Source organism: Adiantum capillus-veneris, chromosome 23 (genome assembly GCF_014529385.1).
Source record: "Adiantum capillus-veneris isolate H3 chromosome 23, ASM1452938v2, whole genome shotgun sequence".
In the NCBI taxonomy this organism is placed as follows: Eukaryota; Viridiplantae; Streptophyta; class Polypodiopsida; order Polypodiales; family Pteridaceae; genus Adiantum; species Adiantum capillus-veneris.
In genome coordinates, this window is record NC_140953.1 from 10,692,516 (window position 1) to 10,836,694 (window position 144,179).

Genomic DNA, 144,179 nt, shown 5'->3' on the forward strand with positions numbered 1-144,179 from the left:
AGGCCTCAAACACCTTCAAAGGTGGAGAGAGCTAGCGGGGAATGAGGGTAGGGAATAGGAAGAAGAAGCATTCATATGAGAAAGAAATATTTCATCACTTATCATCACTCTTATTGCTAGCATACATAATAGCATAGTAATGAAGATGGAGAAGATGGCAAGCTTAAACATTGAAGCATTGCTCTTGGTTGGATTTGCATTCCATAGCCAAGAGTGTTGGTGTAGGCTCTCAACTTCTCTACTAGCTTGGAGAAGGAGATGGAGCTCTTGCACTTTACACTTTACACAATGTGTGTGTGTGTGTGTGTGTGTGTGTGTGTGTGTGTGTGTGTGTGTGTGTGTGTGTAGCAGTTCTAAATCTATAAATATACGCAAACGAACACTATCTGTTCACAAACCAACAATTCTAGAATAATACAATGTATTTGTACAATAATTTATTTGCAGTTGAAAATAAACTTTGTACAAGGTAATGAAGATAACAGACTACAGAGCGGGAACCCGCAATCCCACAGTCTGGGGAATTTTTGCGTCATGGTAAGAGATCCGCCATAAGTTAAGAACAAAATGTTTTAATCAAAGAAGTTAGCCCTCACCTACACCCATAGCCACAAGAAAACAGTTCGTTAGCACGTGACTGTACGTAGGTGATGTTGGGCATCCCAGTTGTTATCCATGTCACATTAAAAAAAAACACACAGTTCTTAACTTGAATCATGTTTTATGAAAAAAAGAATCTAGGATCATTGCCAATCCAATAAGTGAAACCCCCATAGAGCAGCTGAAAAAAAAATTTAACTTTTTTTGCCTAACCTTAGTTTTAAGTAGGTTTTTATAGGAAGATAATCAAAGCTGAAAAGAGCTACAACTTTAATCAGATAAGAGAGATCTACATTCTAGATGCCATCATGGGTTAGATTTCTGTTAAGGACAACTCCTCCTTCATAATTTGAAGTATAGAAAAAACAAACTTTCAAACCAGTTCCTATTCCAAAAAATATATATTTCCTTTTATAAAAAAAAAACTGAGATATCCCAACAACTCGTTACTTAATTTTCAAATCAAAGCCCTAAAAAAAACTGCCTTTGTCATTATGCCATGACTGACATATTTTTGTCCAAGCCGGTTATAAACCAGATATCAAACCATAATATTCTAGACACCTTCGTCAATAGAGCAAGCCCATACTTCTTCCGAGAAAGAATAGAAGTAAACGTACCCAGCCTACAAACTTTCCGCTGTATATATTGCATGATAGTAGGCAAAGAAAAGTTCAAATACATACGAGAGAGAATACGAAGCGAGTAAAATGATGAAAAGTTTATCTTATTTGCATTACCCAAGTTCAAATCAGCCACAGCCAGCAAAGCTCAGTCGATAAGTTGAATCAGTGATTAGTAAATAAACCATTCTTTAAACTTCCCATATTGTGATATAATATGGTAAAAACAAACGAGAAAGAAAGCTAATAGCCACCATAATAGGGTAAGTGATGCCATTTATCGCCTTTAGAGCATCAACCGATTTGGCAACACACCGGAAACCAGCTTTCAGTTCAGTCAAAGTCTCTTTAGACTATTCAAAACATTAGGTACCTGTACTAAGGACCGAGTCAGCCTGAGGTCAGCCAAAGTACCCAAAAACTATTTTTATACACATACGAGAGAGAATACGCAGCGAGTAAAAAGATGTCAATTTTATCTTCTTTGCATAACCCAAGGTCATACCAGCCACAGCAAGAAGAAATCAGTCAATAAGTTGAATCAGTGATAACACTCCATTCACTAAACTTCCCACCTTGTGATGTAATATGGTAAAACCAAGCGAGAAACACAGCTATTAGCCACCATAATAGGGTATGTGAAGCCATTTACAGCCTTCAGATCACCAACCAATTTGGCAATACAACAGAAAAAGGTTTCAGTTCAGTCAAAGTCTCTTTAGACTATTAAAAAATTAGGTATCTGTACTAAGGACCGAATCAGTCAGTGGTTAGCCAGTGTAACCAGAGTAATCCGACCTACTAGTGTTATGACTTACCAAGGAATCCAACACTTACTGCTCACAGTTTTTGAGCTTTATATATTATTATTTGTGAATTACCGGATCGATTCAAATCAGTGCACAATCACCTTCATAAGTATCTTCTTCCTAAAGATTAGCATTATCAACCAGATAGACCTACTCTACCCTATTAGCCAAAATGCCTTCCAATACCTAATACAGCCATACAAATAAATCTACTAGAGACCTGGCTTTACTTAGCCACTAGGGAAAGATTTATCATATCCAAAACAACCAGACAATATAACCTGGATACTGTTACCATAATCCGTTTTATTTTTCGGAGACCTATACCTTTAGTCAAAGAGAATCACATCTTCCAATAGTCCTGAAGCAAACAAATATTACCACTCCCATTCCACCAAATAAACAGAAAGATCAGTAACCGGAACAGGTTTTTTGATTAAAAAGTCTAATTACTGGTCATACCACCCACAACAAGAATAAATCAGTCGATAAGCTGAATTAGTGAAATCATTATTTTCACAAACTTCCCCCTTGTGATGTAATATGGTAAAACCAATTGAGAAACAAAGCTATTAGCCACCATAATAGGGTATATGAAGCTATTTACCGCCTTCCGATCACCAACTATTTTGTCAATTTAACAGAAAAAAGTTTTCAGTTCAATCAAGGTCTATTTAGACTATTAAAAAATTAGGAATCTGTACTAAGGACCGAATCAGTCTGTGGTCAGCCAGTGTACCCAGAGTAGTCCGACCTACTAGTTTTACGACTTACCAAGGAATCCAACAATTACTGCTCCCAGTTTTGAGTTATATATATGATTATCTGTGAATTACTGGTTCGATTCAAATCCCTGCAGAATCACCTTCAAAAGTACCTTCTTCCTAACAATTAGCATCATCAACAAGATTGACTCATCCTATCCTATTAGCCATAATGCCTTCCAATACTCAATACAGCCATAATCATCCTATCCTATTAGCCATAATGCCTTCCAATACTCAATACAACCATGCAGAATCACCTTCAAAAGTACCTTCTTCCTAACAATTAGCATCATCAACAAGATTGACTCATCCTATCCTATTAGCCATAATGCCTTCCAATACTCAATACAGCCTTCCAATACTCAATACAGCCATACAGAAAGATCACCTATAGACCTGGCTTTTCTTAGCCTATAGGGCCAGATTTATTACATCCAAAACAACCAGATAATATAACCTGGATATTGTTACCATAATCTTTTTTTATTTTATGAAAACCACTACCTTTCGTCAAAGACAATCACATCTTCCAATAGTCCTGAAGCAAACAAATAATACCACTCCCATTCCACCAAATACACCAGAACAATCACTTACCGGAACAGGTTTTTAAAAAAAAACGTCTAATTACTGGTTTTTCAAAGCATTTCAAACCACTTACATCAAAGCATCTCATTATCCTTTGACAGTCTTGAGAGTTAGAAGGATTTTTTGTTAACCTGTAGATTAGGAGCCGAAGACTCATCGACAATTTCCTTCCCATTCTTTTTCGGCATGTTGAGCACTTTAGTAGTAAATAGCCTTTTAACTCACACAGTATAAAATGCAGACACAAGTGATAACACAGCTCGATGCTAGTGAGTATGAGTACTCACCTTAAGATGCCTTTATACTGGTTGAAGCCTCTCAGACGAGGGTACGCCACAGACTCGGACAAGTTTACCCATACCCGAGGTCGCGCATACAGTCAGATTCTTAGGGATTGTCCCCGGCTATTGTCCCCGGCTAAAGATCCAGATGCTTAGACCCGTACGCACACCTTCGCTGCTACATAAACCTGCAGACCAAAATCATGCTCACAGGCGGTAACGTGCTGCAGTATGCACGATTAAAGTGAAGATAAAAAATGCTACACAGAAATGTGTATACATCAGGGCAAGTTTAAGTAAAAATCCAGGTCAAGTCACCCTTGTCCCAATTTACACCTATCACTCGATAAAAAAACCACTCACACGGTCGAAAACCCGGTCAGTAATCCATTACCTATTTAATTTACCTAGCACCGGTTGATTAAATACAACCCGTTAGCCATACAACTGACCACTTCACTGAGCTTATGTCATACAGCTACCCACTAGGGTAAGGTATCGAAGCCCCGATCTTAACGGTGTGAGTTATATTACTTAGAGCTGGCAATATTATATATTATTCCCATTTTTTACTCAAAGTAATAAGGTGGGTCTACAAAAGACAGAAGGCATTTTTACATAACCAAGTCCATAGCATTCGTATGGAGTAACATTACCAGAGTTAAAATTTCAGTTTAATTTCTCTTCAGGAGTAACTATCGCTTACAGTCAAGAACTGGTTTTTGCCATAGCGACCGCGCATCTTCATCAGTCAGGTGAATCTACCCGGAGAGCAACTTTGCTCCGTTATGAAAAACATCTATTTCCCCAATTGGGAACCTCTGTATCCCAAACTAAATGGTGGACCTATCAGGCCCGAGTGACTCGTGTGACCCTTTGGGGTCGCGAACATTTTAGGAACAATATCAGATTGGCGATGGTAACTGAGGCTCTTGGCCTAGGGCCCCAATATTATTACATAGAACATTCACTGAAGCCAGGTTTTTCTGAGCGGTTATACCTGCTAGCTCAGTTCCTACCACCTCATAAGATTTTCCTGTATCGTAGTTATGGTCATCCACTAGGAGGATATTTTAACAGTACTCCACGCACCCGGGAGTATGGGGTAGTCTTGGCGACTCGTATCTTACCTTTAGCTGAGCGTCCGAACACTTGTTTTTACTGCGATAGCTGTTTGTGTGATCATGTAATGGATGGCTTAATCGAGATGTAGATGAAGGGATCCCAACATACTAAACTGCCAGGCTTTTTTTTGTCAAATTCCAGAAATGAGTCAAGTGAAAGAACTCATGCAATTTTGTGTGTGTGTGTGTGCGTGTGTGTGTGTGTGTGTGTGTGTGTGTGTGTGCGCCCACCCATACCCAGGCACCATATTCTATGAGGCAGTAGACCCCAAAGAATAGGGACCTACTACCTCAAGAAGTGTTTGTGACATGCGATGCAATAGTTAAATTTATTCTGAATTAAGGGGATCTATCAAATTCTGTAAGTTAAACTTAAGGTAAGCCCAGTCATGTTTTTTTAGGGAATGGCGGATACACGCAACGAAGTCTTTTTTAGAAAACCCATTATTAATGAACTTGGTTATCAGAGTATTGATTTCTTCATATGCAATAAAACTGTCAGTCGAGGCATACATTATAAGGAAAAGCATTCCCAGACAAGTGTGTAGCGAATTCTTGAAGGGTCTATTACTTTTTTTTTTGGTAAATTCTGAGGATACAAGTTTGAGTTTTTCCCTTTTCCAATAAAAGCGAGTACAAAAATCTCATAAGAAAGGGGGGGCAGATTCACATGTGTGGTATTTCGACAGTGGTGCTACAAAGCACATTACCTCACATTGTGAATTGTTCACCTCTCTTGAGTCTGTCCCTCATGGGAATTCAGTCACTTGTGCAAACAATGCCTCTTATCCGGTTCAGGGAGTTGGAAAGATTGTGCTTACTGTTGCAAATGGCAGGGGATCAAGAAGAATCTCTTGTCTGTATACGCACTTGCTAGACTTGGACTTGTAGTCAAATTTGTGGATGACAGATGTACAGTTCATGATCTCAGTTTTGGTGATGAAATTGTTGCATCTGGCCTTTTGTGCCGTGGGCTGTATAAGCTCACTTTGTATGACAAGTGTGGATAAAATTTTACAAATGATGTTGCAGATTCAAGGACTATTTCATATGCAAAACTTTGGCATGCACGTTCTGGTCATCTGAATTTTGCCAGTTTGCTGCGTTTGTAGAAATCTGATATGGTTGCTTCTTTGCCGCCTCTTGAAGCACCTCTCAAACATGTTTGTGAAGGCTGTAATTTGGGTAAGATGCAGCGTTCTAAGTTTCCAAAGGATGGTTCAGTTCGGGTCACATGCAGGTTGCAGCTTGTGCATAGTGATGTTTGTGGGCCCAAGCAAACTCCGTCCTTGCGCAATTACCTTTACTTCGTGACTTTCATTGATGATTACTCCATGCGCGCATGGGTATTTCCGCTTAAAGCAAAGTCCTAAGTTTTTATGTGCTTCAAACAATTTTTGGCTATGGCTGAAAATGTCTCGAAACGTACTATGGGCACCCTCCATTCCGATCGAGGGGGGGAGTATATGTCTCATGAATTCAATGCATTTCTGGCTAGTCGTGGGATAAAACACCAATGTAAAGTGCCTTATACACCTCAGCAAAATGGTGTTGCTGAGAGGAAAAACAGGTCACTTACGGAAATGGCACGATATATGGTCAAAAGTCAAGCTTTGCCGCATTCTTTTTGGCTTGAGGCCATCATGTGTGCCACTTATGTACTAAACAGGTGTCCCACCAAAGCTTTGTAGTCTATTACTCCATATGAAGCATGGCATAATAGAAAGCCTTCTATTGAGCACATGCGTGTTTTTGGATGTTTGGCATATGCTTTGGTGCCACAAACACAGCGCATAAAATTGGATGATAAGGCTATCAAATGTATTTTTGTTGGTTATAGTGCCGAAAGCAAAGGTTGCAGGTTGTATCATCCGCAAACAAAACGCATTCTAGTTTCATGGGATGTAGTGTTTGTGGAAGATTCTGTTCAGCCCTTGCTGTCATGTACTAGAGACAGTAATGTAAGCTCACAGGACATTTATGACACTTTGTTGCCTCTTTTCAGTGGTGGAAATACGAATGTAAGTTCCAATGAGGCAAATGTACAGCCTATGGGGGTTTCTAAAAATGTTATAGATCAGCCTATTACTGATGCAGATGTCTGACGTACTTGATGAGGAAAGGGTTGAAAATGAGCAGGCTAGAGGTATGCCAAAATGGCTGGTGCACACTTTGCATGATAGTAAATTGGATGCACCTTTTTCTAGTCGTACTCCTTCAGGCTCTCGCCATGCATCTTATGCATCAGATTGTTATGATTTGGTTGTGTCTAGCTTACATGATGTTGAGGAGCCTCTATCTTTTGATGAAGCACAGAATTCAAAAAATTGGATGGTTGCCATGCAATCATAATATGATGCACTTATAGAAAATGACACATGGACTTTATGTGATTTGCCTCCTAGCAAAAAGGCCATTGGTACGAAGTGGGTTTGCAAGTTAAAACGCAAGCCGGATGGTGAGATCGGTCGCCATAAGGCTTGACTTGTTGCAAAGGGTTATGCACAGCAAAAAGGCATAGATTATGAAGAGACTTTTGCTCCCAGTTGCCGTATGACTACCGTGCGTTTTCTATGTGCATTGGCAGCTCATTTTGGTTGGGATATACATCAATCAGACATTGTTACTGCTTTCTTGAATGGTGACATATTTGAGGAAGTTTATGTAACGCAGCCTCGCAGTTTTGTCATAAAAGGACAAGAGGACAAAGTGTGCAGATGTAAGAAGGGTTTGTATGGGTTGAAGCAATCTCCTCGTGCTTGGTATGAGAAAGATGACACTCATTTGGTCAAACGAGGCTTTCGTAACAGTCCAACAGAAAGCACATTGTATGTAAAGCGTCAGGATGATGTACTTCTCAATGTGGTTCTTTATGTCGATGATTTGCTGATCACTCGACCAAATGAGAGACATATTGCTGAATTTAAGGCTGATTTGAATGCTACTTTCAAGATGAAAGATTTGGGGCTGTTGCATCATTACTTGGGTATACAGTATAAGCAGTGTAATGGTGGTATTGCCTTGTGTCAGAAAAGTTACATAGAGACATTGCTATGTAAATTTGGACTTGAGGATTGCAAACCTATTGCCACTCCCATGGAAAGAGGTTTGAAGTTGAGTCTACATGATGCTGGCGATCCTGCTAATGTCACTCTTTATCAACCTGTTGTTGGCTGCCTCATTTATGTATGCAACACGAGGCCGGATATTCAGTTTGCAGTCTCACAAGACAACAGATTTATGCATAGCCCAGGGTCTAAGCATTGGCAAGCTGTCAAGAGGATTTTCCGCTACCTTAGTGGCACTTTACATCTTGGCTTGTGCAAACCTGCATGGGATCATTGCCACCACACTTAGATGCTTTTTCGGAGTCAGATTGGACTGGTTGTTTTGACACGCGAGTGTCCACAAGTGGTTTTACAAGGTCTAGAAAGTATTGAACAAGAATCTATCAATAGACGGTGACCAATACTAGCAAGTTTGAGGCAAAGCATAGAGACAACAAGGAGTGTACAAGCCCCATCTTCTAGAGGTTGAGAATGCAAAGATCTAGGAAATGAAGGAGAAAGACAAAAAACCATATACATCCCTAAACAAGATTGTGAATTATGTGTTTGCTTGACGTGCTTCACAAAACTTGCAATTAGAGAGGTACTGTTGTGAGTGGTATAATCCTATATCTCATTATGGATGCTTCCCTTGTTGAAGATTAGCAAACAACAGTTCTCTAAATGCTTGTGTTCGATATGATAAGGTTGACATTGAAAGTGTAGCTTTTGTCATGAAGTGTCCCTATGCATGCTCTTTCTTCTATGATATGGTCCAATTCTGTCAAGAAACAATTTCATGTGACGGATTTTCTGAAAAATTTATGGTGCCTATCCTCAATCCATAGTATTAACATGTGTGATCCAAAGCACGAATTATGACTTTTTGGCCAAAGTACATCAATCTTTTGAGACATTGTGTTGAATGCAACCAAGTGGGCTCTACAAGCAACTTAAATGTGATGCCATTATTAAGCTGATCGTAAAAAGTTAGGCGCACTCCACTTTACAACAAAAATAGCATGCATAGGGACACTTCAATCAAAACAAATTTTGGCCTTCTTATTGTGGAAGATGGCAAACAAAAGGAGTGAGCGTGGCGTGTGGAGAGAAGACGAAGACAAGAATTCCTGACCCACAAGAACTCTCTATGTTAATCTCTGTGATTGATAATTGATATAGCACAAGGGCACGACATCTTTATAATGACCATCACACAATTTGCATCGATTTGCTTCACGCTGGCTACAAAAAGAAGATTCATCTCAATACTGCACATTAACATTCGTCAGCATGTGTGTCGAGACTCGTCGTCGGATAGATCATTGAGCCCTCTTGGGATTGTTCCTAAAACGATGAAAATCTCTCTTCTAAGATTGATCTTCCAGAAAACGGAAATCACTCAAATTACAATACGAATCCTAGTACACATGATGTCAGAACATGGAAAATCACATTGGCCAAACTTACAGTACGCCATCTCAAAACTCCACACATTTTGATTGAACCACAGTGGCAAGGGCACTTTACTTTGTATTATGTACATGCTATTTAATAGCAACGAATTCGACCGTCCGGTGTTTAAAAGCAAGCAACACCCATCAAAATCTTCACTTCTAATATAGTGGTGAAGGAATAACTTGTGCCATCAGCATAATGGCAATAAGAAGAATTAGGCAACTTTCAAACTCTGAGATAAACTCTATTGCATGGTCGAACGCAAAAACAAACTAATAAAGTTGAAAAATAAGAACTGACTGCACTCCAATGCCTCTTTCCAGTTGAAAAGTTGCCCAACTTGACACATGAACGTGTTGCAAGTCATAGCTAGGCAACCCCATGCAAGAGTTCATGAAACTCCGTAACTGACTCTTTGTTTTACGAAAGGTGGAACAGCATGTCTCTCATTCAGACAAAGTCCATCCTTTCTCCTTTTCCTCTATTGACAGGCATCTGCACTAACCTGAATGATGTTCAGAAAGGAGAAGGAAACACTATAATGGACTTGAGATATTCAGGACGATACTACCTTCACTCTAGAGATTCTTTTGGAGCCATGACTTCCACAAGGCTCGAGTCTGTCGATGGAGCAAACCTAGAAAACAATAAAATGCAAAAGGTACTAACAACTAAACTCTAGCGACTTTTGGCTCTTATGCAAAATCTCAAACAGAAGCAGATTTTTGCTAAAGAAAAAGAAAGATCAAATTCAAATTTTTGAATCAAAACCAAATCCGTATTTTTATGTTAACTAAAAAACAATCTGCTCAGAGGAAGCAAAACAGGTACATGATACATCCATGAGCATATGTTTATGCCAAGTGTACCTTAGAGCCCTCGCTTTTCGTTTCTCAATTTCCTCCTTGTCCTCTGGCTCTGATGATTTAAATCTTTCAAGACGAGCTTTCTTTTTGGCATCCTCATCCACAATACCAAATCTGTAACAGTAGGCTGACTATTTGTTAATATAAGGAGTCAAGTTGTCAAACAATAACCCAGCAAGCTTCAAGCGTACACCACCTTGCTGCACGAGCTCTCTTTTTTTCAGCTTCTTCGTTCAAGTCCTCCGTGATACCGAACCTGAAATGAATATGAACCATCACTATGCAGAAAGATAAAAACAGAATTGTGGAAAAATGAGGGACTGAACACAGAAAACTCCTCATTAAAGAATGATAGCACAAGAAAACATGTTCCTTTTGATGATTACCCCACACCTGAGATGAATATGAACCATTACTATGTAGAAATATAAAACACAATTGTGAAAAAATGAGGGACCTCTGAACATGGAAAACTTCTCATTAAAAAATGATAGCTCAAGAAAACATGTTCCTTTTAATGATTACCCCACAGTACGACACGTGCACAACCATCCAAATAGCCCTCAAAACTACTCTCAATGGCAACAGAGGCCTGGTCAGTAAAAAGAAAGCAGACTTGGATTTTTAAATCAACTGTCAGGTCTCTAAAAAGTCCTCAAAATTCTTCATTGAGCAAAAGGATCTGTGTAAGCCCCTGTTCAGAATATTTGAGCCAGAAACACCCACAAGATAATATATATAACCATAAGCTCCATCATGCATTGTATTGACTAAATACGATATTACGACGACATCCCCACTACCGTCGTCAGTGCCCAATAGTGGGTGTAGAACTAGGTACTAACATATACTCCCAAACTAGGAACAGGGGTCCCGCCTTATGCCAGCATACCCGGTGGGAATTACCGTGGGGTGCATCACTGAGAAAAGATACGTCTACCTCAGATACGGCCAGGCACATCCACAAAACAGCCCTCACTCCCTAATGCTATGACATGGCCCTCTTGCATTAAGACCGCACTCAGATTGCTACCACAAACATCATAGTAAACCTCAAACTATTTCTACGAATCTAACAAAATCAAAATAGGACAAGTTGTCAACTTCTCGTTGAGCTTCTCAAATATTGCAATCTATGAAGGTTCCACGTAAATGGAACACCCTTTTGAGTCAATGTATGCAAAATCAAAGTAATCTCTGCAAACATTCTAATGAACCGTCAGTAGTATGAGCACAAGCCCAAAAAACTTCGAACTTCATGCACATTCTTTAGATCTAGCCAATTCCGAATAGTCTCAACTTTCGCGAGTTTCATCTACCCCAAAAAGTTTCTCTCTCGTAGGAATGTCACGTCACACTTCACTTGCGCCACGTGGACACGCTTCTACCATAGTCTGGCATGAGTCTTAGCTTAGGACTGAGCTTGGCACCTTTGTGAGCCTCTCTCTAGCAGGACGTGCATGTCCAAGCCAGTCACACTTGCATACCCTCTCTTGCACAAGAACAATCATGTTAGGTGCAGCGGAATGAGTGTTTGCGCTTTGCTCAAGATGAGTGCGCTCCGAACTGTGCTCAAGGTTCCTTTTGTTCTTATGGAAGGTAGAGCCTTCCGTTCTTAATGAGAGAATGCTATGATCACAAACAAAGTAAGTGGACATTGTGCGTGCAAGTGTATGAGACTGAGAGATAGAGAGAAGAGAGATACGACACCAGACGTTGTAAAACCCTCCTCCGAAGGCCCCACTCTCGTCGGCGAGAGTGGTCTACTTATGATTGCACAAAGTGGTACAATGCGGATGCAATGGACTGATGCAACTTGGAACTATGCCGATGACGACGACGACTTTAGGGCTGAAATCTGCGATCTTCTATCTGCTGAATTTCGGGGCTGAAAATGACTGTTTTGGTTGCGTTTTTGTGGGCTGAAAATGGGGATCTTCCGCATGCAGCTAGGGCTGAATCTGCTATCGTCTTCAAGGCTGAAAATGCTGCTGCATCTGCTGCAATAAGGGCTGAAAACCAAAAACGCTGGGGGCTATTGTAGCGTTAGTAAAACGCTGGCCTTCCTGGGGGTGCTGGCGATGAAAGGACTGACACGCCGGGGCTAGGGGTGATGCCCATGAAGCAAAACGCTAGGCTTGATGTCGGCTTGTGGTGGAGATCTGCTAGGGACAGAAAACGCTAGGGCAATGAGGGTGTGGGCGATGAGGGAAAACCAAAACGCCAGGGTTCTGATGGGGTTCTTGTTGAGAAGGTGCCTGTTGAGCGGAAGCTCCTGTTGCCTCTTCTGCCAGAAAGTGCTAACTTGGGTTTGCTTTTATATTAACTTAGCAAAATTGCCCTACCTACTTTTGTTGGAAAGTCACTTAAAAATAATAAGTGAAAAATGTCAAAAATAGGAAAAATAGGCTAAAATCACAAGAAAATTCCCCTGACTGATTCTAATGGATTCTGATGGGAATGCTTATGATCATGTTGTGTGCAACCAGAGGATATGCATCTATACTAAGTGACTGGGCATGCACGGTCTACGAATAGACTCACAAAAGTGCCATATCCCTTCTAAATCTAGACTGACTTGACTGAACTCAATCTTGATCATGTTGTAGCTTGTCCACGGACACATAGGGTTGGATGTGTCATGTGACATCCCCTCCTTTTCAAAGTGAGGTACTGGTACCGAATTGTATGGCGTCGAGGGAGATCGCCAATAGCATCCAGAATCCTGGAAGGGACTCTTCTCCAGCCCACTCTGATGTGTGGATCGTGCAGTACTTGAACTTCATAAAGGTCTACAACGCTTGCTTCTTTGAGCCGCACCGAAAGCGACACAAAGTCTTCTGAGTCTCCTTCAATGCTTCCACTTCTTCTATGGACATAGATCCACCTTCTTCAAGAATCTCCGAGACTGAAAATTCCTGAAACCACTTCCAACACAAAAACATGAACATACCCATTCCATGTAAAGTGAGTGGAAAAAATCTTGTCTTTGCTAAAGACTGTGTATGCAATGTAGATGAACTTAGAGACGGAGTGACAACGCGTTCATCAAACCCATGCAAACAATGAGATCGAATATTTCTCGTATGATCTAGAGCAATCAACTGTGGCAAAACACAATGGAAATGCCCACGCTTGGTGCTCATACTTTCATGTGCTCGTTCGAAAACTGTGTCATGCCAAGGAAGAGACATGGAATTTGACTGCCTTACATACATACTTTTCAGCTTTTCATGAAAAATCCACATATATTCGTGCTCATTCATGAGTGAAACGTGCTCAACATACAATATGTCATGCCTAGGAAAAGGGATCACATAAAGATGCTGACTAAAATACAGGAAACGATCACGAATGAAACATTCGAACAATGCGTGCGTATCAATCATGCGAACGCATAATACTTCCTATGAGGGTTCTTTGGACCGAGGCTCGAGAGCCAAGATCGGTTCTTCGTGATTGGTCAAATCTACAATGAGGTTAGCTTCGCTAGAAAAAGCATCCACTAACACATCATCCTTGTGAACAATCACATCATCTTCATGCAACTCATCATGCTTGTAAGAAATCACATCTTGATTATGCAATTCATCATGCTTATCATTATCAATCAAATCATCATGCTGATCAGTGTCAATCAAATTATCATGCGTTACACAATCATGTAAATCCTGTGTGTTATGCTTTGGAGAAGAAGAGACTGAGAGAGTCTCCTTCTCCTGAATCCTTTCAATCTTGTCCTGCATATTAGCAATGAGAGATGGAGAATGAACAATGTCCTCTCCATGAATGACAATAGGAGAATCACTTTTGGCATGTAAAGTGAGAGTGTTAGCCTCAAAATCAATGAGAGCGTTCAGTTCACGAAACCATTTAATGTCCAAAATCATATCACATCCTGAGAACAACAAATATTCTAGTGAAGGCAACTTGTTGAATTCCAAAAAACACATCAAGGCACTCCTCCGTGATGAGAGCGTCCATATCGGGATGAAAGCCAGAGACCTCCATAGGAGATCTCGGACTAACTTCGAGGCGGGCTCTCTCAACAAGAGAGGGGTTGATGCTGATCACATCATGCATACTATCTGGGTCAAACAATATGACAAAACGCTGCCCCGACATACGACCATAACATTTAATGAGAGAATCATCAATGGGAGAGTCATGAGAAACTTGGGGCACACTCGTGTTATCATTCATTGCATTGACAGAGGAAGTGGGTTCTGTGGATTCTTTACATTCATTCGATTCAAGCTTAGGACATGTTCTTTTTATGTGACCCTTAATGTGACAATGAAAACAACGACCTTCCTTAGAATAAGTGCTTTACTCTTCCGACGTGATGTATCCTCCTACAATTCCGTGTGCTACCTTTTCATCTGGAGTAAGCTTAGGTTTAGCAATTGTGTTAGCCTTACCCTTAGATTCATTGGAAGAATTCTTTTCTGAGAGACTGTTGGAAGATTGGTTAGAAGAGTTACCATTCTTACCGTTCTGAGGGTTCTGAGAAGTCTGCGAGGTACTTGTGAAAGTCTTGTTCTCCTTAGGCTTTCCCTTGTGCTTCATCTCCTGTGCGAGAGCAATCGCTACCGCCTTGTTGAGATCGATTGGATCGAGTACCTCGACATCGTACTTGATATACTCGTCCAATCCAAAGAGAAAAGCCTCTTTGCGCTCATCATCCGATTTGCGTAATTGGGTGTCTAGCTGCAAAACACGATTAGAAAAAGACATGACTGGCATATCATTTTGCTTGAGAGAGCGTCAATCGTCCTTCAATCGTGCAAGGTACTGAGGTGGAATAAACCGCGTCTTGAGCTTGTCTTGAAAATCAGCCCAATTGAAGGAAAGGGACGTGAATTCGTCGGCTTCCTCTAGGTGCGCGGCTAGCTGTGCATCTTGCCATACGTGGTACCAATTGATGGCATCACCGGCAAGGTACATAGCTGCCGTCAAAACTTTGATATTTCCTGTCTTCTTAGTTGTCGCAAAATAAGCATTAAATTGATGCAACCAAGAATGAATAACCGTAGCATCCATCTTACCGTCATACTTATTGAAAGTCAACTTCTCTGTGACTGGATGGTTGGAATCCGCATCATGGCTTGCGCCACTTGAGGAACTCCCACGATCTTTGGGTGGTTCGGTCTTCAAGGCTAGCACTTGTCGAAGCAATTCTTAAGTGCGTAGCTCTCTTTGAGCTTCTCGCTCGGCTTTCCTTTCTGCTTTTCGTTCATCACGCTCGAGTTGGAAAGCAAGGCGATTTGTTACTTGTTATGCCAACGCAACTCAATTCGCTTCTTGTTGTTGGATTGCATTTCTTTCCTGTCGTTCCAAAGTAATGCGAGTCGCTTCTTCTTGTTGTATTGCATTTCTTTCATTGCGTTCCAAAGTAAAACGAGTCGCTTCTTGTTGTGCCAGCATCATGTCCATCATTGACTTGACCATCATCTCCATAGGAGTTAGTACAACTCGTGGCGTAGATGGCAAAGGGGGAGGGTCGAAAAAATCTCCTGGTGGGGAAAAATCTTCGCCACCTCTCTCATGCTCATCACCTGTATGCGAAGTATCCATTCCGCTTCGGGTGACGACCATGCACTATGATCTTTGGTTCTTAAGTTCACGAGAAACTTAGGTTCTTGAGGGTTTTGGTTTCTTGGGTTCTTGAGGATCTTGAGGTTTTCTTTCGCTTGCAAATCGCATTTGAGAAGGATCTTCTCTTCACCCGAGTTTTACTCTTTTCCGCGGGCGCACCCCTTGGCGGCCTTGCGCTCACACCAAGGTTGCTTTTTCCCACCTCACGTGGATTGGCCGGCCGCTAAGTGCACGGTCCGCTCTTAATGAGTGAAAAGAGACACAAGGGGAGGCTGGACAAGCCCTTCTTTTTTGAGATTCCTGTCACTCTTCAAAAAACACGATTAGGAATCGACACGCCCAAGCGAACTTGGGTTCGAGCGACCTCAACAAGCAAAAAAAAAAAATTTATGTGGTTCTCGTGGTTCTTTCCTTGAGTGATACAAACCACTGCCAAAGCTCTAATACCAATATTAGGTGTAGCGGAATGAATGTTTGCGCTTTGCTCAAGATGAGTGCTCCAAACTGTGCTCAAGGTTCCTTTTGTTCTTATGGAAGGTAGAGCCTTCCGTTCTTAATGAGAGAATGCAATGATCACAAACAAAGTAAGTGGACACTGCGTGCAAGTGTATGAGACTGAGAGATAGAGAGAAGAGAGATACGACACCAGAGACGTTGTAAAACCCTCCTCCGAAGGCCCCACTCTCGTCGGCAAGAGTGGTCTACTTATGATTGCGCAAAGTGGTACAATGCGGATGCAATGGACTGATGGAACTTGGGACTATGCCAATGACGACGATGGTGACGACGACGACGACTTTAGGGCTGAAATCTGCGATCTTCTATCTGCTGAATTTCGGGGCTGAAAATGACTGTTTTGGCTGCGTTTTCGTGGGCTGAAAATGGGGATCTTCTGCACGCGGCTAGGGCTGAATCTGCTATCGTCTTCAAGGCTGAAAACGCTGCTGCAATAAGGGCTGAAAACCAAAAACGCTGGGGGCTGTTGTAGCGTTAGTAAAACGCTGGCCTTCCTGGGGGTGCTGGCGATGAAAGGACTGACACGCCGGGGCTAGGGGTGATGCCCATGAAGCAAAACGCTAGGCTTGATGTCGGCTTGCGGTGGAGATCTACTAGGGACAGAAAACGCTAGGGCAATGAGGGTGTGGGCGATGAGGGAAAACCAAAACGCCAGGGTTCTGATGGGGTTCTTGCTGAGAAGGTGCCTGTTGAGCGGAAGCTCCTGTTGCCCCTTCTGCCAGAAAGTGCTAACTTGGGTTTGCTTATATATTAACTTAGCAAAATTGCCCTACCTACTTTTGTTGGAAAGTCACTTAAAAATAATAAGTGAAAAATGTCAAAAATAGGGAAAATAGGCTAAAATCACAAGAAAATTCCCCTGACTGATTCTGATGGATTCTGATGGGAATGCTTATGATCATGCTGTGTGCAACCAGAGGATATGCATCTATACTAAGTGACTGGGCATGCACGGTCTACGAATAGACTCACAAAAGTGCCAGATCACTTCTAAATCTAGACTGACTTAACTGAACTGAACCCTGATCATGCTGTAGCTTGTCCACGGACACATAGGGTTGGATGTGTCACGTGACATCTCATTTGATCATGCAAGCATCTAACCGCGTAAACCACCTCTTATAAGTCATTTTATTAAAAGAACTTTTGGAATTCTTTTTGTAAGTTTGTTGGAAAAGTAGGTAGGGCAAATTGCTAAAGATCCATAAAAGAAACCCATTGGGCACTCGGTAGAAGCAGAAGCAGCAGGACACAGTAGGGCAGGCACCCGCAACAGAGCAGGCAAGCACCCAGAAGTTCCAACGTTTTCTCAAGATCAGCCCAGAGTTTCCAACCTCGACCAATCATTGTTTTCAGCCATTGCCACCAGCGTTTTCAGTTTCCAGACTTAGCCTTGCAAGAACCGCATCCTCTCGTTGCAGATCCTCGCCAGATTCCCCATCTAGTACCAGATCAACCTAGCGATTTCAGATTTCAGCCAAGACCAGCCAGCGTTTTTGCATTTCAGCCCTAGCCCCCGCCGAAGCGGTTGCAGAGCTAGGCCGTAGTACCGCCATAGTAGCAGAGCCCAAGCAGAGCATCTAGCGTTTTTAATTTTCAGCCTTGACGCCGCCGTCGTCAACACCATCGTCGTCGCCGACATCATCATTGTCATCGCAGATCCCTATCTTGACGACGACACCTTCGTCATCGTCATCGCAGTCCCGGACTTGACGATAACACCATCGTCGTCGTCGTCGTCGTCGACATAGACCAAAAGTACCCGTCATTGACTTCACAGTCTTCGACATAGTACCGTCGTCGACTTCTTGGTCGTCGACAAAGACCCTTAGTACCTCGACGTCGACTTCATCATCTTCGACATAGACCTCGTCGTCGACCTCCCCGTCTTCGACATAGAACTCGTAGTACCCGTCGTCGACATCATCGTCATCAACACAGACCCATCAGTACCTCGTCGTCGACATCGAACCTGTCACGGGGACGTGGCAGCTGTTAATTATGTCACTAGGACATGGCAACTGCTAACTTTAGTTGTTAGTTTCTTTCCAATGGGGTTTGTTTTATTTTTGAGACCCTCTTCTTGAAGTAGCAAACGGTCGGACATTTGTATGGCCAATGTGAACGGTAGTTTCACCCGCAGACGGGAAGTGGTCGACACTGAAATTCGTATAGTAAGAGGATGTCTAGGCTCAGAGCAAGATCATATAGGTCCCCCCATCGCACTTAGCAAGTTGGTGGATACTAGGAAGTGAACTCAATAAAGGCCTAAAGTCAAGGTGTGACTACCAACAGAAAGTAACCGACAATTGGGCCACATTGCACTTTTGGATGCGGTCCCAATGAGGATAGATGGTCAGATGACCACAGGGAGCCCAACGGAATCATTTCCTAAAATTTAGGAAACTGCTATTTTGAGCCACGAAATGTGTTCGCGTCATTACCTTCGGTATGACTAGGGGAACATTTTACAACTCTGCCGCGAAGTCAACTGGGCGACCAGTTGGAAGATTTTTAAGCGATGAACCCGAAACGGAAAAATGCTTGTAAATGCATCAAGTGGCACATTTCTGTGCACTTGCCTCACAAAGGAAGAGTTGGCTCTGAATTTTAAGCTGAGAGGAGCCTCATTTGCTCTCTATCACAGGTTAAGAGCTATGGAGTGCTTCCTTTCCCCCTTATGTACAGTGCGGTGCCAGGAGTGATGCCCTATACGCTACGCATTGCTCTCTCTCCCCCCTACGAGCAGTATGTTATGCCCCACTAGTGGGCTTTTCATTTGACCAATGTACAGTTATGTGGGTTCATGCGCGATTGCCGAGGCAAGAGCCTCTTGCACAGATACTGGATTAGCTAGCGGCTAATCCCCCGCAGGTACAAGTGAATTCGGAGAGGTTTCACGTCAAAAATCTCGTCTGATTCAAAGGGCAAGTAGCCCTACAGGTGCGGGAGCTCGAGGTCTTGCTACAGATGCGATCGGCACGCGAAACGGAGCCCGAAACAAGGAATTACAGCCTGCTGTGTATTTTTGCAGGTTTAGGGTTTCGGCCCTAAACGGACTCTAATACCCCCAGGAGGTTCGGGGACGCCAGGGGACCGCTGTACAGGTTGTTGGGTTAAAGGCCTAAATAACCCCTTTTTGTACATTTTTATACTTTGTCCAAGTTCATATTGAACCTGGAACCTGGACACATTTTTTAAAGGTCACTTATAATAAAAGCGGAAAAACTCAAAACTCACTTATTGAGTTTTTCCCAAAAACGTGAGCCCTCTCTCTTCTGCTAGCGCTTCCTCTCCTGCTGACCTTCGCCTCTCCTCTCTGCAAACACATTGCACTTCCTCGCGTGCTCTTTCACTTGCACACACTGCCGCACCCTCATCAACAGGTATCAGAGCCCGATTAGGGTTTGCCCCCAAACCTGCAAACGCTGAATTTCAACCAAGAAGGTCAACTTTCACGCGAGATTTTGCAATTTCGTCACCAAAGGACTCGTCCCCGGACACTAGAGAGCTCCCAGCAACCAAAATTGACCTAAAACAGGCTGAAATTAGGTCAAAAACAGAAAATTACAGATTATGACAGCAAAATACAGGTTTTGCAAATGATATATTAAGGTGTGGGAATACTTTTGCTAAGTCTCCACTACCCGAAAACCCTGAAATTGCCGAAAAACAAGCCCTAAAACAGGTGTTTTAAGCAAATTTCAGATTTACGCAGGTTTTTGCAAGTGTTTTTATGGTGTGATTGATGCAATCTACGCACATTTGACAAATTTTGTCGATGTATGACCATTTGTGGCTCAATTTCATGCAATTTTGATGCTACAAATTGAGGCTTTTGTGCTTACATGCTTCTAAAGGCTGTGTATTAGCCTTATGTATGTCTTCTGAGGCTAAAAACAACTAAATTTGTTGTTTTCGAGCACAAATTCGCTCGTTGAAATTTCATGCGCATAAATTTCAGAAATTGAATTTTGTGCCCAAATCGTCCTATTTTGCCCCAAATTGCTCATGTGACCATTTGGAGCTGTAGTGCACATCTCTGTGAGGCTATACTCCGATTTTTGCGCATTTTGCCCAAAAATTCAGCGTATTGTCCCTCTTATTTCGTGCAACTATGGCCTCATCTTCTTTGGATGTGAAGAACCTCTTCAAGATTAGGAGGTTTGATGGAACAGGTTTTAATCTTTGGAAAGACAGGATTCAAGGAATCCTATTTCTTAAGGATTGCGAAGGGGCACTTGAACAGGTGAAGCCACAGAATATGACAGATGAAGCATGGGTTAGCATGAACAGGAAGGCCGTTACATACATTAAAATGGCCATGACCGATGAGACCGTCATTGATGTGAAAGGTCTCACGACTGCTTTTGATGTGTGGGAGAAGTTAAAGGGAATGTATGAAAATACAACGCCTGTCAACCAGGTGCACTTGATGCGAAAACTTGTTGGCATTCAACTAGATGAGTCCAAGAGCGCGGCAGAGCACTTGTCATTGTTCGCAGGTACTTTGTCGCAGTTACAGGATTCTGGCTTGCCCTCTTTTGATGATAAGCTGAAAGCTATCTTCTTACTTATGACCTTACCTGAGTCATGGGAAACTTTGGTGGTTTCGTTGTCCAATAACCCCAATTTGACCTTTGATGGTGTTAGGGGTTCTATCTTGAATGAAGAAATCAGGAGGAAAGCAAGTGGAGAGGGAGGCAGCTCTGCCAACATGGTTAGAGGCCGGACAGAAAAGAAGAATGCTTATGCACAAAGGAGTAAGAGTAAGAATAAAGAAAGGGGAAATGCAAGCAAAGGCAAGGGTAATGTGACTTGCTATCAATGTGGCAGGAAAGGTCACAAGAAACCCGATTGTAGTTAGAAAGGAAAAAGAATGGCGGAGACAAAAAGAAAGAGAAGAAGGAAGTCAAGGCAAATGCACAGGATAGCTCAAAGGACAAAGAGAAGGCCAATGTGGCTTCTAGTGTCGTGATTGAGGAGCTGTCAGATGTAGAGGACATCTTGTGTGCCACTTTGTCAGATGATGATACTTATGACTTTGATGCCTCTCTAAATGTTCATTCACAGGACATGCAGATCACCAAGAGTGATCTTATTGATGCTTTGTTGACTGTCAATGATGCATTGTCCCAGACTTGGATTGTTGATTCCGGTGCTTCATTTCATGTGACTCCTATCAAGGAGTGTTTCTCTACTTTTGATGTAGGCAAGCGCGGCCATGTATACCTTGGAAACAATCATGCATGTTCCATTGAGGGTATTGGCACTGTGCATCTCTTCATAGATGGCACAAATGAGCTTGTCTTGCATGATGTTAGATATGTGCCTGGAATCAAGAAGAGTCTGCTTTCTGTTGGTCAGATGGATATGCATGGTTACAGCATCTTGTTTGAGAGAGGATCATGGAAAATGACCAAAGGCTCAAGGCTGATTGTAAAGGGCACAAAGAAAGGGACATTTTACTACATGCATGGAAAGGCCGTGTTGGGCAAGTTTATTGCATTGGCTAAAATTAACTCTCACATGGAGTTGTGGCACAAGAGGCTTGGCCATATGAGCCAAAAGGGCCTTTCTAAGCTTTGTACTTTGAACAAGCTTGATGCTAAAGGCACAAAGCTTGATTTTTGTAATGAATGTCAATATGGCAAGCAAGTAAAGCGTTCTTATTACTCTGGTGTCTCTCGTAAATCTTGTGTGCTTGATCTTGTACATTCTGATGTATGTAGCATGCCTACTAAGTCTATGGGTGGTGCATGTTATTTTGTCTCCTTTGTTGATGATCATTCTAGGAAAATTTGGGTTTATTTGCTTAAGTCTAAGGATGAAGCCTTTGCTGCATTTAAGAGATTTCATGCATTTGTGACCACCCAAACTGGTAGAAAGCTAAAATGCTTGCGTACAAACAATGGGGGGGAGTACACAAGTGCTGAATTTAACAAGTTTTGTGAAAATTTGGGCATTAAGAGGGAGCTTAATGTCCCATACAGCCCCTCTTCTAATGGTGTCGCTGAAAGATTCAATAGGACACTTTGTGAGAGGGTGAGATGCATGCTGTCCACAGCTAACCTCTCTCATGGATTTTGGGGAGAAGCTTTGAAAACTGCAGTGCATATATGCAATCGATCCCCACATGTCTTTGAAAGGTGACATCCCTGAAGAGGTTTGGTCTGGCAAGCCTGCTTCATACGATCACTTACGCATTTTTGGTTGCGAAGCTTTTGTGCATGTTAGATCTGAGTTGAGGAGTAAACTAGATGCGAAGTCCATTAAAGGCCTCTTCATGGGATATGGTGAAGAAGGCGAAATGGGTTACAGGATTTGGTTACCTCAGCTCAAAAGGGTTGTACGCAGCCGGGATGTTGTTTTTAATGAGGCAAGGCTGCTTCAAAACAATTGTGCCTCAAAGCATGACCATAAAAGGGTGAAATTTCAGCATGACCAACCACCTGTTAGGCCTATTTTTGACACTCAGGATCCACCACAAATGACTGAAAATGTAGATGATCCAGTGGTGTTTGAGCCAGATGATGTTGGACAGCAAATTGAGGCTCCTGAAGGGCATTTGCAGCCAAGAAACAATGCTAAAAATGGTGCTGAAAATGATGTACAGCAGCCCATTGTTGATGATTTTGTAGTGCCACCTGATGTAAACCCATTGCCGGATAATGTGGATCATTGGGTGAGGCGGTCTACTCGTCAAAGACGGCCTGTGAGTCGATATGACCCCTCTTTGCATTACATTATGTTGACAGATGAAGGAGAGCCTCTTACGTATAAAGAGGCAAAGACATGTGAGCACAACGACAAGTGGGAGCTTGCTATGCAGGAAGAGATTAAAGCTTTTCATGCTAATCATACTTGGGATTTGGTTGAATTGCCCAAAGGAAGGAAGGCTATTCCTAACAAATGGGTGTATAAAATCAAAACTTTTGATGCAAAACCCAAGTATAAGGCAAGGCTTGTGGCAAAGGGATATGTTCAAACCAAGGGCATAGACTTTCAGGAGGTGTTCTCTCCTGTTGTGAAGATGACCACTTTGCGTGTACTGTATGCCATAGTGGCTGCTCTTGATTTGGAAATGGACCAAATGGATGTACATACTGCTTTCTTGCATGGTGATGTGGAAGAAGAGCTCTACATGAAGCAACCCGAGGGTTTTGTCATCCCTGGCAAGGAACATTTGGTATGTATGCTCAAAAGAAGCTTGTATGGGCTGAAACAATCATGTAGACAGTGGTACAAGAAGTTTGATCGCTTCATGCTTAAACATGGTTACAAAAGAAGCCATGCAGACCATTGTTTGTATACCAAACGTGATGAGGATGGCAACCCTATCATTCTTGTGCTCTATGTCGACGATATGTTGATAGCTGCAAAGAAAAGAAGCACTATTGATGCTCTTAAAGGACAGCTGAAATCTGCGTTTTCAATGAAAGATCTTGGGGCAGCTGAACATATACTTGGAGTGCGTGTTACACGGCAAAGAGACAAGCACCTATTGTATTTGTCGCAAGAAACGTACATTGAAAAGGTGATGGACAGATTTAACATGGCTGAAGCAAAGCCTCTTGGTGTGCCATTACAGCCATATGTTAAAATCTCCAAGGATGATTGTCCTAAGTCAAAGGAAGAAGTCAATGACATGCAAAGTGTGCCTTATGCTTCAGCTTGTGGTTCACTTATGTATGCTATGGTTGCTACTAGGCCTGACATAGCCCATGCAGTGGGAGTTGTGAGTCGGTTTATGGCTAATCCAGGCAGGTTGCATTGGGATGTAGTGAAGTCCATTATGAGGTACTTGAAAGGGACTGAAATCAAATGCCTCTGCTATGGTAAAGGACCAATGGAGTTGAAGGGATTTTGTGACTCTGACATGGCTGGTGATGTGGATACACGGAAATCCACAAGTGGCTATGTATTTACTCTTGCGGGAGGTGCTGCTTCATGGTGTTCTAGATTGCAAAAGATTGTTGCATTGTCTACTACAGAGGCTGAATATATTTCAGCCACTAAGGCTTCCAAAGAAGCTATTTGGTTAGCAGGTCTATGAAGTGAGTTTGGCTTGCCTACCAAGGCACCTATGCTTGGTTGTGATAGCCAGAGTGCTATATGTCTAGCAAAGAACGCAATGTTTCATGCACGCACAAAGCATATTGATGTGCGGTATCACTTCATACGAGAAGTGCTTGAGGATGGCCTTATTACATTGGTTAAGGTCCATACATCACAAAATCCAGCCGATGCTCTCACTAAGTGCTTACCCAAAGCACAACATCATCTATGCATAGAGATGGTGAGAGTCACGTAGCTTAAAGGCGCCATTTATGCCTTTAAGTGGGAAGTTGTTGGGTTAAAGGCCTAAATAACCCCTTTTTGTACATTTTATACTCTGTCCAGGTTCAATATATATTGAACCTGGACACATGTTTTAAAGATCACTTATAATAAAAGTGGGAAAACCCAAAACTCACTTATTGAGTTTTCCCCAAAAACGTGAGCCTTCTCTCTTCTGCTAGCGCTTCCTCTCCTGCTGGCCTTCGCCTCCCCTCTCTGCACACACACTGCACTTCCTCGCGTGCTCTTTCACTTGCACACACTACCGCGCACTCATCACAGGTGAACTGACGCATTTTCGGGGCAAAAAACACAGAATTCAGCGTGCTGCAGATTCTCGCCAGGTTTTGCAAAGTGTCCGTATGCGTCAGGAAAGTCACCTATTGCGTGGGGATACTGACTCTGAAGCGTCCTAGTACAGTTATGCTGCCGAAATCGGGCCTAAACAGGTGTTTCTTAGCCTAGATTGTGCGGGGCAGCTTGTAGGAGATCACAGGTTTTATTCCCTCTGTTAAAGAATAAAGAAATACCGAAAGGGGCGCCAATTTTGGGGCCTACAGGTTGTCGACGTCTGCTCGGAGCATTCTAGCTTCCGAGCCGTGCGTGTACTTAGGTGTTAATCCCCGTTACAAGTTACCTTTGCAAAGTACTCTGTGTGTGTTTAAAGTAAAGAATTTCGGGTGAAAGCCAACGCCTACCACCCCACGGGCCGGTTTCATGGTTCCGTTGCCGGGACATCAATCACTTTTTCCTTAAAGAGTGAGCCTGGATTGTTTTGGGTAAAGACACAAAGTGCAGGAATGTCGGGATTACACTATGGCCGAGAGGAAGGGCATTATGGAAGAGGGTTCCTCTTCAAAGGACAGGCAGGAGATCCCTATGGTTTTTGAGATTGGCGAGAGCTCACGGCCACGTCAGTCTGTACCTCCTGTCAATGTGAATGTCCCTCCAGTAGTACAGGGCTTTATGACTGGGCAACTTGAGGATGATGCGTTCAAGACTCAGTTAGTTGCCGCGGTGAATGTCTTTTCGCAGCCGGTGCAGAATCCAAGGTTTATGGAGTTCTTGCAAGCGCCACCAGTGCAACAGCAAAATAGGCAACCTACGCCGCGTACGGAGCTTGTTGATGCTGAAGCCCAGGTACTTCATGCGGCTCAGGAGGAGAGGGAACACTCGCATGTTGCGGAGTCAGGGGCTCCAAAACACGTTCCTCCTGTGCTTGAACAGGTGGATAGAGCACCTATTCCACAGGTTATGCCAGTTCAGCCCGCCACCTTTCAGAGCCAGCATGTTGGCTTGAATGGACAGGAAACTGGATACCAGGCTATGCACTCAGTTTTTCCACCACCCACAGTACATCCTGGGTATTTCGGGGGTGGATCAATGTTCCAAAGTATGGCTGGTTATGCGCCTGGAAGTCAGCCGTACATGCCAGGAACAGTGTTCGGGGGTATGCAAGGCATCATGCCAAACCCCATGTATAGTAGTATCGGCATGCAGCAGGGTTTTCAGAGCAACCACGGCCACATTGGGATGCCACAGAGTCATTTTGGCATGGCTGGTTTTTCTGGACAGCAGCTAGATATCGCACCTCTGACGCAAAAGGTGAATGGCCAAGATGTGCCGATCATGCCTACTACAGTGCCCATGTTGCAGACCATTCCATATGACAACTTGGGGGCACTAGAGAAGTCGAAGGCTTACAAAGAAGGTGGTGCAGCTGTAAAGTTCAGTACCTTTAGTGGCTTCGAGGATAAGACAAAGGCTCTCACTTTCCTCTAGCAGTTTGATACAGCTTATGCAGGAGGGAATTTTATAGAAGCCTCGAAGGTCAAGAAAGCTGCCACTTTTTTAAAGGATAATGCGCTTACATTGTGGACGACATTGTTAATGCAAGGACAGGCACCCGCCACTTGGGTTTACTTCAAGCAAATGTTTGCATCTGGTTGGCTGTCAAATGAATTTGAAGCCGACGTCATGACAGATTGGCACCAGCTTACTTCAGCTTCATGCGAGAGCTTGCTGGAGTACAATAGGAGGTTTTGTAAGGCGTTACTCTCAGTGACCTCCTACAGATTTGTGCCATTGACAGAGCAGATAGAGAAGTACTGTTGTGGGCTGCCTAAAGGGCTTCGCGATTACTGTACAAAGAACAGAGTGACTACCCTCACTCAGCTTATGGAAGTTGCGAACATTGGTCTTGCCTTGTTGAAAGGAGAGGACAGTGGATTTCCGAGCAACGACAAAGGAGGGCAACAAAAGAAAAATTCAGCGAAGAAGCCCTTTGTGAAAACGGCTCCTGATGCGTCACAGGGGTCTGAAAAGGCCACCCAAGACAAGGATTCAGCCGGGACTTTTGGAGCGCAGGCAAAGAAACAGAAAAGGAAGCCTTTTGTGCGCAAGTCGCTTGAGGAAAAGAAGGTCCTAATGGCCCAACCCAACGTATGCAAAGGAGGGCTAATGATAGAGCTAGTACATCAAATGTACATATGAATTCAGTGTAATAGCTGGAAATGACAAAAGTATGAAGGCCTCATTAAGTCATTTGTATCGATGTGTTATGACCTTTCTTGCGGATACATGCGATGATATAAGAGTGTTGATAGCACAAGATCATCAGTGGCGTGTATTTATGGTATGCAATCGAGGACGTTTGCGATTTCAAGAGGGGGGTATGTCACGAGGACGTGGCAGCTGTTAACTATGTCACAAGGACGTGGCAACTGCTAACTTTAGTTGTTAGTTTCTTTCCAATGGGGTTTGTTTTATTTTTGAGACCCTCTTCTTGAAGTAGCAAACGGTCGAACATTGTATGGCCAATGTGAACGGTAGTTTCACCCGCAGACGGGAAGTGGTCGACACTGAAATTCGTATAGTAAGAGGATGTCTAGGCTCAGAGCAAGATCATATAGGTCCCCCCATCGCACTTAGCAAGTTGGTGGATACTAGGAAGTGAACTCAATAAAGGCCTAAAGTCAAGGTGTGACTACCAACAGAAAGTATCCGACAGTTGGGCCACATTGCACTTTTGGATGCAGTCCCAATGAGGATAGATGGTCAGATGACCACAGGGAGCCCAACGGAATCATTTCCTAAAATTTAGGGAACTACTATTTTGGGCCACGAAATGTGTTCGCGTCATTACCTTCGGTATGACTAGGGGAACATTTTACAACTCTGCCGCGAAGTCAATTGGGCGACCAGTTGGGAGATTTTTAAGCGACGAACCCGAAATGGGAAAATGCTTGTAAATGCGCCAAGTGGCACATTTCTATGCACTTGCCTCACAAAGGAAGAGTTGGCGCTGAATTTTAAGCTGAGAGGAGCCTCATTTGCTCTCTATCACAGGTTAAGAGCTATGGAGTGCTTCCTTTCCCCCTTATGTACAATACGGTGCCAGGAGTGATGCCCTGCACGCTACGCACTGCTCTCTCTCCCCCCTACGAGCAGTATGTTATGCCCCACTAGTGGGCTTTTCATTTGACCAATGTACAGTTATGTGGGTTCATGCGCGATTGCCGAGGCAAGAGCCTCTTGCACAGGTACTGGATTAGCTAACGGCTAATCCCCCGCAGGTACAGGTGAATTCGGAAAGGTTTCACGTCAGAAATCTCGTCCGATTCAAAGGGCAAGTAGCCCTACAGGTGCGGGAGCTCGAGGTCTTGCTACAAATGCGACCGGCACGCGAAACGGAGCCCAAAACAGGGAATTACAGCCTGCTGTGTATTTTTGCAGGTTTAGGGTTTCAGCCCTAAACCGACCCTAATACCCTCGGGAGGTTCGGGGACGCGAGGGGACCGCTGTACAGGTGAACTGGCGCATTTTCGGGGCAGAAAACAGAGAATTCAGCGTGCTGCAGATTCTCGCCAGGTTTTGCAAAGTGTCTGTATGCGTCGGGAAAGTCACCTATTGCGGGGGGATACTGACTGTGAAGCGTCCTAGTACAGTTATGCTGCCGAAATCGGGCCAGAACAGGTGTTTCTTAGCCTAGATTGTGCGGGGCAGCTTGTAGGAGATCACAGGTTTTATTCCCTTTGTTGCCGTGTGTGTACTTAGGTGTTAATCCCCGTTACAAGTTACCTTTGCAAAGTACTCTATGTGTGTTTAAAGTAAAGAATTTCGGGTGAAAGCCAACGCCTACCGCCCATGGGCCGGTTTCAGAACCTCTTAGTTTCTCAGTACCCAGTAGTTCCCAACACCAATAGCATCAGTTCAGTACCCAGCATCAGTAGCGTCAATACCCATTAGCATTAGCATCTCAGCACTTAGTCATTGTAGTAGCATTTGTGCAGGAATAAAGAAAGTACTTGCTCTGGCAACAAAGCAGGGGACCCTTGAGGGTTGGGACCTGACATCTCTTTCTTCGACAGTCAAGCGCGCTTGCTCACGCTCACGCTTCAAAGCTACCCTTCTTTCTTCGCGCTCGCGATCCGAGACTGGCTTTCTTTCTTCGCGCTCGCAATCCAAGGCGGCGCATTGCGCCTCTTGTTGTAGCATCATGTCCATCATCGACTTGACCAAAGCCTCCATAGGATTTGGTACAACCTGTGAAGGGGGAGGGTCGAAAAAACCTCCTGATGGGGAAAATTCTTCGTCGCACCTCCATGCTCATCACTTTCACGCAAAGTATCCATTCCGCTTCGAGTGATGACCATACAATGAGATCTTGGGTACTTAAGTTCGCGAGAAACTTGGGTTCTTGAAGTTCTTGGGTTCTTGAGGTTCTTGAGTTCTTTAGCTTGCAATCGGTGTTAGAGAAGGCTTTTCTCTTACCTGAGCTCGACTCTTGCCTGCGGGCGCACCCCTTGGCGGCCTTGCGCTCACACCAAGGTTGCTTTTTCCCACCTCGCGTCGATTGGCCGGCCGCTAAGTGCTTGGTCCGCTCTCAACGAGTGAAAAGAGGAACAAGGGGAGGCCGGACAAGCCCTTCTTTCTTGGGTTACCTTTTTTTTTACTTTAGCGAGCCGGGGGGCCGGGCATTTTCTCTCGCAAGGTGAAGCTTTTGTCACTTATTTCAGTCTCAAGCTGAGATCTTAGACACCGCCTTGGGGATGGAGAGCCCATTCAATCTTTTAGAACTTGCACCCTTGTTAGTTTATCCAAGGGATCCCTGGAGGACCCCATTAGGGGCGTGACAATGCCCAAGAGTCCCGTAGGACTCCAAATATTGCGGGACTTGGTTTCCCTCACCCGCCAAAACCTTGAATCACCCCGACGGGTTTTCGAAAGAAATTACCATACCCAACTTGGGCATCGGCTCGTAGGTGGAGTCCCAATCCGGCGACAATTAGAGTCTCCAACTTGCCCATTGATGAGGCAACCCATGTATCAGTATTATAAAGTCATATTCGAGTTTAGCACATAGTTTCATAACTTTTTGCTATTAAGGAGAATTTCGTCCTTTCCCCCCTGCTAGACGTCGGAGGGATCTGATTTATCTCCGATTCATCCAATCGGCCCACTAGGTTAACAACCTAGCGTTTAATGCTCTTTGATACTGTGGAATTGCCTCACCAAGGAAAGTTGCTACAAGGTGGTGCCCTGCAACCGCTCCCCTAGAATGCGGACGCAGGTTAACCCAGAAGGTCAACCTAACTCCGCGAGCCTCCCCACCAAGGAGGATAATGGTAACTTCGCTGTCACTAAGAGCGACACCCACCGGGGTCCTGAAGGTCCCGAATGGTACACCGCAACCCGCCAAGACGATCAGCTCGAGCTCGGGTCAGGGTCGGGCAGTTCATCAGAATATGCTCAATTGATTGCCCGCCCTCCAAGTCATTGCAAAGGGGACATGCACTCCCCCTTGGTAAGACTTTATCCGCAAGTCTTAATGAAACCGGCCCGTGGGGCGGTAGGCTTTGGCTCTCACCCGAAATTCTTTACTTTAGACACACACATAGAGGGAGAGAGTACTTTGCAAAAGGAACCTGCGACGGGAATTAACACTTAAGCACACACACGGCTCGGAAGCTAGAATGCTCTGAGCAGACGCCAACAACCTGTAGGCCCCAAAATTGGCGCCCCTTTCGGTATTTCTTTATACTTTAACAGAGGGAATAAAACCTGTAATTTCCTATGAGCTGTCCCGCATAATCCGGGCTGAAATCCACCTGTTCTGGCTCGATTTCGGTAGCATAATTGTACTAGGACACTTCACAGATAGTATCCCCACGCAATAGATGACTTTCCCGATGCATACGGACACTTTGTAAAACCTGGCGAGAATCTCCAACACAGTGAATTCTCTGTTTTTTTGCCCCGAAAATGGGCCAGATCACGTCCCCTCGCGTCCCCGGACCTCCTGGAAGTATTAGGGACCGTTTAGGGCCGAAACCCTAAACCTGCAAAAATACACCGCAGGCTGTAATTCCCTGTTTTGGGCTCCGTCTCGCAAGCCGATCGCATCTGTAGCAAGTCCTCGAGCTCCCGCACCTGTAGGGCTACTTGCCCTTTGAGTCGGACGAGATTTCTCACGTGAAACCTCTCCGAATTCACATGTACCTACGGGGGATTAGCAACTAGCTAATCCAATACCTGTGCAAGAGGCTCTTGCCTCGGCAATCGCGCATGAACCCACACAACTGTACATTAGTCAAATGAAGAGCCCTCTTGTGGGGCATCACATAAGTACACATAGGGGAGAGAGAGAGCAGTGTGTAGTGTGCAGGGCATCACTCCTAGCACCACACTGTACATAGAGTGGAAAGAAAGCACTCCATAGCTCTTAACCTGTGACAGTATGAAAAATGAGGCCTCCCAGCTTAATATTCAGCGCTACCTCTTCATCTTCATTGCATAGGGAACGTACACTAAAATGAGCCACTTGGCACGATTACAAGCAATTTCCCATTTCGGGGTTGCTGCCTTAAAATCTCCTGACTTGTTGCCCACTTGACTTCACGGCAGTGTTGTAAAATATTCCCCTTGTCATTTCGAAGGTAATGACGTGAACACATTTCATGGCCCAAAATAGCAATTCCCTAATTTTTAGGAGATGCTTCCGTTGGGCTCCCATTGGTCTTCTGACCATCTATCCCCATTGGGACCGCATCCAAAAGTGCAATGTGACCCAACTGTCGGATACTTTCTGTTGGTGATCCCACCTTGACTTTATGCCTTTATTGAGTTCACTTCCTAGTATCCACCAACTTGCTAAGTGCGACGGCGGGACCTACATGACCTTGGACTGAGCCTAGACATCCTCTTACTATACGAATTCCAGTGCCGACCAACTTTTCATCTCCGGATGAAACTACCGTTCACATTGGCCATACAATGTCCGACCATTTGCAACTTCAAAAAGAGGGTCTCGAAAGTAAAACAAAATCATTGGAAAGAAACCAACAACTAAGGTTAGCAATTGCCACGTCCTCGTCACATAGTTAACAGTTGCCAAGGGTCCTTTCAATTTCCCAGCCGGCATTGTTCATGGTTGAGTAGAGAGACTGGAGTTCCCGTTGCTGCCTCTTCCAGCCTATCCCCAACTTTCGTTCTTGATTAATGAAAACATCCTTGGCAAATGCTTTCGCAGTAGTTCGTCTTTCATAAATCCAAGAATTTCACCTCTGACAATGAAATACGAATGCCCGCAACTGTCCCTATTAATCATTACTCCGGTCCTGAAGACCAGCACAATAGGACCAGAGTCCTATCGCGTTATTCCATGCTAATGTATTCAGAGCATAGGCTTGCTTTGAGCACTCTAATTTTTTCAAAGTAACATCGCCGAATCTGCGTCCCAGCCAATTAAGGCTGGAGCGCATCCCCAACAGAAAGGGCGGAGCGACCAATGCACACGAAAAGAGCCGGACCGCTTGCCCCGCCCCAAAGGCCAACTACGAGCTTTTTAACTGCAACAACTTAAATATACGCTATTGGAGCTGGAATTACCGCGGTTGCTAGGACCAGACTTCCCCTCCAATGGATCCTCGTTAAGGGATCTAGATTGTACTCGTTCCAATTACCAAGCTTTAAAAGGCCCAGTACTGTTATTTATTATCACTACCTACCCGTGTCGTTATTGGGTAATTTGCGCACCTGCTGCCTTCCTTGGATGTGGTAGCCGTTTCTCAGGCTCCCTCTCCAAAATCGAACCCTAATTCTCCGTCACTCGTGCCCACCATGGTAGGCCTCTATCCTACCATCGAAAGTTGATAGGGCTGAAATTTGAATGAAGCATCGCCGGCGCCAAGGCCGTGCGATTCATTGAGTTATCATGATTCACCGCATTACCGGGCAAGCCCGCATCGGCCTTTTATCTAATAAATGCATCCCTTCCAGAAGTCAGGATTTGGTGCACGTATTAGCTCTAGAATTACTACGGTTATCCGAGTAGCAAGGTACCATCAAAAAAACTATAACTGATTTAATGAGCCATTCGCAGTTTCACAATACAAAAGAGTTTATACTTACACATGCATGGCTTAATCTTTGAGACAAGCATATGACTACTGGCAGGATCAACCAAGTAGCTATCCTCAGTTGTAAGGATTCTAGTCGCTAATCCTTAATTAAGTACTTAAACTCATGATTAAGACTTAAGAAACTGAAACTGAACTTAGAACAAGACTTAGAAGACTCTGTGTTTGATTGATTGAATGTGTGATACAAGGGCTCCTTATATAGGAGACGAATAGACACAAATGAAAAGACACGTCTCTTGGTAAAGAGACATACATGACTTTAGACGTAAAGACACATCCTTTCGGCGAAGAGCTGCAACCATTGGGCGAAGAGTCGCACCCGTAGAGCGAAGGGGTGTGACCAGTCGTCGAAGGAGTGTGGCTTTTGGCGAAGAGGCATGTCCTTTGAGCGAAGAGTCGCAACCATCCAAGCGTAGGGGTCCTCCTTGGCATGGCACTTCGCGTATCTGCATCAACGAGTAAGTATTGTAATGTAGTTAAGTCACAAAAGTGACATCAGTCACACGAGTGGCCAATCATGGCCGCGTGTTCGGACATCGCCGCTCCTCGATGGTTTGGATGCTGGGGCACCTCCGTCGGCACAATGGCACCGGGGTTAACCCTAGACCCGGAGGGGAGAAAGGGGGATCGACCGCGGGGGGCCACGTCAAGGTCGCACCCGACGACACGACTGAACCCGCCCCAATGTAGGAGAGCCGGGCGACAGCAGGGTGGGCCATTGTGCGACGGTGCATGCCCGCCACCCCCCAGGGAGGGTCGCAGCCGAGGCCACGGCAAAGCAGGCGCCGTCGCACAGAGTCCCCGTCCACCAAAAATACGACCCGCCAATGCTCGATCGTCCAACACCAGGCAAAGCCACCGCACGGAAGCACGTCGTTCGACAAGTACGCCCCGAGGTCGAAAAAAATATGGGGGGACAACCGAAGGCCGGCTCGCCTTCCCGCGGACGCAGCTCTTCCTCTTGACACCGGGCTGGCGGCACCGCGGCGCTTCCAACGCCGTCCGTGTCGTCTTGCATGCAACATCCCGGGGTCGGGCTGGGGCGAGGGACAAGGGCCGTCGCCGAAGCGACGCCACCGGCTCACACCGAGCACCTCCCCGTCGAGGGAAACGCACCACACCGGCCGGGAACAAAGCCCATCGGCTCGGCCGCGCCCCATCTCACGTCTAGGCACACGGATTCGGGACCTTCCGTATCGATACAAGCCGCACGTAGCTCGTGGCGCGGGAAAAAGCCCACCGCGTTCCTTGATCACACCACGGCCTGGGCGGGAGCTCACCGTCGTCGACGTCCCGGCCCCGGACACAATCCGCCGTCACCCATCGCCTACCGAGCCCCGCCGGCCACCCCCGAGCGCGCCGAGCCCTACAAGACCCAAAAAAGCCTCGAAAGTAGCCAAGCCCATCGGCAGAAGGTAGCCTTGGCTGTCACGTGACACATCCCAACCCTATGTGTCCGTGGACAAGCTACACCATAGCAGGGTTCCCGTCAATTCAGTTAGTTTAGATTTACAGTGATCTGGCACTTTTGTGAGTCTATTCGTAGACCGTGCATGCCCAGTCACTTAGCATAGATGCATATCCTTCGGTTGCACACAACATGATCATCGGAATTCCCATCAAAATCCATTCGCATCCGTTAGGGGAATTTTCCAATGCATTTTTTTAGCCTATTTTCCTATTTATTGGGATTTTCACTTATTATTTTTAAGTGACTTTCCAACAAAAGTAGGTAGGGCAATTTTGCTAAGTTAATATATAAGCAAACCAAAGTTCACACTTTCTGGCAGAAGAGGCAGCAGGAGCTCCCGCTCAACAGGCAACTTCTCAGCAGTACCCCCCCCCCCGCAGTAGATCCTCGCCATCCTCCCACTTCCCTTGGCGTTTTCATCCACAGTAGAACCTCAGCATTGCTTGCGTTTTAACCATCAGCAGCAGATCAAGTCCATAACGATTTTGCTCCTAAAACCTCAGCTTTGCTAGCGTTTTTCACAAGCAGCCCATCAGCGTTTTTGCATCTCCACAGCCCAGCGTTTTTGGCAAGAACAGGAGCAGATCAGTGTTTTTGATATTCAGCCCAAATCTGCAGCAAACACGTAGCGTTTTCAGCCTATGCACAGTAGCAGATCAGCCCCCATTCAGTTGCAGAAGTACCCCCAAGTTTAGCCCAAGAAAACGCAGCCAAAACAGTCATTTTCAGCCACCGAAACAGTCCCAGAATTCAGCGATTAGAAGATCTCAGATTTCAGCCATCAAGTCGTCGTCGTCGTCACCGTCATCGTCATCGGCATAGTCCCATTGCATCAATCCATTGCATGCGCATTGTACACCTTTGTGCAATCAAAGATAGACCACTCTCGCCAAGGAGAGTGGGGCCTTCGGAGGAGGGTTTTACAACCTCTCGGGTGTCGTATCTCTTCTCTCTCCTTCTCTCAGTCTCATTCACTTGCACGCACAATCCACTCACTTTGTTCGTGACCACAGCACTCTACAAGACGGAAAGCTCTCTCTTTCCCTAAAGAACTAAAAGGAACCTTGAGCAATAAAGATCACTAATCTTGAGAAAATACAACATTCATTCCGCTACACCTTACATTGGTATCAGAGCTTTGGAAGTGTTCTGCATTACTCAAGGAAAGAACCACGAGAATTTTTTTTGCTTGTTGCAATCCCACGAACCCAAGTTTACTTGGGCGTGGCGATTCCTAATCGTGTTTTGTTGAAGAGTGACAGGAATCCCAAGAAAGAAGGGCTTGTCCAGCCTCCCCTTGTGTCTCTTTTCTCTCATTGAGAGCGGACCGTGCACTTAGAGGCCGGCCAATCGACGTGAGGAGGGAAAAAGCAACCTTGGTGTGAGCACAAGGCCGCCAAGGGATGCGCCCGCAGAAAAGGGTAGAACTCGGGTGAAGAGAAGATCCTTCTCCAACGCAATTTGCAAGCGAAAGAAAACCTCAAGAACCCCAAGAACCCAAGACCCTCAAAACTCAAGAACCTCAAGAATCCAAGATTCTCACGAATCAAGGACCTCAAGAATCTCAAGACCCTCAAGAACCAAGTTCCTCGCGAGCTTAAGACCCCAAGATCATAGTGCATGGTCGTCACCCGAAGCAGCATGGATACTTTGCATTCAGGTGATGAGCATGAGAGAGGCGACGAAGGATTCTCCCCACCAGGAGGTTTTTCCAACCCTCACCCTTCGCCATCTACGCCAGAGCCTATGGAGGCAATGATGAAGCAAATGATGGCCATGATGGATAGACAGGAAGACAAGCGCCTTGCTTTAGAACGCGAGCGCGACGCAAGAAAAGAAAGAAAAGAACTAAGGAAGGAAGAAGCCGCAGAAAGAAACGCAGCATTGGAGGCCGATCGTGCTGCGCATAGATTGGCTATGGAGGCCGAGCGTGAAGCTCGACGAGAGCTATGCACTCAAGAATTGCTTGCCCAAGTTCTCGCCTCGAAGACCGATCCACCCAAAGACCGTGGAAGTTCGTCAAGTGGCGCAAGCCACGACGCAGATTCCAACCATCCAATTAAAGAAAAGTTGATTTTCAGTAAGTATGACGGTAAGATGGATGCTACTGTTATTCATTCTTGGTTGCATCAATTTAATGCTTATTTTGCGACAACTAAGAAGACAAGCAATAGCAAAGTTTTGACGGCAGCTATGTACCTTGCCTGTGATGCCATTAATTGGTACCACACATGGCAAGAGGCACAGCTAGCTGCGCACCTAGAGGCAGCCGACGATTTCACGCCCCTCTTTTAGTTGGGCTGATTTCCAAGACAAGCTCAAGGCACGGTTTATGCCCCCTCAGTACCTCGCACAGTTGAAAGACGATTGGCGCGCTCTCAAGCAAAATGGTATGCCGGTTATGTCTTTTTCTAATCGTGTTTTGAAGCTAGGTACCCAATTACGCATGTCGGATGATGAGCGCAAAGAGGCATTTCTCTTTGGATTGGACGAGTATATCAAGTACGATGTCGAGGTATTCGATCCAATCGATCTCAACAAGGCGGTAACGATTGCTCTCGCATAGGAGATGAAGCACAACAAGGGAAAGCCTAAGGAGAACAAGACTTGCACAAGTACCTCGCAGACTTCTCAGAACCCTCAGAACGGTAAGAACGGTAAGAATGATCACTCTTCTGACCAATCTACCAACAGTATCTCATCAAAGAATTCTTCCAATGAATCTAAGGGTAAGGATAACACAACTGCTAAACCTAAGCTTACTCCAGATGAAAAGGTAACACAAGGAATTGTAGGAGGATACATCACTTTGGAAGAACAAAGCACTTATTCTAAGGAAGGTCATTGTTTTCATTGTCACATTAAGGGTCACATAAAACCAACATGTCCTAAGCTTGAATCGAATGAATCTAAAGAACCCACAGCACCCACTACATCTGTCAATGCAATGAATGATAACACTATTGTGCCCGCAGTTTCTCAGGACCCTCCCATTGATGATTCTCTCATTAAATGTTATGGTCGTACGTCAAGGCACCGTTTTGTCATATTGTTTGACACAGGTAGTATGCATGATGTGATCAGTTCCTCTCTTGTTGAGAGAGCCCGCCTCGAGATTAGTCCTAGATCTCCTATCGAGGTCTCTGGCTTTCGTCCCGGTATGGACGCTCTCATCACAGAGGAATGCCTTGATGTGTTATTTGCAATTAAACAGACTGCCTTCACTAGAAGATTTGTTGTTTCTCCTCTCTCAGGATGTGATATGATTTTGGGCATTCGATGGTTTCGTGATAAAGACGCTCTCATGGATTTTCTGACTAACACTATAACTCTCAATGCCAAAAGTGATTCTCCTATTGTCATTCATGGAGAGGACATTGCTCATTCTCCATCTCTCATTGCTACTATGCAGGACAAGATTGACAAGATTCGAGATAAGGAGACTCTCTCAGTCTCTTTTTCTCCACAGCATGACACACAAAACTTGCATAAGCATGATGATTTGAATGATAATGATTTGCATGATGATTTGGATGAAAAAGACAAGCATGATGAATTGTATAAAGATGATGTGATTGTTCACAAGGATGATGTGTTAGTGGATGCTTTTTCTAGCGAAGCTACCCTCGTTGTAGATTCGATCAATCACGAAGATCCGATCTTGGCTTTCGAGTCGAGGTCCAAAGAACCCCCACAAGATGATTTGATCATTCAGGACGAACCGATCTTGGCTCTCGAGCCTTGGCCCAAAGAACCATCACAGGAAGTATCATGTGTTCGCATGATAGATACGCACGCATTGTTCGAGTGTTTCATTCGTGAAAGTTTCCTGTATTTTAGTCAGCATCGTTATGTGATCCCTTTTCCTAGGCATTACATATTGTATGTTGAGCACGTTTCTCTCATGGATGAGCACGAATGTATGCGGATTGTTCATGAAAAGCTGAAAAGTTTGTATGTCAGGAAGTCACATTCCATGTCTCTTCCGTGGCATGACACAGTTTCCGAAAGAGCACATGATTGTATGAGCACCAAGCATGGGCATTTCCATTGTGATTTGCCACAGTTGATTGATTTCGATCAAACAGAAAAGATTCGATCGCATTGTTTGCATGTGTTTGATGAACGAGTTGTCACTCCGTCTCTATGTTCATCTACATTGCATACACAGCCTTTAGAGAAGACAAGATTTTTTTCCTTCACTTTACATGGAATGGGTATGTTCATGGTTTTGTATTGGAAATGGTTTCAAGAATTTTCAGCCATGGAGATTCTTGAAGACGAAAGAAGCAGATCTCTAGACAGATTCAAAAGACTTTGTGTCGCTTTCGACGCGGCCCAAAGAAGCAAGCGTTGCAGACCTTTATGAAGTTCAAGTACCGCACGACCCACACATCACAGTGGGCTGGCGAAGAGTCCCTTCCAAGATTCCGGATGTTGTTGGCGATCTCCCTCGACGCCATATAGTTCGGTACCAGTACCTCACTTTGAAAAGGAGGGGATGTCACGTGACACATCCCAACCCTATGTGTCCGTGGACAAGCTACACCATAGCAGGGTTCCCGTCAGTTCAGTTAGTTTAGATTTGCAGTGATCTGGCACTTTTGTGAGTCTATTCGTAGACCGTGCATGCTCAGTCACTTAGCATAGATGCATATTCTCCGGTTGCACACAGCATGATCATCGGAATTCCCATCAAAATCCATTCGCATCAATTAGGGGAATTTTCCAGTGCATTTTTTTAGCCTATTTACTCGGATTTTCACTTATTATTTTTAAGTGACTTTCCAACAAAAGTAGATAGGGCAATTTTGCTAAGTTAATATATAAGCAAACCAAAGTTCACACTTTCTGGCAGAAGAGGCAGCAGGAGCTTCCCGCTCAACAGGCAACTTCTCAGCAATAACCCCCCCCCCCCCCGCAGTAGATCCTCGCCATCCTCCCACTTCCCTTGGAGTTTTCATCCACAGCAGAACCTCAGCATTGCTGGCGTTTTAACCGTCAGCAGCAGATCAAGTCCATAACGATTTTGCTCCTAAAACCTCAGCTTTGCTAGCGTTTTTCACAAGCAGCCCATCAGCGTTTTTGCATCTCCACAACCCAGCGTTTTTGGCAAGAACAGGAGCAGATCAGTGTTTTTTATATTCAGCCCAAATCTGCAGCAAACACGTAGCGTTTTCAGCCTATGCACAGTAGCAGATCAGCCCCCATTCAGTTGCAAAAGTACCCCCAAGTTTAGCCCAAGAAAACGCAGCCAAAACAGTCATTTTCAGCCACCGAAACAGTCCCAGAATTCAGCGATTAGAAGATCTCAGATTTCAGCCATCAAGCCGTCGTCGTCATCACCGTCGTCGTCATCGGCATAGTCCCATTGCATCAATCCATTGCATGCGCATTGTACACCTTTGTGCAATCAAAGATAGACCACTCTCGCCGACGAGAGTGGGGCCTTCGCAAGAGGGTTTTACAACCTCTCGGGTATCGTATCTCTTCTCTCTCCTTCTCTCAGTCTCATTCACTTGCACGCACAATCCACTCACTTTGTTCGTGACCACAGCACTCTACAAGACGGAAAGCTCTCTCTTTCCCTAAAGAACTAAAAGGAACCTTGAGCAATAAAGATCACTAATCTTGAGAAAATACAACATTCATTCCGCTACACCTTACATCGGCACTCGCCCGAGGGGGGGATTGCATCCCAACGTCACAACAGGGGTGCGGGTTACCTATCACTCTTCAAAAACACGATTAGGAATCGACACGCCCAATTGATCTTGGGTTACATGCGATCGCAACAAGCAAAAAATTCATTGTGGTTCTTTCCCTGAGTGATACAGAACACTGCCAAAGCTCTAATACCAATGTAAGGTGCAGCGGAAGTGAATGTTGACTTTGCTCAACATGAGTGCTCTGAAAAGTGCTCAAGGGTTCCTTTTACTTACGGAAGGGAGAGCCTTCCGTTCCTTTAGTGAGAGAGTGCAATGATCACAAACAAGTGAATGACACTGTGAACGAAGGTGTTGAGACTGTGAGAGAGAGAAAAGAATACGACACCTAACGGTTCTCAAACCCTCCTCCAAGGACCCCCTCTCTATGGCAAGAGAGGTCTATGTTATTGATTGCACAAATCTGGTACAATGGTCTAGATGCAATGGGCTTGCCGACGATGTCGACGACAATGATGACGACGAGGACGGGCTGAAATTTGAAAATGCTCAGGACTGAAATCTGAAATCTGCAAACACTGACTTTCTACTGATCACTGTGTCAACAAGGAAGGCGATGACGACGGCGAGGATCTGTTGCGGATAGGTGAGATCTACGAGGCTAGGGGTTGGATCAGCTATGTCTAAGTGCTGAAAATTGAAAACGTTGGTGCACTGGGCTGACCTGATGCCGGAAACTGCAAAACGCTAGGCAAGGTCTGCAACTAAAAACGTGTTAGGTGCAGCGGAATGAATGTTGTATTTTTTTCTCAAGATTAGTGATCTTTACTGCTCAAGGTTCCTTTTAGTTCTTAGGAAAAGAGAGAGCTTTCCGTCTTATAGAGTGTTGTGGTCACGAACAAAGTGAGTGGATATTGTGCGTGCAAATGAATGAGACTGAGAGAAGGAGAGAGAAGAGATACGACACCGAGAGGTTTGTAAAACCCTCCTCGAAGGCCCACTCTCGTCGGCGAGAGTGGTCTATGTCTTGATTGCACAAAGGTGTACAATGCATATGCAATGGACTATGCAACTTGGTCTATGCCGATGACGACGACGACGACGACGATGACGACGATGGCTGAAATCTGAGATCTTCTAACTGCTGAATTTCGGGACTATTTCGGTGGCTGAAAATGACTGTTTTGGCTGCGTTTCCTTGGCTCAAAAATGAGGTTTCTTAGGGCTGAAAACGTCTTCACGGGTTGAATCTGCTACACTTTAGGTGAATAATGTTGGTCTTAATTTGCTGCTGAAATCCAAAAACGCAAGGGGCTGAAATTGGTCCTTCTATCGTCGGGGTTCTGCAAACGCAAAAACGCTAGGCTGATCTGCTGTGTCGTGATGACACCGAGGCTGATCTACTGTGCACAAATCGCCAAGGCTGATCTGATGCAAAAACGCTAGGTCTTCTGTGGAGAAAACGCCAGAGTAGTCGCGGGGGTTGGTCTTGCTGAGAAGTTGTCTGTTGAGCAAGGTGCTCCTGCTGCCTCTTCTGCCAGAAAGTGCTAACTTGGGTTTGCTTATATATTAACTTAGTAAAATTGCCCTACCTACTTTTGTTGGAAAGTCACTTACAAATAATAAGTAAAAATAACCAAAAATAGGAAAATAGGCTAAATGCACTGGAAAATTCCCCTATGATGCTAATGGATTCTGATGGGAATTCCGATGATCATGTTGTGTGCAATCGGAGGATATGCATCTATGCTAAGTGACTGGGCATGCACGGTCTACGAATAGACTCACAAAAGTGCCAGATCACTGCTAATCTAACTTGATCGGACTGACTGAACCCTGCTGTGGTGTAGCTTGTCCACGGACACATAGGGTTGGCATGTGTTACGTGACATCCCCTCCTTTTCAAAGTGAGGTATTGGTACCGAACTCTATGGCGTCGAGGGAGATCGCCAACAGCATCCGGAATCCTGGAAGGGACTCTTCGCCGGCCCACTCTGTTGTGTGGGCCGTGCGGTACTTGAACTTCATAAAGGTCTGCAACGCTTGCTTCTTTGGGCCGCGCCGAAAGCGACACAAAGTCTTCTGAATCTCCTTTCTTGCTTCAACTTCGTCTAGAGTCCTGCTTCCTTCGTCTTCAAGAATCTCCATGGCTGAAAATTCCTAAAACCATCTCCAACAGAAAACCATGAACATACCCATTCCATGTAAAGTGAAGGAAAAAAATCTTGTCTTCTCTAAAGACTGTGTATGCAATGTCGATGAACATAGAGACGGAGTGACAACCCGTTCATCAAACATATGCAAACAATGAGATCGGATCTTTTCTGTTTGATTGAAAACAATCAACTGTGGCAAATCACAATGGAAATGCCCATGCTTGGTGCTCATACTATCATGTGCTCTGTCAACAACTCTATCATGCCAAGAAAGAGACATGGAATGTGACTTCCTGACATACAAACTTTTCAACTTTTCATGCACAATCCGCATACATTCGTGCTCATCCATGAGAGAAACGTGCTCAACATACAATATGTCATGCCTAGTAAAAGGGATCACATAACGATGCTTACTAAAATACAGGAAACCTTCACGAATGAAACACTCGAACAATGCGTGCGTATCAATCATGCGAACACATAATACTTCCTGTGAGGGTTCTTTTGACCAAGGCTCGAGAGCCAAGATCGCTTCTTCGGGATCTATCGAATCTTCTTGTGGGGGTTCTTTGGACCTTGACTCGAAAGCCAAGATCGGTTCTTCGTGATTGATCGAATCTACAACGAGGTTAGCTTCGCTAGGAAAAGCACCAACTAACACATCATCCTTGTGAACAATCACATCATCTTCATGCAATTCATCATGCTTGTGAGAAATCACATCTTGATCATGCAAATCATCATACTTAGCAATATCATTCAAATCATCATGCTTATCTTTGTCATCCAAATCATCATGCAAATCATTGTCAATCAAATCATCATCATGCTTCACACAATCATGCAAATCCTGTATGTCATGCTTTGGAGAAGAAGAGACTGAGAGTCTTCTTTTCCCGAATTTCTTGTATCGGTGTCGACACTTGAGAAAAGAGTCGCAACATCTCTTGCATTCGTGCTTTGTTCTCGCGATAAAATTCTGCTTGTCTTGCTTTGTTCGCTAGTCAAATTCTGCTTCTCTTGCTTTGGCTTCCAAGCGTGCTTGCTCGTTCTCAAGCGCTATGGCGGCCATTCTTTCTTGGTACTTATGCTCGATGGCTACGATTCTTTCTTCGCTTTCTAACTTCTTGTCCATCATCCTCTTGTCGAAAGCCTCCATAGGAGTTAGTGCAATCCTTGTAGTAGATGGAAAAGGGGGAAGGTCGGAAAAACCTCCTGGTGGGGAAAATTCCTCTTCGCCTCTCTCATGCTCATCACCTCCAAGCGAAGTATCCATTCCGCTTCGAGTGATGTGTAACAGACTTGGACACTCCAAGTCAAGAATCAACCGCGACAGCACCAAATAACCACTTCAATTCACAGATCACAATAGATTTGCACTGGCCCGGCAGAGTTCCGTGCCTAGAGATATTGGCCCCAAAGACTGGCGCCCCTTTCGGTATTTCTTTTTATATTAATCAATCATCAAAGTACAAGAGAGCGGTTAGGGTTTCACTCTCAGACTCTGCGTCCAGATGCTCTGAGAAGTGAGGCCCTCACCACTAATTTAAAGGTTACAAAGGATGCCCAAAAGCAGAGCCCCGAAAGCTTTTAAAATCGAAAGCATCAGTTCTCTCTCTCTCTTAGAGAGTCTTTTCTCTTTTTTTTTTTTTAAAAAGCAAAAGCAAAATTCACGTCGCTCATCATTTTCCAAAAAAAAAAATTTAATAATCCGCCTCCGCGATTTCCGGAAATTAGGGTTTTTGGCAAAAATTAGGGTTTGCAGGAATTTTAGGGTTTCTGGCAGAAATTAGGGTTTCTGTTGTCCGCCACGTCATCACTTTGTGACATACCCCCCTCTTGAAAGCATTGTAATCGACCGCGATTACGCCTGCAAAACCGACAAAAGCCATAAACCGTCTTAGCAGACACTGACTGTTAGTACCTACGTACTAGGAACGCACATCTAGCACATGTACAAAATCGACAGTCACATCACACGACATCACAGGACATCACCAGACATCACATGACATTCAACATTCATTCGGATCTTAGACCATGATTTATCGGCAATGTAGCTAGCAATCACATCTAGGTCCAATCGGGACCTCATCGATGTCCGATTGACTAACCCCTATTGCAACCATGTCTATTCGAGATCAATCAGACCAAAATGCTGCAGTCATTTCGTCTATCAGTTCCTGCACTCACAAGAAGTCAAGAACAAATCAGTATCATAATCAGGAATTCCATTTCATAAAGTCATCCAGCAGAATACTGTCAGCTCTCAGTATCCCTGAAGCTCAAAGAGACATCAGTGACTTTAGTATCAAAATCGAGGCATCTGTTGACAAAGAAGCGGAGTAACTCCCCTCTTGTGCATCCCACTGCACCAGATCTTCGGCCAAGCTGAGTTTCTGGGTTCCGTTTGGAGTAGACTATGCTAAACCAAAACATCGAGGTAAAGTTTCACAATCCGAGGAGTATCTGCTAGGTCCTCCTCCTCCATCCACTTCGCATCAAATGCACGAAAGTTCTTGAACTTAACCAAGAACCGCCTTCAGACTTTACCTTTCTTCGTATCATTATGTGCCAAAATCTGTTCAGGAACAAGGATCTCCTCGTTTTCTTCCACTTTGGGTTGCTCATCAGGCTCCCCATCATCAGGCACATCACCCTTAACAGGGTTCAAGAGACTCACATGCAATGCATTGTGAATCCTCCAAGTATCTGGCAGTTTCAATCGGAAGGAGACATCATTTATCTTGTCAGTAATCTGGAAAGATTCGTAGTATCACATACTAAGCTTTGGAAAAAGCCTCTCCTTTCCCTGTTTCTTTCTTAGGCGTGCCTTCTCAAAAGTAAGAGCACCCAATCATCCTCCTTCAGTTTCCAGTCGCGACGATGGCGATCCGCTGCCTTTTTCTGTCGTTCTTGAGACTCCTGCAAAGTCTCGCGAACCTTGGCAAAAGCCGTATCCAAATCTCGCGAATATACATCCGCTTCAAATTTCTAATCTTTCGTGCTCAAGAAGGATGGAACCTTCGCAGCAGTTTCAACAATCTCACATGGCATCTTCCCCGTCGAAGAGTGGATCGTGTTATTGTAGGCAAATTCCACCAAAGGTAAGTTCTTTTCCCATTGAGTCTTCTGATGCGAGATACAAGACTTCAACAAATCTAAAATCACTGAATTGGCAATCTCAGATTGCCCGTCATTCTGCAAGTGGAACGATGACGAGAACTGCAACTGCGTGCCAATGTTCTCCCAAATTGCTTTCCAAAACAAACTCATAAATCTGGGGTCTCTGTCGGAGACAATCGTCTCATACGTGCCATGTAATCAGAAAATCATCGTGATCATTCTGTATTCTGGGGAGATCAAAAAAAAAAAAAAAAATCCATTTCAATATTTTCCCAGGGGCGGGTGGGTATGGGTAAAGGCTGTAACAATTCCTGTGCCTTATGCCTGTCAAACTTCACCTTCTGGCATACCAAGCAACTGCGCACAAACTCTTCCACATCCTTCTTCAGTCTCCGCCAAAAGAAATCTCTCTCTACCCCTTTCATGGTGGTAGCAATGCCGCGGTGACCCGTAAAAGGTGGACAATGGCAATCAATCATAACCTTTTCCCTCAACGGCTGTGTAACGCACAACATAGTCTTTTTCATCAAGTAGCCTTCCCGAAGGGAGTATCCAGCTACTGTCTCCCCATCCCGTATCCGTGTGAAAATATCTCCAAAATCTGTATCTGTGGCACACTGATCGACCATATCCTCGAAGCTCTTATGATGTATCGCGGAAATAACCAGAACCAACGGTTTCCGAGACAAAGCATCTGCCACCACATTCTTCTGTCCCTGCACATGGACAATTTGGAAGTGGAACTGTGACAAGATGCACCCACCGCATCTGCTTTTCCGAAAGCTGCTTCTGTGACAAGAAGTAGCGCAAACTCTGATGGTCTGTAAAGACAATAAAATCCGCTCCGAGTAGGTAATTCCGCCACTGAGTAAGAGCGTGGATAACCGCCAAAAGCTCTTTCCCATAGATCTGTGCTGTCATCTGCGGCCTAGAGAACAAACGGCTCTCGTAAGCTATGACATGGCCTTCTTGCATCAAGACCGCACCCAGACTACGACCACAAGCATCACAATATACTTCAAATGACTTCTGCAAGTCCGGCAAAGTCAAAATAGGTCCCGTAGTCAATTTCTCTTTCAACGTCTGAAAGGCAGTCACCTCTGGGGGTCCCCACGAAAAAGGTACTCCTTTCTGTGTCAAGATATGCAAAGGGGAAGCAACCTCTGCAAACTTTCGTATGAACCGCCTGTAGTACGAACACAGTCCCAAGAAGCTTCTAACTTCATGAACATTCCTCAAATCGGGCCAATCACAGATAGTCTCTATCTTGGCCGGGTCCATTTACAATGTGTCCCAAAAAGTGCATCTCTAGTAGGAAAAATTCACTTTTCTTAGCATTAATCACTAATGTGTGATCTCGTAATGCCTGAAAGACTTGAAGCAGATGATCTCTGTGTTCTGCCTCATTCTTGGAGAAAACAATGATGTCGTCAAAGAAAGTGCCAACAAATAGCTTGTACTCTCGAAAAATCCTGTCCATCATCCGGTTAAATGTCGCAGGAGCATTGGTTAAGCCAAAAGGCATCACCAAAAACTCAAATAACCCAAAAGTCGTCCGAAAAGCTGTCTTGTAGACATCTCCTGGTGCTATCCTAATCTGATGATATCCACTCTTCAAGTCAATCCTGCTAAAGCACGAGGATCCCTGTAACCTGTCGAGTATATCATCGATCCTAGGAATCGGAAATCTGTTCTTGATGGTGATTTCGTTGAGAGTGCTATAATCGATGCACATTCTCCAAGATCCGTCTTTCTTCAAAACCAACAACACTGGAGAGCAATACGGTGAAGTACTAGGCTGGACAAGACCCTTTTCCAAGAGGTCTTTCACTGAGTTCATAATCTTTTCATTCTGTACTCGGCTCACACGATAAGGTGGCCGATTCGGTGGCGTGCTTCCAGATATCAGATCAATGGTATGATCTTCAAGCCCTCTCAAAAGCAATCGGCATGAGCGTGGAGAAAAAAAATCTTGGCGTTCTTTTCTTCAGGTCAAAACATATTCAACCTTTATCCATCGTTCAGTTCTCCCAAAAGAATGAGTAAGAAAACTGAAGTTCATCAAGTACAATCTCTAAGCCCTTCATTTATCAAAGTCGCTTTCTCGGCCCAGTAGTCAACCACGGCGTAGTTCTTGTGGTACCAAGGGATCCCGAGCAGAACGTCACTCGCGTGCCCTGAACACCCCTGTCATTGCAAACGAAGTTTGCCAATGCTCGGTGTAATGGCAACATCCCATCCGGGTGCCAGTCGAACTACATCCGCCTGTGGCGTCAGTCTGTCGAGCGTAGTTCCAAATCGAGCCGCCAATTCCAAGTGAAAAGAAGTTGGCCTTGGCTCCTTCAAAAGAGCTTCCTGATCCTTCACTTTGCCCCAAAAAAAAGCGACAAAGTTTGTACTTTCATTCATTTGATTCGGTGCAAGTCCCACGCCATGTGGTACCAGTTCTACTTTTCTATCTGCCTTTTTTGCCACATTCCTCAGCTGCTCTCAAACTCTTAGGCCTGTCGTCGTCTTTATCATTCTGTTCTTTCTGTGCCTTATCAAGGCACTCTGCGGAGATATGTCCATGTTCCCCGCATCCAAAGCACTTCCCCTCTCTGATGAAGCGAGCTCTCTCCTCAGGAGTAAGCTTGGGTTGTGCATCCTTTTTCTCTGGCTTGCTCTTTTTCTTTCTATTTTCATTCCCAGAAGTTTGTTCGGCTCGTTGTGTCATGGCCTTATCTGTGGGGTAGGTCAAACTGCCAGAGTGAATGGCAAAGCCCCGCTTCGCATGACTCATCAACTCCTGAATAGAAGCTGACTTCTGTTCCAAGCAGTGATCTCGGATCTCTATAGGTAAACCCAAGGTAAACCGCTCAATCTGTTCTCTGAACGAGATCTTCTTGAATGAAGAGGCGGGTAGAAAAGAGCTCCAGAATCTTTCACAGTAAGAATTCACTGTATCGCTCTTGGTCATCCGGAGATGGTTCCAAGCAACTTGTATATCTCGCTCAAACTCTTGAGTCAACCAAGAAGAAATAAAAAGCCTCTTGAATTTCAGCCATGTAACTGGCACAGTCTTGCTTAATAGAAGCGTGGACCACCAAGTACGAGCATTCCCCTTAAAGTAAGAGGCAGCTCTCCGAATCTTGGAGTGCTCTGAATAGCGTCCTCCCGCGAAAGCGATGTCAACCTGCTGTATAAAAGACAAAGCCTTCGAAGCATCTGAGTATCCTGAAAAGTATCAAACTTGATCGAGTGGCCACCTTCCTTAAACTCTCGGACTTTCTTGCTTTTATCTTCGAGAAAGTCATACTGGTTGGCTTTGTAAAAATTCTTCTTGTTCGCATAAAACTTTCCGTCATCGAAATCTGAGCTGTCTGTAGACGAGTCCTCAGTAGAACTGTCAGTCTCTGGGCGAGATTTAGCCTTCTTTGCCTTTCTCTTGCCCTTTCCAAAGCGTTGCTTCTTGCTTCGCTTTTTACCTTTTCTGTCTTCTTCGCTCGAATCCGAGGAGCTAGAAGAACTGTCAAAAGAAGAAGAAGAAGAACTGGATAGGTCTTCAAACTTGACGCGCTTCTTCAATTTCTTTGCCTTGTCAAATGTCGACCGACGACCCAAATATCCCGGGAAGTCAGTGCCTTTCTTCTGCTTTTTGCCGTGCTTTTTGGCTTTCTTTTTTGTGTCAAAAAGCTGAGCAATCCGTGCATCAACCACGTTCTCCAGTTCCTTCTCCGTATATTTCTTGGAGGCAGAAGGTTTCTTGAGAGCGGGTTTCGGGAGTGGTGTTGTGGTTCTTTGCCACTCCATCTGTACCTCTTTCAAAGAGGTCTGGTTCATATATTTTGCCATCTTCGGGTCCTTGGCAAAATTGAGCATAATCTTTGTTGCATCACCAATCAATTGACGACGCTCCATCTCTCTTTGCTCCGCCTGAGTAGGCCGAGGCGGGCCATACTCTCTGTCTGAATCTTCGTTGTGATCCCAACCCGCATCTCCAGATGCAGAGGGAGTCGACTGATCATTGCCTGAAGCCATAGGTGCCGCGGAAAAAAAAAATTCGGGGATCGGATTTCCCGTAGAAGAGAAATCGGCTGTGCTCTGATACCACTGTAACAGACTTGGACACTCCAAGTCAAGAATCAACCGCGACAGCACCAAATAACCACTTCAAAACAATTCACAGATCACAATAGATTTGCATTGGCCCGGCGGAGTTCCGTGCCTAGAGATATTGGCCCCAAAGACTGGCGCCCCTTTCGGTATTTCTTTTTATATTAATCAATCATCAAAGTACAAGAGAGCGGTTAGGGTTTCACTCTCAGACTCTGCGTCCAAATGCTCTGAGAAGTGAGGCCCTCACCACTAATTTAAAGGTTACAAGGGATGCCCAAAAGCAGAGCCCCGAAAGCTTTTAAAATCAAAAGCATCAGTTCTCTCTCTCTCTTAGAGAGTCTTTTCTCTTTTTTTTTTTTTAAAAGCAAAAGCAAAATTCACGTCGCTCATCAAAATAATAATAATAATAATAATCCGCCTCCGCGATTTCCGGAAATTAGGGTTTCTGGCAGAAATTAGGGTTTGCAGGAATTTTAGGGTTTCTGGCAGAAATTAGGGTTTCTACTGTCCGCCACGTCATCACTTTGTGACATGATGACCATTCTGCAATCGTGGGTTCTTGTGGGTTCTTGTGGGTCTTGGGTTCTTAAGTCCACGAGGAACTTAGGTTCTTGCGGGTCTAGGGTTCTTAAGTTCACGAGGAACTTGGGTTCTTGAGGGTCTTGAGGTTCTTGAGGTCCTTGATTCGTGAGAATCTTGGGTTCTTGGGGTTCTTGAGGTTTTCTTTCGCTTGCAAATCGCATTGGAGAAGGATCTTCTCTTCACCCGAGTTCTACTCTTTTTTGCAGGCGCACCCCTTGGCGGCCTTGCGCTCACACCAAGATTGCTTTTTCCCACCTCACGTCGATTGGCCGGCCGCTAAGTGCACGGTCCGCTCTCAATGAGTGAAAAGAGACACAAGGGGAGGTTGGACAAGCCCTTCTTTCTTGGGATTCCTGTCACTCTTCAACAAAACACGATTAGAAATCGCCACGCCCAAGTAAACTTGGGTTCGTGCGATCGCAACAAGCAAAAAAACTCTTGCGGTTCTTGTGGTTCTTTCCTTGAGTAATGCACAACACTTCCAAAGCTCTGATACCAAGGTTAGGTGCAGCGGAATGAATGTTGTATTTTCTCAAGATTAGTCATCTTTACTGCTCAAGGTTCCTTTTAGTTCTTAGGGAAAGAGAGAGCTTTCCGTCTTATAGAGTGTTGTGGTCACGAACAAAGTGAGTGGATATTGTGCGTGCAAATGAATGAGACTGAGAGAAGGAGAGAGAAGAGATACGACACCGAGAGGTTTGTAAAACCCTCCTCCGAAGGCCCCACTCTCGTCGGCGAGAGTGGTCTATGTCTTGATTGCACAAAGGTGTACAATGCGTATGCAATGGACTATGCAACTTGGTCTATGCCGATGACGACGATGACAACGACGACGACGATGGCTGAAATCTGAGATCTTCTAACTGCTGAATTTCGGGACTGTTTCGGTGGTTGAAAATGACTGTTTTGGCTGCGTTTCCTTGGCTCAAAAATGAGGTTTCTTAGGGCTGAAAACTGATGGTCTTTACGGGCTGAATCTGCTACACTTTAGGTGAATAATGCCGGTCTTAATTTGCTGCTGAAATCCAACAACGCCAAGGGCTGAAATTGGTCCTTCTGTCGCCGGGGTTCTGTAAATGCAAAAACGCTAGGCTGATCTGCTGTGTCGTGATGACGCCGGGGCTGATTTGTTGTGCACAAATCGCCAAGGCTGATCTGATGCAAAAACGCTAGGTCTTTTGTGGAGAAAACGCCAGAGTAGTCGCGGGGGTTGGTCTTGCTGAGAAGTTGCCTGTTGAGCAAGGTGCTCCTGCTGCCTCTTCTGCCAGAAAGTGCTAACTTGGGTTTGCTTATATATTAACTTAGCAAAATTGCCCTACCTACTTTTGTTGGAAAGTCACTTAAAAATAATAAGTGAAAATAACCAAAAATAGGAAAATAGGCTAAATGCACTGGAAAATTCCCCTATGATGCTAATAGATTCTAATCGGAATTCCGATGATCATGCTGTGTGCAACCGGAGGATATGCATCTATGCTAAGTGACTGGGCATGCACGGTCTACGAATAGACTCACAAAAGTGCCAAATCACTACTAATCTAACTTGATCGGACTGACTGAACCCTGTTGTGGTGTAGCTTGTCCACGGACACATAGGGTTGGGATGTGTCACGTGACAACGCCAGGTGATCTGTAGCAAAAACGTTGGTCTTAATCTGTAGCAGAAACACTAGGCTGAATCTATAGATGAAAACGCTAGGCTGTCCTACTTCTATTGGCTGAAAACGCTGCACTGCAAGTTGCTGAAACTTCTGCTGCCTCTTCTGCCAGAAACTGCTAGCGCTAGGTTTCTTTTATAGTAACTTAGCATATTTACCCTACACAGTTTTCCAACAAAAGTCACTTATTAAATAATAAGTGAAAAATGAGTAAATAGAGAAAATGGGTTCTATGCACTGTAAAATGCTCATGATGGGTACAGCATGTCATGTTGATGATCATGTTGTGTGCAACCAGAGGATATGCAACTACTCTAAGTGCCTGGACAGGCACGGCCTGCGTATAGGCTTGCAAAGGTGCCTGAACACTTCCTAAGCTGACATGAACCCTAGACCTAAAGTAGCTTGTCCACATGCACATAGGGTTAGATGTGCACGTGACATTTTGTTTTCTTCTTCTTTTCCAAGTAATCATACTAAGTAGCTCATAAAAGGTGATTCTTCTTCTTGCCATAAAGTGCACCAAAAGTGTGTCACTATCAGAACTATCCAAGGTGGAAGAGGTTTCCTCCTCCAAACTACTAGATTGCTTTTTGTGCTTTCTAGACTTTTTCTTTGATTTGCTTTTCTTGATTTTTCTTTGCTTCTTCCGTTTCTCTCATTCTCACTAGAACTTGAAGAAGAAGAATTGATAGAGCTATCTAAAGAAGGATCATCCTCAATGCAAACGCGCTTCTTTGATTCGCTTGCCTCCTTGAAAGTAGATTTTCGGCATGATCCTTTGCCTTGTCCTTCTGAGAGTGCTTTTTAGCTTTTATCAACTTGCTGACTTTCTATTCAAGAGCTTCATCAAACTCTTTCTATGAATATCGCTTTTGATTCTTTGCACCCGGCTTTGCTGATTTCGTCGGAGTGTGGACGGCCTTATGCCATCTGTCGTAAACCTCAACAATCAGATAAGTCTCCAAATAATTCACATAGTTCGGGTCCTTAGAGTATTTGACAAGGCGCCGTGCACAGGTGCCAACCTAGAGTTGTCGCTAGTATTCAAATCTGTCAAGATCCCCTACTAAAGGCTTGCCATGGTTCTCTCCCGATTCTTCAAAAGAAGGCTTTCTCGTAAAAATTATCATGGATCCAAAATAATTTATATGTAATGGGACTCCAATTTAGGCCCTATCGAGGTAAGCACACACCATGCCAACTGGCAACAGTACATTATTCATAACCCAATATGAGAAAAAATTCTCTCTTCTTACATTTTCTCTCCTATCTCCTTTTTGCTGGAGTCATTTTCAATGCTATCTAACGAACCTATACACAATAGCCCTAACAACTAAATTTTCTCCAACAATATAGTCACCGAGACTCGTGATAATGCTCTGTTACTTCTAGAACTTTCTACCAGATAAAGCAACCCTGACCAAACCATTGTAGTCATTCTTTGTAATGTTCTTTGGTTTCTCTTTTAAAAACGAATTACTACATGATGAACATTAGCGTATATGTAACAGACCTCGACACCCCAAGTCAAAAATCTGGCACGACACACGAGAGAATCGCTTAAAAGTTAAAACACTTCACAAACTTTATCACAGTTAAATAGAATCGACAGGGCCCGGCGTAGTTCCGTGCCCAAAGGTATTGGCCCCAAAGTCGCCTGTTTCGGTATTTATTTTTATATTAATGCTTGAGCAAAGTTACAAAGTCCAAGGGTCCTCTCTGCTTAGTTGCTCGTCAGCAAACTGAGTACAGGAGCCCCTCTCAATACATATTTAAAGACCCATGGCCTCTCACAAAAGCATTACATGAAAAGCTTCTAACCCCAAAAGCTAGAGCGCAAATCGCGAAAATCGGTACACTGTGCCACGTCATCAATCAACGCATTTTGCAGGATTCCGCACGACTTGCCACATCAGTAATGAGCATGTCAACACGTTTCTCGAGTGTCCGTACAACTGTCCACGTCAGTATTTCCGAGACTGCCATATCATCAATTTGTGACATACGCCCTCTTGAAAGAATTGTGACCAGGTTCATTCTTGAGCCATCAATGCTCCCAATTGCTTTCATATGCAAATTTCTCACCGTCTCATCCTCGATTTCACCTACAAAACATGTAAAATTTCAAGCAAATGGCTCACCTCGTTGCAAAAGAGTGAATATCCAGCTCCATTCTTCTCAATGCTTACTGATGTGAGTTCCTCGCTCTGTTATTTATACACAAATAACAAGATCTTCCAAAAACATTAATTCCACACATACTGAAATTTATTGCAGAAACCCTAATTTTCCAAAGTTGTGGGGTATAAAATCCGTTCACATCAATGCGTAGAGCTTGTTGAGAGGATCAACTTTGCCTTCTATCGCATATCCAAATTCTCAACCGTCAAAGAGGTTTTCATAAGTTCTCTGCAACACAGAAAAGCATTAAAAAACGAACTCTTTCTCTCTTGCAAGTGGTCTTGAATTCCTTATGGCTTATGCCCTATAAGACAGAGCGATGAAAACGGGAGTGCGCTCGATGCGCGCTGAAGTAAGGGTTGGAGTGGCTACTAAGTCCGCGGTCGGGACACAAAGCTTCTTTAATAAAAATTTCTGTGAAATCCCTTAGTGTCGTATTGCTCAGTCTGCTCTTTGGTAGGACCGGTGCGCTTTCAAAAAAGCATACGTATGAAGCTCTGATACCACTGTAATCCCAAGTCAAAAATTTGACACGACACACGAGAGAATCACTTAAAACACTTCACAAACTTTATCACAATTAAATAGAGTCGACACGGCTCGGCGTAGTTCGTGCCCAAAGGTATGACCCCAAAGTCTTGCATCCCTTTCGGTATTCATTTTTATATTAATACTTGAGCAAAGTTACAGAGTCCGAGGGTCCTCTCAGCTCAGTTTTTCGTGAGCAAACTGAGTGCAGAGGCCCTCTCAATACATATTTAAAAGGCCCATGGCCTCTCACAAAAACAATACGTGAAAAGCTTCAAACTCAAAAGCTTCCGAATCCAAAAGCTGAAGCACAAATCGCGGAAATCCGTACGTTGTGCCACGTCATCAGTCCAAGGTTGCATCCGTACGTACGTACGGATCCGTACAATACGATACAGCCGTATGGTACGGTTCCGTACGTACGGATAGATAGTGTACTTTTTTTTCCTCATTCACTTTTTTTTTTAATTTTAGGGGCATCTTGCCATTGGGCAATGGACTAAAGTTTATTGTATTATATAGTGCATTCCCATTTTTTTGTCTTTTTTATGGTAGAGTCTAAATTGGTCACTATAGTATGACGTATCCATCTTTGTATGAGTATTGATAATCAGTCCTCAATCTTGACTCTTGATGTTTTATGTATTTTGATTCCGGTATCATGGTATGTTAAAGTTTTAAGTTTTAACTTTTCCCAATCGTGACTCATGTTTAGTGCTACTGAAATTTGACTAAGTGATGTATTCTAAGAGTTAAGTACGGATAACATTTGAAGCAGTATCTAATAGACATTGAAGCAGTATCTAATGGATGTTTGAAGCATAGTTACCAGGAACGGGAAACCGGAACGGGAATGCAGAACAAAATGCCATTCCCGGTTACGGGTACTCACGTTTGAAATACGGAACGGGGATTCGGAACGGGAACTTGGAATGGGAACGGGGAACGGAGACCTGAAAACGGCCATTCCCTGTTACTATGGTTTGAAGTAGTATCTATGTCTAGACTCTATGTAGTTCCTAGTATGTATAGGTTGAAAAAGGCTAAAGTCACTATTCTTTTTGTTGTTACAAATGTTACATACTGCTCACGTACCTTAAAGGCCGATCCGTACAAAAGTATGTACCTTACGTACTGATTACGTATCGTACACTCCGTACCTTTCCACCTTGCATCAGTCAATGCGTTTTACGGGATTCCGTATGACTTGCCACGTCAACATATCAACGCTTTTTTCGGACCTCCGTACAATTGTCCATGTCAGTATTTTTGAGACTGCCACGTCATCAATTTGTGATAGTATAAGTTTGCAAACCAGTAAGTAAGGCACCATTCACACTACACATTCGTCGTGGATTCACTTATTTGGACCAATGAAAAAGGATCCCCATGGTCGCACCATCCACACTACACAGTTTCCACTCGCCAAGCAGTTGGGCTGACATGCTGACTCAAGCCCTACAGCGCACTCTACTGTTCTGGGCTACTCAGCCCGCCCGTGGAATACCCAACCTGCAGCCAATCAACGTGAGAGAGCACTTGAACGCTGTAGGAAAGAGTGCGCGCCATCCACAGCAAGTGTGAACCAAAACCTACTCACTTGTGTGAAGTCCGGGAAGAAAAGAGAGATGGAAGGTAGTCTCATAACATGCGCAGTTTGAACAGGGCCTAGTACATTCTCCATGGTGGAATTCATCTTTCGCTTCAAAAGAGAATGTGAGGGCCTCAAGGTGCTCTCGCCCAACACCTTTAACGGGATCTTCTTGAACCCCCTTACAAATGGATTGACGATTGTGGACTAACAATCTTGTGCTTAGCATGACCGATATGATGATCACAAAATCCTCAAAAAGATAATCAAAGCCGTCCCTGAATCAAGTAATCAAGGATCAATGTACTTTAGGCATGCAAGTTTGTGTCTATTATTCAAGATTTTCCCTGAAAGAATAGCTTTGATTTTTAGTGCTGTCTGTGGGAAGCCAATTTTGGTCAACAATGAGTAAAAGGTGTACACGAAATTGTCACTTTGCCCCGGCTTGAACTAAAGCAAATTATCTAACTTCAAAGGTTGGGTACATTCATGGGTCAGAATATAGCTTCTTTCTCTAAATTGCAGCACGGATTCTCCAGGAAAACCGGCTAATTAGGTTCTACAAAATTGAATATCCATGCCACAGCCACTCTGACTTCTCATTTCTCAAAGTCTGATCATTGAGAGTGCATTTGTGTCACTTACTTATAGCACCAAATCACCATGACATGCCAGATACAATGTCTTTCGTTGAACAGGGGGCTTAAACAGTAATTCACGTCAAAAGAAACTGCGACACTGTCCCTTTCCCAGTCGGTTGTGCAAGGAAAACACACCTGGATGCCCTTTGCTTGAGCTTCTCATCATTTGAAACTGTCCCAAAGCGCTTGGTTCGCCGCTGTTTCTTCTGCTCCTCAGAGCTACTATGCGAGAGACCTTCATTCGATGCCAAAACCTTTCCACCTTCTGATGAGACTGATAATTGCTTGACGTCTCTCCCTGAGGAGCCAGAAAAGCTGACTGTCTTGTCAGCTGCTTCCTGCTCAATCTTTGAAGCTTCCACTTCCTTGGGCTTCTGTGTGACTGAAGTTTCACAACCTGACTCTTCATTCTGCGCTTGCACGTCATTTTCTGTACTCTGAGCCGAGCTCTCCAGTTGGCGCTCTGCATCCTGCACAAGGGTTAGCGATTCCTTAAAGGATTTGGACTTGGCAAGGCGAGCAAGAACGGAGTCCTTCACCACCAATCCTTTGCTGGCTAGAACGCCCCGCAGCTCATCTACCTTCGCAGATGGTGCGCCAGAAGGATTGGGGGTTGCGGCTGTCGACGCCATAGCCGACTTGCGAAATGCACTCCTTCGGAATTTTCACCTAAAAATTACGACCATATAGAGGAATTTAGGAGGGAAACTTGGGCAGGGCGTGGTCACGCGATGCATAGTTGTCAATCGATTACTTGTTGATTTAAATGACTGTGTTGCCTCGTGTGACCACAACATAAATCTAGGCTTTCAGGCGGAGGCAAAAGTTGGCTCCACCTTTCCTCCGGTCCCTCTAAGAGTTGAGTCGCACCTGTCTTAGTAGGGATAATGGTGGGAAGAAGGAAGTTGAGGTCGCACCCTTTGCTTGAAATTTGAAGAAGCGAGCTCGAGAGAATTTTTAGGAATGGCTGCAAGTCACATGACCTCCTTCAATTGGAGGGAGTTGCACCACAAAATGAGGAGAAGTAAAAGGCTTCCTAAAGAATATCTCAATACTCCTTTTCCCAGTGCTACCAGGAGTAAGTTCGATTTTCTTGGCATCTTTTACATTATAGAATGTGACCTCCTCCCACTCCCCTGCTGATCCTTGGTGTGCCCAGCCCTAAACAGAGGGTAGTCTCAAAAAGAGGATGTTTGCGCTCTTTGTAGGCCATCATGAGACGACTTGTTCATGTTTTGCTCCTTGAATGGAGTGACAAAGTTAGAGGGGGGCTTACAAGAGTTCATAGTTCTTCTTCTGAGTTAACTGCACACCCCTTCCATTCAGTTGTTGTGTTGTCTAAACCCAGCCTTAGGTTGTTAACACATTGGGCATGCTTACATAAAGGTTGATGGGCACAAAAGCACCAGTCGTCATCGTAGGCAAGAACCCCCATCAAAGAATGTGCAAGATTTGTAACTAGGAGCCACTAGGATAAAGGGGCCAATAAAAAAAGTCCCTCCAAAAATAATTTATGACCAACACAAGCACAACAAATTATGGATATACTTAGAAACTTGTGTATGTGTCCTATTGTGATTAGCTACACATAGTAGCCTTACAAGCCCTACTATATGCTTCTCTTTTCATAACTAATCTCTCTAGGTGAGGACTAAAAAACTAGATCCAAAGGATAAGGATAAAAACATTCAAAATATTGGGTTTGTGGCCTTTGGCCTAACGCCGACAGCTGGTGTGAGAATCATCTCTTGTACAGTAAGCAGTCCAATAAGCATGCAAGCATGAGAGGGCACATGGCTTAGCACATGTGGCATATGAGTTGCACAAGAGTCCAAATGACCATCCCAATCAGCATGATTTTCTTGTAGCCACTCTTGACCTTTGGAGAGTTGCCCCTTGACCCTTAGGAAAAGGTACATTGAGAGGTGCATCTAGCCGTATGAGCTACTATTTAAGTAGCAAGCTCTTGTACACACATTCTAACCGCAACCCAATAAAGCATTGTATGCATCTTTAATCAAATTATGATTTGAGTCTACACTCTCACTCTCACTCTCTCTCTCTCTCTCTAATTACTAGTGTAATTATTAACGCTACCAAGATGAATGCTAGTCTCGTCGATCCACCCTAGCCCAACAAGTGGTATCAAAGCTTATGGTAGGATCAAAATTCTCTAATCACTTTCCCCTAATTGCATTTCTTAATAATTGATCTCTAACATATCTATGTGTGGGCACGTCCTTGGTAGACCCAATTAGTCACTACCCTCCATGGATTAGGCAAGCTTGATTAGAAAGCATTAGTTTTCATTTAGGTTGCACTTTTGTGTCGATTTTGTATGTTCCTTCTCCTCTAATTACTCTATGCTCAAAGCTCCAAACCGCATCATTCTAGGTGTGTGGGATTAGTGTTCAACAAGAGCTTCCTGTAGAGCCCTTAAGCATCAAATTATGACACCGGAAGATCCCCAAATCCCATCACCATTTTATGCCATATCTAGGTGTGTGTGTGTGAGGAATATCTTGTATGGAAGCTCACTACATAAACAAGCTATAATTGCCTTTTTTTACATTGATGGACTAGCAAGCAAAGCCGATGTTGTACTTCTTGTTGAAACTTGGGAGCATGATACACAAAGGATTAACAGCTTGGAGGATTACAATGTACAATTATTGATGTGGTCAAAGAATCTCAAGCAACGAAGAGGGCAAGGAGGGGTAGCATATAAGGTTAAGAAAGGATTGGAAGATTTTGTATCAGTTGTCAAATATGACAAGTACAAACGTTATGTATGGCTCAAAATTATGACACCAAAAAGAGCATCCATTTTTGTATCCGGTTGCTGCATTCCTCATCATGATTCCCCCTTTTACGCTTGCATGGATAGAGATCATCCATTTTTTTATTTATACGAGGACATTGTTTATTTCAAAGGCGAAGGTAATGTTATTGTCTTTGGGGATATGAATGCTCGCACAAAAACATTGCAACATTGTAATGGAAATGACCTATGAACTTTGAGAATAGTGGAATTAAGAGAATTAGAGTGAGCATTTTTGTGAAACTACTTTGAGAACATAGAGGGTGAACTTAATTAGCGGTAGCAACATAACCATAATACTTAATTAACTTGACATGAACAATACTTTTGCAAGAGAGAGAATTAGAGAACTTGACAACAGTTAAGGACAGGATTTATGTGGAGCCAGTCCCCCCTTCAATAGGCTTTTGTATTATAGATTCTCCCATCAAGAGAGACTTCATACAATACAATCTTTGTGTTCCTTGTGACCTAGGTGATGCAATGAATATGGAAAGCTTCATGCATCACGAGCATAACATAAACTTTGTAAAAGCATTAACCATGCCCGGCCTTAGTCCCAAGGCCTCAAACACCTTCAAAAGTGGAGAGAGCTAGCGGGGAATGAGGGTAGGGAAGAGAAAGAAGAAACATTCATAGGAGAAAGAAATAGTTCATCACTTATTATCACTCTTCTTCTTAGCATAGCATAAGAGCATAGTAATGAAGATGAAGAAGATGGCAAGGTTAAGCATTGAAGCATGGCTCTTGGTTAGATTTGCATTCCATAGCCAAGAGTGTTGGTGTAGGCTCTCAACTTCTCAACAAGATTGGAGAAGGAGATGGAGCTCTTACACTTTGCACTTCACACAATGAGAGAGCGTGTGTGTGTGTGGGGGGGGGGGGGGGAGTATACCCCTCAAGCTAGCCCCTAGCTTCCTTGGTAGAACCCCCCTTGTAGCTCATGCTAGAAGATGATTGGACCCCTACAAGCTTAGCCAATCACATGTAGGGTGCATATCAAGCAACCATGCTAGTCTTGGGAAAAGTTTCCCCCTTCAGAGAGAGGACTTGATAAATGCATAATCAATTAATTTAACTAACTAAATTATCATTGGACCCCTTGAGAGGCTAACCAATAGGCTTTAGGCACACCATGAGGGCAACATGAAGAGGAACTTGACAATTATCATAGTTGCTTCTTTAAACTAAGCTTGCCTTGCGTGAGGGTGTGTGTGTGTTCTCTCTCATGCTCCTACAATGAGGGCTCGCCTTCTCATGAGTAGGGATGTGTTTGACTTTGTCGAACACCTCAAGACCCTCAAGCACCTTAGTCATGGAGCATCTTAGCACCTTAGTCATTAAGCACCTCAAGCACCTTAGTCAGCAAGCACGACAAGTACCTCAAGCTTGGGCCAGGTTCCAACCTCAAGAACAACCCTAGCTTGGCCAAGTTCAAAGTACTGTTAACACTAACCTTTGGAGGTCTTTAATGAAGCTAACCCTAAGGTCTTTAAGCTCCATTAGCTAGCCTTGCTCTTTGAAAGACCATCTCTTATTTGGACCCCTTTAACATTGGCCCCATGTTGAGATAGATCCATAAGCACATGTCTATATTCTAACCCTTGTTCTCGTTTTTTTCCCACATTAAATGAACAGTTTAATATGAGAAAGTTATTTGGGTTGGTTAGATATTAGATTTTATGACATTACTTCTCTCTTTAAATCATAGTCGTCCTCGACTATGAGGTAGAAGAGATAAAGCCTTAGTCATTAGTCAATGTTTCTTAGCGGGTAGAGGATCCCTTTTTACTCTATGACATCATCCCAAGATGGATGACTAATCCATTTGGTGCTTGGGAGACGTGGCTGCCGCAAGCATGTCTGCTCTTGAGTCCATTTCATTCTCCCAAAGTAGAGTGACAAATTCTACTTGGTGTTTGAGAGACGTCGTCATCACAAACATGATTCTAAGCATGCATACTACTGCACAATAAAAAGAGAATTAGTCTTATAAGACAAAAACATTGATCATTTAAAAGAAACATGTACATTTGCTTACTCTAATGTAGCATTGTAAGCATTAACAAGGTTCATACTATCCTTAAGCTGTATTCCTTGCATCCATCTAGCATCTTCAAAGGATAATTTTTGAGCTTAATAAGATACCGTGGGATAATCTTACTGTGTCGTAGTACCTTGTCTTCATGCCAAAGGATAGCTTCGGGTTGTAGCACCTCTTCTTGGTCTTTGATTTTTGGAGGGTCTTCAATAATTTGTTATCTTGGTGGCTCTCCTTTGTAGGGCTTAAGTAGGCTCCCATGAAAATCATTGTGTATGAGCTAGTGGTTGGGCAACTTGAGTTGATAAGCCATCTCATTGATTGGCTTCAAGATTTGAAAAGGACCATAGTATCTTTTTGCTAGTTTAGCATAATACTTTTGATGGCCCGTAGGATTTTTGCCGGTCGTTTGCCTTAATCGAGCCTTGGGAAAGTTGAGTAAGACCCAATCATTTTCTTTGATTGTTAAGGCCCTTCGGTGCTTGTCAACAGCAGCCTTTTGCCCTTGTTGAGAGATTAATATAGATTCCTTAATCTTTTGAAAAGATTCTTGTAGGTCACAGCTATACTCATCAGCAGCGAAGATCTTCCCATGTACTTTAAGTAGCAAGGGACTTTTAGGTCTTCCCTCTATGATCTCAAAAGGTGCCTTTCTTGTAGTCGTATGGACATTATTATTGTACGCATACTCTACAAGGGATAAGTACTTCTCCCATTGTGAGTGTTGATCTACTTCGATAACATAAGTCTTTCGTAGATCAAGAATTGTAAGATTGGCTATCTCACTTTGGCCATCCTTTTGTGGGTGATAGGCCGAAGAGAAATTTAATGTTGTACCTAGATTTTCAAAGAGACCTTTTCAAAAATTACTAGTCATTCTAGGATCTCTATCTGACACGATTGATGTTGGCAATCCATGATGTTTGAAAATCTGAGATATGAAGAGAGTTTCCATTTGGTGTGCCTTAATAGTCTTTTTGACAGGAATAAAGTGTGCTTGCTTGCTACACCTGTCGACTATTGTCCATATTCTCGTATTCCCATGGATAGACTTAGGTAATATAAAGATAAAATCCATGGATATACTCTCCTATGGTGAATTAGGGATTGGCAATGGTTGGAGTAATCCAGGTTGCTTTCCTCTATCATGTTGGGGTATAAAGCCCAATGTGGTCGCCCAGGTAAGTGGGCGGGCCGCCAGGTATGTACACATATTCTTTTGTAAAAACCTAATAAGAACTCACTATGCTCTACACATTACAGTAGAGCGAGTTCACCATATCGTCGTGCTCTTCTTCTCGCTCTCTCTCTCGCGTCGCACTTCCGCTCGTACTCCTTCAACTGGTATCAAAGCTCAGATCGAGGCTCGGGGCAGCACTGCAGGAGGCTAGAGTCACCAACTCAGATTGGAGTGAAATTCGACAGGCGAAGACACGGCCCCAAATCTCGTGGGAAAACCCAAAGGGCTTGGTGTTGTCAGAATTTCATTCTGAGGTCATCTCGGCCACTGTTCGGCTTCGACAAAGGTCTGCGCAGGTCATTTTCGACTACGTGGTCTCAGCGGGTGCAGATCCGACTCTGCAAATTTGGGGTTTTTGGCCTACGACTGTAGGTGCTGAGGATATCGACACTCCCAGAGTGTTGATTTGTGGCTGTCTACACATCGAAGGACGGCTCACAGTTCTTGGAGGCGTGTCACATACGACAAGGGCGCATCTACACACAGACTGTAGGCGACATCCACTAGTTCATCAGGTAGCTTGTGTTTGCTGCTTGATATTCCAGATTTCATCCTGACATTGCAGGTACTTCCACATGGGATGTATTGTCAGAGATGATGTATGTCTGTTGAGGGTTTGCTGGCTGTGAGTCACGCAGCAAACAACCGCCGCAGCGGTTACAACATACAGTGGGAAATTTGTGGATGTATGACTTTGTGGGAAGTCTATGTACTGTCAGATTTACTGCAGCCTTTGTTGAGGGTCGAGTGAGGTTTTATTGAGCTGGGGGATTCTCGAATGTTGAGATCCTTTCGGTGATACAGGTCTTGGAGCAATCCCTCAAGCACCCTTAGATAGGCAGCTAGGATGTATTGACTGTGAGTTAGACAGTTGGGATTGCATCTTTGCTTTACTACCGTTGAGGCATTGTCACAGTCTATGCTTACAGGACAGTGACAGGACAGTCAGAGACAGTACAGGTGCAGGACAGGTTTACCCGCAGCTTACAGTGTCAGAGAGACAATGTGTTTTTGAGCTGTTTTTGGTCTGTTTTTGAGTCCACCAGAGCCATTTTACAAAGGAGACTCTGCCGAAATTTATGCAGAATCTGAAGCTTTCTTGGTTCATTTGACAGGTTGATATTGGTTCAGAGGTCAGTTTACAGGGGAAACTCTGCCGAATTTTTCCTAGGAAAGTAAACTACTGTGAAGTGTAGCTATGGCTGGATCACAGGACACTGCTCTTTACAATATCAAGAAGCTGGATGGAACCAATTTCCCATTGTGGAAGAAGCAGATTTGGCACGTTTTGGTACAAAAGAAGCAGATAAAACCTATAAAGCTCAAGGGGATAAAACCAGAAGATATGGACGAAGATGAATGGAGCAAAATGGATGAATTGGCACTTTCTACCATTATGCTGACTTTGGCAGAAAGCATTTACTTCAATGTAGCAGACGAGATGTTGGCTTATCAAGCATGGTTAAAGCTGAGTGATCTTTATGAGAAGCAGAGTGCAGCTTCACAGTTATACTGGCTTAAGAAGGTTGTTGACTTGAAGATGAAAGAAAGGACACCTATGTCCAATCATCTGAATGAATTCAACACAATCTATAGTCAGTTGTCAGCTCACGGTGTCAAGTTTGATGAACCTGTTAGAGCTATGTTCCTGTTGATCACATTGCCGGAAAGTTGGGATACTTTTCGCATAGCTTTGAGTAATTCTGCACCTCCAGATGGTTTGAACATAGCAGGTGTAGAAAGAAGTCTGCTTACTGAAGAAACCAGTAGAAAGACAATGGACAAAGGCAAAGGAATAGCCTTAGTTGTCAGGGGAAGGACCAAAGAAAAGTACAAAGGTGGAAAGAGGAATCAGTCTCGTAGCAAGTCCCGTAGTGCTAAAGGCAAGAGTGACATAGAATGCTACCATTGTGGCAAGAAGGGTCACATGAAAAGAGATTGCAGAGAATGGAAAGCAGAAAAAGGCAAAGAGAAAGCTGAAGACCATGGTGAGAAGAACAAGTCCTCAGTGAAGATTCAAGAAATAAATGTGACAAACACTGTTGCAGAGGATGACAGTCTAGTGTCTGGAGACATCTACTTCTTGAAGAATACAATGGACTCAGCTCTTCTTACAGCATCTGATAGAAAAGCACTGAGTGACTGGATTATAGACTCAGGGGCATCACTTCATGTGTCTCCAAACAAGGAGTGGTTTACTTCTTATGTGACCACTAAAGATCATGTTCGGCTAGGCAATGGGCAGACATGTGAGATCTTAGGTCTTGGAGATGTTCAATTGAAGTATCAGAATGGCTCTTCTTTCACGCTAAAGAATGTGAGACATGTTCCCGCAATTACAAAGAGCTTGATCAACACAGGTTTACTTGATGATGTTGGCTACGTCACCACTTTTGGACAGAACATGTGGAAGATATCCAAGGGTTCTATGACAGTAGCACATGGAGTAAAGTCTGGAGGACTTTACATGATTTATGTATCAAATGTCTCTAAAAATGTAATCAATGTAACCGAGCAGCCGAACGTTTCTTTGTGGCATAGCCGGTTAGGACATATGTCCAAGAAGGGAATGGAAATCTTGTCTCGTTCTGGTTATTTGCCTGGCTTTTCATTTAATGATTTTGAATTCTGTGAACATTGTCTATATGGTAAGCAAATGTGCGCTCCTTGCCGCACTGTCGAAGCAAGGGACTTGCCGTTACACCGTGTGCGAGCCATAGACGGCTCCAAGCACACAACTAGCTTAACTAGTAAGCTCAAAAGAGGGCAATGGTGTGTCACTCACCGCTATATGCTCCTGCCGTGGAGGATTCCTTGCCGCGAAGAAGAAGGAGACACCGCTACGTCGCGCTCAACCGCTTCACCGCCGTCGTGCCGCCGCAATGCTCGATCGCACTCTCTCTCTCTCTCTCTCTCTCTCTCACACACACACACACACACACACACACACACACACACACATACACACACACAAGGAGGTGAAGAAGAAGAAGATGGAGATGGAGATGGAGCAAGAGCACTCTTCTATTGCACAAATGAGAGAATGAGTGAATTTTAGGTTTAGTTGGCTTTTATATGAGCTCACCCCATTCACACTTGGGCGCCCATGCTTAGCCAACTAATCCCTTGAATGTCCTAGTTAGAGTGCGCCTCTCATCGGCGATCACTCTTACCCTTTTCCTATTGGTCCGACAAGCTCGGTACCTGACTCTACCAAATACATAATACACGTCCGTCGTAGGTGATGGGGTGTCCGTGAGCCGTGAGGGTTAACATGCCTCCCTTCCTGATGTAGATTCCGTCCTCGGAAGCTATTGAGTTGAAGCTCGTTCGTCGAGGTGGAAGAGCATTTGAGATGAATGTCCTTAGCCTTCTTCAATCACTGCAAAATCAAACAACATTGGCACAGTAATTGCATTCTCATAAGTGATTAAAAAGCATATGCAGTTTTAGGTAGACAAATTGATGGGTAAAAGAATTTCAAACAATTTGTCAGCAATGAACATTAAATTGCAATGTAATCAAATACATAAACAGATGTAAAGGTAAAAAATTAAACAAGTCTGCTAATTTGACGGTCGAAAGGCACTAGAGATCGAATATTAATACCATGGGTAAGCTTCTTAATTTTTTGTGGTCAATTAAGTTGTTTAATCGCGAGAGTCAAGTATTCATGTTCGAGGGCTGACTAGAGGCTATATCTAGAAGACCTTGTAGTTAAGCTACCATAAAAGGAATTTCTCATGAAATCTTCGCCTGACTGATTACTTTTTCTTTGACCCCCCAAAGTCTTTTCACAGTGATTCAATTTTGATGTGTGTGCTTATTTTGTATGCCTTGGGTTTTTTGCTTTTCAAGTAAAAGCGCCCATACTGGGAACCTCTAGGGCTCTAGTACCATAGGCAATACATGTGAGTGAAGTACAAAATCAAGCTGAGATTTCTCTTCCAGCTTAAGATTTTACAGTGTGGCACTTTGATTTTTTGTTTGTTCATTTTCAGCATTTTAATTTTGTAACTTTGGGGGGTCATATAACACTAATACACCTCCCCAGGCTCATCACACTAGTAAACTCCCTTTATAATACTTAAGCTAAAGGTCAATAGGGTCAAGCCCACTAGAAAGCCCTAGTACATTTCACACAATGCTGCCTAAATCAGATTAAGAACCTAAGTAACCATTAATTATTAGGAAGGCATTCCCCATGGTATTAAGAGAAGATTTCTAACACCTAACTTGGTCAAACTAGTTTGTCGGACTGCTTGATTTTTAAACTTAGACAAGTGATTATGACAAAAAATTACATTGAATTAAATGTTTGATACTAAGCAAATGCGGTGAATATTAGGCTACCAATCACAATTAAAGCTGACAATCATAGATGCAAAAAAGATAAGGGGCAATGCTAATGGACAAGAAACACCTGTTTGTGTCGATGGTCGCGCTTGATTTGAAGAGTGAGTTGAGATAAAGATTCCATGAAGGTCCAAATCCTACCAATAGCAACACGCTTCTGTACACACTAGGAAACAAAAGGAATACCTCCAGAGGCACATTAGTGGAAAAAGGTACCAACACTTATTGAACACAACAAAAAACATAAGGAACCCTAACCTAATTATTTGCACTCCCCCTAGAGAGTCAAGGGAATAGGATATTGTAGAGGTTGGGGGGAAACCCTAAGGCTAAACCCCTATCCTCGTCGTCGAGATAAACAAAGTCATCATCCATGAGACCATATGTGCCATCCATGTAGTTGTGTAAATTTTCTTCTTCATCATAGGTGCCCATGTTTACTAAGAAGGTCACTAGACGCCTATAGTCATCTTGGTCAAAAGGGTAGGCTTGTGCAATGGGAGAAACGCTCTCTACTAAGTATGGATCAGACGTGGTCAAGAGACGTATCAGCCATTCTAACTCCTCAAAATTCCTCTCACATGCTAGCGTACCTATCAAATCCCATTCACATGCAAGCACTGGAAAGACCATGTGAAATATTTGTGAAAAGTAACGAGGATACCTCTCACCCAAGGCAGGAGTGGATGACTCTAGCGTACTAGCCATATCTGTACACGCAAATAGATGATGGTTAGAGTGCAAATATTACAAGGGTTTTGTTCTTGTGCATAGTTTGTTTTTATGATTTGTGTTATGGCTCTTGCTCTTTTACTTTTTTATCTTGTTTTTGTGAGTATAAGGCTTTATATATACATTCCCTAAGATCGGAGATTAAGAGGTCAGGGAGAAAGGTTGAGAGGGAAGCAAGTGAATGATGGATGTCCACAAACACTCCGCCCTTCCTTGGGTAGATCATACCGTTTGAAATGATGTCGTCACCCTTTGAAACCAATTGTTCCAGTTGGTAATAGGTGAGGATTTTTGCCAGTAGTTTTCTATTACCCTAGGTGCCTCGTCAAGTTGCAAGGGTGGTAAGGTACTCTCCCAGGATCGAACTTGAAGTGGTTCATCAGGTGATTCTTGAACACTGGGAGGTGTGGATTCTTTTGTAGCTTCATGGAGGTCCATTACTATAGATGGAGGCTATGTAGAAGCTTTTACCTCTATGGATGTATTACATGAGGAGCTAGAAGCTTCATGGAACTCCCCCCTTCCTGAGCTAGGTGGAATAAATTGGTTTTGCCTTGGAGCCCAAACTAGATCTGGACTAGGTGTGTAGCATTCTGTGATCTTTCCCTTCCCACGGTTTGCCATTGGCTTTAGCGTTACACTGTTTGACTCATATGGGTTTGTTGTCGATAGGGAAGGACACATTTTACGTTTAGGTACCCAAATTTGCTCATTTCCATCATAGTAGCCTTGGGCTTCTAATAGTTGTTTTGGAATCCATCATGATTTGGTCTTGACTCTCCTAGGGCGCGCTCTTGGTTTTCCCAGGAAATTTTTTCTTGGAATGGATGGGAGGGTTGAGGTAGTTGGAAGTAAGGCCTTGGGGACCCATTGATATGTACTCTTAGGTCGTGCAGGTTGAGTACTTGCAATATTACTGCTTGCTGCAACTACAAGTGTTGAAGTGCTAGGTTCATTGGTAGCTCGCAAAGACGAGTTAACCACCTTGTCTTGTGAATGTTGGCTATCCTTCAACTTTGCTAGAGTTTGCAACGTAGGTGACTTTGCTTGAATGATAGGGGTAAGAGTCGGTGGTCGCGTCGTAACACTACCAGTATCCCAATCAATAGTGCATTTGGTTGCCAACATCTACGTGCGTCCCAGGTTTACGTTGCCTTCCATAGCTCCCGCGGGCATGACTAGAAACCTCTGCACTATGCTTCCATTGTCATAGACAACAGGGGTCTGAAGGACTCCAAGAATAGCAGTTTTCTTTTTATTAATGCCCTTGACTTGCATCGTACTCGGGGATAGGGTCGGTTTCCCTAATTGACACCAAACTCCATAGGATAACAAATTGTGTTTAGCTCCCGTATCTAATAAGGCATTGTATAGTACTTTCCCATAGGGGCTATTTAGCTCAATTGGGTATCGTAGGGGTGGCTCAGATTCTAATGAGTCGTCATCTGTGTCCTCGAAAAATGCTTGCGTGATTCCCATATTAGCCTCTCGTTGGCGTCTAAGACGTTGTTGTCGTTCTCGAGCCTCAACTCTTGCTTGGATTTTTTAAAGCTCTGCTTGTTCCTTGGCAGCTTTCTTTTGATGGATGGCTTGCAACTCTTCCTGGCTTAGAGGATCATAATATCTTTTGAATTTACTCCCATTAAGGAATCCAATGGTTTCAACTCCATCTAGAGTCTCCACACGAATGGTACCTTGCGGGGTAATTTCACACACTCGATATGGTCCCTTACCAGCGTATTTCAATTTCTTCTTTTCATTATGTACCCCGTACATAAGAACTTTATCACCAACCTTGATGTCTTTATCCTTTAAATGGCTATCAAACCACTTCTTTCTCCTATCCTTCTCCACTAGAGCATTTCGCACAGCTAATTGCCTCTCTTCATCTAGCCTTTCCAGGATATATAATCGCTCCACTAAGGGGTTACCATCCCAACCTTCTTGAGAAGCTACTCGAAGACTAGGAATGACAAACTCCCATGGCATAACTGCTTCTTGGCCATACACCATCTTAAATGGTGTGCAATTAATAGCAACTTTATACGCAGTACGATAAGCCCATAAAGCTGATGTAAGCTTTAGGTCCCAATCAGTGCGATGAGCCTCGACTGTCTTTGTCAAAATGGAGATGAGAGTTTTGTTGGTACTCTCAGCTTGGCCATTTGCTTGGGGATAATAGGGTGTAGACTTGTGGTGAGATATCATGAAGTTTGATGTGAGTTCTTTTATTACTTCATTTATAAAATGAGTTCCATTGTCACTCACAAGTTCAAAGGGGCATCCAAAACGTGTGATAATGTTCTCAAAGAGGAACTTAGCTGTTGTTTTTGCATTCGCCTTTCGTGTTGCTTTTGCTTCAGCCCATTTGGTTACATAGTCGGTAGCGACAATGATATATCGTGATTGCGTGTTACGTGCAACCGGACTAATCGGTCCTACAAAGTCTAAGCCCCACTTTTCAAATGGTTGGGTTACCTTGATGGGATGTAGAGGCATCCTATCACTTCTTTGTGGCTTCTTGAAGCGTTGGCATTCATCACATCCCTTTGCAAAAAGTGATGCATCCTTAAACAGAGTGGGCCACCAATAGCCTGACTGTAAGATCTTTCGGGCAGTCAAGTTTCCTGAAAAGTGACCACCAGCTACGCCCATGTGTGCCTCTTGTAGAATATATAAATACTCATCCTCGCAGGCACAGCGTCTAAGAACATCATCTTTTCCTCTCTTATAGAGAGTTCCAGCCAGTAAGCAATAGGGTTTGCATTCCTTGATTAATTTTCGAGCTATATCTTTTCGCAGTTCTTTGGGTGGAAAACCATTAACTAAGAAGTTAACAATCTTTTCACTCCATTCAGGCATTGTCTCAACAATGAACAAAGGAGTATCAGGCAATTCATCATCAACCCCCGTAGGAGCTTCGCCATTAGGGATACGAGATAAATGATCCGCCATGACATGTTTCCTCCCAGGCCTCACAACAACGGTGAAGTCAAACTCAAGAAGAATTAACAACCATCATGTAATTCGACCTGTGGAACACAGCTTGTTTACCAAATATAGCAATGCTTGATGATCAACATAAAACACAAACTTGGTAGCAAGAAGGTAATAGCGAAATTTCTTTACTGCGTAAATCATAGCTAGACCTTCGCGCTCTGTAGTAGTGTAGTTCATCTCGGCATCATTTAATTGGCGACTTGCAAAGCTAATAGGGTAGTCCAATTTATGTTCTCCTGGTTGAGTTTGAACACACCCAATAGCAGAATTTGATGCATCAATATGCACATGAAAAAGGTACATTCCAATCAGGTGTTCGCAGGATTGGAGCACTTGTTAGGGCCTTCTTTAATAACTCATAAGATTGATGACATTCTTCCGTCCAGTGAAACTCGATAAGAAGCTTGTACAATGGACGCGCTATCTCGGCAAAGTTTAAAATAAATCTTCGATAATAACCAGCATGGCCCATAAATCTTTGAACTCCTTTATAGTTAGTAGGTGGTGGCAAATCGGCAATGGCTTTAATCTTACTCTCATCTATGGATATCCCGTTCTTGGACACTATATGCCCTAGAATGACTCCATGATTAACCCAAAATTGGCATTTGAAAGGGTTCAATGAGATGCGATAAAATCTGCACCTTTCAAATATTTTTCGTAGATATAACAAATGCTTCTCCCAAGAAGAATAAACACAAAGGTCGTCTAGGAAAGCTTCACAAAACTCCCTTAGAAATTCTTTAAACGTAGTGTTTATTAATCGTTGGAATGTAGCAGGGGCATTCGTTAAGCCAAAAGCCATAACACGAAATGCAAACACTCCAAACTCTGTGATAAAAGCAGTTTTAGCTTGGTCCTCTAATGCAATTGTGATTTGATTGTAACCAGAGTACCCATCTAAAAAGCTATAAGCCTCCTTGCCCGCAACTCTTTCAAGAACATGTTCTGAATATGGCAAGGGATAATGATCTCTCCTAGTGGCTGCATTAACTTTCTTGAGGTCCACGCACACTCTTAGTTTCCCATTCTTTTTTGGCACAATGACTATTGGAGAAACCCATTCTGAGTGCTCAATAGGGTATATGAATCCACATTGGATAAGTTTTTCAATCTCCTCTTGTACAATTTTGGCGTACTTAGGATTCCTTGGATAGGGTCGTTGCTGGACGGGTTTAGCAGTGTTGATCATGGGAATTGTATGTTGCACCACAGAAGGTGGAACGCCCTTCATGTCATGATATGTCCAAGCAAAGATATCCTTGTTTTCCTTGAGGAGCTCCTTAAGTACAGCCTCTTCAGTTTCGGTAAGGTCTTGAGCAATAAAGATTGGTTTAGACTCCTCACCTGGTTCTGCTAATTCTATCTCTTTAACTACCGTTGGACCATCATACACTCCACTGCTTCCATTGGTAGGTATTTGTTGGGCTTTGGCATACACAACCTTTCGCTCCCCCGTGGTATAAGATTTAAAATGTTCAGGAGCCGTATGTAAGTCAGCAGGCTCTTGTCTTGACGGAGACCTTTCTTTTAGTTCTGCCTCCTTTTGTTGTTGTGCTAACTCTCGGTTTTGACGTCTTCTTATAGTTCGACTCAATTTCGGCTCTGTAACCTCCAATTGAGTGAGGTCAATGGGTCGCGGGCTGCACCACATGACACTCTGGAGATGTTCACCCCAATTGTCTACTAGCTTTCGATGAGCATCACATGCCCCTAGATAGCTAAGCCATTCTGCAGTAGATCTTTCCTTGTTTATCCTAGCTCGCACATTTGCTCGATATCGTCGTCTCTTATATGACCTTTGTTTCTTGTTAAGGTTTTGATTTTGGTAAATGTTTGAACTCGACTCGCTTGATAGGTCTTCGCTTGTATCTTCTTCACTCTCATATAAATTACCATAGATGGTCGTACTAGACCTTGAGTATTCAGTTTCTATACTTGGCTCACTCGATGTTTCCTCAGGTTCTGAATCCATTTCTCCCTGAGATTTCGTTTCTGATGTGTATTGGCCTGAAGCCTTTGAGGAATCATCGGTTTCACTCTCAGGTAGGTGTGCCTCTTTCTTATCATCGGATGTTACATGCGCTACACCTAACATGTTTACTGGTGCAATGTGTGGTATCTCTTCCCCATCTGGTGTTACCCAAGTTGTTCCTCTAGCTCCCCATGTATCTATAGTTGCCGCTAGGTGTACCCAATTGACATTGTCTGACTCAGCCATTCCGGGTAGGATATCCATATAAGGAGAGTTCTCCCCAATATCCGTGTCTTCGTTACACGTGTAACAATACTGTAATGGAGCTGAGTGAATTGTTGTGTCTGATCGATTATCAATGACGAATTTATTTCCTAGAGGATGCGTTCGACCACTTAAAAGATCAACTCGAATGACAGAGTCTTGGAATTGTCAGTAGACGTGGTTTTTGGACCAGTCATGCACCATTTTTGCTTCCCTCATGAATGGACACCCTAAGATCATCTCAAATGACATAGGATGCTTGGAAAAATCCATAACAATGAAAGTTTGCCTTACCTTGTGTCCCAAGACCTTGATTCTGAGATCCTTTAGCATTCCAATAGGCGTAACAATAGATCCATTAGCCATTTTTACCACTACGCTTGTGGCTTCAAGGTGAGGTCGCCCCATAGACTCCCAACAACTCTTTGTCACCATGCTGACTCCCGCACCACCGTCAAGGACTCCCTTTACAGTTAATGCTTTAGTAGTGATTGGCAGAGTAGCATTAGATTCATCACCTTCAAAGTATTGCCCCAACTTGTTAACGGGTACTTCAATTACAGATTCATGTCCCGCTAGGTCAGATGGTGGTGCTAAATGTTCCTCATCATTCATTACCGAGTCAGGTTTGTTCATATGTGCAAACTGTGGTAATCCGGCCTATAATTCTCCATTGAGGAAGGCTCGAAGAGCTGAGACTAGCTCGGGGTCTTTATATAGTTTGGACATGATGGTGGTTCTAACTTCTGAAGACATGAAATCCATCAATTTGGCAACATTTAATGGCATCTTGTGGGACGTAGGACCCTGACAAGAGAATGGTGAAGATGGAATCTCCACTTCCTCAAGGGGGTCGGGTATTCCCTCACCAAACATTCTCTCTAGTAGGAAAGGTGTGTGTCCACTTTCAGATGTCCTACCCTCACTCTCTTCCCGAATGATATTGGGTATAGCTAACGGCCTGTAGTTCTTGTGAGGTTGAACTTGTGTGGGAAACACTGTGTCCGACATCTGGATATGTTTGGGTTCAGGTTCTAATGTTCGTTGAGTTTCTTCCACCAAACCCCTCAGTTGTTGGACTCGTTCGATTTCCACTGTTGGGTTTGGATAGGTTCCAATCTTTCTCTTGCAATCCTCATTTTTCGTCTCTCGTGGCTTATCTTGGGGGTTCGCAACTGGGTGGTTTAACTTTGAATACTCTTTTGGTGCTCGTCGTAATTCCCTCTCGTGATCCTCCTCACTGGCTTTTTCCTTTGTAGTAATAGTTTTGGTCTCCGTGGTCTCTATCGAATCTGAGTCATCCTCAGGGTCATTCATATACACGGGATCCTCTCCTGTCCCTATGTTAGTCTTTGAACTAGGTTTTGAGCTAGAAGCATTAAGGGATTTCTTTCTTCGTGTTTTCTTCTTTCTCGCTCGGCCAATGGATGCAGCATCTCTCTCTTCGAGGATGTAATTTTGCTTTTGGAGCATTGACCGTGTGAGTGCATTCACTGGTGCTATTTTTATAGTTGGTGGTGTCCCATCAACAATCTCTATTATGTTCAATGGTGTGCTTTTCGGTGCGTTTGGATTGTTAGGACACTGTGCGATCAAATGATCTATGCCACAACGATTACAAGTGAGTATTGGCATTGCCAATGCACTCTCTTGACTTGTTTGCATTAGTGCAGCATTCTTTTGCATTCTAATGGGGCACTCAACTACTCGATGTGGTCCACCACATTTGTAGCACTGAAGAGGTGGTCTCCTGGCAAAACTATTAATGTTTTGGCCTCTTGCTGCTAGCGCAGTAGCTTGATATACCGGTTTGATTTGTCCCCAATGGTCTTCCATATAGTACATGGGACACTCCTCAAGCATGTAGACTCCATAGGTGATACTAGAGTCTATGTCTTCTTCGCAATCTACATAAGTACTAGATGACTCGCAACCTATTTGGTTCATAGGTGTAACTCTTGGATGAGGGGGTTGCGGTCCTAGCACTGGAGGTGGCAACGGTGTGGTTTGGACCACATTTTGGGTTATAGGGACCATGTGCTGTAATGGCAACTGTTGCTCCATGGGTGGGGTAGGCATCAATGCAGGAACTCGAGGTGAGTCTGCCCAAGCTATAGGCGGTCTATTTTCCATGATGCGTTTAAGCATTAGGCAATCCTTCGCTTGATGGCCATACCTACCACACACGTTACAAGTCCCGTTAAACTTTACTCTGAAAGTAGGGCATTCACTCGTAGTATGTGGGCCCAAGCAAATTGAGCACCATTGTTGCTCCCTTCTTGGATACATATGAGTGTTTTGTGGAGCACGATTACCCCTAAGGATTTCTTGGATGGCCTTGGTGAGATCTGCCAAAGTCATCTCGGATATCGTTTGCTCTTTCACGATTGGCTTTATCTTCATTGGCTCATGCCCTGATGCTTGCAAGCTACTTGACTTCGGCTCGGCAGACACTCTTTCTCCTGCAATCATTAAATTATCCTCCAATTGGATTGCATTCATGGTGACTGCTTCCCAAGTAGTGATACCTCTAATGACTAGGCCATTATAGATACTTTCATGTCGTAGTCCCCTAATGAATCTATCGAGAAATTGGTTGTTGTTAAATCTCTCGTTTGGATTGCATCGAGAATTCAAATTCTTTAGGCGACTAATGAAGTCTCTCACGGATTCACCTTCTTCTCGTTGGGCTTTCTGGACCTGAGAGGATACACCCCAAAGTACTCCCTCTCGTATGTATTTTTTTAAGAACAGTCTCCTAAGAGTAGAGTAGATCGTTTTTTCTTCTACTCTTAAGGTTCTATACCAATCTCCAGCCTTTCCGCTTAGGGTCAAACTCAAAGCCTTACACTTATGTAGCTCATTGTGCTCTTCCAAGGAATCACACACATGTTCAAAGACTTCCATATGCTTTCTAGCATCTCCGTCTCCACTGAATTTCTGTGTGAGCTTAGCTACTTGAACTGCCTTGCTCCTAGGCTCTCTATCAGGTGCACTACGCATGTTTTCCGCAATAGAGCGACCGATAGTTTGAGCAAATGCTGCCAAATCTCCTATTTGAGCAGGTATAATGGGTGTATGTGCTCCTGGAACCACATGTGAGATGGGAGTTGGCCTTGGCCTTGGCATACGCGCGGCTCTTGGGTCCCAAATTTCGTATGGTGGTGTACCAGATGGTGGTCCAAAGTTTACAGGAGTGGCCCTAGGCATAGGGGGTGCTTGATATGGCATGTTATTATTAAATGGCATGGATCCACTTGTATAAGAGCTTGGATAATTCCATTGTGGATTGTAAGCTCTTGGAATAATCGAAGGTGTAGGAGCTACATGAGGCTGAGGTACGACAGGTGCACATGATTGATACATACATGTAGGTATAGTTGGGGGCACTGTGCTACTAGGCATCGGCGCAATGTTAACAAATGAACTCCATGGTGTACTTCTTGTCATGCTCACCACTGGGATATGCATGGTAGCCGTAGTGTCATTAAGAGAAAGATGAGCTAGATCTGGGAAGGTAAAGCTGCCACTTGTGGGCTCAGATTGTACTGAGGCTCCTGGCGAAACAACATATGGAGGATCAATGGGACTCACTGAGGGAGTCTCCATTTGTGATAGGGTTGGTTGGTTGGCCTTTCCCGTATCCAAGAATCTCATTAGGCCTGTTGAAGGCATGTTGATCCCTGTGTTCTGTCTTTCTAACTCGACAATCCTATGGAGGACATCACAGACTTTCTGTTGTTGCTCATCTATGCTAGTAGCACCCGATGTGGATTGTAGAACATCTAACCAACCCACATGATAGGTGTGTCCTGTGTACCGATCAGTTAAAGCTTCTGCTTGTAGGTCATACTCCCAATTTTCGTTTAGGAATATCCGATCTAGGCCTGGCGTGCTGGAGGTTTCCCTTGAAGTGGAAGCATTATTGCTCCCCATAGCTTGCCCCTCTGTGACTGCTACATTGGGAGCACTCGGTTGCTCGACTGGCATGATTGTTGTCATAGGAGCCTTTGCTTTCAGGGCTCGACTTTGTTCTAGCCTTCGTAGGTTCTCAATTTCCCTCTCCCTTGTTGCTTGCATATAGCGTTCGATCTCTTGTACTTCGGCAAGACTCCTACCATCGGGTAGCAAAACCTCAGAGGGAGATAGTCCTAAAGGATCAGGAGGTGTAGTGGATGGAATATTCACATGTACACTCTCAAGAAGCATAGGGTCCATTTTAGGCATGAATGACGAATTTACTTCCCCACTCCCTTCATTTATTTCATTAACCGCATGTTCGGAGCGAGTAGCTCTACTAAGGGTCTCTTTTAAGCGGCTAAACACGCTGGACCCGGGCCATGGGCCCATGGCATGCATGTCTTGACTTGAACTATCAGGGTTTGGTGTAGGATACCCCTCCATGACTTCGTAGTTAGAGGAAGAATCACTAGATGCGATATGAGGATCTTGGGTCGCGCTACCTTGAGTCCCGGCCGAAGGTCCAGAACCTAGGGTGGAGGAATAATGGGTGCCCGCATAAATGGAGGCACTACCAATATGCTCGTGCTCTAACACTCGTCCAGAGCGTAGGTTCATATGACTTGGATCCCCTAGAAGTGTCAGTGAGGGCCCGTGAAGGCTGCTCACCTAGTAATTTTGGGTGTTTTGCAACCCAAGTGTTTTTTTTTTTTTTTTTGTTGATTTTTTGGTCCTTTTTTTCTGACCCAGCTATAGAATAGAGCGTATGATAGCTCAAAACGAGCGTCTCGGTCAGAGGGACATGCCGTGCTTTACAGCCCTCCGTTTGGTCACTTTATGCCCTCGGAATCCCTAAAACCGTCAATTTCTAGTAAGGAACTAGGCCCAAATTAGAAAGTCTAAGGGTGCAAGTGGGAAGAGAAGGGAGGAGAGTGGAGGACTTGCCCCACATGCTCTCATTCCCTCTTGAGGGGGTAGGGTATATATATAAGAGTGAGTCTAGTATATATCATAAGACTGAGGACTGAGGTTTGGGCTTGGGCTTGGGGAAATGATCCCGATCCCGATCAAAATTTTAGTGTAGCCCCCTAGTCACTCACGCTTAAATATTTCTGGGTTTTTTTTTTTTTTTTGGCAACGACCGCGCGCGGTTTTGGTGACCCTTTCTTGGCCACACACACTGTCACCTACCTAACCTCCCAGTCAACAACTCACAGCTCACAGACAGCTCACTACCTTATCTACTTACTAACAGTGCTGCTAACCACTAACTAATCTACTAACTAATATGTTAACTGCTTACTGATAGTGAGCTAACTGTCCACCTACTTCCTCTCTCACTACCTTACTGTGTAAAGACTGTGTGCAGGCAAACCTTGACAGAAAACTGTGTACGGACTGTGTGCAAGCAAAAATTGCTAACTACTGCCTTCCTACTTATTCATTCATTGCAAACAAGCTAATGACTACTAATTGTGCAAAGACTGTGTGCAAACAGAAAACACAACATTATGTAGAAATCACAGAACTTGCAGACAATACAGAAATTAACAACTTGCAGAAAAACAACTCATTCCTCTTCCTCTTCCTCTTCTTTCCTACTACAAACAACTCATAGGAGAAGCACAAAGTGCCTCTTGGGCTTAGTGCAGGGCGATTCCCCGGCAACGGCGCCAAAAATGTGCGCTCCTTGCCGCACTGTCGAAGCAAGGGACTTGCCGTTACACCGTGTGCGAGCCATAGACGGCTCCAAGCACACAACTAGCTTAACTAGTAAGCTCAAAAGAGGGCAATGGTGTGTCACTCACCGCTCTATGCTCATGCCGTGGAGGATTCCTCGCCGCGAAGAAGAAGGAGACGCCGCTACGTCGCGCTCAACCGCTTCACCACCGTCGTGCCGCCGCAATGCTCGATCGCACTCTCTCTCTCTCTGTCACACACACACATACACACACACAAGGAGGTGAAGAAGAAGAAGAAGAAGAAGAAGATGGAGATGGAGATGGAGATGGAGATGGAGCAAGAGCACTCTTCTATTGCACAAATGAGAGAATGAGTGAATTTTAGGTTTAGTTGGATTTTATATGAGCTCACCCCATTCACACTTGGGCGCCCATGCTTAGCCAACTAATCCCTTGAATGTCCCAGTTAGAGTGCGCCTCTCATCGGCGATCACTCTTACCCTTTTCCTATTGGTCCAACAAGCCCGGTACCTGACTCTACCAAATACATAATACACGTTCGTCGTAGGTGATAGGGTGTCCGTGAGCCGTGAGGGTTAACAGCAAACACATCAGCCACATAAGCATAGAAGCAGTAGAAGAGATACACAGTTGGCACTTGTTCATAGTGATTTGTGTGGACCTATGCCTAACCTATCTCTAGGGGGAGCTTCTTACTTTATGACATTTATAGATGATTACTCGAGGAAAGTATGGGTTTACTTTCTCAAGCACAAGGATGAAGCGTTTAGTGTTTTCAAAACGTTTGTGACACTTGTGGAGAATCAGAGTGGCAAGAAGCTTAAATGCTTACGCACTGACAATGGTGGAGAGTATGTTTCAAAGGCCTTTCAGGACTTTTGTGAGTCAAAAGGTATAAAACGTGAACTTACCGCTCCTTACAATCCTCCTCAAAATGGTGTTGCTGAGAGGATGAATAGGACCATGCAAGAGAAGGTCAGAAGTATGTTGTCTAATGCACAACTGCCAAATGGGTTTTGGGCTGAAGCTGTATCAACAGCTGTTCATCTTGTAAATAGATCTCCTAGCAAGGTTTTGCAGAAGGATTCAGTGCCAGAGATGGTATGGTCAGGCAAAATGCCCTCATACAAGCATCTCAGAGTCTTTGGTTGTGAGGCATATACTCACGTTCCAAAGGAATTTAGGAACAAACTTGATCCAAAGAGTAGAAAGTGCATCTTTCTAGGCTATGGTAATTCTGGTGAGATGGGGTACAGACTTTGGGATCCCGAATCTAGAAAGGTTGTCCACAGCAATGATGTTCACTTTAATGAATCCAAATATCATTCTAAACCAGAGAGGGTTGAGGAGATTAGAAGAGTTGTCTTCCAAGAAGATGGACCTGCACGTGCAAGACAAAATGTCAGGGCTCAAGAGGAGCAAGGACAGGATAGATTGGAACCACAGGTTGTGGCTGAGCCTGAGCGACCTATTGTGCGTAGATCTGGACGTGTCACGCGACCTCCTGATAGGTTTGTTCCATCTATGAACTATGTCATGTTGACTGATTGCAATGAGCCTTCATGTTACAAGGAAGCAGTGCAAATGAAGGACTCCGGGAATTGGCAATTGGCCATGCAGTCAGAGATGACAGCTCTGCATAAAAACAAGACATGGAAGCTAGTTAAATTACCACAGGGAAAAAAGGCTCTACCTTGTAAATGGGTTTACAGGTATAAGATCACCGCTCATGATAGTCAGTCAAAGTACAAAGCAAGGCTTGTTGCCAAGGGCTTTAAGCAAGAACAAGGCATTGACTTTGATGAAGTCTTCTCTCCGGTGGTCAAAATGACTACATTGAGATGCTTTCTTGCATTGGTTGCCATATTAGATTTGGTGTTGCACCAAATGGATGTCAAGACAGCGTTCTTGCATGGTGATTTAGATGTGGAAATTTACATGCAGCAGCCAGAAGGGTTTGTTGAGAAAGGCAAGGAAGATTGGGTATGCCAGTTGTTAAAAAGTCTTTATGGCTTAAAACAATCACCGAGGGCATGGTACCATAAATTCCACAAGTTTATGCTTTCTCAAGGCTACAAACGTAGTGAGTTCGATCACTGTCTATATACAAAGAAGGCTAAGGATGGTAGTTGGATGATCCTTATTTTATATGTGGATGACATGTTGATTGCTGGCAAGCACTTGGAAGAAATTTCAGCTTTAAAGTCAAAGATGGCAAACTCGTTTGACATGAAAGACATGGGTGAGGCAAGTCATATACTTGGTATGCGCATTGAGAGAGACAGATCAAAGAAATTGATTTGGTTATCTCAAACAGAGTATATTGACAAGGTTTTGCAACGTTTCAATATGGAGAAGGGAAAGGCACTGAGTGTTCCATTGCCACCATATGTGAAACTTAGCAAACAAGATTGTCCTGTGTCTGAGGAAGAACAGGCTGAAATGGATAAGATTCCATATGCGTCTGCAGTGGGTAGTTTGATGTATGCAATGATTGCTACTCGCCCAGACATTGCATTTGCAGTGGGAGTAGTAAGTCGATACATGTCAAACCCAGGCAAGAAACATTGGGAGGCAGTGAAAGGAATATTGAGATACCTGAAAGCTACAAAGAGTATGCGTATATGCTATGGGAGTCATGAGCTAAGTGTAAAGGGTTTTACAGACTCAGATTATGTAGGTGACTTAGACAACCGAAGGTCTACGTCAGGGTATGTCTTTACATTGGCTGGTAGAGCAGTATCATGGTGTTCTAGATTACAAGATTGTGTTACTCAGTCTACTACAGAGGCTGAATATGTTACAGCATCAGAGGCATGCAAAGAATCAATTTGGCTTAATCGACTAGTAACAGACTTGGGAATCAAAGAAGAGATGCCTGTGTTATAGTCAAAGTGCTATACAATTGGCTCGCAATCCAGTTTATCACTCAAAGACAAAGCATGTGGATGTGATTTCATCAGGGTAATGCTCGAGGATAAGCAACTTCAGCTTGTCAAAGTTCACACCACAGAAAATCCTGCTGATCTACTTACAAAAGGACTTCCCTCAGAGAGCTTTGCGCATTTTCGCAAGCAGTTAGGTGTAGGGTAGTACATCACTTCTGTACATCTCTTGTATATTAGCTTGTATAGTAGCTTCTCTCACACTTAAAGTACCACATTGGACTTTAAGTGGGAGGTTGTTGGGGTATAAAGCCCAATGTGGTCGCCCAGGTAAGTGGGCGGGCCGCCAGGTATGTACACATATTCTTTTGTAAAAACCTAATAAGAACTCACTATGCTCTACACATTACAGTAGAGCGAGTTCACCATATCGTCATGCTCTTCTTCTCGCACTCTCTCTCGCGTCGCACTTCCGCTCGTACTCCTTCATATCATACTTGGTCTTTTGGCATACCATGCATTTTGAAACATACTCTTGTACGTCCGCTTTTATGGCAGGCCAATAGAAATACATCTCTACTCCTCAAAGAGTAGATTGAATGCCTCTATGCCCTGCATATGGAGAAGCATGGGATTCATACATGACTTTCTCCTCATGAAGGGAGTGGATAACACATAGCCTATTGCCATGGAGAAGATAACCATCCTTCAAGGTGAATAGTTCTTCTTTCTTCCCAAATGCAAGGGCGGACATTATGTCTCTAAGGTCGGGGTTAGTAGCATACTCATCTATCATAGACGATAGCTCATTGTGAGTTGCTATAGACACCACATTAACTCTTGATCATTGTGAAAGTACATCGCTTACTTGATTATGCTTACCAGCAATGTGAGCAATATGAAAATAATATTACGAAAGAAAATTTTCCCACCTCATTTGTTTGTCGGAGAGCTTGGTTTGCGTCATGAAGTACTTGAGACTTGTGTGGTCCATTTGCAAAATAAATGGAGTCCCCAAAAGATAGTGCTTTCATGTTTCTAGGGCATGTAGAACAGCTAAAAGCTCTTTTTCGTATATGCCTAAGACCCGTTCATCGAATTGATCCTTCGGCTCTCATATGCTATGGCATGCCCTTCTTGAAGCAAGACTGGTCCAAGGTAATCACCACAAGCATCACATTGGACCTCAAATGGTTTTGAGAGATCCAAAAGCATAAGGACTGGTTGGGAGGTAAGCTTCTCTTTGAGCTTATCAAAAGCATTTTTCCCTTTAGCAGTCCATGAATACTTAACGTTTTTCTTTGTTAAGTCATATAATGGTCTTGCTATTTGAGAGAATTTTGCTATGAAGCGTCTATAGTATGCACACATACCAATAAAGCTTCTTAGCTCATGTAGATTGCTTGGATTAGGCTATGCTTTTATTACCTCCAACTTTGATGGATCCATACGGATACCATCTTGAGAGATAATGTGACCTAAGTATTGAATCTGTTGAAGGAAAAATCGCTTTCCTTTTGATTGATAAAAAGCTTGTTCTCCCTCAAAGCTTGAAAAATTACATGGAGATGTTGCTTGTGCTCCTCCAAGGACTTGGAGTAGATGATGATATCATCAAAGAACACTCTAGTGAATTTGCAGTAGGGTCTAAAGATTTTCTCCATTAAACGATTGAATGTGGCCATTGCATTAGTCAAGCCAAAAGGCATGACTAGATATTCATAAAGACCCAACATTGTACAAAATGCGGTCTTTACGATATCTTCAGTCACTATCCTTATTTGATGACACTTTTAAGGTCAATCCTACTGAAGCAGGTGGAACCTTGTAGCTTATCAAACAGATCTTCTACCCGCGGTACGGGAAATCTGTTTTTGATAGTGATATGGTTTAGCTCTTGATAGTCCACACACATGCGGTATGTACCATCTTTCTTTTGCACTAAAAGGACTGGAGAACAAAAGGGAGAGGAACTAGGCCTCACCATCCCTTTGTCTATCAATTCTTGTACTTGCCTCATGATCTCCTCTTAATGAGCTTGGGAAACTCGATAAGGAGGCTTGTTATGCGGTGAGCTTCTTGGTAGGAGCTCAATTTGATGGTCATCATCCCCTCGTTTTGGAGGTAAGTCCATAGGGATATCATCGATGAACACATCTTGGAATCCATTTAGAAAATTAGACAAGTCTAATTCTTCTTGATTCCTAACACTTTGCTATGTTAAAACATCAGCATCATTTAGAGAGTCTTTGACAAAAATCATGTACGTAGAAATTGAGCTTTTTATTGACTTATCAAAAGCACATGAATTTACAAGTGGCATAGTACGACCAAACTCACTAGCATCTATATACATGTTGTTTTCCCTGTAGGTGAAGTAGATTCTCCTTTCAGGGCACTTCATGTTGGCATCCAATTGAACCATGGTGCCCCTAGGATAACTTCCTCATGTTGGAAAGGAGAGATGAAAAGTCTTCTTTGTCGACGTAGCTTTGGACATGAAGCCTCAACTTCCCAATCAAGGGAGTAACGCAGGTGTGCTATCCCTTGAAAGCTAGGGTCAAACAAGATGAAGGATCATGCTCCCTTATCTTTCCCCAAGCATAGGAGAGAGGCAATCCTTTTCAATGAGCATCCTCTTTTGGAGCTTCGATCGTGGAAGGTCTAGGAGTCTCATTGCATGCATTTCTTTTGGGTCAAGAACGGTAGCCATGTCCTTGCTCCCCACACTTAAAGCGATTGTGGTCCTTACGAAAAGCTTCAAGCTCTCTTTAGGGGAGAGTTTATTTTTACCTTTGTAAACTCCCTTCTCCTTCAACTGATTGTTGTTGGAATTTCCTTGGGAAGAATTTTGGGCATTGTTTTTCCCCTTTGCATCACTTTTGTCTTTGCTTTCCACGGGCTTGGCATTCCTTCTAGCCCCTTGTTGGAATTTGATGCGCGAAGCAACCATAGTGTGGTGGATTACTCCCGTGATAGAACCAAGCTGTTGAGAGTTGACATACTCGGCCATTTCTTCAGGTAATCCCGCACAGAATTGTTGCTTTTTCTTGGCAAAGTCTATCTTTTGAAAGACAGTAGCCTTGAGATGTAAATCTCAAAACTTGTCTACATATTTGTGGATAGACTCATGGGAGAGAAGCTTCAAACTCCGCCATTCGGTAAGCACTTTGTTCTTTGCATCGCTTGCAAGGAAAAACTCGTAGAAGTTTCCATGTCTTTGAGGCTTCATCCTTGCCACAAAGGCTGCCCCACCATTGACAAATAGATTTTTGGAAGTGCATAGCTACATGGTGTAGCTTGGAGGACTCCGTGAAGCCCTCGTCTCTAAAGGCCACATCAAATTGCTGGACAAAGGCCAATACTTTGACGGTAGCACCAAAGGTACGATTGTAGGTGAGAAAAGAGATACTCTTTCCTCCCTCTTTGAAATTCTTGAGTTTTTGGGACCTTTGCCATGCAGGGCAATATTTGCGATGTCCTCTCCTCTTGTATTTTCTAGGAGAATATCTATTGCTTTCCTCGGAAGAGGAGGAAGGTGAAGAAGAAGGAGAAGAGGGTGACTTCTTTCTTGCCTTTTTCTTCCTTTGTTTCCTCTCTTCCCTTTTGGAGTGACGAGGAGAAGGACTATGGGTTAGCCGCTGTCTAGACCGCCGTCTTCATGGAGCCACATCTTCAGAGGAACTTAGGGATTCACTTCTTTCTTGTTCTCTGGATTCCTCCTCTCTTATGGGAGAAGTCTTCTTTTGGGAGTCTCATCAAGAGGCCTCCTATGATCTCTCTCCTCTTGGAGAGGAAGGGAAATCCCATAAGCACGAAGTTTTTGGGTAACTTCGGCTTGCAAAGCAGGGTTGCCCATAGCTTGCTTCAACCTAGTAACGAGGTAATTAACAAACATGGGAGCATCATCATTAGCACCTTCATGTGCAAAATCAAAGTTATCAATGTTCATTCTACTCTCTGGGTGATTGTCAGCCATGCTAATTAAACTTATGTATAGATTACTTTGTGCTTTGGTACCCTCAAAAACCTAAGTCGCTACTCTTCCTTACCTTTCCAAATTAGTTCTCAAGCAGCCACACCTATGGTTTAGACACTGTTGATTGCAAAGACTAGTGGCGAGGGTATAACATTGCTCAACTGATTATGGTTCCTATTGAGCTTGCTCGTAGCTCAATAATGGTTAAACCAAAGGCAAGCCCCGAGAGACTCCATTATTAAGACTATGGTTCCCAACGGTGTACCTTGAACTAAGTCCTTCTCAACCAAGATAATATATCCCTCTCCCACTTAACCTATTGCAATGAACAGGTCCAACCTTTCATGGACAACTTAAGGACCTCTCTTCTTAAGCAATAAAAGAGTAACCAATAGCTATGATACCAATGTAATGGAAATGGCCTATGAACTTTGAGAATAGCGGAATTAAGAGAATTAGAGTGAGCATTTTTGTGAGACTACTTTGAGAACGTAGAGGGTGAACTTAATTATCGGTAGCAACATAACCATAATACTTAATTGACCTGGCATGACCAATACTTTTGCAAGAGAGAGAGTTAGAGAACTTGACAACAGTTGAGGACCGGATTTATGTGGAGCCAGTCCCCCCTTCAATAGGCTTTTGCATTATAGATTCTCCCATCAAGAGAGAGAACTTGACAACAATTGAGGACCGGATTTATGTGGAGCCGGTCCCCCCTCCAATAGGCTTTTGTATTATAGATTCTCCCATCAAGAGAGACTTGGTACAATACAATCTTTGTGTTCCTTGTGATCTAGGTGATGCAATGAATATGGAAAGCTTCATGCATCACAAGCATAACATAAACTTTGTAAAAGCATTAACCATCCCCGGCCTCAGTCCCAAGGCCTTAAACACCTTCAAAGGCGGAGAGATCTTAGCGGGGAATGAGAGTAGGGAAGAGGAAGACGAAACATCCATAGGAGAAAGAAATAGTTCCTCACTTATCATCACTCTTCTTGGTTAGCATAGCATAAGAGCACAGTAATGAAGATGAAGAAGATGGCAAGCTTAAGCATTGAAGCATGTCTCTTGGTTAGATTTGCATTCCATAGCCAAGAGTGTCGGTGTAGGCTCTCAATTTCTCAACAAGCTTAAAGAAGGAGATGGAGCTCTTGCACTTTTCACTTCACACAATGAGAGTGTGTGTGTGTGTGTGGGGGGGGGGGGGGGGGGGGGGAGAGTATACCCCCCAAGCTAGCCACTAGATTCCTTGGTCGACCCCCCCTTGTAGCTCATGCTAGAAGATGATTGGACCCCTACAAGCCTAGCCAATCACATGCAGGGTGCATATCAAGCAACCATGCTAGTCTTGGGACAAGTGTCCCCCTTTCCCCCTTCAGAGAGAGGACTTGATAAATGCATAATCAATTAATTTAAATAACTAAATTATCATTGGACCCCTTGAGAGGCTAACCAATAGGCTTTAGGCACACCATGAGAGCAACATGAAGAGGAACTTGACAATTGTCATAGTTGCTTCTTTAGACTAAGCTTGCCTTGCGTGAGGGTGTGTGTGTGTTCTCTCTCATGCTCCTACAATAAGGGCTCGCCCCCTCATGAGTAGGGACGTGTTTGACTTTGTGGAACACCTCAAGCCCCTCAAGCACCTTAGTCATGGAGCATCTTAGCACCTTAGTCATTAAGCACCTCAAGCACCTTAGTCAGCAAGCACGACAAGCACCTCAAGCTTGGGCCGGGTTCCAACCTCAAGAACAACCCTAGCTTGGCCAAGTTCAAAGTACTGTTAACACTAACCTTTGGAGGTCTTTAATGAAGCTAACCCTAAGGTCTTTAAGCTCCATTAGCTAGCCTTGCTCCTTGACAGACCATATCTCATTTGGACCCCTTTAACATTGGCCATGTATTGAGATAGATCCATAAGCACATGTCTATATTCTAATCCTTGTTCCCGTTTTTCTCCCACATTAAATGATCAGTTTAATATGAGAAAGTTATTTGGGTTGGTTAGATATTAGATTTTATGACATTACCTCTCTCTTGAAATCATAGTCGTCCTCGACCATGAGGTAGAAGAGATAAAGCCTTAGTCATTAGTCGATGTTTCTTAATGGGTAGAGGATCCCTTTTTACTTTATGACATTATTACAAGATGAATGACTAATCCATTTGGTGCTTGGGAGACGTAGCTGCCGCAAGCATGTCTGCTCTTGAGTCCATTTCATTCTCCCAAAGTAGAGTGGCAAATTCTACTTGGTGTTTGAGAGACATCGTCGTCACAAACATGATTCTAAGCATGCATATCACTTAAATTTGTGCACAATAAAAAGAGAATTAGTCTTATAAGTCAAAAACGTTGATCATTTAAAAGAAACATGTACATTGTCTTACTCTAATGTAGCATTGTAAGCATTGACAAGGTTCATACTATCCTTAAGCTGTATTCCTCGCATCCATCTATCATCTTCAAAAGGATCATTTTTGAACTTAATAAGATACCGTCGGATAATCTTACCGTGTCGTAGTACCTTGTCTTCATACAAAGGATAGCTTTGGGTTGTAGCACCTCTTCTTGGTCTTTTATTTTTTAAGGGTCTTCAATAATTTGTTCTCTTGGTGGCTCTCCTTTGTAGGGCTTAAGTAGGCTCCCATGAAAAGCATTGTGTATGAGCCAATGGTTGGGCAACTTGAGTTGATAAGCCATCTCATTGATTAGCTTCAAGATTTAAAAAGGACCATAGTATCTTTTTGCTAGTTTAGCATAATACTTTTAATGGCCCGTAGGATTTTTGCCCATCATTTGCATGAGCCTTGGGAAACTTGAGTAAGACCCAATCATTTTTTTTGAATTTTAAGGCCCTTCGGTGCTTGTCAGCAATTGCCTTTTGGCTTTGTTGAGAGATGGATATAGTCTTCTTAATCTTTTGGAAAGATTCTTGTAGGTCACGGTGTTGTGCTGTGGCATGTTCATGATGTGAAATTAAAATACCTACCTCACTCTCAATGCTTTTGTTATGTGGGACCAAATGCTATGATGTACATAGTGTGATATATGCGGAAATAGATACCACCGTTGCAATCATGTACATACCTTACCGAGCAGGCGAGGCCCTACACGTGGCACTATGGCATGCCTTTTCACATAAAATAATGCATATTTTGCTTTAGAAATGTACAAATGTCAAGTGTTTCAAAGTGGCATGCTCGTTTTGCCTAGAAAGTTCAATGCGGACGATCTTGACAAAAAATAACAGGTTTCGTGCACGGGTGTAAAAGACGTGTCCAAAGTGCTTACCAAGTGGAAAAATGAGGTTCAACATGAAATTTGAGCCAAATGGATTTTTTCCCAACTCATTTGGGCATTTTACGGACAAAAAGGGGCATTTTTGGGCAAAAAATGGTCATAAAATCGTAAAAAATAGCAAAAGATGGCTCAAAATGCCACATCCACAATGGTGTCATCGTTTTCAAGATGAGGGGGAAGTTTTAGAGCCAACAATGAGCTAACTTAGGCATATAAGCAAGGAGATACAACCATTACAATCCAGGGTGCTAGTGTAGTCCCGTGCTGCTTCCACCACATGTTCGAGGTTGTGGTGCCTCCAATTAGGGTTTCCCTCCTCAAATAACTACTTGGGATTCTCCAATGAAGTACTGAAGCTTCCATGAAATGGTCATGAAGAGGAATTGAAGCGTCAATTTAGGGTTTTTAATAGGTCGAATGAGCACTGCATCTATGCAATTGGGAGCGAGGCTACACCTAATCTTCACACACACAAGAGTTTTGAGTTAGTATTGGTTCTTTTTCAAAGTGGAGCTTTCATGGCTGAAGTTTTGTTCCTTTTTAATGTGTTTTTGGCTTCAAATCATCAACACCTTGCCTGAATTTGCTCGAATCCTCACAGTCAGAGGCCCGACGCTAAGTAGGCTAGGGTAAGGGTTCAAAAGCTTCATTAAAGGTTTCAAATTAAATCTTTAAAGCTCTAAATCAACAAGAGAAACGGGGGGTTCGGTTTGATCGAGTCACAATGCAAATGTTTCAAGATTTTGCGGTGTTTATGCAGCAGTAGTAAGCTGCCGAAAGGAGGGGGCTTTCCTCAACCGAAGCACTTCAATATGTGGTTAAGAGAATGAACCAATTTAAAGGTAAAGATGTAACAAAGTATCTTTGTGGATATGTAAAGGAGATGGAGCTTCATCGAGTGTTCGAAGCAGAGATGGTACAAGGTTTTGAGCTAGCTGTGGTTCCTGAGATCAGAGAGCATGTAAGGGGAATTAGAAATGAGCATGGGGCAACATGAGAAGCATTTAAGTTAGCCTTAAAATAAGAGTATTTCATGGAGGACTTCGAAAGGGTAACAAAGAGGACTCTTTTAGAGTGGGTAGTTCGGCCAAAAGAGGGGCTTTCGCCTATCAAACTGCTAAGGGAATTCGAACACCGTTATGATCAACTTTCAAGGACTAAAAAGGCTACCCTAAACTCAAGAAGACAGATCTCTTTTTGCAAGCCACAGGAAAAGAGATTCAAGAGAAGCTAGGGTTATTACTTGAGGATAAGGATGCGGAACAGGGCTTGAAGATTGATTGAAATGAGGTCGAAGATGCAATTTTAATACTAGCCAAGTGACTACGACAAAGAGACAAGATGATAGTTAACCCTACTCAAGCCCCAATTGTTCCTGAGATTCCCATAAAGCCTGTTATTGTGGTTCCAAAGAGTGACAAGTCCATTCTAGACGATATTGTCAAGGGAATGCAAGAGCTAAAGTTAAAGCTTACAAGGCTAGAAGAAAAGGGGCAACCATCAGGTCAATCTGTAGGGCAAGGACCTCAAAATAGAGAAGGATTTGTCAATAGATGCATATGGTGTGATAGTAGTGACCATGCAAGGACAAATTGTGAAAGTTTTAAAGACGCTTTGACAAAGGAGCTTATTTTCTTTAAAGATGGAAAAATTCACTTAAGTGAAACATGTAAGCTCTTGGGGACAAACTTTGGCAAAGGTGGGATGAAGAAGCTAGTTGAGGACACTAGCCACGCCATCTCAATGGTTGAAGCAGCTGCCTATGGGTTGAAGGTGGGGCCTATTAAGAAAAAAGGATCATTCAAGGTCAGAGAAGAGGAGTCTAATGGTATTGGAGAGCTATGGCCATGCACTGTAGGATCTGCTATGAAGCGTAAAATGACTACAAAGGTTTTACATGAAGTTGGAGACTGCATTCGGCTAGAAATAGGTTGGAATGACCCTGTAGATTCTTTGTCAGTGCATGCGTACATTGCCAAATGTCAAGCCAACGAGGCCTTTGTTGAAGAGAAACACAAGCGTGAGAATGGGGATGAAGGGCCTTCAAAAAAGTCCACAAGGAGTGGAGGCAAAAATGACACAGTGCCTCCTAGATCAGCTTTTCTGCAACAGATGCTTGTCCCCGAAGTGCCTATGCAAGAAGCCTCTAAAGATAAGAAGAAGGAAGCCCAATCCGATATAGAGGCAGTAACAGATCTCAAAAAGGTTTTGGAAGAGAGGATTCTAAACAGTAAGGTGGAATTTACCTTGGGTGAGGTCCTTGGTATAGCAAAGCCAAAATTCCATGAAGAAATAATTGATATCATAAAGAGGAAGCGATAATCTCTTACTGAATCTATCCATGTATAAGGTGAAGAAGAGGGGTGTACAGGGCTATGGCGAGCAAGGTGAAGAAACTGTTGTTGGATGCTACAAGTCTAGGGGAGGAGTAAAACACGTTCGCCTCTTAGATGATGAAGATGAAGCTGAGACCACTCACAAGAGTTACTACTTGAAGAGTAACTGGGCAATAACAACTACTGAGACCCTGGTAAAGGTGGGAGACTTGGAAGATCCATACATTGCGTTGATAGATCACGGGTCAAAAATTAACCTCATGTCAAAGAGTCTTTATCAAAAAGGAAAATGGCCAATTGATATAAATCATGGATGGATGATTCGTGCAGCAAAAAACTCATCAGGGGAGCTGTACAGAGCTTGTCCAAATGTAAAGGTGACTATAGGGGATATGAAATATGACCATAATTTCTTTGTGAAGGAGATGTCTACATACCCTCTTATCCTTTGGCAGCCATACATCACTGCTACTCACATGGAAACCAAGGTAATGGATGATGGGTCAACTTATGCTAGGATAAGGAGCAGGGATGGGAAGCGTGCAGTACGGTTCCTTACTGTTTGTATGGACCATGAAAGGAACCGTGAAAGTCTTAGAGAGCAACCCTTGCCAAAGACAAACAAAGTATTCAAGGACTACAGGGATATGAGGGGTTTTGGCCATGTACCATAGTAGAGCGGGATTACAGTGGTACAAGAAGAGAAAAGTTCTCGCATGATGTATATGCAAAGGAAACATTTTCTACAGGTTTTTTTAGGATTAACAGACTATGGATCTATTGCTTTTACAAAGTGTGAGGACTTAAAGTGGGGTGAACGACAACATGTAAATACTATACAAAGAGGTTTTAAGATGAATGGTTTTCTAGAAAATGGTGAATGCATTGCAGGTGTGTTTGATGAGTGTTCATTTGTGGATACTATGCAAGACTTGGAGTCTTAAGTGGATTGCAATTTTCATATGGGAATTGAGGTCGTGAAAGTGTGATCAATAGAAATGTACAAAGTCATTGAGGATTTCAAAAATGCTCAAGGTGTTGATGTACAAGTGGAGACCAAGTACAAGTCTGTGGCAAAGAAAGTGAAACTAGTGGCATTACCTCTACCAAAAGATTGTACGAATAAGATGGATCGAGCTGCTTTTCAACCTAGCCTTCATGAACCGAGCAAGATTGGACGTAAGTTTACACATGATACTTTGAAGGAGTTAAAGATTGGTTGCAAGGACAGTTTGACAGATGTTGAAAGGGTATGCTTTGAAGAAATGCTTGCCAAACATGGAAAGGCTTCTGCATTCAAGCCGCATGAGATAGGGTGTGTTGATCTATCCATTGTTGCTCCTATGGTGATCTTCACTATCCCTCGTGTACCTTGGAACTTGAGGCCTATTCCAGTTCCAAAGGCCCATTTGCCAAAACTCATTGAGTTGCTTAATGAAAAGATCAAGATGGGTATTTTGGAGCCTTCTTGTGCTCCATATTCAAACAGGTGGTTCAGAGTTCTGTGGTTCTTTACGCTTTATGCAGGATATGCAACCTGTCAACAAGGTTACAATTAGAAATGTAGGTACATGGCGAATTGTAGATGAATTTGCAGAGGCATTTGCAGGAAGGGCAATATATTCTATGGGGGGATTTGTACTCAGGGTATGACCAGTTCCAACTAGCAATGGAGAAGGGACATGACTATCATGACAACACCTTTGGGTTTGGTAAGGATGTGCACCTTACCTCAGGGAGCAACTAATTCAATTGCACATATGATGAATGGTATGAACAAAGTCCTACGTGACTTCATATCGCAAACTACAATGCCTTTCCTTAATGATGTGCCAATCAAAGGATGTGATGTAAGTGATATAGATGTGGCTTTGGACTTGAGGGGGTGCCGAAATTATGTGGCAAACCATATCAATGATTGTGATAATATGTCAAGGTCGGAAGAGGTGAACCTTACCTTGTCTGGCCAAAAGTCATTGTTTGGTGTGAGAGAACTTCTTATTGTGGGACATATGTGCGGCCCATAGGGTAGAACGCCTTGCCCAGCAAAGATTGATATGATTCAAAGAATGAAAGAGACATGTATTAATGTTACTAAGGTTTGAAGGTTCTTACGTACATGCGTGTTCTATGTTATCTGTATTCCACATTATGCGCATGTGGCAGAACCTTTGTATAACCTTTTGAGAAAGAACCAAAAGTTTTAATGGGAAGAAATGCATACCCATGACATGAGAAAGTTAAAGAAGTTGCTACTTATGTCTCCAACTTTGAGGAAAGCAAACTATGAATGTGGAAGATATATAATTGTGACAATGGATACTAGCCCCATAGGAATTGGATGGGCAAGTAGACAAGATGATGATGATGGAAAGCGGTATGTGGTGAGATTTGCAGCAAAAGTCCTAAGTGCTTGTCAATGCAACTATCCACAGGTAAAGAGAGAGTTATGGGGAGTAGTCACAACACTAAAATGTGACAAAGAGTATTTGATAGGAGCAAATGTGATAGTGGAGACTACTTGTCTACCGCTTCTTGGAATGATCACAAGTTGCTCAACTCCTGACATTGCTATATTCAGATGAATTGCCTACATAAATTCTGCTTAAATCCAAAATTTAAGCATATTGCAGGGAAAAATAATTCAGTTGCGGATATGCTTTCAAGAGCAAGGTACCAAATTGAAGAATACATGGTTCTCGAGGGCGATGATGTAGGCACACAGTTCTACAGTATCTCTCATGCCGAGGGTGAGCATGTTTGCTTGTCAAATGTACTTGAGTCATTTACAAAGGCCCTATATCAAAGCGGCTGGTTCCTCATTGGACGCTATCTGAGCACTTTGACAAGGCAAGAAGGGTGGACTGATCAAGAGTTCAAAAGAATACGGAGAAAGGCCTATGGATAATTTTTGAAATATGGGTACTTATGGAAGCGTCTGAAACAAAGAAATGAAATGCCGTTGAGAGTCGTGAATGATAAGGATGCTCAAAATGAGCTTATGAAAAAGTTTCATGAGAGTCTTTATGCTGGACATAGAGGTGTATGGGCCACCTTTACTAAAATGAAAGAGAGGTATTGGTGGAAATGTATGTATAAAGATATATCTCACTTTGTGTCATTCTTCATGTTCTCATGGAGGAAAGTCGGTTGAAGGCAAGCGATTGTATTGTTGTTTTTTGGACTTTAAGAAAGCCTTTGATACGATTCCATGTAACAATTTGTGGAGAAGGATGGAAGAACTCTAAGTGCCAAGTGAGTTTATGCTTGCGGTTTCTTGAATCTATGAGAAGGTGATGTGTGGATTGCACATGGGAAGAGGAAATTTCAGAAATTTTTGCAAGCACTATTGGCGTTAAATAAGGATGTCCGTTTTGTCACCAAGTCTCTTTGGTCTATGCATCAGAGAAAATGGTACTTGAATTTATGCAAGAAGAAGGCATTGAAGAGGTCACTATTTGCAATGCGGTAATCATGCTTTTGTTGTATGCGGATGATGTAGTGCTTCTAGCACACACTTTAGAAGATGGACAAAAGCTTACGGTTGTCCTTGAGAACTTTTTCTTGCATAATGGGCTGATTGTGAATGAATCCAAAAAAAAGGTTATGCTTGTGAAAGCCAACCATAAAGAGAAGCCATGCATTGTGTACAACAATGAGATGCTTGAAGCTGTATGCGCATGTGGCAGAACCTTTGTATCAACTTTTGAGAAAGAATCAAAAGTTTCAATGGGAAGAAATGCATACCCATGCCATGAGAAAATTAAAGAAGTTGTTGCTTATGTCTCCAACTTTAAGGAAAGCAAACTATGAATGTGGAAGATATGTAATTGTGACAATGGATACTAGCCCCACAGGAAGTAGATGGGCAATGAGGCAAGATGATGATGATGGCAAGCGATATGTGGTGAGATTTGGAGCAAAAGTCCTAACTGCTCGTCAACGCAACTATCCACAGGTAAAGAGAGAGTTATGGGGAGTAGTCACAACACTAAAATGCGACAAAGAGAATTTGATAGGAGCAAACTTGATAGTGGAGACTGCTTGTCTACCCCTTCTTGGAATGATCACAAGCTACTCAACTCTGGACATTGCTATGTTGAGATGGATTGCCTACATAAAGTCCTTAAATCCAAAATTTAATCATATTGCAGGAAAAATAATCCAGTTGTGGATATCGTTTCAAGAACAAGGTACAAAAATGAAGAATACATGGTTGTTGAGGGCGATAATGTAGGCACACAGTTATATAGTATCTCTCATGCGGAGGGTGAGCATGTTTGCCTGTCAAATACACTTGAGTCATTTACAAAGGACCTATATCAACGGGACTGGTTATTCATTGGACGCTATCTGCGCACTTTGACAAGGCAAGAAAGGTGGACTAATCAAGAGTTCAAAAGAATACGGAGAAAGGCCTATGGATACTTTTTGAGATATGGGTAGTTATGGAAGCGTCTAAAACAAAGAAATGAAATGCCATTGAGAGTCGTGAATGATAAGGATGCTCAAAATGAGCTTATGAAAAAGTTTCATGAGAGTCTTTATGCTGGACATAGAGGTGTATGGGCCACCTTTACTAAAATGAAAGAGAGGTATTGGTGGAAATGTATGTATAAAGAAGTGTCTCGCTTTGTGTCACTCTTTGTGTTCTTATGGAGGAAAGTCGGTTGAAGGCAAGCGATTATATTGTTGTTTTGTGGACTTTAAGAAAGCCTTTGATACAATTCCACGTAACAATTTGTGGAGAAGGATAGAAGAACTCCAAGTGCCAAGTGAGTTTATGTTTGCGGTTTCTCGAAGCTATGAGAAGGTGATGTGTGGATTGCACATGGGAAGAGGAATTTCAGAAATTTTTGCAAGCACTATTGGCGTTAAACAAGGATGTTCGTTGTCATCAAGTCTCTTTGGTCTATGCATCAGAGAAAATGTTACTTGAATTTATGCAAGAAGAAGGTATTGAAGAGGTCACTATTTGCAATGCGGTAATCATGTTTTTGTTGTATGCGGATGATGTAGTGCTTCTAGCACACACTTTAGAAGATGCACAAAAGCTTATGGTTGTCTTTGAGAACTTTTGCTTGCATAATGGGCTGATTGTGAATGAATGCAAAAAAAAGGTTATGCTTGTGAAAGCCAACCATAAAGAGAAGCCATGCATTATGTACAACAATGAGATACTTGAAGTTGTATGCACATGTGGCAGAAGCTTTGTATCAACTTTTGAGAAAGAATCAAAAGTTTCAATGGGAAGAAATGCATACCCATGCCATGAGAAAATTAAAGAAGTTGCTGCTTATGTCTCGAACTTTGAGGAAAGCAAACTCTAAATGCGGAAGATATGTAATTGTGACAATGGATATTAGCCCCACAGGAATTGGATGGGCAATTAGGCAAGATGATGAAGATGGCAAGCGATATGTGGTGAGATTTGGAGCAAAAGTCCTAACTGCTCGTCAACGCAACTATCCACAAGTAAAGAGAGAGTTATGGGGAGTAGTCACAACACTAAAATGCGACAAAGAGTATTTGATCGGAGCAAATGTGATAGTGGAGACTGCTTGTCTACCGCTTCTTGGAATGATCACAAGTTGCTCAACTCCTGACATTGCTATGTTGAGATGGATTGCCTACATAAATTCCTTAAATCCAAAATTTAAGCATATTGCAAGGGAAAATAATCTAGTTGTGGATATGCTTTCAAGAGCAAGGTACGAAAATGAAGAATACATGGTTGTTGAGGGCGATGATGTAGGCATACAGTTCTATAGTATCTCTCATGCAGAGGGTGAGCATTTTTGCCTGTCAAATACACTTGAGTCAGTTACAGAGGACCTATATCAAGGGGACTCATTGTTCATTGGATGCTATCTGAGCACTTTGACAAGGCAAGAAATGTGGACTAATCAAGAGTTCAAAAAAATACCGACAAAGGCCTATGGATACTTTTTGAAATATGGGTACTTATGGAAGCGTCTAAAACAAAGAAATGAAATGCCATTGAGAGCCGTGAATGATAAGGATGCTCAAAACGAGCTTATGGAAAAGTTTCATGAGAGTCTTTATGCTGGACATAGAGGTGTATGGGCCACCTTTACTAAAATGAAAGAGATGTATTGGTGGAAATGTATGTATAAAGAAGTATCTCACTTTGTGTCACTCTTCGTGTTCTCATGGAGGAAAGTCGGTTGAAGGCAAGCGATTATATTGTTGTTTTGTGCACTTTAAGAAAGCCTTTGATACGATTCCAAGTAACAACTTGTGGAGAAGGATAGAAGAACTCCAAGTGCCAAGTGAGTTTATGTTTGCGGTCTCTCAAATCTATGAGAAGGTGATATGTGGATGGCACATGGGAAGAGGAATTTCAGAAAAATTTTCAAGCACTATTGGCGTTGAACAAGGATGTTCGTTGTCACCAAGTCTCTTTCGTCTATGCATCAGAGAAAATGTTACTTGAATTTATGCAAGAAGAAGACATTGAAGAGGTCACTATTTGCAATGCGGTAATCATTCTTTTGTTGTATGCGGGTGATGTAGTGCTTCTAGCACACACTTTAGAAGATGGAGAAAAGCTTATGGTTGTCCTTGAGAACTTTTGCTTGCATAGTGGGCTGATTGTGAATGAATACCAAAAAAAGGTTATGCTTGTGAAAACCAACCATAAGAAGAAAGCATGCATTGTGTACAACAATAGATGCTTGAAGTTGTTCGTGGCAGAATCTTTGTATCAACTTCTGAGAAAGAACCAAAAGTTTCAATGGGAAGAACTGCATACTCATGCCATGAGAAAATTAAAGAAGTTGTTGCTTATGTCTCCAACTTTAAGGAAAGCAAACTATGAATGTGGAAGATATGTAATTGTGACAATGGATACTAGCCCCACAGTAAGTGGATGGGCAATGAGGCAAAATGATGATGATGGCAAGCGATATGTGGTGAGATTTGGAGCAAAAGTCCTAAGTGCTTGTCAACGCAACTATCCACAAGTAAAGAGAGAGTTATGGGGAGTAGTCACAACACTAAAATGCGACAAAGAGTACTTGATAGGAGCAAATGTGATAGTGGAGACTGCTTGTCTAGCCCTTCTTGGAATGATCACAAGCTGCTCAACTCTGGACATTGCTATGTTGAGATGGATTGCCTACATAAAGTCCTTAAATCCAGAATTTAAGCATGCTGCAAGGAAAAATAATTCAGTTGTGGATATGCTTTCAAGAGCAAGGTACGAAAATGAAGAATACATGGTTGTCAGGGCGATGATGTAGGCACACAGTTCTATAGTATCTCTCATGCCGAGGGTGGTTATGTTTGCCTGTCAAATGCACTTGAGTCATTTACAGAGGACCTATATCAAGGTGACTAGTTGCACATTGGACGCTATCATAGCACTTTGACAAGGCAAGAAGGGTGGACTGATCAAGAGTTCAAAAGAATACGGAGAAATGCCTATGGATACTTTTTGAGATATGGGTACTTATGGAAGCGTCTAAAACAAAGAAATGAAATACCTTTGAGAGTCGTGAATGATAAGGATTCTCAAAATGAGCTTATGAAAAAGTTTCATGAGAGTCTTTATGCTGGACATTGAGGTGTATGGGCCACCTTTACTAAAATGAAAGAGAGGTATTGGTGGAAATGTATGTATAAAGATGTATCTCACTTTGTGTCACTCTTCATGTTCTCATGGAGGAAAGTCGGTTGAAGGCAAGCGATTGTATTGTTGTTTGGTGGACTTTAAGAAAGCCTTTGATACGATTCCACGTAACATTTTGTGGAGAAGGATGGAAGAACTCCAAGTGCCAAGTGAGTTTATGCTTGCGGTTTCTTGAATCTATGAGAAGGTGATGTGTGGATTGCACATGGGAAGAGGAAATTTCAGAAATTTTTGCAAGCACTATTGGCGTTAAATAAGGATGTCCGTTGTCACCAAGTCTCTTTGGTCTATGCATCAGAGAAAATGGTACTTGAATTTATGCAAGAAGAAGGCATTGAAGAGGTCACTATTTGCAATGCGGTAATCATGCTTTTGTTGTATGCGGATGATGTAGTGCTTCTGGCACACACTTTAGAAGATGCACAAAAGCTTATGGTTGTCCTTGAGAACTTTTTCTTGCTTGGTGGGCTGATTGTGAATGAATCCAAAAAAGGGTGATGCTTCTGAAAACCAACCATAAGGAGAAGCCATGCATTGTGTAAAACAATGAGATGCTTGAAGCTGTATGCACATGTGGCAGAACCTTTGTATCAACTTTTCAGAAAGAACCAAAAGTTTCAATGGGAAGAAATGCATACGCATGCCATGAGAAAATTAAAGAAGTTGCTGCTTATGTCTCCAACTTTGAGGAAAGCAAACTATGAATGTGGAAGATATGTAATTGTGACAGTGGATAGTAGCCCCACAGGAATTGGATGGGCAATTAGGCAAGATGATGATGATGGCAAGCGATATGTGGTGAGATTTAGAGCAAAAGTCCTAACTGCTCGTGAATGCAACTATCCACAGGTAAAGATAGAGTTATGGGGAGTACTCACAACACTAAAATGCGACAAAGAGTATTTGATAGGAACAAATGTGATAGTGGAGACTGCTTGTCTACCCCCTTCTTGGAATGATCACAAGCTGCTCAACTCTTGACATTGCTATGTTGAGATGGATTGCCTACATAGAGTCCTTAAATCCAGAATTTAAGCATATTGCAGGGAAAAACAATCTAGTTGCAGATATGCTTTCAAGAGCAAGGTACGAAAATGAAGAATACATTGTTGTCAAGGGCGATGATGTAGGCACACAGTTCTATAGTATCTCTCATGCAGAGGGTGAGCATGTTTGCATGTCAAATACACTTGAGTCAGTTACAGAGGACCTATATCAAGGGGACTCGTTGTTCATTGGACGCTATCTGAGCACTTTGACAAGGCAAGAAGGGTGGATTGATCAAGAGTTCAAAAGAATACGAAGAAAGGCCTATGGATACTTTTTGAAATATGGGTAGTTATGGAAGCGTCTGAAACAAAGAAATGAAATGCCGTTGAGAGTCATGAATGATAAGAATGCTCAAAATGAGCTTATGAAAAAGTTTCATGAGAGTCTTTATGCTGGCATTAGAGGTGTATGGGCCACCTTTACTAAACTGAAAGAGAGGTATTGGTGGAAATGTATGTATAAAGATGTACCTCACTTTGTGTCACTCTTCATGTTCTCGTGGAGGAAAGTCGGTTGAAGGCAAGCGATTGTATTGTTTTTTTGTGGACTTTACGAAAGCCTTTGATACAATTCCACGTAACATTTTGTGGAGAAGGATGGAAGAACTCCAAGTGCCAAGTGAGTTTATGCTTGCGGTTTCTTGAATCTATGAGAAGGTGATGTGCGGATTGCACATGGGAAGAGGAATTTCAAAAAAAATTGCAAGCACTATTGGCGTTAAACAAGGATGTCCTTTGTCCCCAAGTCTCCTTGGTCTATGCATCAGAGGAAATGGTACTTGAATTTATGCAAGAAGAAGGAATTTAAGAGGTCACTATTTGCAATGCGGTAATCATGCTTTTGTTGTATGCGGATGATGTAGTGCTTCTAGCACACACTTTAGAAGATGCACAAAAGCTTATGGTTGTCCTTGAGAACTTTTGCTTGCATAGTGGGATGATTGTGAATGAATAAAAAAAAAAGGTTATGCTTGTGAAAACCAACCATAAGGAGAAGCCATGCATTGTGTATAACAATGAGATGCTTGAAGCTGTTGGGAGCTATAAGTACCTTGGCCTTGAGGTTCAGGCTAATCATAAGTGGCATGAATGTGCTATGCAACGTTTGGAAGCGGGAAAGAGAGTATACTATGCATTTGAGAACATGTGTACTGCGGGAACATCAAGTGTTGGATTCTCAAGAAGTACCTTTTTGACACATTGGTGACACTGGTTCTTCTTTAGGGAGTTGAAGTGTGGGGCGGGAGCATCTCAAAGTCTACTTGGAAAGAGTTTGAGAATGTGCAAAAACGTTTTTTAACAAGCTTTCTCCAAGTTAAGACACAAACACCATATATGGTCCTACTTCTTGAGTTGGGATCTCTTCCAATTGGCATGGAAAGGGTTATGGAGTACATGATAAAGATGCATCAAAACCCCTCACATCAACTTCCTACAATTTCATGGGAAGCAAGCAAAAAAGTTCAAAAGATGCATAAAAGCAAGATCTTGAGCACGGGATGGATGCAAGACATAAAGAAGTGGTTTGGGAGATGGGATGCATTACACTTGCTACATGATGCCTCAATTGACTTGCAGGTGAATGAAGCTTTTCTACAATGCCAATGTATTTCATACATTACACCACCCATATTGCGCCCAACTACAAAACCATGTTCTTCATTGAAAGAGGAAACCGTACTCACACTTACATGATTGAGCCTATCCCCTTGTGAGTGATACACACTATCGTAGTCATTCGACTTAGCTCCAACTCCCTTCGATGTGAGACAGGGCGTTGGGGCAATGGAGAAGAGTCCAATCAACTGTGTACATTATGCTCGCTGCAAGTTCGAGAGTCTAAGTACCACACACTACTAGAGTTCTCAACTTTTGGTCAGATCCGAACTTGATTCCTTCACATTTTTAGCCATGACTTAGACCTACACACTTTCCTCCCCCAACCACAATGTGGGCTCTCCATTGTGACTCTCATCACCATAATTTTGGAGCATCGAGAGTCACTCATCGGCCACACACATACTACATCACATGTAACTTTGATCCCATAGGTCATATTTGAGCTCCAAGGACGATAATACAATCTCTCTCTCTCTCTCTCTCTCACACACACACACACACACACACACACACACACACACACACACACACACACACACACACACACACACACACACACAAGTGTTGGGTTCTCAAGAAGTACCTTTTTGACGCATTGGTAACATCGGTTCTTCTTTATGGAGTTGAAGTGTGGGGCGGGAACATCTCAAAGTCTACTTGGAATGCTATAGACGGATTTTTGGCTGCCCTGCAAAATATCCGAAACAACATATTGCTAAGCATAAATGAACAAGTCTGCATACCTGATGCCTTGCATAGCACATAATCAACGATGTACATGAACAAAGAGAGATAGCGAGTGAGAGAGGGGAAGAGAACATGCACCGACGCACCTCCTAGAGCGGAGTGCTACACCGGCATGACAAGAGAGAAGAGAAGAGAAGAGAAGAGAAAAGAAGAGGGAAGAATACATAGACACTGGGTGCAATCTTCCCACATGCAAGAGTGACCATTTCCTTCTTGCATGTATTTCATTTATAGATTTCTTGAATGGTCAAATTGAGTACGAACTGACCGGCCGGTCATAAATGGCCAAAACTCATAAAAGAGCACTTGAATAAAATGTACATAAAATATAATGTCCTTTTGCAATAGCCTACCTCGGTCAAGCCTTTTCCACATGTTAGTTGCAATAAATAGTAAAATATCAATTCCATAACATACCTCTCTGTTGGAAAGCAACTGTCCTCAGTTGCAAAGATAAGAAATCTGCAAACGATACTTGTCAAAAATAGTGATTAGAAATCGATGTAAAAAAAATGGAATATAGTAAAAATAATGAAACTAAACAACATATCCACATATCTGCCAACATATACCCATTTCAAATCCAATTTCAAATATCCTTCATTTTGTATACCCGGGTAACAAAATCATACCAATTGCAGCGATGGCCAGCCACTGCAACATGAATTTGTGATTGGTGTTGCCTAAATCAGCGAATCTACACTAGTAAGACGTGTTGCTTGAATCGGAGAATCTGCACTAATGCTGCCTAAATCGATGAATATGCATTTGGTATTGTTTAAAAAATCATGAATGTGTAATTTTCAATGTGCTACCTAAATCGGGGGATCTGCACCAAGATGAGTATCTACACATTGCCTAAATCGGCGAATCTGTGTGCTGGTGACCAATGGACTAGGCTAGACATAAAAAAGACAAAAATGTACTACCTGTGTGACACTGCATTGAAGTATAGTTGAGTAGCAGAGTACTTACAAATTGTTGTTCACTACCTCAAAGCACCGCAGCTCATATGAGTAGCTGCATAGCTTAATGCAAAATCCTCTCAATAGAAAGTACATGTAGTGCAAGCACAATCCAGAACTTTAAGGATGCTTAATTTCATATACCATAAGGAAATATAACGAAGTAAGAAATCTTTTTGCTTTCAAATTGTCCAATGGTATTATCCCTATTGCAAACTGCTTGACTTTGTGTCCTTAAATATATGCACCAACAAAATAAACTTCCAAGCAAGTAGAGAAATTGAGTAATATTGTAGGAGTATATTGGGGGATGCCATTGCAGTATAGGCATATGAGATATGTTGCATAATTGATGAGATCTTAAGAAATATGATAGCCATAGATATATATATAGGAATGGATTCATTAAGGAGAATTAAAATACCGTGGAAAACAACGATAAATTACGTACCTGGAGGTGGTTTGAAGAAGTGACTAGTATCCAAATCGTCAAATGCTAAACAATATCTTGAAAATAAAGGTCAACAGAAAAATTCATCATTTGAGTAACGTTATACAAGTTAAAACAAACCAAAGTACAGATTCAAGTTGTACAGATGGGTGTCTGATATCGGTGAGGTGGACTGTATATGTGAGTAAGTTTTTAAACCATTGATTGTTGTCGCAAGAAAATGGGAAGCCAGTAAAATTTCACCAGGGCTATTGAAACTAGCTAAAATAGCAAAACATCGGCTAGATTCCATGCCCTCCTTCAAGTAAATTGGCAAAGTTTGACAAGTTTTAGTGTGAATACCTGAAAATCTTCCAAAAGAGCTTTAGGTGTGCCCTTATTTTCCTTGGTTAGGAATTTTTTTTTTGGCAAGCCCTAACTCAATCCACAAACATTGCTATGATTACTCTGATCCAAAGTTTGATTTCCACCATTACTCTCTCAAAGAGAATTTTGCGTGAAAAATTTCGTAGGAACTACTTTCGATGGTATCTCCACCTTAAATATAGACACACAAATCTCACACCGCGTAGCCACGAACATTAACTCCAAGCCATGTAAGACCATATAGAAGACTTACAGTATGTGTGTGTGTGTGTGTGTGTGTGTTTATGTGAGTGTGTATGCGCATATCATCGGAATTGACGAATGAGTGTGTGTGGAGGGTAAGAGGTCATTGACGCCGATCGACTTGTGAGGTTGGGGACAATCGAATACAAAGGTAGGGTCCGCAACGTGGTTGCAGTATTGATATCAATCATGGTCCAAAAGGGAAGGGGGAGAGGGGGGGGAAGAGAGATAGAAATGTAATGAAATGTTATATTAACCGTCTTCAAAATGCCATGAGACCAAACTAATACAATGGTTGCGGATCTAAACCAATGCTTGGGTACAAAAATAAAATTAAGTAAACCAAAAGACTGAAAGTAAAAGTCTAAAATTGCCGGAGTAAACCATTACCATCATCGTCACTACGTGAGAATGCTAGGAAACAGACATATGGCACTGAAGAGCGTCATCAATGTCCACCTATATAGGTAGGCATGCTAGGAGGGGAAAGAAAGAGCGAAATGAAATGAAATGTTATATGACCCGTTTTCCAAAAGGGATACGGGACCAAACATATACAATCCTTATGAATCTAATATAACGTGTGGGTACAAAAATAAAATGAAGCAAAGTAAAAAGAATAAATTGAAAGCCTAAAAACACATCAATATTATTGCCATCAATGCCCGAGGATTTGGCCTAGTCGGAGAAAATATTGCAGCCGTTGCTGAAGAGCTTTGTCACTGTCCACCTCTGTAATTAGCCTTACTAAGAGGGGGGAAAGGGGGGGGGAAGAGGTTAAATGAAATGAGATGTTATACTAAACGTCATCAAGCGGGTGGCAACCGTCAAGCACAAGAGTAGTGGGTAGGGTGAGTTGTAGCCTTCTGCAGGTGTGGACTACATGCGCTGGCTGTTGAGCTGCACAAGCCCCTGCGGCTATTGTGGCTCGTGAGCAGTATGCGTTAGTGACTGTAGATTCCCATTAGAGATTTGAGCAATCCAAAAATGAGGAAGAGCTCCAAGATTCACAAGATTATGTTCTTCTAGAGATAGAGATAGAGGATGAGCTATCGAGTATTTTTGAAATAAAACAAAACTAAAAGAAAAAGGGGCAATCTTCTATGATTTTCCCAACCAAGAATCCCAAGATAAAAAAGGTATTGTGTGAAACAAGAGAGAAAACAAAAGCAAATGAGAGGAAAACCTATGTCTCTTGGAATAAAACACAATATTTGATGCCGGTGGGAGCAATAGACTGTATCAAGGATAAGATCACATAGGGATACATGAAACCTGCTTCAACAAGAAAAAATCCCAAGAAACAAAGCGAACCAAAAACCAGAGATGGACAACAAAGATGGAGAGTAGAGAGGTCTCAGACACCGATGGAATTGACGCACCCCTCTCACTACAAGAGATACATTCTACAAGATTGAAATATGATAGTTCAACAATCAATTCGGGAACTTAAAGAACCAAAAACATCTTATGATGGTCATGAGAAAGCCAAGCACATAGAATTCAATGAACCAGAAGATGTTGGAATTAGGGTTGCAGAGAAACGCACAGAGCTCGGACAAGATGAAGGAAGCTCAAGGCACACAATAGAGAGTCTGTTTCTTAGTGTGCAATGGAAAGATAGATAGCCCTAGAGTGATGGGCGTATATACAATGCTCAGGGGGGAAAAACCTCCTAAAGAGGGAAAAACTTCTCCGGCGGTCCTAGTGTGTTCACACACATCACTACCACATGTATATGGTAACAAATCCCCCCTGGAAGGATGTGGTGAAAGAGAGCTGGCACATGAGTAAAGGGAAGTGCCATGCCCTGAGGAGATAATCAGTCCACAAAGGGGAGTAAGCCCAAAGCTTTGCAGAAAGCTTCAAGCTTCTCACGAGACAATGCCTTTGTGAAAAGATCTGCAAGGTTTTCCTGTGTTGGCACATAAGCCAAGCTTATCTCTCCTGCTGAGAGCCTCTCCCTGACCTAGTGGTAATGGCTTTATGCGAGCATGAAAAACTAGGTTCCTCGCAACTGCCATTGCACTCTGACTGTCAGTGTAGATAGTGTTGGTAGTGTCCTGTCCAACACCCAAATCAGCCATAAGGCGTCTGAGCCATACACACTCAACTGTAGCTGTGATGACTACCCCGTAGCCTCACAACTCAAAGTGGCCACAATAGGTTGCTTCTTGCTCAACCATGATATACATGAACTGCCAAGCATGAAACAAAAACCACTTATGGAAACTCGCGTTCAAAACAACCAACCCAATATGAGTCCAAAAAAGCATGTAAGTCTGGCGGCAATGATCCCCCCTTGGGATAAAATAAGCCAAGATGTAAAGTGCCATTAAGGTAGTGGAAAATCCTCTTGACAGCCTGCCAATGCTTAGACCCTGGGCTATGCATAAATCTGCTAACCTATGAGGTGCAAACTGAATATCCGGCCTCGTGTTGCATACATAAATGAGGCAGCCAACAGTAGTTTGATAAAGAGTGACATCAGCAGGATCGCCAACATCATGTAGACTCAACTTTAAACCTGTTTCCATGGGAGTGGCAATAGGTTTGCAATCCTCAAGTCTAAACTTACATAGCAATGTCTCTATGTAACTTTTCTGACACAAGGCAATACCACCATCACACTACTTAAACTGTATACCCAAGTAATGATGCAACAACCCCAAATCTTTCATCTTGAAAGTAGCATTCAAATCAGCCTTAAATTCAGCAATATGTCTCTCATTTGGTCCAGTGATCAGCAAATCATCGACATAAAGAACCACAATGAGAAGTACATCATTCTCATGCTTTACATACAATGAGCTTTCTATTGGACTGTTACGAAAACCTGGTTTGACCAAATGAGTGTCAGCTTTCTCATACCAAGCACGAGGAGATTGCTTCAACCCATACAAAGCCTTCTTACATCTGCACACTTTGTCCTCTTGTCCTTTTATGACAAAACCGCGAGGCTGCGTTACATAAACTTCCTCAAATATGTCACCATTCAAGAAAGCAATAACAATGTCTGATTCATGTACATCCCAACCAAAATGAGTTGCCAATGCACATAGAAAACGCACAGTAGTCATACGGCAAGTGGGAGCAAAAGTCTCTTCATAATCTATGCCTTTTTGCTGCGCATAACCCTTTGCAACAAGTCGAGCCTTATGGCGATCTATCTCATCATTCGCCTTGCGTTTCAACTTGTAAACCCACTTCGTACCAATGGCCTTTTTGCCAAGAGGAAAATCACATAAAGTCCATGTGTCATTTTCTATAAGTGCATCGTATTCTGATTGCATGGCAGCCTTTCAATTTTTTGAATTCTGTGCTTCATCAAAAGACAGAGGCTCCTCAACATCATGTAAGCTAGACACAGCCAAAGCATAACAATCTGATGCATAAGATGCATGGCGAGAGCCTGAACGAGTACGACTAGACAAAGGTGCATCCAATTTACTGTCACACAAAGTGTGCACCAGCTATTTGGCATACCTCTAGCCTGCTCATTTTCAGCCCTTTCTTCATCAAGTACATCATGTACATCTGCATCAATAATCGGCTGATCTGTAACATTTTCTGAAACCCCCATAGGCTATACATTTGCCTCATTGGAACTTACATTTGTATTTCCACCATTGAAAAGAGGCAATAAAGTGTCATAAATGTCCTCTGAGCTTACATTACTGTCTATAGTACATGACAACAAGGGCTGAACAGAATCTTCCATAAACACTACATCCCATGAAACCAAAATACATTTTGTTTGCGGATGATACAACCTATAACCTTTGCTTTCAGCACTATAACCAACAAAAATACATTGACGGCATCAAGAACAGTCTACACAAGGGAACTGTCTAAAATGACTTCACGTGTAAAAATAAGTTGCTCATTGTTATCCTTGACACCATCAAGGACACTGTCCATATCATCTTCCTCATGCATAATCTTCGACTCCAGCACTTTACGCAACAAAGCAATTTTAGCCTCATTGCGACTTGCATAAAGACCAGCCAAAATATCCCAAGCCTGTTTTGCAGATTTTGCTGAACGGATGTGAGGAAAAATGGTGCGCTTCACAGACAACACAATCAATGCATGAGCATGTGCATCCTTTACATCCCAACGAGCTTGTTCTGACGTAGGCAAAACAACTCTAATAGCTGCAATCCTTGGAGAAAGACTTGCAACATCCTCAACATTGCCTACATCCTGAGAACCAGGACGTACATCAATGCCCTGCACAATATTCTAGACGCCCTTTGACACAAGAACGTCATATAAGCCTACATAGGGTAATTGTCCCCATTCAACCTGTCCTCAGCAGCAAACATCTTGAAGACATCTGTGTTGTTGTCAGCCATGGTAAATGTTGCACATGATGTGAAAACTTCCCAAAAATAGGAGAAACGAAGAGGGGACAACACGTGCTATATAGCACACCGTAGAAGACTGTAAGGCACTTGTTATGCAGAAAACGAGACTGACAAAAATTCTGCACAAAATGACGAAATTGCCTGTGCAGACCTTCCTGTAGTAGAAACGGAGGCCGAAATGAGCTCGAATCAGAAATCTGAGTAGACTAGCTCTGCGAGCCCACCCAAAATATTTTTCAACCTACAAACGCTCGCCAAACCTCACTGAAATCGGAGAAAGTGAGCAGGCGTGTGCTGGAGCAGTTGGCGACTAAGGCGGGGAGGACGTAACCTACTCTGATACCAATTGTTGGAATTAGGGTTGCAGAGAAACGCACAGAGCTTGGAGAAGACGAAGGAAGCTCAAGGCACATTGTGTTTCTTAGTGTGCAATGGAAAGATAGATAGCCCTAGAGTGATGGGCGTATATACAATGCTCGGGGGAAAAAACCTCCTAAAGAGGGAAAAAATGCCCCGGCGGTCCTAGTGTGTTCACACACATCACTACCACATGTATATGGTAACAGAACAGGAATCAAAGTCGGTATAAATTGCCACTAACCTCACAGAGGAGGAAGAGTAACTCTTGATAGCCACACTCAGAGAGTATAGAGATGTGTTTGCATGTTCATACAAAGACCTTAAGTGCGTAGATCACACAATATGCCTTAAGAGTGATGTGAAACCTTGTAGAAAATGTCCATATACTTAATGAAACCTTTTCGAGGAAGATCAAGGAGGAGATAGACAAGCTTAAAGAAGAAATATTATCTATGATGTTGAGCACACAAATTGGGTTTCACCAATTGTGGTAGTGCCCAAGAAGAGCGGGAAGTTACACGTATTTGTGAATCTCAAACAAGTAAACACAGTTACTGTAAGAGACAACTATTCCTTGCCTATTAAAAATCTTATAGAGAGAGTTGCAAAAAAGGAAGCCTATAGCTTTGTTGATGGGGTTTTAGGCTATAGCCAGCTTGCTATAAAGACAAAGAATCCACATAAGATAATCTTTGCTACAAAATGGGGCATGTATGCTTATAGAGTAATGCCATTTGCCTTAACCAATGCAGCTGTCAGGTGAAAGCATGTATAGGTGGTACCAAAAAGGAGTCTCTTGGACACCCCTTTGGGAGGAGGGAGAGGGGTCTTCCTTGCTTAATTTGAAATATGAGAGAAAAAGTAAAAGCCTTCTCGGTAGAGTGGGAAGGGAGAAATGAGGTGGACTTGAAAATGCCAAAAAATAGACTAAATATAAACAAGATAAAATATTATTAAGGCAAAGGTGTGCCCATTAAATGCTAATGAGTATTCTCTCTCCCCCCCTATTCTCATTCAGTTAGCTTCTCCCTCCCTAGCATGTTCCACCATGAAATCTGTAGGTCTGCTATGAATCTCTCTCTCTCTCTCTCTCTCTCTCTCTCTCTCTCTCTCTCTCTCTCTCTCCCGCCCCCATGAGTACTATGGCTGTGTTGTAATGGTCTTCTTTGCTATAACATAAGCCTCATAGCTACCTCATAAATGGATCCATATGTAATCTTATGTGGAATAGAATGGCAATATAGGTTTTGTATATCTTCCTCCATTGTCTATCACACAACACATGTCGAGGGAAATTCTGCCCGGTCTATGAAACTATTGGGCTACAAAGAAGAGGGAACAAAAAAGCTTTAAAAATAGGATAACAGGATGGTGACATTGATGAGGGAGAGGCAAATAAAATTTGCAAGGAAATTTCTTGGTGTTGGTGCAAACAAACGAACGGGATCTTTGAGGGATTTCAAATGAAAATTCCACAGCAACTCCTTCGTCATCCAACATTCTAAGTACTAAAGCACATGTCAGGGACAGTTGAGAGAGTCATTTTTTCTCTAGCATTTTCCATACATTATCTAAGTTGAAGACACCCCATTCAAATAATGAGTTATTTTTAAAGCGGGCTACTATCATGGTATTCCTCAATGTTGCATGTGGTTGTCGGCCAGCTGCTAAGCCTCACCATATCAATGCTGGCAAAGCAAGAACCACATACATAAAATGGCAATCCATGGAACATAGCTGACCCAAGTAGTGCATGGAGGCTTCAAGAGATAGCTAATCTCTCGAAAACCCAAGTCTAGTGTGCTCTTACCTAGATCGATCTCAAGTGTGTCAAACACAAAAAGCTAATCTTCTTATCGCAAGCCTAATACCATAATTACGTGTAGCTATAGTGCTTCAAATGCAATGAAACTTACTACCTAGAATGTGCAAAGTATCCTCACCATCCTCATGTGCTCAAAAGTCATTTTTAACACTTGGACAAAATCACACCAAATGTAAACAACATATTTTGGGTAGGTCAAATTTTTGGAATTAAGGTTGCAGAGAAACACACACAACTTGGAGAAGACGAAGGAAGCTCAAGGAACACAATAGATAGTGTGTTACTTAGTGTGCAAAGGAAAGATAGATAGCCCTAGAGTGATGGGCATATATACAATGCTCAGGGGAAAAAACCTCCTAAAGAAGGAAAAAATGCCCCGGCGGTCCTAGTGTGTTCACACACATCACTACCAAATGTATATGGTAACAAATCCCCCCTGGAACGATGCGGTGAACGAAAGCTGGTACATGAGTAAAGGGAAATGCCATGCCCTGAGGACATAATCAGTCCACAAAGGGGAGTAAGCCCAAAGCTTTGTGGAAAGCTTCAAGCTTCTCACGAGACAATGCCTTTGTGCAAAGATCTGCAAGGTTTTCCTATGTTGGCAAATAAGCCAAGATTATCTCTCCTGCTGAGAGCCTCTCCCTGACCTAGTGGTAATGGCTTTGTGCGAGCATGAAAAACTAGGTTCCTCACAACTGCCATTGCACTCTGACTATCAGTGTAGATAGTGTTGGCAGTGTCCTGTCCAACACCCAAATTAGCCATAAGGCGTCTGAGACATACACACTCAACCGTAGCTATGATGACTACCCCGTAGCCTCACAACTCGAAGTGGCCACAATAGGTTGCTTCTTGCTCAACCATGATATACATGAACTGCCAAGCATGAAACAAAAACCACTTGTGGAAACTCGTGTGTCAAAACAACCAGCCCAATCTGAGTCCAAAAAAGCATGTAAGTCTGGCGGCAATGATCCCCCCTTGGGATAAAATAAGCCAAGATGTAAAGTGCACTAAGGTAGCGGAAAATCCTCTTGACAGCCTGCCAATGCTTAGACCCTGGGCTATGCATAAATCTGCTAACCTATGAGGCTGCAAACTGAATATCCGGCCTCGTGTTGCATACATAAATGAGGCAGCCAACAGTAGTTTGATAAAGAGTGACATCAACAGGATCGCCAACATCATGTAGAATCAACTTCAAACCTGTTTCCATGGGAGTGGCAATAGGTTTTCAATCCTCCAGTTCAAACTTACATAGCAATGTCTCTATGTAACTTTTTTGACACAAGGCAATACCACCATCACACTGCTTAAACTGTATACCCAAGTAATGATGCAACAGCCCCAAATCCTTCATCTTGAAAGTAGCATTCAAATCAGCCTTAAATTCAGCAATATGTCTCTCATTTGGTCCAGTGATCAGCAAATCATCGACATAAAGAACCACAATGAGAAGTACATCATTCTCACGCTTTACATACAGTGTGCTTTCTATTGGACTGTTACGAAAACCTCGTATGACCAAATGAGTGTCAGCTTTCTCATACCAAGCACGAGGAGATTGATTCAACCCATACAAATCCTTCTTACATTTGCACACTTTGTCCTCTTGTCCTTTTATGACAAAACCGCGAGGCTGCGTTACATTAACTTCCTCAAATATGTCACCATTCAAGAAAGCAGTAACAATGTGTGAGCTGCCAATGCACATAGAAAATGCACAGTAGAGTCATACGGCAAGTGGGAGCAAAAGTCTCTTCATAATCTATGCCTTTTTGCTGTGCATAACCCTTTGCAACAAGTCGAGCCTTACGGTGATCAATCTCACCATCTGCCTTGCATTTCAACTTGTAAACCCACTTCGTACCAATGGCCTTTTTGCCAGGAGGCAAATCACATAAAGTCCATGTGTCATTTTCTATAAGTGCATTGTATTCTGATTGCATGGCAGCCATCCAATTTTTTGAATTCTGTGCGTCATCAAAAGACAGAGGTTCCTCAACATCATGTAAGCTAGACACAACCAAAGCATAACAATCTAATGGATAAGATGGATGGCAAGAGCGTGAACAAGTACGACTAGACAAAGGTGCATCCAATTTAATATCATGCAAAGTGTGCAACAGCCATTTTGGCATACCTCTAGCCTGCTCATTTTCAGCCCTTTCCTCATCAAGTACATCATGTACATCTGCATCAGTAATAGGCTGTCATAAAATCTAATATCTAACTAACCCAAATGATTTTCTCATATTAAATTGATCACTTAATGTGGGAGAATAAACGGGAACAAGTGTTAAGATATAGGTATGTGCTTATATATCTATCTCAACACGGGGCCAATGGTAAAGGGGCCCAAAAGGGAGATGGTCTATCAAAGAGCAAGGCTAACCAATGGAGCATAAGACCTTAGGGTTAGCTTCATTGAAGACCTCCAATAAATGTGTGTAAAAGTCCTTTGACCTTAAGTAAGCTAGGGCTGAGCTTGAGGTGGGAACCCGGCCCAAGCTCGAGGTGCTTGTCATGCTTGAGGTGTTTTTCATGCTTGAGGTGCTTGATTAAGATGCTTGAGGTGCTTGACTGGCTCCATGCTTGAGGTGCTTGACTTGCTGCATGATTAAAGTACTTGAGGTGCCTTGAGAAGCTTGCCTGAGATGCTTGTGGGAACACCCCCTAGTTCAAGTGCTTTGTCATGCTTGGTGAGTAAGGTGCTTGATCACCTAAAAGTCAAAAGCATTCCTACAAGAGGGGGGGCGAGCCCTTTTCCTAGGGGCTAGAGAGAGAATACCCACTCACACACACAAGGGAAGCCCAACTTGAAGAGGCAGCAAGGACACATGTCAGGCCCCTACCCATGTTACCTTCATGTGTTGCTTGAAGCCTATTGGCTAGGCTTCAAAGGGGTCCAATGATAAATTACATGAATTATCTAATTGTTTTAGCATTTATCAAGTCCTCTCTCTCAAAGGGGAAAGGGGGACACTTGTCCCAAGGCTACCCATGTTGCTTGTAATGGCTCTTGCTTGTGATTGGCTAGGCCTGGAAGGGTCCAATGAGCTTCAGGCATGAGCTACAAGGGGGGGTCGACCCAAGCAAGCTAGGGGGGTGCCTAGGGGGTATACTCACCCACACACACTCACAAGCACTCTCATTGTGTAATATGCAAAGTGCAAGAGCTCCCTCTCCAAGCAAGTAGAGGTTGAGAGCCTACACCAACACTCTTGGCTATGGAGTGTAAATCCAACCAAGAGCCATGCTTCAATGCTTAAGCTTGCCATATCCTTCTTCTTCATTACTATGCTATTTTGTATGCTAGCAACAAGAGTATGATAAGTGAGGAACTAATTCTTTCTCCTACGAAATGTTTCTTCTTCCTCTTCCCTACCCTCATTCCCTGCTAGCTCTCTCCACCTTCGAAGGTGTTTGAGGTCTTGGGACTGAGGCTTGGGATAGTTAAAGCTTTCTTCAAGTTTATGTTATGTTTGTGGTGCATGAAGCCTTCCATCTTCATGGCATCACCTAGGTCACAATGAACACAAAGACTGTATTGTAACAAGTCTCTCTTTATGGGAGAAATCATAATACAAATGCCTATTGGAGGGGGGACCGGCTCCACATAAATCCGGTCCTCAATTGTTGTCATGTTCTCTAAACTCTCTCTCTTGCAAAAGTATTGTCTATGCCAAGTTAACTAATTGCTATGATTATGTTGCTATCTTCAATTATGTCTACCCGCTATGCTCACAAAATCATTTCTTGAAAGTACTCTCATTAAATTCCGCTATTCTCAAATTGAATAGGCAAATTCCATTACATAGGCTGATCTATTAGATTTTTTGAAACCCCCATAGGCTGTACATTTGCCTCATTGGAAATTACATTCGTATTTCCATCACTGAAAAGAGGCAATAAAGTGTCATAAATGTCCTGTGAGCTTACATTACTGTCTGTAGTACATGACAGCAAGGGCTGAACAAAATCTTCCACAAACACTACATCTCGTGAAACTAGAATACGCTTTGTTTGCGGATGATATAACATGTAACCTTTGCTTTCAGCACTATAACCAACAAAAATACATTTGACAGCCTTATCATCCAATTTTCTACGCCGTGTTAAAGCATATGCCAAACAACCAAAAACACGCATGTGCTCAATAGAAGGCTTTCTATCATGCCATGCTTCATATGGAGTAATAGACTGCAAAGCTTTCGTAGGACACCCGTTTAGTACATAAGTGGCACACATGATGGCCTCAAGCCAAAAACAATGCTGCAAGGCTTGACTTTTGACCATACATCGTGCCATTTCCGTCAGTGACCTGTTTTTCCTCTTAGCAACACCATTTTGCTGAGGTGTATAAGGCACTGTACATTGGTGTTTATCCCATGAGTAGCCAGAAATGCATTGAATTCGTGAGACATATACCCCCCCCCTCGATCGAAATGGAGGGTGCCCATAGTACCGTTCGTGACATTTTCAGCCGTAGCCAGAATTTGTTTGAAGCACATAAAAACTTCGGACTTCACTTTAAGCGGAAACACCCATGCATGCCTGGAGTAATCATCAATGAAAGTCACAAAGTAAAGGTAATTGCCCAAGCACGGAGTTTGCATGGGCCCACAAACATCACTATGCACAAGCTGCAACCTGCATGTGGCCCGAACTGAACCATCCTTTGGAAACTTAGAACACTGCATCTTACCCAAAATACAGCCTTCACAAACATGTTTGACAGGTGCTTCAAGAGGCGGCAAAGAAGTAACCATATCAGATTTCTGCAAACGCAGCAAACTGGCAAATTTCAGATGACCAAAACGTGCATGCCAAGGTTTTGCATGTGAAATAACCCTTGAATCTGCAACAGCATTTGCAAAATTTTATCCACACTTGTCATACAAAGTGAGCTTATACAGCCCATGGCACAAAAGGCAAGATGCAAAAATTTTATCACCAAAATTGAGATCATGAACTGTACATCTATCATCCACAAATTTGACTACAAGTCCAAGTCTAGAAAGTGCGGATACAGACAAGAGATTCTTCTTGATCCCAGGTACATAAAGTGCATCAACAAGTGTGACAGGACTGCCATTAGCAGCAGAGTATGCACAATCTTTCCAACTTCTTGAACCGGATAAGAGGCATTGTTGGCACAAGTGACTGAATTCCCATGAGGGATAGACTCGAGAGAGGTGAACAACTCACGATGTGAGGTAATGTGCTTTGTAGCACCACTATCGAAATACCACACATGTGCATCTGCAACAACTGACAAGCATGCATCATGGACAGCAGGATTGTAAGTGTACTCTGCACTAAAAGCCCATTCTGCATCAACATCAGCATTACAGTCTCCTTTTACAAAAGACTCAACAATGGCTACATTTGTAGTGGAACCAGCATTTGCATTGGAACGACCCTCTTTCTTCTTAGCCTCTTTGGCCTTCAAATTAGGACACGACTTGATCAAGTGATCATTAGATTTACAATAATGGCAACGCATCTTCTTTTTGCCCTTATCACCAGAATTTCCAGATGAATTGCTGCCAGCAGAAGCATTAGGAACAGAAGTTTTGCCACTCGCAGCAGAACCATAAGAAGTGGTTGCATTGCTGTTACCACCCTTTCTTTGAGAAGCAATAAAAGCCTGTACAATTGCACGCCGCCTAGTCCTGTTTTTTCTGGAAAGTGATTCTTGCAACAGCAATGTGCATAATGCATCAAACTTGACAACTTCAGGATTTCCTTGGGTCATCAGTGTCCAAGTACTAGCAAAAGTCTGGTAGGAATCTGGTAAGGTATCAAGAACAGTCTGCACAAGGGAACTATCTGAAATGACTTCACCTGTAAAAATAAGTTGCTCATTTTTATCCTTGACACCATCAAGGAAAGTGTCCATATCATCTTCCTCATGCATAATCTTTGACTCCAGCTCTTTACGCAACAAATCAATTTTAGCCTCATTGCGACTTGCATGAAGACCATACAAAATATCCCAAGCCTGTTTTGCAGATTTTGCTGAACGGATGTGAGGAACAATGGTGCGCTTCACAAACAACACAATCAATGCATGAGCTTGCGCATCCTTTACATCCCAACGAGCTTGTTTTGTTGTAGGCAAAACAACTCAAATAGCAGCAATCCTTGCAGCAAGACCTGCAACATCCTCAACATCGCCTACATCCTCAGAACCAGGACGTACATCAATGCCCCGCACAATATTCCAGACGCCCTTTGACACAAGAACGTCATATAAGCCTACATAGGGTAATTGTCCCCATCCAACCTGTCCTCAATAGCAAACATCTTGAACACATCTGTGTTGTTGTCAGCCATGGTAAATGCTGCACTTTATGTGAAAATTGCCCGAAAATAGGAGAAATGGAGCGGGAACAACACGTGCTATATAGCACAAACTGTAGAAGACTGTAAGGCACCTATTATGCAAAAAATGACACTGACAGAAACTCTGCACAAAATGACAAAATAGCCTGTGCAGCACTGCGTGTAGTGGAAACGGAGGCCGAAATGAGCCCGAATCAAAAATCTGAGCAGGCGGAGCTCTACCAACCTCCCCAAAATATTTGTCGACCTACGAACGCTCGCCAAAGCTCACTGAACTTGGAGAAAGTGAGCAGGCGTGTGCTGGAGCAGCTGGCAACTAAGCCCAGGAGGACGCAACCTGCTCTGATACCAATTGTTGGAATTAGGGTTGCGAGTAGACGGAGCTCTACCAACCTCCCCAAAATATTTGTCGACCTGCGAACGCTCGCCAAAGCTCACTGAAATTGGAGAAAGTGAGCAGGCATGTGCTAGAGCAGCTGGCGACTAAGCCCGGGAGGACGCAACTTGATCTGATACCAATTGTTGGAATTAGGGTTGCAGAGAAAAGCACACAGCTTGGAGAAGATGAAGGAAGCTCAAGGCACACAAAAAAGAGTGTGTTACTTAGTGTGCAATGGAAAGATAGATAGCCCTAGAGTGATGGGCGTATATACAATGCTCGGGGGAAAAAACCTCCTAAAGAGGAAAAAAATGCCCCGACGGTCCTAGTGTGTCACACACATCACTACCACATGAATATGGTAACATAATTTTGACTTTCGAAGCACTCTAAAGCTTCCTTAGGATGTGCTCTATCTACTCCCATGGTCAAAAAACAGTTTTGATGCATGTATAATGCGTAAGGAATAAAAATAACTTGTCGATAGACACGACTAAAGCCCCAACTTCATCGTAACTAACTTACATAGAAAGGAAGAGCTTTGACGTGCGAGTGCATTGGTATGCAATGCCATTTCACACGAGGGAGACACAAAGAGGTGAAACAGTAGAGAGCTCATAGAATAGTACTACAACATACGCTCACTTTCATTATCCAAAAACTTAGGTCAATGTTAACCCTCACAGCTCACGCACAATCCTGTCAACGAACATTGTATTATTTACTTGGTAGAGTCAGGTACTGGGCTTGTCGGTCCAATAGGAAAAGGTAAGAGTGATCACCGATGAGAGGCGCACTCTAACTGGAACATTCAAGGGACTAGTTGGCTAAGCATGGGCGCCCAAGTGTGAATGGGGCGAGCTCATATAAAAGTCAACTAAACCTAAAATGCACTCATTCTCTCATTTGTGCAATAGAAGAGTGCTCTTGCTCCATCTCCATCTTCTTCTTCTTCATCTCCTTGTGTGTGTGTGTGTGTGTATGCGAGAGAGAGAGAGAGAGAGAGAGAGAGAGAGAGAGAGAGAGAGAGAGAGAGAGAGAGAGAGAGAGAGAGAGAGAGAGTGCGATCGAGCATTGCGACGACGGCACGGCGGCGGACGAAGCGGTTGAGCACGGCGAAGCGGCGGCTCCTTCTTCTTCGTGGCAAGGAATCCTCCACGAAGCAAGCGTAGAGCGGTGAGTGACACACCATCGCCTTCTTTGAGCTTACTAGTTTAGGCTTGTTGTGTGCTTGGAGCCATTTGTGGCTCGCACACGGTGTATCGGCAAGTTCCTTGCATTGACACGTGCGACATACGCACACATTTTTGGTGCCGTTGTCGGGGATTGCCATACACTAAGCTTGAATGGCGCTCTGTGCTTCTTTTGTGGTGCAATTTCTATTGTAGGAAAGGTAAGGAAGGAAGGTGTGTTTGTTGAGAAGAGGGATTTGGTGTTATACTGTGTGTTTTTTTTGTTAATGGAGTTTTCAAAGGTACTGTGTTTATTCTCTGTGTATTAAGGTTGTTAGTTTTCTTTGTTAATGGAGTTTTCAAAGGTACTGTGTTTATTCTCTGTGTACTAAGGTTGTTAGTTTTCTCTGTGCAGTAAGTAGGAAGTAGATATGTGAGAGTTAATAGAGTGTGTTAGTGTGTAACAATAGGTGTATTAGCTAGAAGTAGGTAGATAAAGTGTGTGTGTGCTCTCGCGCAGGCCCCAGTGACCTTATCCTAAAAAAAATAAAAAAATAAAAATAAAAATAATAATAAAAAATTTAAAGGTAGGACCGGGATCGGGAATATCTCCCATACCCAAGCCCAAGCTCACGCTCAGGCCTAGGCCAGTCGCCTTTTAAAATTCTGAATTTTAGCTTCACACGTACCTAAAATTTTGAGGACCAACGGAACTTCAAATGCCCGAAAATTGTGCTGTAAAGCACACAACGACCCTCTAAGTGATACGCTCGTTTTGAGCTATCACACACTTTAATAAAAAAATCAAACATTAAAAAAACATTAAAAACGTAAAAAATACGAGTGAAAACGGACGCTTAAAAAAGATAAGCGGTTAACCTTCGAGGTTATTCGTTGATGCTTGTAGGGTGCAAAGGCACATGCATCTGCGCTCTGGTCGTGTGCTAGAGAGGGAGCAACTAGAGAGAATTTTGACTTACGCGAGTTCTCAATACCCACCTACTTTAGGTTCTTGACCCTCGGCGGGGCCCAAGGTAGTACAAACCAAGACCCGAACATAGTGACTAGTGACTCTTCCTCTGACTACGACGTCATAGAGGGTTTCCCAATGCCTAATCCTGATAGCTCAAGCCAAGACATGCATGCCATAGGCCTACGGTCCGGGCCGAGCGTGCTTAGCCGCCTGAAGGAAACCTTTAGTAGAGCCACTCACTCCGAACATGGACCTAATGATGTAAATGAGGGGGGTGGGGAAGTAAATTCTCCATTCGTGACCAATGTAGACCCTATACCATTAGAGAATGTGCACGTGAATACTTCATTCACTGCACCTCCTGACTCTTCAGAGTTATTTCCCTCCGAGGTCATATTACCCAATGGTAGAAGCCTTGCCGAAGTGCAAGAGGTTGAGCGATATATCCTTGCAGCGAGGGAAAAGAAAGTCGAGAGCTTACGCAAGGCGGAGCAACGAAGAGAGTTAAAAGTGAAAGCTCCTATGTCAATATCCTTGCTAAGAGAGCAATCAAGTGCTCCTGATTTAGCAACCGCTAAGGGCCAACCCCTAGAAAGCAACATTGCATCTAGCTCAAAGGTCACCCCTAACACCTCAATCCTAGATGGAGTGTTCTTAAATGAGAATTGGGAGTACGAATTACAAACAGAGACTCTGACCGACCTATACACAGGTCACACCTATCATGTGGGTTGGTTAGATGTCCTACAATCCACAATGGGTGCTACTAGTGTAGAGGATCAACAACAAAGAGTTTGTGAGGTCATCCGTAGGGTCATTGAGTTAGAGAGACAAAACAAGGGGATCAACATGCCTTCAACGGGTCTCATGAGATTCTTGGATACAAGGAAGGATAAACAACCGACCTTATCGCAAATGGAGACTCCCTCGGTAAGTCCGATGGATCCCCCATATGTTGTTTCTCCAGGGGTCTTAGTGCAATCTGAGCCCACAAATGATAGCTTCACCTTTCCAAGTCTAGCTCATCTTTCCCTTGATGACACCACGGCTACCATGCCTACCCCAATGATGGGCATGCCGAAAAACACGCCATGGACCTCATTTGTTAGTAAAGAACTACTACATGGTATCTCACTGCCTGGAACAACAGTACCTACAAGTGTGTACCAATCGTATGCACCTATGGGTCATCACACTCATGTAGTCCCTACCCCTCCCATTGTTTCAACTACCTATGCTCCACAACCACAATACACAAGTTCTTATTTCCATGGGACTATACCGGCTAGCATTAGCATGTCACATCCGACGTCTGCTATGCCTAGGGCCACCCATATGAACTATGGACCACCACATGGAACAACATCGTACCCAACGTGGAACCCAAGGACTTCCTATGCGCCAAGCCCAATGCCAATACCTACTCCACATGTAGTCTCTGGAGCGCCTTCACCCACGGTGCCTGCTCATTTAGGTGACTTGGCAACATTTGCTCAAGCTATCGGTCGATCTATTGCTGAGAATATGTGTTATGCGCCTGATAGAGAGCCTAGAAGTAAGGCAGTACAAATAGCCAAGCTCACACAAAAATTTAGTGGAGATGGGGATGTGAGAAAGCAAATTGAAGTGTTTGAACAAATATGCGATTCTCTAGGAGAACACAATGACCTACATAAGAGCAATGCTTTAAGCCTAACCTTAAGTGGAAAGGCTAGGGATTGGTATAGAACCCTAAGGGTGGAAGAAAAAATGGATTTACCCTATTCTTAGGAGACTGTTCTTAAAAGAATACATACGAAAGGGAGTGCTTTGGGGTGTAGCCTCTCAGCTCCAAAAAGCCCAACGAGAGGAAGGAGAGTCAGTGAGAGACTTTATAAGTCGCTTGAAGCATTTGAATTCTCGTTGTAATCCAAATGAGCGCTTCAACAATAACCAATTTCTTGATAGATTCATTAGGGGATTACGACATGAGGATATCTACAATGGCTTAGTCATTAGAGGTATCACCACTTGGGAAGCAGTCACCACTAATGTGATCCAATTGGAGGATAATTTAATGATTCAAGGAGAAAGAGTGTCTGTTGAGCCTAAATCTTTTAGCTCACAAGCATCGGGGCATCAACCAATGACCCTAAAGCCTATTGCTAAGGAGCCAAAGATATCTAAGATGACTTTAGAAGATCTCACCAAGGCTATTCAAGAGATTCTTAGAGACAATTGTGCTCCTCAAAACAATCATATGTATTCAAGAAGGGAGCAGCAATGGTGCTCAATATGCTATGGACCGCATAGTACCAGTGAATGTCCTACTTTTAGAGTAGAATTCAATGGGAACTGCAATGCATGTGGAAGGTATGGTCATCAAGCTAAGGATTGCATAGTATTTAAGCGTGCAATGGCCAATAGACCAACCTTAGCATGGACAGACACACCTTGAGTGTCTGCATTGATGCTAGCCCCACCTCTTGAACAAACAGCACAACACATGGTCCCTAGGGCCCAAAATGTTGTTCAAACAACACCCTTACCACCTCCAGTGCTAGGACCGTAACCACCACATCCGAGAATCACTTCTGTGAATCAAGTGGGTTGTGAGTCATCTATTTCTTGTTTGGAAGACTGTGAGGAAGATATAGATCTAATATCGCCTATGGGACGTATGTTCTTGAAGAAAGTCCACAATACTACATGGAGGACTATTGGGGACAAGTCAAACCTGTATATCAAGTAGCTGCTCTTGTGGCAAGAGGCCAAAATATCAATTACACTGCTAAGAGACCACCTCTTCAATGCTATGAGTGTGGAGGTCCACATCGTGTAGCCGAGTGTCCTATTAGGCTACAAAAGAACGCCACACTAATGCAAACCAATCAAGCGAGGACATCTACAATGCCGATACTCATGTGTAATCGATGTGGCATAGATCATTTGATTGCCCAATGTCCAAATAATCCAAATGCACCGAAGATCACGCCATTCAACTTGATTGAAGTTACCGAGGAGCCATCACCAAGTACACCCGTGGTACCAGTAAACGTACTCACACGATCGATGCTCCAACAAAAAAATTATATTCTTGAGGAAAGAGACACGACATCAATTGCCCAATCTCAAAAAAAGAAGAAAACACGAAGAAAGAGATCGCAAAAAGCAGCGAAGTCAAACCCCAATTCAAAGACCAACATAGGGACTGGTGATGACTCCGTATATATGAACGACGCTGAAGAAGATTCTGATTCAGGTGAAACCATGGAGACCATAATGACCATTAACATAGAAACCAACAAGGAAGATCGTCATGAGCCACAATGGCCAGGATCCAAAAAGAAGATAGGAATTTACCCAAACCCTACAGAGGAGATTGAGTGAGTCAAGCAATTAAGGAGTTTGGTAGAAGATACCCCAAGGGATCTAGAACCAGCACCTAGGAAGATCCAGTTTACAGACACTGTGTTCCCTACGCAACAACAACCTCACCAAGTCCATAGACCCTTAGACATACCTAGTGTCATCCAAGAAGAAAGTGACTTAAAGTCATGGGAAAGTGGGCGTACTCAATTCTTGATGGAAAGAATGTTTACAGAGGGACTACCTGATCCTATCGAAGAAATGGAGATCCTATCTTCCCCACGTCAAGGGACTGAGGTCTAAAAGGTGCCGTTAAACATTGCCAAATTAATGGATTTCATGTCTTTAGAAGTTAGAACCACCATCATGTCCAAAATATATAAAGACCCTGAGCTAGTCTCAGCTCTTCGAGCCTTCCTCAATGGAGAACTAAAGTTTGGGCTACCACAATTTGCACAGATGGATGGAGCTGGGGAGATGCCAAGAGAGGAGGAACACTTAGATCCACAACCCAACCTAGATGAGAACCTTGTTATAGAAATACATGTTAACAAGTTGGGACAACACTTTGAGGGTGATGAATCCAATGCGACCATACCAATCACTACTAAGGGATTAACTGTGAAGGGAATCCTTGATGGTGGTGCTGGGGTTAGCATTGTGACTAAAAATTGGTGGGAAACTATGGGAAGACCTCACCTTGAGACCACAACCATAGTAGTGAAGATGGCCAATGGGTCTATTGTTAAACCTATTGGGATGCTAGAAGATCTCAAGATCAAGGTCTTTGGACATAAAATAAGGATTACCTTCATTGTTATGTATTTCTCCAAACACACTATGGCATCGGGGATGATCTTAGGACGTCCTTTCATGAGGGAAGCAAAAATGGTGCATGACTGGTCTAAAAACCATGTCTACTTGCAGTTCCAAGATTCTATCATTCGAGTGGATCTTGTAACAGGCCGAGCACACCCTCTAGGAAACACGTTTATAATTGATCATAGATCTGACACCACAGTTCACTCGGCCCCATTGCAGTATTGGTACACGTGTAAAGAGGACACTGATTTTGGGGAAGATTCTCTTTATATGGATGTACTACCTGGGATGACTGAGTCGGACAATGTGGATTGGGTCCACCTAGCAGCAACCATAGACACTTGGGGAAACAGGGGGACGACCTGGGTAACACCAGAGGGGGATGAAATGCCCGTACCCTTAAATATGCTACAAGCAATGCATATAGCTTTTGACAAGACTTATCCTAATATAACAAAGAAAACATACAAGTGGGTCCCTAAATATTCTTTAGCGACCATGGTTGATGCTAAAAAACAAAAGCCTTGTAAGAAATGTACTACTCGCTCCAAGAAAAGTAAGAAAATGTTGCGATGAATTCCTAAACGACTATTGGAAGCCCAAGGCTACTATCAAGGAAATGATCAAATCTGGGTGCCAAAACTTAGATTGTGTTCTTACTTGTCACTTGACCCATGTGAGCCCAATCCCGTAGCTCCAAAATGAATCAACGATGGCGAAAATAAAAAAATCACAGAATGCTACACACCCGCTCCAGAGCTAGTTTGGGTAGCGAAGAAAGAACGATTTGTTCCACCTAGCTTAGGAAGGGGGGAGTCCCATGAAGCTTCTAGCTCCTCATGTAATGCATCCATAGAGGTAAAAGCTTCTCCACAGCCTCCACCTACAATAGTGGACCTCCATAAAGCTACAAACAAATCCACACCTCCCAGTGTTCAAGAATCACATGATGAACGACTTCAAGTTCGATCCTGGGAGAGTACCTTACCACCCTTGCAACTCGATGAGGCACCTAAGGTAATAGAAAGCTACTGGAAAAAATCCTCACCTATTACCAACTAAAAAAATTGGTTTCAAAGGGTGACAAGGTCATTTCAAACGGTATGATGTACCCAAGGAAGGGGGGAGTGTTTGTTGGCAGTCATCATTCACTTGCTTCCCTCTCAACCTTCCTCCCTGACCTCTCAATCTCCCAATCTTAGGGAATGTACATATATAGCCTTATACTCACAAAAAACAAAAATAATAAAGAGCAAGAGCAATTAGCAAACGAGTATGCACAATAAAAGTCAAAACATTGACCCAGACCTACACATTCACATCCGGTACATTGAAACAAAAACCTATGTCATAAAACACCTTTGATCCTCATCACTCGTGTGATGGAGGGTAGGTAGGATTAGTACAATAGAAGTGTTTTTGTTTTAGAGTTGAGTGATTAGCAAAGTTCTTTCTTCCCACTGATGTGCCTCCTAGAGGTATTCTTTGTGGGAACGTGTTGCTATTATTAGGATTTGGACCTTCATGGAATCTTTCTCTCATTCACACTTCAAATCAAGCGCGACTATCAACACAAACAGGTGTTTCTTATCCATTAGCATTGCCCCTTATCTTTTTCGCATTCATGTTTGTCTGCTTTGATTGTGATTGGTAGCATAATATTTAGTGCCTTTGTTTAGTACCAAACATTAAATTCAATGTAATTTTTGTCATAATCACTTGTCTAGGTTTAAAAATCAAGCAGTCCGACTAAGCTAGTTTGACCAAGCTAGGTGTTAGAGATCTTCTCTTAATACCATGGGGAATGCCTTCCTAATTATCAATGGTTGCTTAGGTTCTTAATCTGATTTAGGCAGCATTGTGTGAAATGTACTAGGGATTTCTAGTGGGCTTGACCCTATTGACCTTTAGCTTAAGTATTATAAAGGGAGTTTACTAGTGTGATGAGCCTGGGGAGGTGTATCAGTGTTATATGACCCCCCAAAGTTACAAAATTAAAATGCTGAAAATGAACAAACAAAAAAATCAAAGTGTCACATTGTAAAATCTTAAGCTGGAAGAGAAATCTTAGCTTGATTGGGTACTTCCCTCACATGTATCACCTATGGTACTAGAGCCTTAGAGGTTCCCAGTGTGGGCGCTTTTCCTTGAAAAGCAAAAAACCCAAGGCATACAAAATAAGCACACACATCAAAATTGAATCACTGTGAAAAGACTTTGGGGGGTCAAAGAAAAGGTAATTAGTCAGGCGATGATTTCATGAGAAATTCCTTTTATCGTAGCTTAACTACAAGGTCTTCTAGGTATAGCCTCTAGTCAGCCCTCGAACATGAAATACTTGGCTCTCGCGATTAAACAACTTAATTGACCAGAGAAAATTAAGAAGCTTACCCATGGTATTAATAGTTGATCTCTAGTACCTTTCGACCGTTAAATTAGCGACCCCAGACTTGTTTAATTTTTTACCTTTACATCTGTTTATGCATTTGATTATATTGCAATTTAATCTTTATTGCTGACAAATGGTTTAACATTCTGTTACCAATCACATTGTTTGCCTACAATTGCATATGCTTTTTAATTCTATATGAGAATGCAATTACTGTGCCAATGTTGTTTGATTTTGCAGTGGTGACTGAAGAAGGCTAAGGACATTCATCTCAAATTCTCTTCCACCTCGACGAACGAGCTTCAACTCAATAGCTTTCGAGGACGGAATCTACATCAGGAAGGGGGGCATGTTAACCCTCACGGCTAACGCACATTCCTGTCACCTACGACGGACATTGTATTATTTACTTGGTAGAGTCAGGTACCGGGCTTGTCGGTCCAATAGGAAAAGGGTAAGAGTGATCGCCGATGAGAGGCGCACTCTAACTGGAACATTCAAGGGATTAGTTGGCTAAGCATGGGTGCCCAAGTGTGAATGGGGTGAGCTCATATAAAAGTCAACTAAACCTAAAATTCACTCATTCTCTCATTTGTGCAATAGAAGAGTGCTCTTGCTCCATCTCCATCTTCTTCTTCTTCATCTCTTTGTGTGTGTGTGTATGCGTGAGAGAGTGAGAGTGAGAGAGTGTGTGTGTGTGTGTGTGTGTGTGTGTGTGAGAGAGAGAGAGAGAGAGAGAGAGAGAGAGAGAGAGAGAGAGAGAGAGAGAGAGAGAGAGAGCATTGCGATGACGGCACGGCGGTGGCGACGAAGCGGTTCTTCGCGGTGAGGAATCCTCCACGAAGCAAGCGTAGAGTGGTGAGTGACACACCATCTCCTTCTTTGAGCTTACTAGTTTAGGCTTGTTGTGTGCTTGGAGCCATTTGTGGCTTGCACACGGTGTATTGGCAAGTTCCTTGCATTGACACGTGCGACATACGTGCACAGTCAAAAGTTACAAAATTTGGCTTTTATACCTTAGCCAAGGTTTAAAAATATAACCCTAACTAAATGGCTCAATAATAAGGCTACGAAATACAAAAGATTACAAATTTGGAAGCTCATGGCCCCTTTACACTCTTTGGCAATCAATTGTGATACAACACGTGTGGACTTTTATTGGATTTCAAATTAATGAATGAGGTTTTGATACAATAAGTGGGGATAAAAAATGATATTGATGTTCCTATTAGCTGAGCAGCTAACATTCCCCCCTCCTTGCATGTGTCATTTGTAGCACAACTCCTCAGGGTGCTAAAAAGTGGTCGGGCTTGCGAGATTTAGTCCGCTTCAAGTGCTGCTCCAATCCTTGTTGGTACTTGAGCCACAATTCTTTATCTTCAGTGAACTGCATGATTATCTTGTTCTTGTGCTCGATGGCTGAATAGCCCACAAAGCGAGCTCTTAAGTTGGCAATGACTAGACCAATATCTTGCTTTTGTAATTGAAGAAACCCGTATAGAACGCCTCTTTAAATTTCTACATGTATTATGAGGGTAAGAACATTAGCTTGGCGTAAAAGTCGTAGAGAACCTCCCCTGATGGTTTCTCTAAAAAGTCATAGAACAGGCCCTGATTGCCCTCAAGGAATGACATTCAGGTGGAATCTGTATGTTCACCTTTATGGAATGTATATAAATACGTGAGAAGCATCTTAGAAATTTTGACCAACATGATGTAGGTCAAGTTTGGTATCCTGCAAAAAAGTGTGTTGTTGATGAGAGATTCTCCACCATATAATCTTTGGTTGGCTTGCCATTTGGTGGTGGTGGGAATCACGGGTAATTGAGCAAGGTTGGTCTCTTCTATTTGATGATGGAGTATTGTTTGCCAGCTACGTACCCTTAGGATTGTGATGCATTCGTGTAGAGAATGAAATACCTTGGGTGTCGGTTCAGCCAAATGTCATGCCATTTAGGATGTACCTATTGACTTTTGCTAGTATTTGGAGACTTATGACCCAAGGAAATCTTGAAGTTGTCAAGTTTGATGCATTATGCACATTGTTGTTGCCAGAGTTGCTTAACAAAAAAAAACAGCACCGTGGAGTTGAACATGCTTTCATTGTTGCTCAAAGAAAAGGTGGTAACATTAATACAACCACGTCTCATGGTTCTTTTGCGATTGGAAAATCACTTGTTCCTAGTGCTTCTGCTGGTGGCAGCAATTCGTATGGAAATTCCGATGATAAGGGCAAAAAGAAGATATGTTTCCATTATTATAAAGCTAATGATCACTTGATCAAGCAGTGTTCTAAGTTGAAGGCCAAAGAGGCTAAGAAGAAAGAGGTTGGTTCCACTTTTAATGTTGGTTCCACTACAAATGTAGGTATTGTTGAGTCTTCTGTGAAAGGAGACTATGATGCTGATGTTGATGCAGAACGGGCTTTTAGTGTAGAGTGCACTTATATCCTATTGTCCATGATGCATGCATGTCAGATGCTGCACATTCACATGTGTGGTACTTTGACAGTGGTGCTACAAAGTACATTACTCACATCGTGATTTGTTCACCTCTCTTGAGTCTGTCCCTCATGGAAATTCAGTCATTTGTGCCAACAATGCCTCTTATACAGTTCAGGGAGTTGAAAAGATTGTGCTTACTGCTGCAAATGGCAGAATCTTTTATCTGTATATCTGCACTTGCTAGACTTGGTCTTCTAGTCAAATTTGTGGATGACAGATGTACAGTACACGATCTCAGTTTTGGCTATGAAATTGTTGCATCTGGCATTTTATGTCGTGGGCTGTATAAGCTCACTTTGTATGACAAGTGTGGGAAGAATTTTGCAAATGCAATTGTGGATTCAATGGCTATTTCAAATGCAAAACATTGGCATGCACGTTTTGGTCATCTGAATTTTTCCAGATTGCTGCTTTTGCAAAAATCTAATATGGTTGCTTCATTTCCGCCTCTTGAATCACCTGCCAAACATGTTTGTGAAGGTGTATTTTGGGTAAGATGCAGTGTTCTAAATTTCCAAAGGATGGTTCAGTTAGGGCCACATGCAGGTTGCAGCTTGTGCATAGTGATGTTTGTGGGGCCATGCAAACTCTGTCCTTGGGCAATTACCTTTAATTCGTGACTTTTATTGATGATTACTCCAGGCATGCATGGGTATATCCGCTTGAAGCGAAGTTCGAAGTGTTTATGTGCTTCTAACAATTTTGGCTATGGCTGAAAATGTCTCAAAATGTACTATGTGCACTCTCCGTTCTTCCGATTGAGGGGGATAAAACACCAATATACAGTTCCTTATACACCTGAACAAAATGGTGTTGTTGAGAGGAAAAATAGGTCATTTACGGAAATGGCACGATGTATGGTCAAAATTCAAGCTTTACCACATTCGTTTTGGCTTAGGGCCATCATGTGTGCCACTTATGTACTTAACAGGTGTCCTATGAAAGCTTTGCAGTCTATGACTCCATATGAAGCATGGCATGATAGAAAGCCTTCCATTGAGCACATGTGTGTTTTGGCTGTTTGGCATATGCTTTGGTGCCATAAACACAGTGCAAAAAATTGGATGATAAGGTTGTCAAATGTATTTTTGATAGTTATAGTGCTGAAAGCAAAGGTTACAGATTATATCATCCACAAACAAAGCGTATTCTGGTTTCATGGGATGTTGTGTTTGTGGAAGATTATGTTCAGCCCTTGATGTCATGTACTAGAGACAATTTTGTAAGATCACATGAAATTTATGACACTTTGTTGCCTCTTTTTAGTTGTGGAAGTTCGAATGTAAATTCCAATGATGCAAATGTATAGCCTATGGGGGTCTCTAAAAATGTTACAGATCAGCCTATTACTAATGCAGATGTACATGGTGTACTTCATGAGGAAAGGGTTGAAAATGAGCAGGCTAGAGGTATGCCAAAATGGCTGGTGCATACATTGTGTGATAGTAAATTGGATGCACCTTTGTCTAGTCGCACTCGTTCAAGCTCTCACCATGCAACTTATGCATCAGATTGTTATGCTTTGGCTGTGTCTAGCTTACATGATGTTGAGGAACCTCTGTATTTTGATGAAACATAGAATTCAGAGAGTTGGATGGCTGCCATGCAATTAGAATATGATGCACTTATAGAAAATGACACATGGACTTTATGTGATTTGCCTCCTAGCAAAAAGGCCATTGGTACGAGGTGGGTTTACAAGTTGAAATGCAAGTCGGATGATGAGGTTGATCGCTATAAGGCTCGACTTGTTGCAAAGGGTTATGCACAACAAAAGGGCATAGATTATGAAGAGACTTTTGCTCCCACTTGTTGTATGACTACTATGCATTTTCTATGTGCTTTGGCAACTCATTTTGCTTGGGATGTACATCAGTCAGACATTGTTATTGCTTTCTTGAATGGTGACATATTTGAGGAAGTTTATGTAACGCAGCCTCGCGGTTTTGTCAAGAAAGGATAAGAGGATAAGATGTGCAAATGTAACAAAGCTTTGTATGGGTTGAAGCTATCTTCTCGTGCTTGGTATGAGAAGGCTGACACTCACTTGGTCAAACGAGGATTTCGAACAAGTCAATAGAAAGCACATTGTATGTAAAGCGTGAGGGTGATGTACTTCTCATTGTGGTTCTTTATGTAGACGATTTGTTGATCACTGGACCAAATGAGAGACATATTGCTGAATTTAACGATGATTTTAATGCTACTTTCAAGATTACAGATTTGGGGATGTTGCATCATTACTTGGGTATAGAGTTTAAGCAGTGTGATGGTGGCATTGCCTTCTGTTAGAAAAGCTACATAGAGACATTGCTATGTAAGTTTGGACTTGAGGATTGCAAACCTATTGCCACTCCCATGGAAACAGGTTTGAAATTGACTCTTCATGATGCTGGTGATCCTACAAATGTCACTCTTTACCTCATTTATGTATGCAACACGAGGTCGGATATTCAGTTTGTAGTCTCACAGGTCAGGAGATTTATGCATAGCCTAGGGTCTAAGCATTGGCAGGCTGTCAAGAGGATTTTCCACTACTTGAGTTGCACTTTACATCTTGGCTTGTTTTATCCCGGGGGGGATCATTTTCGCTAGAACTACATGCTTCTTTGGACTCAAATTCGGATGGTTGTTTTGACACACGAGTGCCCACAAGTGGTTTTTGTTTCATGTATGGTAGTTCATGTATATCATGGTCGAGCAAAAAGCAACCTACTGTGGCCACTTTGAGTTGTGAGGCGGCTGAGTACATGGCAGTCTTCACAGCTACAAATGACTGTGTATGGCTCAGCCGCCTTATGGCTGATTTGGGTGTTGGACAAGACACTACCAACACTATCTACACTGACAGTCAGAGCACATTGGCAGTTGTGAGGAACCCAGTTTTTCATGCTTGCAAAAAACACATTGAGGTGCATTACCACTATGTTAGGGAGAGGCTCTCAGCAAGAGAGATCAATTTGGCGTATGTGCCAACACAAGACAACCTTACATATCTTTTCACAAAGGCATTGTCTTGTGAGAAGTTTGAAGCTTTCCGCAAAGCTTTGGGCTTACTCCCCTTTGTGGACTAATCATGACCTTAGGGCTTGGCACTTCCCTTTACTCTATGTGCTAGCTCTCGGTCACCGCATCACTCCAGGAGGGATTTGTTGCCATATACATGTGGTCGTGATGTGTGTGAACACATTTAGGACTGTCTGGGCATTTTTTCCCTCATTAGGAGGCTTTTCCCCCCGTGCATTGTATATAAGGCCATCACTGTAGGGCTAACTTATCTTTCCAATGCACACTAAGTAATATACTCTCTGTTGTGTGCCTTGAGATTCCTCTGTCTTCTCCAAGCTGTGTGTGTTTTCCTGCAACCCTAATTCCAACAATACCGTTGTAGGATTGGCTACAAGCTCTTTGAGCAGTCTTTCTTTGATTTGAAGCACTTCAAACTTGATTAGCGGGTAGGAGAGAGCCTACTGATGCCACTCTTCATTGATATTTTCCGTTGTTAGAAGGTTGACATTGATTGAACGAATAATCCTCTCCTCCCACTGCATGGCCTCCTTCCATACTTGCTCATTTTTGTCTTCTACTTGCTTTTTAAGTAAGGTTTCTTCTTCTGCAGTCAAGCTTGTTGGGCAAAGCCATGTGCCCTCATATGCTTACTTGCTTACCAGACTGCTTATTATACAAGAGATGGTTCTCACACCAGCTGTCCATGTTAGGCCAAAGGCCACAAACTTAACAATCAGCACAAAAATCAATTTTCTTTCACCAATCTAGGTAGCCTCTGACCCAATATCACAAGTACAGTGAGAATTTGCCAAGCAAAAAACTATAGAGTACTCCTTTGATTTACCATCAGTGGTAGATGAGTTGCAACAGAGTTCAAATGCCATCCCAATCAGCATGGATTTTCCACATTTTATGGAGCCACTCTTAACCTTTGGAGAGTTTCCCCTTGACCATTGCGAAAAGGTACCTGTAACCCTTAAAAGGTGCATCTAGCCATATGAGCTATTATATAAGTAGGAAACTTTTGTACACAGTTTCTACCTATAACCTCTACCCAATTCCATTGTATGCATCTTATCAGTTTATGTTTAATTTAATCATGTTTTGAGTCTACACACTCTCTCTCTCTCTCTCTCTCTCTCTCTCTCTCTAATTACTTGGAAAATGTTAATCCTACCATAAGCTATGATACCACTTGTTGGGCTAGGGTGGATTGACAAGACTTGCATTCATCTTGTACCATTGATAATTACACTATCGTTTTCCCCTAATTGCACATTTCCAATTAGTACTCTAATTGTCATCAAATCTGTCAAGTTTGGGCACGGTCATGGTCATTTCATAAAGCCACTACCCTTCTAGATGGACTCAGCATGATAAGAGTACAATTGCATTCACTTAGCATGCTTTCATCTCCAATTTTAGCCCTAATAAGCTCTCTAATTGAGCATCAATAAATAGGCCTTTGCTCTTGCATCTAGATTGCATTTTTGTGCCAATTTTAGAGCAATTTGTATCTTTAAATTGTTTGTCTTCTTGCTCATTATTGAAAATCATTACTTGTGTATGGGAAGAGCTGAATAAGAGTTTCATGTAGAGCTCTCAAGCACTGTATTCTAAGCTCTGGAGTCCCTGTAACTCCATCCCCAATTTTTCACTAAAATTAGGTGTGTGTGTGTGTGTGTGTGTGTGTGTGTGTGTGTGTGAGAGAGAGAGAGAGAGAGAGAGAGAGAGAGAGAGAGAGAGAGAGAGAGAGAGAGAGAGAGAGAGAGAGAGAGAGAGAGAGAGAGAGAGAGAGAGAGAGAGTTCTTGTGTGTGCACCCCTACTAAGTTAAGCATAAGAGTTTATCTTTAGATACTCCTCAAAAAGCAAGGGACTTGGCCCACTTGGCTAGGCCACTAAAGAAAGATTGTTCATGCTCACTGTAGTCACGTGTTCAATGTCCAAATTTTGGAGCGGTGCAAGGTGTTGATGGGTCTACAAGATGGGATTTCCATGCTAAAGCCTTGTAACCCACCATGCGGAGGCAAGCAAACATTCAATCCATATTTTTTTGCCTTTCATCTCTGTTGGGCGCTCTTTCCACATGAGGAGCAAGTCGTTTGAGTCCCCCCTTTCCGTGCTCAATGAAATGCTGCTATACTTGGCTTGTAAAGTGCCCCTTCCCATGGTTTTTATTGCACCAAGGCACCCCAAAGCAAGGCCTTTGGCCTTACGCCGACAACAACTAGTGTAAGAACCATCTCTTGTACAATAAGCAGTCCAGTAAGCATGTGAGAGCACATGGCTTAGCACATGTGGAAGATGAGTTGTACGAGTCCAAATTCCATCTGAGATGGCATGGCTTTTCCACATTTTATGGAGCCACTCTTGACCTTTGGAGAGTTTCCCCTTGACCCTTAAGAAAAGGTACTTGTGACACTTGAGAGGTGCATGTGGCCATATGAGATACTATATAAGCAGCCAATTCTTGTACACACTTTCTACCCTTAAACTCTACCCAATTCCATTGTTTGCATCTTATCAGTTTATGATTAATCTAATCATGTTTTGAGTCTACATTCTCTCTCTCCCCCCCCCCCCCAACCCTAGCTCTCTGCCTCTGCATCACGTCGCTCTCCTCCACGCCTCCCCTAGCCTCCCTCTGGGCAAGGGGCTGCCCTATGGGGGGGCTGTTGGGTGCAACAAGTGTCGGCCCTAGCAGAGGGTGTAGGCAATGATGTGTATGCTTATAGATGCATGGAAGAGGGCTAGGGGCGTGTGCTGGTGTCAAGTGGCAGCGGAGATGTATGCTTTATGTGGTTTTTTAGGCCAAAAAGGCTCTAGATAGGGCTTGATAGGGTGATAGGTGAAGAATGTCCAAGATATTGGTTCTTGGTTTGGATATGTAGAGCATGAAGTGGGTGAAGGAACAAGTCCAAATGGCTCGTCAAACGGAGCCACGGTGTGTAAGATACGATGCTTTGAAGTTAGAGGTTTTTGCAGATCTGAGACAGATAGGCCAAGTGATTCCAGGTGGTCCGAGCCAGTTTGAAACTATGGGTGTGTAGTGCTTGATTTATGGAGCGTGCCGGTCTTTTCAGATCATCCATCAGAGCTAGGGATGCCAAGATACAGCCAGTCGAAGTTTTGACGGGGCCAGGTCTTGGCCGCCTCGAGAGATGTGCCATGTGATGATTTTGGAGCTCCACCAGGAATTGTATGTGTTCTATGTGGCAAGTGAAGGCTATAGGAAGTTACAATGCATCAAACGGAGTCCGAGTCTGCAAGTTACAACAATTTGAAATTGGAGTGCGATTGCGGTGAAGTGATGCCAGATGCTTTTTTTTCAATTTTGGCGTGCTTTGTTGGAGTGCCCGGGAAAGTCAAAAGTTTGCTAGGTCTGCACATGCTCAAGTTGAGGATTGGGGCTTGCATAAGGATTCAATTGCTCGGTGATTGGAGTTGCAAGGAGTGAATAGCAGGTGTATGAATTCGGGGCAAAATGGTGCTTTTTTGAGATTTTTGTGGTGAACTTGTTTTGGGCCTTGGAGGAATTTGGAGGGGAGGTCCCTGTGGAGCGCCACGTGGTGGGGATCTATCCCACATGCGACACTAGAAACCAAATGGAGGGGTGTATATGCCATAGCGTGACCACCCATTAACATTGCAAGGTGGGGAGTGGGAGCTCATGAGCTCGGGCTATGGCGGAGTATCGTTGGCGCTGCAGTGGTGGCGTTTAGGGCATTGGTCGGCTGCGCCGCCCTCACATAGTGGGTGATGATGTGGAAATTCCATCGGGGGTGATCCCTCGCGTAGCGGGTAATGATGTGGTAGTTCCACCAGTGGGTGATTCCCGCGCTCCTAAGGGCAAAGCTTTTTGAGGGCAAGGATTGGGAGCACGCCCCGCTTGTGAGTGTGGGTTCATGCGGTAGCTTGGAACTCAAGGGAGCCGTGCCAAAAATAGCAAGGCGAAGGCTTGTCACACGCCATGCAAAGTTAAAAGAGGAGGCTCGACCAAAAATAGGGGTCCATGCACGCATCCTAAAGGGGCAGTTTTTGGCAGTTGGAGGTGTTTTTTTTTTGGGAGAGCTCTTGGAGAGCCGAGAAGGAGAAAGAGGCCCGTTCCTTTTGCTCAAGGCACGAAGAGGGCGAGATTTCTTTGGAGACGGAGAAGGTGAAGCTTGAAGAGAGCTGTGGAGGAATAGTTTGGAGCCAACGGAGGTGATCTCAAAGGTTTCTTTTTGCCGAGCTCTCAACGAGGAGAGTCGTACTAGTGGTGAAGACAAAGTTGCAATGTTTTTCTTGGTTGCTCGAGGTCTCCTGCCGAGCCGCTTGTAGCAGGTTTACATGATGTTGTAGATGGAGTTTCTTTGCCATAATTGAAGCAAATCATATCGATTTCTTGTGCCATTTCTTCCCCTTTCCCCCCTTGTTTGCTATGTTCCGACAAGCCGGTGCCGGTGCCAGTGCCAACGTTCGAGATGTGTGTGCCTCCCCTAGGCTCTGTGTGTGTGAGAGAGAAAGAGAGAGCGGTGTCTGCAGCAGCGCGATCGTAAACGGGCGAAATTTGGTGTGGTGGTCTGTTGTCAAGTGTGCAAGTTTTGAAGGTGAACTCTAGTGGATTGGGGTGTAGTGATTATCCTGGGCTATAGAGAGGCAGATTGTTTGGGTTCCGGGTGTGTTCCCCTTTCCCCCCATCCATCTTCTGGTGTCCCCCATGGAGGAGCTATTTGATGGCTCCTGTTTAAGGATAAATTTATGGTTTTGGAGCAGATGAAGTGCAAATTTGTAAGAGATGATACAATGCAAGATGGCTTGGGTGGGTTTTCCTACTTTCACAGGGGCGAAAGATGCGGAAGCCTGGCTGTAGGATTATGGATTATTTGTGTTGGAAAACAGGTTGACGAGAGAAGAAGGTGCGGTGCGGATTTTCTTGCTGTTGGTTTGAGAAAGTGCAAAGCAGTGGTTTGATGGGCTACCTGTAGAAGAAAAGTTGAACTGTGAAGCTTTGGAAGCGGCTTTTTGACCCCAGTACGTGCCAGCGGTGCTGATGCATGAGGTAAAGAGTAAGCTGGATGGTTTAAAGCAGAATCTCGACGAAAACTTCCCGACGTTCATATGGGAATTTGAAACCCTTTCGCGAGAGCTGATGGAGGTAACTGATACTCAAAGTGTTGATTTTCTAAAATTGAGCAAGTTGTTTTATTGTTTGCATGAGGAGGTCAGGGATAAAGTGGAATGGGCCTGTGACATGCTGAGGTGGTGGAATTGGCGAGAGGCTGGACCAAAAAAATATTAAAGAAGCGGCAGGCCAAGCAGGATTTGCTAGATGTGGTGATGCCAAAGCAAATGGAAGTGGTGAGAGTTGAGCCAAAAGTGGTGCAAAGGAGTGTACCAGTGCGGGAAGAGCCCATAGTTTTGTGGATGCAAAGAGATGGGGTGGTTACCATGCCAAGGTTGCCAATTAGGTCGGTTCTAGTTGTGCAAGAGGTGGAGACAACTCTAGATCGGGCAAGAGAAGTAATGCACAGTCAAGGTAGGGACGTTCAACCTTCTTTGAAGAATTGTAAATAGCAGAAGGTATAAATGAATTCGAGGCAATAAAGCTGGAAGATATTCCGGAATTGGAGACAGAAGATGAGGTTGAGCCAAGCGAGTGTAGCTCCAGGGATGCTGATACAAGCTGGGAGACAGAGTCAACCCAATCCAGGTACGAAGAGTATGATCTTTTGCATGTGCATGGAGATACAATGGATATGTATAAGTAGCAGGGAGTAGTGCATGCCGATGTGCCTAATGAGGATCAGGTGGAGGACTCTATCTCCACCTATGAGGACATGCAAGTAGAAATGGTGCAGGATTTTGCCAACTGGGGTGATGTGGCCTTGCCTACTACAGATGAGGGCCAGGATGATATGGTGTGGGGAGAATTTCTCTTTACCTTGGCAAAGCATGATGTAGTGGTAGAAGAGGTGATTGAAGAACAGGCAATTGCGGATGACAGGCAGATGGAACAAATCGATCTTGAGGAGCCAGTGGTTGAAGAAGAAGATCTTGATGATGCTAGCGGAGAGGACTGTACGAGTTCAGAGGAGGTGGAGAGTCCAGTGCACGAGGCATCCCATATGGCAAATGAAGGAGACTTCCCAGTTGTGTCCAAGTTGTCACGAGAGGTATGAAATACATGGTTGAAATATATGCTTGTGACTGCAGCAGGGAGGTATGTTATCTGCCAGATACAGAGTTCCATGGAGATGAACTCTGCTTTACATGGTTGGGAGGGAGAGTGTGAATTGTTAGTTGGTGCAGATGGTGTGATTGAAGGGCCAGATGCATTGGTTGGTTCAGGTTGCATGCTTACACAGCCAGGTGTGTCGATAAGGCAGGTAATGGTGCGAAGAAATGCCAAGGTGCTTTGGGCATACTATGTGCATGGCTGGTTGCGGACATGGATGAAGCACTATTGGAGGGTGCTACAGATGGATGGAAGGAGTCAATGCCAATTTTTTGATCCAGGTGGAAGCTATGTGATGTAGGGGGTAGGACAACCCACTTGAGGTTTGGCAGTGGTTGCCTGGAGCAGGGCCTTGTACATATGGTAGGATTTTTGTGGTCTGCTCACAGTTTTGGATAGTGTTTGCCAGTTTTTGCAATTGGTAGAAGAATAAAGATGCTTTTTGTTGAACATGAATGTTCAACAAGGGGGTAGGGCAATGATGGTGCAACCAAAGTGTTTGGACCCTAGCAGAGGGTGTAGGCAGTAATGTGTATGCTTATAGATGCATGGCAGAAGGCTAGACCAGATGGAAGGGCATGTGCTTGCAAGTGACAACGGAAATGTGTGCTTTGTGTGGTTTTTTAGACCAAAAAGGCTCAAGATAGGGCCTGGCAGGGTGACAAGTGAAGAATGTCCGAGATGTTGGTTCTTGGTTTGGATATGTAGAGCTTGAAGTGTTGAAGGAACAGGTCCACACAGCTCGTGAAACAGAGCCACGGTGTGTAAGATACAATGCTCTGAAGTTAGAGGTGTTTGCAGATCTGAGACGGATAGGCCAAGTGATGCCAAGTGGTCCAAGCCATTTTGGAGCTATGGGTGTGTAGTGCTTGATTTATGGAGCGTGTTGGTCTTTTCAGATCGTCCATTAGAGCTACGGATGCCAAGATACGGCCAATCAAATTTTTGCCGGGGGCCAGGTCTGTGTCGGGTTGGCCGCCTTGGGAGATGTGCCATGTGATGATTTTGGAGCTCCACCAGGAATTTCATCTGTTCTATGCAGCAAGCGAAAGCTACAAGAAGTTAGAGCGCATCAAACGGAGTCTGAGTTTGCAAGTTACAACAATTTGAAATTGGAGTGCGATTGCGGTGAAGTGATGCCAACTGCTTTTTTTTCAATTTTGGCGTGCTTTGTTGGAGTGCCTGGGAAAGTCAAAAGTTTGCGAGGTCTGCACATGCTCAAGCCGAGGATTGGGGCTTGCATAAGGATTCAATTGCTGGGTGATTGGAGTTCCAAGCAGTGAATGGCAGGTGTATGAAGTCGAGGCAAAATGGGGCTTTTTTGAGATTTTTCTGGTGAACTTTTTTTGGGCCTTGGAGGAATTTGGAGGGGAGGTCCCTGTGGAGAACCACATGACGGGGATCTATCCCACATGCGCACATGGGAAGCCGAATGGAGAGGTGTATATGCCACAGCATGGCCACCCATTAGCATGACGAGGTGGGGAGTGGGAGCTCGTGAGCTCGGGATATGGTGGACTGTCGTTGGCATTGCGGTGGTGGCATTTAGGGCGTTCGTTGACGTTGCCGCCCTCCCATAGCGGGTGATGACATGGCAGTTCCACTAGGGGGTGATTCCTCCATGGTTGGGTTAGATTTTCAGCAATTTATCTAATTTCTTTTGCTTGGAATTATCAAGAAGTTGGTGGGGAAAGAGAGAGGAGAGAAATGGAGGTGATAGGACTTTTCATAGTGGGTTAGTGTTAGTAGAGTTAGTATTAATTTACAAATGGAATTGGATATTTACAATGGGAGTATCCATGTAGGATACAAATAAGGAAGAAAAACTCTTAAGAGGTAAGAAAAGGTGGATTTCTTACAAGGTTGATGCTCCAAGTGTCTTGAGTAGGGCCAATTTTGACGCTTGTTGACGGTCCACTAGCTTTGACGGTACATTTTTTCTCCACTCTTGACCTTCCTTGAGAGACAAGGTAATTGAAGCTAAGTAATCAACCACCATGATGCTGTCTTTTAAGAGAAGAGGCTGAATTTTGTGGTTTTTTTGATAGATATGGGTAAATTGGAGGAGGAAAAATGAGACTAGGTGGTCAATTTTGGAATGGAATTGTGTGTGGGAGGTATGAGTTCACCATGGTTTCTCTTATTCTTCAAGGTTGAGGAGAAGGTGAGTAGGGTGCAGAGAGGAGGGGTGAGAGAGGTGGGGATGATGAGTGGAGAAGTGTGTGTGAAAGAGGAAAATGATAAAGTGGAAGAGAGAGTGTGGCTGCATAACATGGGAAAATTGGGGTCCATTAATAAAATCATAGCTCACAGCTCGTAGCTCAAAAAAATATGAAAAAATTTGAGGCAAAAACTCAGCCCACGAGCTACAACTTTTGTTTGTATCACCTTTTCAAATTTGGAGAGCAAGTGAACTTTAAAAATTCAGCAAAACCGACCGTTTTTTTCCACTGCACAAGGTCCTTGTGGGGTCCTTCTTTGGATGATTCTTTTGAATACCTCCAAGAGTGAGCCCTCCATAGTGCATGTATGCATGCCACCTACCCTTGACCTTATTTGGTAGGTCTATAATTGAAGATATTGTTGAGATCATGATATAAGTGAATAGTACAACTAAGAAAATCAAATATTGAGGGGTCTAAAAAATATGTACATGTCAAATATAAATAATATAGGTGGAAAAATATAAAGGGGTCAAAATAAATCTCTCTCATTATAAGTCTACCATAAAAAGATGAATATTTTTGGTGGTCTAATTTATGAGAGTAATAGAGAATATATGTAGGAAGGAAAAAATCACAATAGTGAAAAAAATATACACATAAATAGAACTAGTTTTTTTGGATTTTTGTTGGGATGGAGTTACACCAAAAATAAGAGAAGCTTGCATGAAATTCTTTTTATATGGAATAAAGAGTATGCAAAATGATAAGAAAAAATATGGTAATGGTGAGTCAATGTACATAGCATAAATAACACACCATAGGTAGAAATATTTAAATAAATACCACAATAATTATGAAAAATCCTTTTATTTAGGCCCTATATACAATGAAATATTTACACACAAATGGGCCATAATATACTTATAATTTTTATTTTTTTTATTTTTTTTGGCTCAACTAGCCCAGTGACTAGCTAGCTGAGGGTTTTAAAGAAAATATGGGGAAAGTTCCCTAACTCACACACGCCTATATATAGTGAAATGGTAGGGATAGCCATAGTGTTTGAGTGATTTGATAGGGTGAGGTAGCTTACTATGGCCACTATGGAAAGCCAAAAAACGGCTATCACTACCTTCTTTCATGTTCATGCACATCATTTTCTTCATTAAGGAAACCTTGTTCGAGGCATTGTTGCCATCACAAACCTCACATAGAGCATCCCACAAATCTTTCGCATTGGTCTTATCCATTATAGTAAAGTAAATGGATTCACCAAGGTATAGGTGAATGGTCGCCACAACACGCTCATTCAAGTCATCCCACTCGTCATTAGTGTACGCATTCTCCTCCTTGCATGCAAGGGTGCTATCAAGCCTTTGTTGATCAAAACATCTTGCATACGCTACTGCAAATGACAAAGTCTGAGCCATCAATCTTTTTGATGTAGTACTCTTCTCCTTTGGAAGCACTACTTGTAGCCATGATTAAGAGAATGTAGCCAAAACCTTTATGGCGAATTGCCTGGGATAATTCTGGCAGAGTTTTCCCTAGAACAAGAGGAAAAACTCAAACCAAAATTTAGTACAATCACTGTGTAAGAATAGTTAGTAGTACCAAGAGAGCATAAAACGGACTCGCGGGAAAAATTCGGCAAAGTCTCCTTTGTATGACGAGTCAAAATTCAACTCAAAAAACACATAAATTGCTCAAAAGAACCAGTGGGCATAAACTACTCAAAACCACTATTGTGTGACCGCCAACTTGGCGTCAAAAGCACAAAAAATTGTCCAGATACATGTTTTATGGCAAGGGTACCGTAAGTGGGGAACTCCAGCTATCTGTATCACCAAAGGTATCTCAACATTTGAGAATATCCCAACTCAAAGAAAACCTCATGCTATCGACCCTCCAAAGGCTAATGCAAACACAAAAGAATAGCCATAGTCTTAGAAAGGGTTCTTTCGGTCCGAATCTTAGAAACGGCCGAGAAAACTGCCAAAATAGCAAAGAAATGGCTCCACACGAAGTAGAATGGGTAGTGTTTGCAACTCAACTTACATGAATGACTCCGCTCAAACATGCGCCAAGAACTACTGCATGCAATAAAAGTGATCCCTACGGGGATATTTTCTCTCAAAAGAGCTCAATAGCACTATGGTGTGCTAAAGTAAACATGCATCTATCAACACATTTGTCCGCAGAGAATTGTCCGCAGAGAAACTGCTGTGGAAATGACTGCAAAATCGCATGTGAAAGCGTTGTGTTTGTAAGTGTCTAGAAAATTGGAGAATTTGCTAGATGAATAGCCACCAAGAGTGCTCGGAGTCGAAAAAGTATCATAGAGCACAATCGGTGCGCTTGGTGCCGATGCCAAGTGTCACTCCTCTGTCGTAGAGGCACCTCACCCGTGCACACGCAGCGAGCACAACCGTCCGTGGGAAGATGGTCGTCTGCGGGAATGATGGCGTCAGGGTCGGATATAAAAAATCCACCCGTGTAAAGAGTGTCGCCAAAATCGGTGTCGAACCGAGTCGAATCGGCGCAAGGCTCTGAAGTCGATGTTGAAATGGCTCTAGTTACCGATGTTGAGGCTGCCTCTTGCCGCCGGACGGGAGTGTCAGGTGTTGAGGCCAAAAAATCCTTCTCTCTTTGTCTCTCTAACTCACTCGCTTGCTCTCTTTGAAGCACTCCTGCTCGCTTTCTCTCACAAATCGGCTCTCTCACTCACTTGATCACTCTCTTTTTCAAGAAAATCTCTCTCTCACACAGATCGCTCAGCTTTGCCATCAGGCTTGCTCTTTCTCTCTATCTCTCAAGCTTGGTATGAGTGGGGTCGGAGAGTCGAAGGTATGTGTGAGCGAGGAGTCGGGGGGGGGGGGGGGGGGGGGGGGGGGGGGGGGGGGGGGGGGGGGGGGTGGTGGTGGGGGTGGAGGGCTCCATGGGAGCGGCCACTTGCAGATACAAAGTGTGTTAAGCTTGTTTTTTTAAAAAACTAGTAAAACGGCGCGGCCTTCGGCGGCGGCATGGCCCCTCTTACCCTCAAGCTCTTCACTCTTGACAAATTTCACAAAAGAAGATCAAGAAAATTACTCTCTCTTCTTCTTTCTTTCTTATCTCCCAATTGTTCCCCCACCCCCCCCTCCCCCCCCCCCTCTCTCTCTCTCTAAAGCTCTCTGTCTGGCTCTCCCTTTCCTCTCTCTCTCTCTCTCTCTCTCTCTCTCTAGCTGTCTTTGTCGCTCTCCCTCCTCCTCTCTCTTTCTCTATCTCCCTAGTGTCCCACTCTCTCTCTCTCTCTCTCTCTCTCTCTCTCTCTCTCTCTCTCTCTCTCTCTCTCTCTCTCTCTCTCTCTCTCTCTCTCTCTCTCTCTCTCTCTCTCTCTCTCTCTGTGTGTGTGGAGGGCGGACGACACCTGTGCTGCCAACGTTGCACAGACCACCCCGGACTGAGCCGCCAAGATCACTCTCCCTCTTCCTCTCTCTCTCTCTCTCTCTAGCTCTCTTTCTCTCTCCTCCTCCTCCTCTCTCTCTCTCTCTCTCTAGAGTCTCTAAGGGACAAACGACACCTGTGCTGCCAACGTTGCACAGACCACCCCAGACTGAGCCACCAAGCTCGCTCTCCCTCTTCCTCTCTCTCTCTCTCTCTCTCTCTAGTTCTCTTTCTCCCTCCCCCTCCTCCTCCTCTCTGTCTTCTCTCTCTCTCTCTCTCTCTCTCTCTCGTGAAGACGTTAATATACCATTTCATTCATCTCTCTCTCTCTCTCTCAGACGTTAATATACCATTTCATTCATCTCTCTCTCTCTCTCTCTCTCTCTCTCTCTCTCTCCACGTAACAATTTGTGGAGAAGGATGGAAG

The 144,179-nt window shown here is 43.2% G+C and overlaps 1 protein-coding gene and 1 pseudogene across 2 annotated transcripts; both read right to left on the reverse strand.

Annotated features, from left to right (window-relative positions):
* Window positions 1–9,318: 9,318 nt before the first annotated feature.
* On the reverse strand, window positions 9,319–57,413 carry LOC147427410 (uncharacterized). Of its 2 annotated transcripts, none has more exons than XM_086497565.1 (5): window positions 56,880–57,413; window positions 10,360–10,419; window positions 10,167–10,277; window positions 9,869–9,934; window positions 9,319–9,802 (listed from the first exon to the last, which is right to left on the reverse strand). In XM_086497565.1, exons 1-4 carry the CDS (start codon window positions 57,374–57,376, stop codon window positions 9,871–9,873), a joined length of 732 nt encoding a protein of 243 aa, XP_086353691.1. In that variant the 5' UTR covers window positions 57,377–57,413; the 3' UTR covers window positions 9,319–9,802; window positions 9,869–9,870. The 2 variants fall into 2 exon arrangements, with proteins under 2 accessions (XP_086353691.1, XP_086353690.1); XM_086497564.1 differs by having other exon boundaries at window positions 9,319–9,792; window positions 56,880–57,412.
* Window positions 31,941–33,087, reverse strand: LOC147427411 (18S ribosomal RNA; annotated as a pseudogene).
* Window positions 57,414–144,179: the final 86,766 nt, after the last annotated feature.

Bases quoted from the DNA above. Each gene is read 5' to 3' on its own strand.
- LOC147427410 (XM_086497565.1), bottom strand. From the start codon at position 57,376: ATGGCGTCGACAGCCGCAACCCCCAATCCTTCTGGCGCACCATCTGCG. The intron at 10,420-56,879 runs GTGTGTTTTCCT...TATTCATTTCAG, and splicing joins CTCAAGCAAAGGGCATCCAG to GTTCGGTATCACGGAGGACT. The intron at 10,278-10,359 runs GTGGTGTACGCT...CTACTGTTACAG, and splicing joins AAGAGAGCTCGTGCAGCAAG to ATTTGGTATTGTGGATGAGG.